Consider the following 144,179-nt stretch of genomic DNA (forward strand, 5'->3'; position numbering starts at 1 on the left):
TACATTCTTTTCAAACCAACGATACTGGAAACTATTAACTGATATACACAAAGATGACCGGAGGGATCCTGCAGGGCCTTCTGAATGAAGGCATTATAAAATAAGCAAATAATGCTTTCCTTTATGGGGTTGATATAAACATTAGTTGATGCACGTGCAAATAGAATAGCATACTTCTAGCACAATCTGATGTTCACTAGTTGCTGCCTCATTGTAAATGCAATCTTTAACCAAATATGCTCAATTGACTAGTTTTCTCAAAACAAAGATACTCATATTAAAAAAAGAATGTCATAAATCTAATTTCATTTTTTTTTTTTAAGATTTTATTTGACAGTGAGGGAGAGAACACACAAGCAAGGAGAGCTGTAGGCATAGGCAGAGGGAGAAGCAGACTCCCCACTGAGCAGGGAGCCCAAAGCAGGGCTGGAACGCAGGACCCCAGGATCATGACCTGAGTCAAAGGCTTAAAACCGACTGAGCCACCCAGGTGCCCCAGATCTAAGTTATTCTTACCTAATAAAGGAAAATAGACTTTAAAAATGAAAGGAGTTACAAATCCCAAGATATTTGCAGTTTCCTGTGACAACAAATTAGAATGCGGTGTATTATGGGATTAACGGTTCCACAGACTATTTCAAAGGTTTCTTACAATTGCCAGAGGGATTCTTTAATGGTTACAAGATTCAGAAACAAGAAGTTAACAATAAAGCAGGCAGCAGAGCGTACACTTCAAGAAATGAGGATTTACAGTCTTACAGAATTTTCCTGTCTTAATCTTTGAGTTCTTTTAATCTTATTTCCACATTGCATTACTAAGCAACCTCTTTGTTTCTTTTCGTAACCTAACTGGGAATCTGAAGTCACTGCTCTTACAATTGTATTCATCAGAATTTAAAGTGTTTGTCTTACAAAAATAATTACATTTTCTTCCTCCAGAATCTATTTCTCAAACTGCATGGACAATTGTGAGTTTATCATGGTACTCAAGCACTATCAATATTGTACAAATTGAAATCAAACTATGTCTATAAAAGATTAGTTTTAAGAAACCACATATTTCTGAACATACTATTTTTTGCTCTTAAAATTATACCCATCGAAAAAAGTTTGGAGCCTTCCTCTATTTTGAAAACTTAAGTCATTACTTTAAAAAATGTCTTTAGGGAAAAATTAGCCTGAAATGACTTCAGTGGAAAAGAAACTTTGGATATGTACACAGATTTAAAAAGCATATACCTCAAAAAATTATAAGTAAGGATGATATGCCTTGGAACATTGTAATAGAACTCAAAAAGGCTCTAATGATGACAAAGACATTGATGTCAAAGATGCATGACAGGATACAATGACATTGTTCTACAAAAGGAGTTAAAAGTTTTTTTCTTTTTTAAAAGATTTAATTTATTTATTCATGAGAGACACACACACACACACAGAGAGAGGCAGAGGGAGAAGCGGGCTCCATGCAGGGAGTGCGACATGGGACTCGATCCCAGGTCTTCAGGATCAGGCCCTGGACTGAAGGCGGCGCTAAACCGCTGAGCCACCTGAGCTGCCCCCAATTTTTCTTTTTAAAAGACTTATTTATTTAGGGTTCCTGGGCGACTCAGTAGGTTAAGCATCTTCCTTTGGCTCAGGTCATGATCCCAGGGGTCCTGAGTAGGGAGTCTTGAATTAAGAAGTCGGTTTGTTCCTCTGCCTCTGCCCCTCCCCCCTGCTTGTACTCTCTCTCAAATAAATAAATAAAATCTTTAAAACAATTATTCAGAGAGAGAGAGAGAGAGAGAGAGAGAGAGCGTGCATGTGTGAGCAGGGGCAGGGGGCAAAGGGAGAGAGAGAGAATTCCATGCAGTCTCCATGCTGAGAGTGGAGGAGCTAGACTCAGGGCTCCATTTCATGACCAGAGCTGAAACTGAGTCTGATGCTTAACCAAGTGAGCCATCCAGATACCCTAATTAAAAGAATTTTAGATAGTTTTATATAACACAATTGATATTTAAGCATACATCCATGTCTCTAAAAGTTTATGTATTTAAGTTCATTAAAAACTGTTTTGGGAATTCTCTCATTATGAAAATGGGGGTACAGCCTTATATTTGGCTAGATTCAGAACTTAAGTTTTAGTGGCACTTCTATATGGAAGGCAGAGTGATATAATTAAAACATAAGAATATAGAAGTTAGGGACTCCTGGGTGGCTCAGCAGTTGAGCATCTGCCTTTGGCTTGGGGTGTGATCCAGGAGTCCTGGGACCAAGTTCCACATCGGGCTTCCTGCATGCAGCCTGCTTCTCCCTCTGCCTGTTGTCTCTGCCCCTCTCTCTCTGTGTGTCTCTCATGAATAAACAAATAAAAAAAATCACACACAAAAAAAGAATATAGAAGTTAGTTTGATTACCTCCCTGAACATCTCAGCTTGCATATGTATCAATCATCTAATCATTCTCTATTCCATTATTTTGTTTTTTTTTCCATATTCCCATGATGTGAAAGAAATTACTTATGTGTGTATCACTTACCTCTCTTTAATGGTATGAGAACTGCATGAAGGCAAGGACTCTGGCTTGTCCTACGAAACTCCAGGCAGTAAGGAAGTTTGGAGGAAGGAAGGAAGTCTCTAGCAGTTTTATTTAGTCAGTTCTTTGTGGGTTGTTTCTCATGTAATGGGTACGTGTAAACCAAGGACCATTTGTATCTTTGCTCATTAGTCAAGAAACACAAAAGAAAAAAAACACTGAAACTAGAAGGAATTTGGTTTATTCAGGTAACTCTTTAATTCCAGAACAATAATATTTGCAAATAACCAGGTTTTTAAAAATAACGTTTGCTCAGATTTTAATTTGTTCTACTTTTACTTTTAGAACCAAAACACATATTTGAGCGGGGGGGTTGGGGAAGAAAATGCTTCAGTTTTTCATGTTATATTTCAAAGTGTAGATTTTAAAATGTAACTGAATATTTAAATAAGGGGTCTTTTTTTTGGAAGAAATCAAAACTCTTGAAATAAAAGTATCACAAAACAGTATTAACAGAATCTGAACATTGTTTAAAGAAAATATCCTTTTAACATTTAACTTCTGGCTTACCTAATAGAGACATTTAAATAATAAATCTGTAACATTTTTCCACAACTAAACATAAACCAAATGATGGAGACAAAGTCACTTTTTAAGTCACAGTATTACTGTTCAGGAGTTCAGGTGTTATAGACTATTTTCAAATAAAACAGCTATATGGACAAACCTCCTCTCCTGTCCATGTTGTTTTGATATTGCTTTAATTCTATAGTCTTCAAATTCCTTAGTTCTTTCAGCTGCAGCTCTTTGCTTTACTTTCCTCATTTAAAGATCTGTTAGAGAAGAATCTAAAGTATTTCAAATTCCATTCTATTTGGTGGATGTGAGTAAAGAGGCTTATCCTGGGGGTTCTAAGTGTTTTTCTAAATTGAAAAATTATTCTACAATAAATTAGGCTCAATTAAACTCTTTATAGAGGTTTGCACTAGGTAACATAAAAAGTCTGCCAACATAGAAAGTTTGAGAAAACATTAAGGCTCTGCTAGCTATCTGTTTAGATTTAGCCAATGCAAATTTCTTGTCATATTTTTGGGCCCACTGCGGCTTGAGAAAGGTCTATCCAGTTGTGTGGGATCTTTATAGCTTAGAATCTTACAGGAAACAGGAATGGGTGTTGATGGGCAGAGATGGTGCTGAAAACCACATTTATATACTATAATCCCAGTTGTTCTATGATGATTATCTCTGAGACATTTTTTGCTTTTGTGGAACATTGGAAAAGGAAAAAAAAAATCTATGACTAGAGCATTAAAAAACTTCTATTTGTGGTGCATTATTTAAACTACTAAAATATTGACTAAACTAATAGCAAAAACATAAGAAATTATTCCTTATTATCGGCTACAAAATCACCTTTAAAAAATGTTTGAATTGTGAAATACAAAGGAAATAATCTTGTGGAAGGGGCTCATGGGAAAAGTTTTAATTAAATATACTGTAAATTCAATACAATGATATAAAACTACTTCAAACATAGAAACTTTAAAAATCTCAACTCAAGAACAAACACTGAAAATACACAAACCAAGTTCCTTATTAAAACATATTTTACAAGTACAAATTAGAAAATATAGAAATGAAAGGAATTTCCCATTAGACACAGAATTGTAAATTACATGAAGTATCAAGAATTATAAAATAAAAAAAAGAATTATAAAATAATTGGTTTAATTGACCAATTCAAGTAAAAAAAAAAAATCCTTCTTTAGTCTGAGTCAAAAGGCAAAATGTTAGCATAAATGTATTAAAAAATATCAGAAAAATCTTAAAGATTTTACTATTATTGCTTAATTTTAATCATATCAAATGTTACATTTACTCTTATTCCATTAGAATAATCTCAAAATAATCTGTATATAACTGTAACAGTTGTGATGGCAAAATATAAATTTCAAAATATTGTTAATGTTTGAAAATGGCCTACTACATTCACTAAAATATTGCATGGAAATAATTTTGGTATTTAAGATGTCAGAAATCGACATGTTTTTCCAATTACATTATATGATATACTGTTGATTTAAACATTTTATAAAGAGCTATATGGTTTCTGTTTCTTACCATATTTACATATAAAAAATGTAAAAACAAAAAAAGTAAAAAATACTTGGAAAAACATGTTAAATCCCCTTTATTTCAGTAGACAGAAGGCTTTTTTCAATGTCCTGGCTGAAAGGGTTCTTGTTGGCATGGAACTGAAAGAAAAAAAAGCCACAAAGATTTGAGATAAGTTAAAGATGCCGACTAATGGTACGTAATAGTACAGAGGAAGACCCGAGTTAAGTTAGAGCCAAAGATACTAGAGTTCAAACTGCACATCTGCCCTTTAATAGCCATGGGATCTTAAAAAGTTATATAAGGCTCTCCAAGGAGTACTTTCCTTATCTGTAAAAGAACAACAGTGTCTCTACAGGTATTCTACAAGAGATAAATGGGGTTAAGGATGTAATGTGTCTCACACACAGAGCTCATTTAGCCCCTTCCTTTAATTCCATTTATGGTGCTGAATATAAGCATCAAGAGCAAAACATCAAGAAATGGGTCACAGGGATTTTTATACCTTTAGAAGAATGCAGTTCCTGAAAGCATGAGAAGTGAACTCTACAGATTATTTGCACTTAGGAAAACTGAATGAGGTGGCTTATTGCCTTGTAATATTTTTAGAGTTACTTTTGAATAATACAATAGGTAGATGTTTCTTTTCCTTTATTTTCACTTGACTAATATAACCAAGTAGGTTAACAATTAAAATTCTTGAGAATCAAAGCTGGATTTGATTCAGAGATATCTTTTTTAAGCATCACAAACATTAATTATTAACAAGAGAAAGCTCAAACTCTGAAAACCTTTATGTTAATGAAACAATTACATTCAAGATTTCCTATTTCAGAAATGAAAATTTCTAGTTTAGACTCGCCATATCTACTATGTTTGGTGTGTTTACATTACAGCAGCAGTGTATCAAATTAATCAAAAAGGATAAAGCACCGTCATATACTTCCCCACTTCCACTCCTATGTCTTTCTCCTTTCCTCTACAGGTTTTTCTTCAGGTTCCGTTTTAGGTGAACAATTTCTTTTTTTTTTTTTTTAATTTTTTTTTAGGTGAACAATTTCCATTCCTGTTTAAATCATTTGGTGGACCGGGATGGGAAGGGAAAGATACACAGATAATTACAATACCATATAATACTCACATGCTTTATCATGTGAGAAACACACACAAGAAGTACTATGAAGTACCAGAGGAAATGTCACATGGGAGAACAGTATGAAGTTCAACGTGACTTGAATACAAAGGTGGAAGTGGTGGGAGATGAGGCTGCATAAACTGTGAAAGACTCTGCACTCCACGCTAAAGTATTTGAATTTTATCCTATAGGTCACAGAGTGTCAGTGGCAACTCCAATGTAGAGGTGCTACTGTGATCAGATTTTTAAATTAGAAACAGAACTATTGGGATCCCTGGGTGGCGCAGCGGTTTAGCGCCTGCCTTTGGCCCAGGGCACGATCCTGGAGACCCGGGATTGAATCCCACGTCGGGCTCCCGGTGCATGGAGCCTGCTTCTCCCTCTGCCTGTGTCTCTGCCTCTCTCTCTCTCTCTGTGTGTGTGACTATCATAAATAAATAAAAATTAAAAAAAAAAAGCTTTAGAAACAGAACTATTTTAACAAGCAGCTTCTTATCCAATTCAGACAATGAATGAATAAATGAATTCAATTAATTTTTTCTATTTACTAATTTATAAGAATCTAGAGTTGGAAAACAACTTTTTATTTTATTGCTATTATTTTTTTATAGATTTTATTTATTTATTCATGAGAGAGAGAAGGAGAGACACCGGCAGAGGGTGAAGCAGGCTCCATGCAGGAAGCCCGATGCGGGACTCGATCCCGGGACTCCGGGGTCATGCCCTGGGCCGAAGGCAGGTGCTAAACTGCTGAGCCACCCAGGGATCCCCTTTTATTGTTATTTTTAAGTTTATTTATTTTTAGTAATCTCTACGCCCAATGTGTAGAGATCAAGAGTCACATGCTCTTCTGACTGAGCCAGCCAGGTGTCCCAGGAAACAACCTTTTAACTTGAAAGAAATTCTCTTGCATTTTTTTGTTTAAGACCATAAAAGATTAGGTTAAGCTTTACTTACAGTATATATTACTTCTGATGGTAGAATATTGGGATGTTAATGGATAACTGTAGTTTTTGCATGATTAATCATTGTTTTTATATTTTGTTTTATGCTGGTAAATGTATATTTCAATTTAATCTTAAGAATCTATGTTCTAATTATGATATTTTACAAATGGAATTGTACTTAAGAGAAAAAATTTCAAGTTCTAGTGGCAATTACCAAGTTGTTCCATTCACTTATGGCCAGATACTGTATTAGAATACCAAGAGAAAGAGAAAGGTTGCTTTATCTGACTGAAGTTTCTTTCCAACTTGGTTTTTTACTCTTCGCCTCCATTTATCAAAATAATGTATTTTCATGGTAGGAAATGTAGAAAATATAAAAAACTCTCTCCACAATTCCCCAATTTTATCACCCAGAGGCAGACAAGTCAAAATGTTGGTGTCTTTCATTTCAGTATTTCTAGGCATTTCTTTATTTACATAGGTAAATATATATGACAAAGTTTTAAAAACTGTCATTAAAAACTTTTATAAACCCTGTGATTGTTGCATTGTATTTCATGGAATGGATTAAGAATAATTTACTTAACTACTTACCAAAGTTGGGTTTTATTGAAGGACATACTAGTGATATTACCGATTCTTTTTGTTTCAATCTTTGACGATCAGATTCCCATCTGACAACATAATTCAACTCTGTCTAAGATTTGAACAATTCTACAAGTCTGCACAGAAAAATGACTGCTATAGATCATCACCTGCTGTAAATTTCATTTACATAAATGTACAAAGAAATAAAAGTAAAAACTCAATAGAGCACTAAAACTTCTAAAACTCACCATATGTCCAAGGAGCTTCTGGAAGCACACCTGAATCAGGAGGGTAAGGGTATACAGCTTGTTGGAATGGCTGATGGGGAGCATACTGTGAAAAAATCGGCTGCTGAAAATTATAAGAAACAGGCACTTGAGATTGAAAATACCCATCCACTGGCACAAAGTTATTTGCTTGCGGCTCCCCAGCAAAGTAACCAAAATATTGAGAGTACAAAAGATTAGAATGTGTGTTTTGGACAGTACTTGCAATTGCAGTCAACATCCCAGAAGGAGGTGCCTGTACCTCATATGATGTTATTCCATGATATGTCTGTGTAAGGGAACTGCTGCCGCTGCTGCTGTAATGATAAACACACCAAGCATGGTAAGGATATGAAGTTCCAAATGAATGCTCAGAAGAATTATATATTGGGGTACATGCAGACCGTGGAAGTTCATTCCAATATGCAGCAGCATTCTGAGTTAGGACTTTTGAATTTTCATTATTCTGCTGTTCAGAAAAAGAATATTCTGCTGTTTGATTTACATTAAGGGTTAAGTTCTCAGATGCTTCAACAGGTATAGTACTGGGACTCAAAGTATCCTTCATATATTTTTCTTTTAACTCAGTTTTTGCAGGCTGAGTTTTATTTACATGCAGAATAGGAGATTTGTTCTGGGTAAGTTTGGGTTCTGTAGAATTGGTGCACGCAGAATTTTTAATAGATGAATTTAATATTTCATTATCTTGCAGTTCAAAGACAGTGTCATCATTCATTTCTAAATTGGCAGGGATGTCCCCAATGAAACGGAAAATAGGGTTTGAGAGCACTGATGCATCAGGCAGAGGAGAAGCATCAGTTCCTGGTTTTATGTCTGAGGGACAAGATTTCTCTGCAGGAGTAAGAAATCTCTGTGAAGGCATCCTGCAGTCTTTTGGAAATATTCTACCATCTACACTTCTTTGTTCACAAATTGCAAAAGAAGAACAATCTTTCTTATCACTCGTTTCAGTAGCACTAAAATTCACATTACTTTTCTTCATGCTATTTAAGTTCCCCTGTTGTCCAGTGAAGTCTTCTGAAGTATCAGGTGAAGTATTAGTTACATATATTTTGCCCTCTGACTTTGATGTGCAATTGTCTTTTAAGTTCTTTAAAGGTAAAACTGAGCCAGGTAGTGATCTTTCCACCTCAACCTTTTTTGGAGATACATGGTGTCTTTTCAGATTGTCAGATGAACTTGGTCCTATTTCACTTTCACTTTCGGGATGAGATCTTGTAGTCCTGTTAAGTATAACCCACACACAAAAACAACTTAAAATACATGGAGTCCCCAAATCTTAATGTAAACACATATTTGAAGTTTTTATTCAGGAGAATTCTTAAGATTTACGTTTTCTCTATCAGCAGTATTTGGGTAACTTATTTCCCCAGTTTTACTCCCTTGTTTTGAATTTAGATTTTTTCCTGCTGAATGTGATATACTCCACATTTCAAATGTATTTCTAATACATTTAGAAATATATACAGTGCATCAATATTGTAATTATTTTATGCATTGGACGTTTCCTAAAAGCGGCTTTTAGAAGTAGGAAATTATATCCAGTTTTTTTTACTGTAGTTTTGCATTCATATACTTCCAACTTGTTGATGATCTTCTCTACTTGTAAATGGCTATATAGAACTGACAAAACCACCAGCTGTGCCCTGCCCCTACCAAAAGATCATCTTCTGTTATCAGGAACTACTAAGATATTTTGTTTGTTCAAGGTTGAGAAGAGGAAACACAGACCTCCAAAATATGATGCCAATTTAATATCCCTGACATTCCTACCTAAATTTAGAAAGTCTCACCCAGGCTGAAGGAAGCATCCACTATGGAAATGTCTAGAGCAAGATAGTTAATTTAGGTCCTCCAGGATGATTATATTTTTTGGTGTCTCATCAAATTCTTTGAATTACATGTGGAAAAGAACACGATGAAAAGAAAAAAATAATCACTCCTCCCCATGCAAAAGAAATTAATCTTGGGCCTGGAGTTTGTGTATCTAACTCATGAAACTAACAGCTCTGTATTTTATTTTACCTAATCCAGTCTCCCCTAAAAGGCAACATCATCATTCTTATCCAATCCTGCATAATACTTTGACAGTTTTCAGAAAATACAATTTTGGCTTTATCACATTTCCTATCTTTTTTTATTTTATTTATTAATTCATGAGAGAGACACACACACAGAGGCAAAGACACACACAGGCAGAGGGAGAAGCAGGCTCCATGCAGGAAGCCTGATGCGGGACTCGATCCCAGGTCTCCAGGATCACGCCCTGGACTGAAGGCGGCACTAAATCGCTGAGCCACCCGGGCTGCCCACATTTCCAATCTTTAAGTGATGTCTTAACCCTATAGATTGACAGCTGCCTGTATGGTCACTCTTTTATGCATTCTCTTAGAGAATATTCTCCCATGAAAATAGCACCCTGTATTAACCTTCTATTTGGATTCATTTTCTTGCTATGTGAGACAAAGTTTGATTCTTTGAGTAGCAAATACCACCTATATTTAGTTGCTAAGACGATTACAGAAATGGTTTATGTTATCCCTTTTCATCTTTGTGCCACTACACAACCAAAGATTCTAGAAAAGGATTCTAGAAATGCAATAAATAAAATGTAGATTTAAAGAACCAAAACCAAGTAAGACAGAAACGAGAATGCTCATCTTTTTAATTCTGTATTACTCATTCTCCTTCACAAAATGGAAAAAAGATGTGAATAAATGAAGCCTGTCATAATTTGAAAATTGCAGAGAGCTGAATGAAATTAGAGATGGTCAACATATTCAGTGGTGCCATCTCACGTCAAAATATAAACCATGTAGGGAGTTGTTCATAAAAATAATTAAGTTTAAAGAACTAGCCTTTATTTTTGAAATCATGTTCCTCCTATATTATGATGTTTAAACATATTTTTATGAAGTAGTAGTACATTTATAATATATGTATGTTGATGACTAAGTTCCCACTTAGTAATATAAGTCAGCAATTTCTCTTTTTAACCAATTTTGAAATCTGCCTAGTAATACCCACAAGTTTAAAAAAAACTCAGTCTAATCACTTGTCATATTATCTCTTTTAGCAAACCAGTTACTAATCCCCATGAATTCTTTAAATGATGTCTGTCAAATATGAATTGTACTTTCTTATTCTAAAAACATCACTCTTTTCTTTTTTTTTCTTTTCTTTTTTTTTTAAAGATTTTATTTATTCATAGAGACACAGAGAGAGAATGAGAGGCAGACACAGGCAGAGGGAGAAGCAGGCTCCATGCAGAGAGCCTGACATGGGACTCGATCCAGGGTCTCCAGGATCACGCCCCAGGCTGCAGGCAGCACTAAACCGCTGCGCCACCGGGGCTGCCCCACATCACTCTTTTCTAACTTACTACTACTTCTAACTCTACTCAGAATCTTCTTATCCTTTAAATCACTGAAAAAAACCCCATTTCACAGGACATTACTTTTCAATACTTACAGAATGAAGTTCAAATTCCTTAAACCTTAATGCACTGTATAATCTGAAATCTTATTCTTCCTCCTAACCTTACTCTTTTCCTCTCAGTTACATGCATGATCCAATAGAAGTATATAAATAAATGTGTTAGTATTGTTCCTTAATATGTGCTTAATTTTGTTTAGTTTTTCTTCAGATAGGGCTGATGGCAACTCTTACCTTGGATGCTTGAATGTTGTCTTTTCTTTGTTGACTTTTGTGACATCTTTCATGTCAATCTACATTTTAAAAAGTTATAAAGAAAACCTACATTGGTGATGGTATAAAATGCAACATAAATATTATTTTCACATCAGATACTTAAAATTGCTTGTTCTGTCATCATCTAAAATGCATTGTCATAAGCTACGTTCATTAATCCTCCCCATTTAAAAACCAGTGACTCTGCTGGACTTCCCATATGTCATAAATGTCTGGAGAAACTTTTCTAATTTTTATTTATTTATTTATGATAGTCACAGAGAGAGAAAGAGAGAGAGAGGCAGAGACACAGGCAGAGGGAGAAGCAGGCTCCATGCACCGAGAGCCCGATGTGGGATTCGATCCCGGGTCTCCAGGATCGCACCCTGGGCCAAAGGCAGGCGCCAAACCGTTGCGCCACCCAGGGATCCCGAGAAACTTTTCTAAACAAGCAATCTGCAACATTCTTTTTATCCCCATATCTTATAACAAATCTTGGAGTCCAATTTTAATTGCCCTTTTTAAAAACATACTCTTTTTAGTAGATCAGTCATTAAGTCCCATTGTTAAGTAATTGTCAAATATGGACTTTCTTTTCTTATTCTGTAAAACATCACTCTTTCTACAACACATTTCACAGGACATTACCTTCAATACATACAGAAAAAGGTTTAAACTCCTTGGACCTATATTTAAGACATTTTATAATCTGAAACAACATTCCTCTCTATCTTAGCTTACTGTTGTCCACTAAAGTAAATTTTTGTTCTAGACTTAATTTTAAACTCACTTCTCAAATGATGTCAATAAACATTGTATCTTTGCCCATATTATTTCCATAACTTAGATACCCCCTTCTTTATTTTAACCTTCATCAGATAACAGTTTTTTCCTAATTTAAGGCAAAACTTCAGTGTGTGCTATTCATTGAAATTAAAAAATAAACCTCCATTTTTTTCTCTTCTTCTCAATACTTAAAATACCTTTTTAAGTATTATCCTCATTTTACTCTTGATGTAGAGTACACAACTTGTATTTATTGTGTTTTGGAAGTATGCTTACAAACTGTTCTTTTATTAAGCATTTTCCAATAAACAGTGAAATAAATGACTGGTTTCCTGGTCACCAGAACTAGTTTAACAAATACAATTACAATAGCCCGAGAAAGAATTCCTATTTTTCAGTGTGCATATAGGTTTCTCTTTATTTCTGAACTGAGAAATTCTAAAAAAATTTTAAGAGAAGCCTCTGAGTGTAGGTTGTTAGGTTATATGGGCTCGGGAGCCTAGTTTTACATTTGGGCTTGCCTATTTACTAACCCTGTGACCCTGGGAAAGTAACTTAATGTTTCTATGGATCTGTTTTATACCTTAAGACAGTAATAGTACCTACATCACAAAGATTTTGTGAGATCATTAGAACAGTGCCAGGTACAAAAGAAAATGTTTTCTATGATTTGCTAAATAAAATGTTTAGGTAGGACTTCTTTTAATTCCCTCATAATCATCTATTTAAAAATATCTGTCCTATTTTTCCATGTGGATGATAATGGTCAAGAACACAGGCTCCACTAGCCAGTTTTGAATATTCACTACATTAAGTGTAGCCTTGTTATATAGAGCTACTTAATAAATTACTAACTTACATTCACATTGGATTATCCCTTAAGAAGTTATATAGATTTATATTCTTCTAAGAAATGTTTTCTAAATTAAGTTTTAGTTTAAAGTAGACATCTGCAAGATGTTTCTCATATATAGAATCATATCACTTTAGGTATCAGGAATTCTTTCTTTCCTTTTTTTAAAAAAATAAGCTCTACACCCATTCTGGGGCTTAAGCTCATGACCCAGAAATCAAGAGTTGCATGCTCCATCGATTAAGCCAGCCAGGCACCCCAATCCAGTTCTTTAAATTCATTTGCAAGGCAACAGTCAAAGCATTCTCAATTTTTACCAATCAGAAAACTACCTGTTTGAAGAGATTTGTTTTCAAAAGTAACACTTACACAGGTTTTGTTTTAAAACATGTTACCTTTTGTTTTTTACCGTTGAAAACAGTAGTGTTTTTCTCTTGTTCCTGAGAGTCTTCACATTGGTCTACAGTGGTAGATCGTTTTCTAGAGGAATTTGAAACATTTTTCATTATGCACTCTGAAATTGAGGGCACCTTCATAAAAGTACTAGATTTATTGGTACTCTTCCTAGGTTTTACATGCGTATTTATTTTTTCTTTTCTCTTCAGTGGGAAAGTCTTCTTTCTGTTATGTAGCATTTGGCACAGAATAAAGGAAATGGTTAACTCAGCATTTTTAGCACATATTATCTTCATATGTTCAATAGTTTTCATGACTTTCATAATATGAGCCATTTTCCCTAAATCTTTCTGAGGGGCAGCCATTAGGTTTTTGAGCAGTGTAGAAAACTGATTGTAATTGTATTCTAACTCTGTCATAGTGCTCCCATAATTTATGGATGCTATATATGGCACAAAGTCAATATACGTAGAAACAGAATATTCAGACTTCTTTAGAAGTTTTTTTATTTCTGAAAGTTCTTCAAGTTCTCTTGAGAGCAAATGAAGAGCATATGAGCAATTAACAGCTTCATCATATTTATAAATAATATCCAGATCTTTCTTCAGTTCAGAAATAGCAGTCTCTATGACCTTCCAAAGGCAATCTGTTGAGTTATCTTTAAGAAATGAAAAACAAGTCATTTTTTCTTGGCAGCAAATCAGCTCAGGAAGAAGTGACAAATCAAACCAAAGCATACCTCGAAACCTCTGTTTGTCTAAATTCTTTGCCATTGTGTTTTTAAGAAAGTGAACTGTTTCTGAAAGCATGACAATTTCAATATAGGTTTCAATGGCTGCAGGTTTTAAAATTATAGCCCCATGATTGTGGTTTTTCACCATGTCCAAAACATTTTCTTCTGTGATAAAAATATTATCTATGTTCTCTTCTTGCACCATCTGAAAATATTTTTTTAAAATTTCTAGGTGTTCAGTACATCTCAAAGTGAGTTCCTGTAATTTCTTAGAGTCTGCCAATTCAGCCTGATCCAATATTTCACTAATACAACAGAAATCTGGGTGTGAAGGCAAAGTACTGTTAAACCTACAGTTTTCTATGTTAACTGTAGCTTTGTTTATTAGATCATCTGATGCTCTGGAAGCAATATCTGTATTCTCAAGCTCAATACTGGAAATCTGTTCACTGCTTAAGTCTTTAGACAACATATCATATATGTTTTTCAACTTAGAAAAAGCATACTGATTCATTTTGAGTAGCATTTCTTTATTTTTATTTCCTGAGTAATTTTTGCAGAAAGACTGTCTCCTCTCTTTCCAAACAAGACTTTTTGCAGCATCAAAAAAGATATGTTCCAGACCATAAAGAGATATTTTAATATTTACTGCCTCATTGTTCTTAATAAAATTAACTTTTGAAGAGATCATTTCTATGATAATCCACAAATGGTCTTGTTTTCCTGGACAGGAATCAACTTTAGGAGAGTCCCCATACATACCAATCAGACTTAAAGTACTATTTCTTAAGATTTCTAGGTCTCCTAAACTATCTCCAAAGTTAACTCCACAGGTAAATGGAACAGAGAGAGAAAAGTCAAAGCAATCAGAACAATGCTTCATTATTGCTTCACACTCATTAATCTGTCGTTTGTATTTTAAGAATGCATAGTATGAGTTGTTTTCCCTTTTGGATTCTTCAAACAATTCAATTAATTGATCATGATAGTTTTGCAACTCACAGAATGCATTATATTTTAACCTTCCTTGAAAAGCAGGATAGAAATTGGATTGCTGTTGAAATCCACGTGGTCTACCAAGCAGTTCACCGTACAATGTTTCATCATACCAAAGCAAGCTTCGGAATGTTGGTTCACCTCCTAAGACTCTTTTTTTGTTTTCAATGAACTGAATAGTTTCCATCATCATTTGGAGTTCTACCAAGGCGTCAATAGCACATGGTTTTAATTTGTGTTTGCAATTTTTCCACAGGTTTTGTTCTACCAATAGTTCTCTTGAAATCAGGATTTGTTCAAGAGAACATTCTTGTTTTCTTTCAAAAGCTTCAACAAATAAAGGGAGAATATTTTGACAAGCCTTAGTTTCTTCCTGTAGAATCTGCAAAGATGATGTTTCATCTGCCCTTCTCAAAATCTGAATTAGCCTAGCTATAAGAGCTGAATGATTAGCTGAGCAATGTTTTTCTTTTAATCCGTTCATGTTTGATGTAGTCATCTTCTGAGGAGTAGAGGGTTGGGAGGTTTGAGAGTGCCTATGTAAAGCAGGCCCATGATTCATTCCTATAATGCCTGGTTTGGAATTACAGGCTATTTCTGAATGCAACGCAGAGTCAGAATGAGAGTCATTACTAACTTTAACTCCCCCTTCTTTCTCTCTTTTGCTAAGATGATTAGAAATTGGGTTATTCAAAGAGACTACTGCCTCAGTAATATCTTCAAGGCTTAGATGAGAATCAATCACGTTATTTCTAATTCTTTTCTCACTTAAGTAGGAGGATTCTTCTAAGATCTTATTCTTTTGATTTTTGTACTCTGTCTTAGCAATGGATCCTTCAGTCAAGCTTTTTCTATGAAGTGAATCTTTTGCTTTTTCTGCTTGTGTAGTTTTCCACATTGTTCTGGCCTGAATGTCTGTCTTTGCCATACATTTTTTTGAAGAAGAATCCTTTACATTATCTTTTAAGGGCAAAGAACTATCACTGAAAAATAGCTTCTTCATTGTATTTTTCCTGTAACTTTTACCTTCTTCAGTTACGGATTTAAGACCCAACTTAGGATTCTCAAGAACATTTGATTCATTCCCATCTATATGGAAGCAATGACTTGAAGAGCATTGTTCTGCCTTTAGAAGCTCTTTTCCACCACATTCTGGCTGACAGTTTGGTACATTGGTGGATGTTGCAAAAGAATCTTTAGCAAAAATTCTCTGTTTATCCAAATAAGATTCTGAAGATTCTACTTCATTGTCTGTCACTGGAGTAGTTGGTAACAACTGAGGAACACTGTTGTATTTTTTGTGGCTTATCAGAGTTAGATTTAATGGGTCCATAAGGAAGTCTTCTGTAATAATGCCTGGTTTGGAGCTCTGATTAGGAGCTGTCCATTCTTCCATAGGAAAATTTACTTCCAGGTTTCCTTTATAACCAGATAAAATAAGGTTATCTGGTTTATAGATATCAACGTTTAAAAAGTGCTTCACATTTGATTCCAAAACTGAAATAACTATGTCAGTTTTTACCTTTGTGTGTGTTATACAAGTTGCATCATAATTTTTGTCTCTGCTAAAACTTACATTGTTTTCTTTTATGTTACTTAAAGATACTGAATTACTCTTATTTATTACTTTATTAGTCTCAGAATGGCTTTCTTTCATTGTATCCTTAATTTTATGATTTGCTGAATGGTTCCCAGGCTTTTCATATTTACTGATGTTAGATAAAAACTTTATGCCAATTTGATTTTCTTTTTTAGTTAGTTTCTCATCTGGGCAGGGTGGGGAAAACAGGCACCCAGTTTTTCCAGAAAATGTCTGAAGTTCTGATGATCTTAGATTTCCCATACTGCTCTTGTTATAAGTTGACCAACTTGTACTTTGGGGTGTAGAGCACAGGGCTAACTGTGATTCAGGATATTCATGATCACAAAATTCTCTTACATGAACAGTGGTGTGACTGGAGACACTGCTGGCCACATTTGTGTTAGAAAGACACTCTGTGATTCTCTCTCTACTTGCTTGGTAAGACTTGTGCTTTGATACATGAGTTAATGATTTATTCACTTCAAATCCTAAAGCCCTTTTCTCTCTTGGCTTGTCGTATTTTCTTTTTGACAAAAAATGTTTAGTAGAATAATATCGTCTTTCAGACACAGAGCTATAACCTTGAAGGTCACAACTTTCCCAGAAATTATTGCATATTATTGCATATGATTTTGGTAATGGGCCTTTTCTTTTCTCTCCTACTTTAGCTATAAGTTGCAAAGATGTGTGAACTCTCCTATGAGCTTTTTTTAAGTGAAGAACAGCTCTGTCAAGTTTTCTGGAAAGACGTTTGCTTTTGCATAAAGATGCTTCAGTATTTAGAATATCCAGGACACTCTTAATGTGTTTTTCTGACTTTGAAAAGGTTTTAATTCGTCCTTGGGATAATGAAGAAAAACATTCAAATGAATCTTGACTGGTTAGCCTCCTCCTCTTGCCATAAATTTCATGATTTCTTAAATCCTTACGTGCCATATTCTCATCCTTAAAAGGCACACGTGGTTTTCTTTTGCTAATTTTTGATTCTGTGTCCTTTTTACTTCTAGTATCATTACAATTAGTTTTTGACTTTGTCAAGGAATATCTGCTTTCATTATTTAATGTTGTGACATTAGAGGGTTCACTAAGCAAAGGTCCACTGTTTTGTTTTTCAGAAGCATGATTCCCTTGTGTATTATGATTCACGTCAAGAGAATGCGAGATTTCAGATTTACTCACCAGTCCTGATTCTTGTCTTGTATTACCAAATTCATCTTCAAGTGAATAACCTGAATTTTCACCAGAACACTGGGAATACATTTCAAATCCTGGCACTTTCCCCTCCTTGTTTATTTCTGGTTCTGTGGTTTTAGTTATGTTTTTGCAAAACTTATCTTTCAATGCAAGGGATTCAGAAGTGGGACTGAATCCTGGCAGAAATATATTAGTGATTCTCACTTGTAAATCTGGAAGTAAAATTGGATTGCAGAGTTCTGCTTTGTTTTTTTGTATAGAGGAATAAAGACAATTACTTTTCTCAGAGTAACGTTGATCATTATTCTCCCTTCTTTTGGAGCTTTTCAAAACTTCCCTCTCCCCATTATTACTTCCCAACAGACCTTCCCAATCAATACGAGACTTTAGAGCTTCAAATGAGGCCCTAAATTCTTCATACAGAACATTTCCATGGCTAGGAGGATCTTGTTGAATTAGAAAAGCATCATTACACTGTTCTGATCCTACTTCAATCTTATTTTCCACTTCAAAACTTTGAAGAACTGAGCTGTCACTTATTGACTGATGAAATGACTCATGTAATTTATTGTCATCTATATCCATTTCACAGTCAGAAACCTTATGTTTTACTAACAAATCAAAATCTAGACTCTCAGAACAAGCCTCTTTAATCTGGTATCTTTGGTGATCTTCATGATTTGTGCCTAATGTAGGCACCATACTACCACCTATCTGTACTGCAGCATTTGAGGCTACATGCACTGAAGACTCTGCAACTTGGGGAAATGTTATGGAAGTCAAGTGCTCTACACTTCTGCCTATATTTTGAGTATCTTTTTGTTTTATGGCAGTGACAGTATCTTCACTATCTAAAAATGTAGCTTCTGTTGATATGCATTTTTCTCCTCCAGTCAAATTAAATGTACAAAATTCTTCAGAACTCAAAATTTCTACATTATTGTAATTTTTATTCTCCTTTCTTTCATCTATATTGGCATAATTTTTGTTTGTATGAGAACCCTGCTTCTCATCTCCACATATATCTACTCTGTTGTTTTCTGTAGACAAAGCAGTGTTTTCCTCTTTAGTCTCATTTTCATTTTCTTTATCATGATCTCCTTGTTCTTTGAAATCAATATTCAGGTGTATATCATTGTGCAACTCTGCATTACATGACAAAGTATGACTTTGACCTTTACCAGCAATTTGAAAAGTTTCTTTGCAGTCTCTCTGCATGTTCTCCAATGACATGCAATCATTTTCATTTTTCCTATGGACATAGATATGTTCTCTAGATACGCTGCAATTTGAATTGTCATGAGTTGTTTTAATGTCAAGAGATGAAATAACCCCATCAATTGGCAGTTCTTTGGCCTGGGGAATATCTTTTGCTTCCTGGAAAGCATTAGTCATAATGCTAACACAGTTCTCATTTGGTTTTTCCAATTTTAGTTCCATTAGTTTTTGAGAAACTGCAAAACTTGTATGAATGTTATCTTCATACTCCAAAGAAGGTTGAGGATGCTTTTGTGAAAGGGTTTCTGTTCTTGGAGTAAGATTACTTTGTAATTCCAATGCTAGATGGTCTAACTTATATTTATCCTTTGTGGCAGATGTGGAAGATTTTGGTATTTCTAATTCTTGTGTAATTAATATTTGATCAGAATTTTTCCCAAAAGAATCATGACTCTCATCCCCTTTGCATTCTTGGTACAAAGAAATGTAATTATCTATTGGACTGATTTTTGCTTCAGTTTCTTTCCATAAAATCTGCTTTTCTCCATGCCTGGAATTATCTTCTGGGCCAATGAAGTCTCTCATTTTTTCAATGTTTTGAATGTACCCATCTATGTTTTCCTTCCTTTGGAGAGGCAAAACTGTAGACATTTGCTGACCAGTCTGACATACAGTTTCTGAATTAGAAAACCATGATTTCTGAGAGATGTGAGTGCTGTACCCTCTTATACAAGTATTCACTGATTCATAAGAGTTATGTGGTTCATCTTTTTCATCAATTAAAAGTGGGATGTTGCTTCTCTGTTGGGATCTTTGGACTTCTCCCTCACTGTGTTTTTGGTTTTCAACTTCTGAAACTACGTTTGGCAAACACATTGGGGAGGAAAAATTGTCTTGGCCCTTACACTGTCCTGCCATTTTATTGGGAGTTGTATAATTATAGCTCTGAAAGTCCAAGTTGTGCGCCTGTGACTGTGAATTGTCAAGAGAAATTTTGAAGCAAGGGGTGTCCAAACAACTATTAAGAACAGAATGATCACCAGCCACAATTTCAGATGAGGAGGCAGAATTATTTGGCATCGATGATAGGTTTATTCCTGAATTAACAAAATCTAAACTCTTCTCAAGTGGCAAAATCTCATTTAAGCCTGCAATATTATTATGTTTTTCAATGCTTTCTTCTCTTCTCATCAGTCTTGGGTCTTTAATGAGTTTTGAAGTAATAACTGTGCTTGAGCCAGTATTGTTACGAAGGGGAAAAGCAGCAGAAAGACCACTTAAAACATTTGTAAAATGTGTCAAATTTAACATGAGGTCACCATTAACACTTTCTCTGGTACCACTGGGAATAAATGAAAGACTTGAATCACATATATGTACTTGAGACGTGTCTCTACATTCTGCTAAATTGTGCTCCTTCTGCCCATTGTATGTTTCATGTATAGAAATGTTTCCATTTTGCACATTTCCATAGGTATTTGAAATATTTGCGTTGGAAGGATTTATCTCTGCATTTAGTACACTGCAAGAACAGTTTTCCGGAACAAATGGATCTACAGGTTTCCTGAAATGCTCAAAGATGACAGTAGCATCTTTTCCTTTTCCAATTCTTTTGGCCACTGTACAGTTATTCAGAGAGCATGTTCTTTCTGTGGAAATGATAAAAAAAATAAGAAAAAAAAGGAAGGAAAGGATTTCTACATTCAATTCTTAATGTAAGTAAACTATGTCACAGTGGTTTTAACTGAAAGTTCATTAAATAACCTAATGATGATTAAGGAAGGTCTCATCAGAAAAAAGGAGAGAAGAGGATGAATGACAAATCATACAATAGAAATGATGCGACGTGAAACTCTGTCCTACAGACCTTACTAAAAAAAGTATTTGCCATAAAATTTTTTGAATTCTGACAAATACAAAGAAAGAGAAAAATTAAAAAGGAATAAAAACATGTTGCTCAAAGACCTCAAAGACTAGGTATTTCTTGTATTAATTTCCTATATTCAGATACCTAATAATAGAATCTTCATATTAATAAGGCAAAAATGTCTTCCTTTCATCTATTGTTACCTTGCTTTTCTCTTTGTCAGGAGAGAAGAAAAACAGAAAAGGGGAATGAGGTGGGGAAACAGGGGAAAAGAGCAAAAAGGGTCCATAAAATCCTCCTGAGGAGCAAAAGCACTACCCCTGCTCCATAGTGAAATAGGTATTTCTGCAAATAATATATATAGATAAAAATCTGGAAAATGGAATCAAATTTTCTAATTTATAAGATTTCATTCCTACAATTGCATAAAGAACTAAATGTAATAACAAAGGAACTTGTAAAAATACATATTTACCAAATAAAACATTCACAAAGCATTCATAGGTAATACCAAAAAAAAAAAAAACCCATAATGTTGAGAAATTGATGGTGAGATTTATGACATATGTGAAACTATAATCATATTATTGGGATGTATCATGAGATTCTATATCACAATATATTGAAAGATAGCTTTGTTGAAGACTTCTACATTATATAACCACTTGTAATTATACTTTTTAATTATAGTAAGCTATAGTAGAAGTATGACCATAATAAAGATGTATTCTTGAGAGTAGGAGATAAAGTGGACAAAAAATTAGAAATCAGTAACAGAAAAAACTGGGAAATTCACATATACATGGAAGTTAAATAACATGTCTCTAAGAAAACCAATGGGACAAATAAAAGGAAAATTGGAAAATATTTTGAGATGAATGAAAATGAAGATGAAGATACAACATAAACTTATGGGAAGCAGCTAGAACAGTACTTTCAAGGAAATACATATATTATCAGAGAGGCAAGATCTCAAAGCAATACCCTAACCCTCCACCTTAAGACACCAGAAAAAAGAGCAAACTAAACCCAAAGCCAAAAAAGGAGGGAAATAAATAAAGAAAATTTTTGAAAAGGAGGAAAATAAAGGAGGAAGTAAATTTAACAAAAGCAGCATAAAACTTACACCCTGAAAACCTTTACTTCACATTCACTGGGCTGGCTATTAAGAAAAAGTCAGATAATAACATAGGAAGTGGACAATCCTAACACTTATACACTCCTGGTGTGAATGCAAATGGTGCAGCCATTCTGGAAAACAGTTTGGCAGTTCTTTAAATGGTTAACATAGTGTCATTATATGACCTAGCAATTCCAACCCTAGGTATATACCAAGAGAAATGTGAACACATGTTTATACCAAAATTTGTACAAGAATGGTCATAGCAGAATTATTCATAATTGCCAAAAGATGAAAACAACCCAAACAACCTTCAACTGAATATAGTGTATCTATTCAATGTAATATTATTCCACGAAAAAGAATGAAGTATTAATTCATATTACAATATGCAAGAACCTTGAAAATACTGTTACGTGAAAAGTCACTAGTCACAAAAGGCCACTTCACATATCTATGATTTCCTTTATATTAAATGCCCAGAATAGGCAAATACAGTTGATCCTTGAATAATATGGGTTTGAACTGTGTGGGTCCACTCATTCATGCATTTTTTTCAATTAATATATTGGAAAATTTTTTTGAGATTTGCCACAATTTAAAAAAACTCACAGATGAACCATGTAGCCTAAAAATGCCAGTAAAAATTAAGAAATAGGTATTATTATAAGAATACAGTATATTGAATATATAACTACAAAGAATGTGTTAATCAACTGTTTGTGTTCTGGGTAAGGCTTCCAGACAACACAAGGCTATTAGCAGTTAGGTTTTCAGAGAGTTGAAAGTCATACATGGATTTTTTGACTGCAAGGGGGTTGGTACCTCAAATTTCCATGTTCAAGGGTCAGCTATACATAAAGACAGAAAGTAGATTAGTGACTGCTTAAGGGCAAGGGACTGAGAGGAAAGAGATAAGATAGCTTTCTAAGAGCACATAGTTCTTTTTTTTTTTTTTTTTACACAGTTTCTTTTTAAGATGATGATGATAACATATTACATTCTGTAAGCTAGCAGAAACAAAAAATGTTTTAAAAAGTATGTGTTGGCAAGGATATAAAGTAATTATGTAACCTGATGCAGTTGCTTCTGAAAACTAGTTGATATCCTCTTTGGATTAAGTTGCACATTTCTGATGTAGATATTTAATACTCTATACACATATGCACTGAGACACATAAATGTTTAAAACAGCAATGTTTGCAATATGAGGAAAACTGACAACTATCCACATATCCCCAGAGAAATAGTGTATAGTCAACAAACAAATGGAATAATACGTGTGAATACATATGTATGAATGAAAAAACTACAAGTATACCTAACAGCATAGAACCACACAAACATAATACTGGGCAAAAGCAGTCATAAAAAATATCTGCATTATAATTCTACATACATTAAATAAAAAATAGGTTAAAGCACAACTATTTTGCTTACATATTCATAATGTATTCAAAAATAATACTCAGAAGTTCTAAGACATGCACAAATGCTAGTGAAACAGAATAATAGATGTATCTTACCAGCCCTCTTAGGAAATCCGCTTGAGAGGAATCTCAAAGATGTCATAAGGTGCCCATTATCTATTTTTTGGCCAATAAATTTTACTGTTACTATTGCATATGGAAGACATTGCCTAGGTTTATCTACTGGCTTTGAAAGAACATTGTATTCATAGAAGTATACCTGAAAGATAAAGAAGGGGAAAAAAAGAACATTTTAAAGCTAATTAGTGTTAGCAGAATTGGATATGCTCATATTTTTTATTTATTTTTATTTATTATTATTATTATTTTAAAGATTATTTACTATAGACATAGAGACAGAGAGAGACAGAGAGAGAGAGAGAGAGAGAGAGAGAGGGAGGCAGAGACACAGGCAGCGGAATAAGCAGGCTCCATGCCAAGAGCCCGATGTGGGACTTGATCCTGGGACTCCAGTATCGCACCCTGGGCCAAAGGCAGGCGCTAAACCACTGAGCCACCCAGGGATCCCCTGCTCATATTTTTTAAAAGCTGTGTGACTGCATGATATTTATTCACTGGCTTCTATATACCTGCCGCTTCTCCTCATTCTTCAATCCTAGTTTTTTTAAAACTATAAATTTTTCTGCCAACCACACATATTTTCCTTGGTAGGGTATCAGTGTGGGCAGCAGCAGAAACGATCTGTTTTTGAACAAAAAAGTATTTTTCTATTAAAAGTTCAATGTTTTGCATATGCTGTGAACACCTGTACTGTTTTAGTTGGAAGAAAACGTCAATTAGAAAAATAACAATAGCTCAATACATTTTACATGTGGGAGCATATATATACTTCTAGAAAATTTATCTTCATTTAATCATATATATGATGATGATATTCAATGTTTATTACATATAATTTAATCTTCTATAGAAGAAGAAGGGTCTACTGTTTCAGCAATTTATGATAGAAAATTAATGTTTCATGCATAATGAACACATTAAGTCTTTCTCCTATTGCAAAGTAGAGAAAATCAATAACATTATTTCAAAATAGCTTTTTATAAAAAAGTTGTCATGTTTTGCAAGTTAGGAATTAATCTATGGAAGAAATAAAAAAAAGAAAGCAGTCACTGTATTTCTGAACATAGTTAAATGCAAATTTGGAAACTTTTTTACTAACATTCCTAGATCACAAATATTAATACAACTTATACTAATTATTTACAGTCTTATTATAGTGAATAAATTAAGAGATTTTCATTTAATATTCTGAGAAGTTGTTTTAAGTCATGTATCATACAGAGTGAAGCATGTCACTTTCAAGTAGTCAAATGACCTAAAAAGTTAACATACTGCTGAATTGTAGGCTTGTAACTCGATGGTATCTTTCAGAGAAGGTACACTTCTTGACATATGGCAATCAAAATTAGGAGAAGGATCCAAAGAAACTTTGTTTTTACACACTGAAGGCTGAATTTTCTTCACCTTTCCAAAGAGAACCTAAAAAAAAAATTAGGCAAAAAGAAGGTCCATAAAAATACACCAGAACATTTTAAACTCTCATGCTAGAACACAAAGTAAGGCTAACTCTTTTTTTAAGGAAAAAAGTACAAATGGAGAGAGAATCCATGTCCCAGATGACTAGGATAAATTATAATCATGTCAATTCCCTTTCTAAATTAAACTCTAATACTCTAGTAATTGTAATTAAAATTTTAGAAAATAGGGGCAGCCCTGGTGGCTCAGTGGGTTTAGTGCCGCCTCCAGCCCGGGGCGTGATCCTGGAGACCTGGGATCGAGTCCCACATCAGGCTCCCTGCATGGAGCCTGCTTCTCCCTCTGCCTGTGTCTCTGCCTCTCTCTCTCTGTGTCTCTATAAATTAATAAATAAAATGTTAAAAAAATTTTTTTAGAAAATCTATTTGTAGAAATGAATTTTAGTCTAAAAACTTATCTAAAGACTAAACAAAATAGAATAGCTTAGAAGGGTCATCTGGGTGGCTCAGTGGTTGAGTGTTGCCTTCAGCTCAGGGTGTGATCCTGGAGTCCCAGATCGAGTCCCACACTGGGATCCCTGCATGGACTCTGCTTCTCCCTCTGCCCATGTCTCTGCCTCTCTCTCTCTGTAAAAAAGAATAGCTTAGAAAATTTGGAAAAAAATTTTTAGAAAAAAATGTTGGGTCAGAGATAAGAGAATGATGGAACAGGGCAGGTGACTTACACTTCCAAGGTACTAAATTTTTTTGTTTTCTTTTAATTTTTTGAGAGATTGAGATAGGAGGGCGGGGGAGAGAGAGAGAGAAAGAGAGAGAATCCTATAGAGCCTGATGCAGGGCTCGATCTCAGGACAACTGAGATTATGAAATGCACCCAAATCAAGAGTCAGACACTTAGCCAACTGAGCCTCAGGCACTCCTAAATATTTTTTAAAAGGATGGTACTACAAGAAGCGGGGGGGGGGGGGAATGAATAAAATAAAAAGCCTCAGGTAAATCCAAGCATCTGTAAAAATATAGTATGTTTAAAGTACCATTTGAAATAAATGAAGCAAAAACATTCAATAAATGGTGTGAGACCAATGAAAATAATTAAATTCCCTTCTTAATATATAGACCAAAATAGGTGCCAAACAAGTTAAATATTTAGTGATGCAAACACTGTAGAAAGAAATATGTCACATGTATCTAATCTAAAAGTGAGAATTCTTTTCTAAGCATATGTGCCAAGAACCCATAAACCAAAACCATGAAATTGTAAGGCATTTCAAAACATTTGTACATCAAAAACAAATGAATGTACTAAAAGACAACCTACTGAACGGGAGAAAATGTTTGCAAATGACATATCCAATAAAGGGTTAGTATCCAAAATTTATAAAGAACTTATAAAACTCAACACTCGAAAAACAATCCAGTTAAAAAATGGGCAGAAGACATTAACAGACATTTCTCCAAAGAAGACTTACAGATGGCCAACAGACATATGAAAAGATGTTCAACATCACTCATCACCAGGGAAATACAAATCAAAAAAAAAAAAAAAAAGAAATACAAATCAAAACTATCACCTCATACCTGCCAGAATGTCTAAAATAAAAAACTCAAAAATCAAGTGTTGGTAAGGATGTGGAGAAAAAGGAATCCTTGTACACTGCCTGTGGGAAAGCAAACTGATGCAGCCACTGTAGAAGAGATATGAGGTTCCACAAAAAAATTAAAAATAACACTACCCTATGATCTAACTATTGCACTACTGGGTATTTACCCAAAGAATAAAAAATATTTATTCAATGGGATATAGGCACCTCTCTATTTACTGCAGTATTATTTGTAACAGCCAAACTATGGAAGCAACCCAAGTGTCCAACGATAAATAAAGATTTGGTGTATATATACAATTGAATATTATTCAGCCATAAAAAAAAGAATGAAATCTTGCTATTTATAACAATATGGATGGATCCAGAGCATATAATGCTAAGTGAAATAAGCCAAAGAATTTCACTCAATTGTGGAATTTAAGAAACAAAAGAGCAAAGGGAAAATTGACAGGAATGCCTCACTGGCTCAGTTGGCAGAACTTGTGACTCTTGATCTCAGGGTCATGAGTTCAAGCCCCATACTGGGTATACAGTCTATGAGAGAGAGACAGAGAGAGAGAAGAGAGACAAACCAAAAAAACAGACTCTGAACTATAGAGAACAAACAGTTATCAGAGAGGGGGCGGATGGGTGAAATAGGTGAAAGGGATTAAAAAAGATGTGTACTCACATCTTTTCTCAGGGGGGTGGTGTATGGTGCCCAAACACAGGGCTGGAACTCATGATCCTGAGATCAAGACCTAAGCTGAAATCAAGTCAGATGGTTAACCAACTGAGCCACCCAGGTGCTCCAAGAGTACACTTATCTTGATGAACACTGAGTAATATATGGAACTCAGGAATCACTACACTGTACACGTGAAACTAAAATAACACCGTATGTTAACTATCCTGGAATTAAAATTTTAAAATAAATAATAATAAAATAAAGTAAGACTATGATGTATCACATATATATTAATCTGGATCAGGGTGAAGATAATGGCATTGAGTAGGATATAGTGAGGAATACTTATGTGGCTGTGTTTGGAAAACAAACAAGGGGTGCCTGAGTGGCTCAGTTGGTAAAGTGTCTGCCTTTGGCTCAGGTCATGATCCCAGGGTCCTAGGATCTAGCCCCACGTTGGCTGTGTGCTCAGCACAGAGTCTGCTTGTCTCTCTTCCTCTGCTCTTTCCACTCTCCCTGCTTGTACACTCACTCTCTTTCTCAAATAAATTAAATCCTTAAAAAAAAAAAAAAAAACCCAAACCACAAACATAATTAACTGGTAAAAAATAAGGGAAAAGAAAGTACAATTAATATGACAAGTACACATTTTAATTAAAGTCAGCAATTCTATTAGTGTTATTTTTCAATATAACAATAATACATTCACTCAAAATTAAAAATACTAAATGCAATGTGATATACTGCATTTGGGTACTGAAGAGAAAAAAATAGTAGAAAAACTGGCAAAAGCCAAATAAACTCTATAGTTAACGGTACTGTACCAAAGTTAGTCTTTTCATTTTATTATTTTAATTTTCTTACTGAAATATAATTGACATATATGATGCTACTTTCTTAGTTTTGACAAATGTGCCATAGTGATATGAAATGCTAACATTAGGGGGACACTGAGTGAACTGTATACAGGAACTTTCTGTACTACCTTTAACTTCTCTGTAAAATTTAAATTCATTCCAAAATGAAAGTTTATTTTTCTAAAAAAGAAAATATTAAGTGATAAAATATAATTCAAAGTATATTCAAAATATACTTTAATGAATGGATAATAACTGGGAAAGGATATAAATAGACAACTATATTTTTAAATTTTTAAGTAGGCTCCATGACCAGTGTGGGACTTGAACTCATAACCCTAAAATCAAGAGTCACACACTCATATATTATTAAGGAATATATGTAGAATGCTTAAACTCAGCAGTAACTATGAAAAAAAAATGGAACCAACAATGAGAATTAAATTACATTTAAGACTGGTAAAGATTATTAAAAAAGTATAATATAACCTTTCTCAGGACAACTGGGCATTACATACCGAAAGCTATGAAAGTATATATAGCTTTGGTTCCTAATCTGATTTCTAGGTAGGAATTAATCAATTAATTCTTAGCAAATAACCACAGTTGTGTGTAAAATACCTACAAGGATGAACAAAGTAGTAATTAAAAGTACAAAACAAAAAAAATAAAACAATTTATAACCTCAAATTAAAAAATTTGTTATGCAGATTTATGGTAGAGCTATATAGTAGTTAGTTATTCAAAAGACTATTAGAGGGGCACCTGGCTGGCTCAGCTGGTAAAGTGTGTGACTACTGATCTTGGGGTTTTAAGTCTGAGCTCCATGCTGGGTGTAGAGATTTTACTTAAAAAAAAAATTAAACAACAACAACAAAAGGCTATTGGAGAAGAATACTTATTTAATACAATGAAAACTCTGTCTTATAATCAGTGAAAAAAAAGTTAAACAGTATATAAAGAATACATTTTAATTACCATTATACATGCATATCTATCTATATATACAAGACTACAGATATATAAAAAATTAACTGTGGTTATTAACGGGCTTTTTGGAATTTTTTAGTATGCATCAAATTTTCTAAAATGATTATGTATTACTTTTTAATATAAAAATAAATTATGCTTTATGAATTTGATAATATTTGAGACCTTCCAATGGAAGCAATGGTTTTATGTATACACATCTTATGTTATAAACCTGAGGATCCTGCCTACCTACTGTGATTTTAGTAGTCCTGACAAAGCTACAATAAAACTTTATAGGGCAGCCCCGGTGGCGCAGTGGTTTAGCGCCGCCTGCGGCCCAGGGCATGATCCTGGAGTCCCAGGATAGAGTCCCACATCGGGCTCCCTGCATGGAGCCTGCTTCTCCCTCTGTCTGTGTCTCTGCCTCTCTCTCTCTCTCTGCATCTCTATGAATAAATAAACAAAATCTTAAAAAAATAAAACTTTAAAAAAGTGTGTCTTAAACACACTTATTGGTGCTTAAGATTTGGTAAGACTTTTTTTTTTCCTCAATTTTGGGTAATTTTGGACTTTCAGAAAAGTTGTGAAACTTTTCAGAGGTCCTATATACCTGTATCCAGGTTTTCTTAAAGTTAACATCTTTCATAAGCATGGCAAAATGATCAAAACTAAGAAACATTGCTATGTTGTAACCTGAAACTAATGTAACACTGTATGTCTATTACATTTCAATAAAAAATTAAAACAAAAAGAAATTAGCATTGTATAATACTATTACCTAAAATAAAGAATAAGAGCTTAGTAACTAGCTTAAGGCAGAATTACTATAACCAATGTTTTGGAGAAAAATACTTAAAATACTCTAGTATTCATTATAGTCTGAACAAAAGAGAGAGAGACGAGTCATTTAAGACAGAAAAAAATATAAATTGGAAAGACAAAGATGATAATGGCTGTATTTAATTAGTTGGAGTTTTGTTTTATGCTGCATACCCAACTAAAGTCAGAAATAGGGGAAAATTCCAAATCATCATGATGATGAAAGTAATATATGTATTATTTATTTTATATAATGCAACTTAAAAACACTAATAATTCATACTGAAAGGACAATATGTTTCAGGTCAATTTAAAGCAACTGAATATAATATTTAGTATTTGTTTTATGCTACCCACCTTAAAAATTATAATACTTTCTACAGTAATGCTTCTACTATGAGCATAATTCAAAGCAACATCAACATGTCTAAACATGTAAGTTCCAAGAAGAGGATTTCCTAGTATCTTCAACGTAGATGTTCTGGTACTTATCCCATTTTGATATATTTCAGCCACATCATTCTGAGAAAGTGCTAAAAAGCAGAAATGTTCTTCAAGTTCTCTGCCATGTCTTCCACTCTCACGCATCTCTGACCTAAGGAAAAACAAACTGTGTATAGTTAAATGAGAATATTAACAGAATTTTCAAGGAGAAGGTAAATACTTCAGATTACAACAGTTAGAAAACAAGACAACTATTGATAACATTCAGAAGCATCATTATCTTATAATAACAAGTGAGGCTGAAAATCATCTAAAGAAAGAATTCAAGAAGTAGATAACTACTCATCCAGAATTATGGACTACACTCGGTAGAGGCCAGTGATAATAAGGGCTAACATTTCCTGAATGCTACTAATATACCTAGCACACTAATTTTTTTGAAATTTTTATGAATTTTCCAAAAATTGCTATTGTTATTATTTTATTGTTGTTATAGCCATTTTCCCCCTCATCTTCCTTGCCTCTGTTATACTCCTTTTTAAAATGAGGAATATTAAGTTCAGAGAGTGTAACTTGCCAAAACAGCAAGGTGACAGAGTTGGAATTATGTATGTGAACTTTTGCTCATTAAGTTCCAGAGCTCAAGTTATTCTTTTTTTTAAAGACTACTTATTCATGAGAGACATGGAGAGAGAGAGGCAGAGACACAGGCAGAGGGAGAAGCAGGCTCCCTGCGGGGAGCCCGATGTGGGACTCAATCTCCGGACCCCAGGATCATGACCTGAGCCAAAGGCAGACACTCAACCACTGAGTCACCCAGGCGTTCCTCAAGTTCTTATTTGTGCTATGGATTAAAGAACATGCATTTCTTAAATAAATATATAGAGAGATACATACATGGTAAATTATTAGGGACATTCTCTATTTTTCAGGGATCCAGGTAATAGCTGGAAGAAACAAGCTAGGATTTGATTACAGAGTACTCCTATCACAGAAGTAAGGAAATTATGAATCATCCTCAGAAAAGAAGTACACACACTTATAATCTGAAGTACACACTCTTCAAATTTTATATTCCATAACAAGAACCACTTAACTGTATAAGACATATACCCCAAATAGCAGATTAGACAGGGAATCTACATAGTAGCAGCAATGTCTGCCATACTAGGTGATATAGTAGAGAGGTCGATCACTAGAATAGGACAGAAATGTGATTCCAAATGATTGTGGGCAGTGGAGAATTTCAGAACCTAGAAAGTAACGTGTATACAACAAAAGGAAAACTGTTCTTGAATACCACATGCTACCAATATTTGTTGTTTCCTGGAATACCACTCACAGAGTTTGTATAAATTACACTAAGCACATCAGCATATTAGTATCTATTTTATTTGCATGAGTAACTTAATGTTTACAGTATACAGGGCCACAAAACACAGGGCAACAGGTACAAGGAAGACTAACTGATTAGGGACACCTGGGTGGCTCAGTGGTTGAGTGTCTGCCTTTGGCTCAGGGCCTGATCCCAGAGTCCCAGAATCGAGTACCCCATCGGGCTCCCTACAGGGAGCGTGCTTCTCCCTCTGCCTGTGTCTCTGCATCTCTCTGTGTGTCTCTCATGAATAAATGAATAAAATCTAAAAAAAAAAAAAAGACTGATTAGATCATGACCATTTTGTCCTGTTCCCGGAAATGTCAACCTTAACTCTGAACTCCACATATCGTTATCTCCTGCTCTTGCTTACAACTTAACATCAGTAATTCTACGAACTACTAAGATATCAATGTCGATAAGGTCTAATTATTACAGAATAATTAGAGTACTTTCTCAACTAGTTTTCCCTAAAATCTGGAAAAGTATTAACTTTCTGAGCATGCCTAGGAGGAATTCCAATATGACAGTACTAACAACAACAGCTCAAAGTTTGGGGGGAAGGAAGGAAAATGTTCATTGTTGCAAGGTTCTTACATTACACATGCATATGACATTACATGAAGGTACACTGTGTGTAAACCCTAGAGCAAGGATTTTCAACAGTGGCACACACCATTAACATTTTGGGCCAAATAATTCTTTGTGTTATCCAGTCATCTTACTGGCTTAGCACTATATCCTCTTAAAGGAGTGACTAAAATGTAATTATAACTTAATAAAGATTTGACCCAGAGCTCCAAAAACCTTTTTAAATTAAAGTAGAAAATATTCTCTGAGTTTTATATTAGTAATAAAACTGAATATGCTCTTGTTTTCAGAATAACACTTGAAAATCATTTAGGACTAAATATGATTTAGATAAAAGTGAGCAATAAAAAATTATCCTTTAGAAGTTTTAAAATATTCTAATTACAGTGTAGTTAACATACAGTGTTATGTTAGTTTCCGGTGTATAATATAATGATTCAACGATTCCATATATTACTCAGTGCTTGTCAAGGTAAATGCCTCTCTTTTTTTTAAAGATTTAAAAAATTTATTCATGAGAGAAAGAGGCAGAGACGCAGGCAGAGGGAGAAGCGGGCTCTCTGTGAGGAGCTCAATGAGATCCTGAGTTGAAAGCCAACGCTCAACCACTGAGCCACCCAGGCGTCCCATAAGTGTAACCTTAATCCCCTTTGCCTAGTTCATCCATCCCCTCCAGTAACCATCTGTTCTCTATAGTTCAGAGTCCATTTTTTGCTTCTCTTTTTTCCTTTGTTCTTTTGTTTTGTTTCTTAAATTCCACATATTAGTGAAATACTATGGTATCTGTCCTTCTCTGCTTGGCTTATTTCACTTAGCATTATACTCTCTACAGCCATCCATGTTGTTGCAAATTGTAAGATTTCATTCTTTTTTATGGCTGAGTAATATTGCATTATATATATATACCATATCTTCTTTATCTGTTCATCTGTTGATGGACACCTGGGCTGCTTCCATCATTTGGCTGTTATAAATAATGCTGCAATATTTATATTATCTTAAATATAAAGAAACAAAGTAATAAGTTAAGAATAATTTTCCAAAAATATTTTCTCCTGTTTTTATGCAGGCACACTAATGAGGAGGAAGTGTCACAATCTGTCAGCCCCTGTACCTTATACATACTTTAAGCTCTGGAGTGGAAAGTTTAAAATCAACCCAGCCTGTAGAAATACTCTTGGTTATGGGTTGGTCATTATTTTTTTTTTACCATCATTTTATTAAACATTAAGTAAGGAAATGTAAAAACTTAGATAAGAAAATTTGTGTGGACAGAGAAGTTATGTATATGTGAACATAGCACAACAAATGAGTGGTAGAAACAATATTAGAAATCTGGATATCTTTTGGAAGATTGTGAACTTAAAATTGACTATGATGTTTATCTACCAAAACCAACTACAATAGAATAAAAGGGATAAGTGCCTCAGGTGGAATGCCCATATCCTAATTAATTAAATTATATAGATTTCCAAGATACCTTGTCTATAATAGGTAGTGAATAATTTTTTGTTGAGTAAATCAAACACTTTTAGTATCATATCTCAAAGTTTAACCGGAAACAAAAGAACTCTGTTTAGCTACTGGGGTTATGTGGAGGAGAGAATGTAAGCATAAGTATATTTTTTAGGAACCAGTTAAAGAAAATGAAGTAACTGACTTTGGAGAGCTGGAAAAATAATTTGTTTTCAAATCCATCAGACTGCTGATAAGTGATCAATGTCTAGCCGGCAGAAAGTAAGATATATGAAATGAACAAGGTAAGAAAAATTGGGATTTAACTAAGTTTACAAAAGAAGTAAATTTCTTTTTTTCCCTTTTTCGAGAGAGTGGGGATGGAGAGGGGCAGAGGGAGAGGAAGAGAGAGAATCTCAAGCCCTGTGAGAAGCCCAACACAGGGCTACACTCCACAACCCTAAAAGCATGACCTGGGCCAAAATCAAGAGTCAGATGCTTAACCAATGGAGGCACCAAGGAGCCCCAGAAGAAGTACATTTTTGATTCAAGAGTAGTGATGGTAGAGTAGCAGACCCTACCACTTGACCCCCAACAAAGATCAACAGTAAGATAGCTATCTATAAACAAAACAGCTCTGGGGGAGCTTTGGAGTTCGGCAACATGGTGGTGCAAAAAGTCAGAGAATAATTGCACAAAAAGGGAAGGATGAAGAGCTTCAATTTGCCTGTACCATTCTACACATTGAGCTGACATTGTTCAGTATCAAGAGGGAACTCCCCAGATAAAAAGAGTTCCCCTCACCAGGAAAGTGAGAGTGAGATGCGTAACCAGTTTCCCCAACCTTAGTAGAGGCACTATACGAAGGATCAAGGATCAGCTTTGGTTTTACCCTAACTGGAGAATGGCAAAGCTGAGACACAAAGAAACTGCTAGGAACAAGGAAGAAAAGCAGAGGATACCGATTGCAATGACACAGTAGGAGCAACCACCTTCCCACTAACTGTTCAGCAAATACCACCAGCATCTTTCACTACTGAAAAATGACACTGACAGCCAGTGCAGCTGCAGCATACCCCTGCAAACTTCACTAGTTTCAGACCCTTAGGTATTTATATTTGTTGATACCAGCCACCTGAGTCTCCCCACCCATCTTCTACCAGAAGCCAGCCAAAGACTCTGGTTCCAAGACTGTAACACACAAAGCTAGATCCTGCAGCTGACCCACCAACATGCAGGTGCTCAGGGCTAGCTCCTCCAGCTGTGTACTTACATGATGTTGGCTAAACATCTGTCACCAGCCTAAACTGCTATGTGCACACCATGGCAAGATCCTGCAGCCACATTAGACCACACCCATAGCCAAGGCTCCTTTAGCTGCATGAAGGCCCAGATCAAGTCCTGTCTTTTGTCACTGGCCTGTATCACTAGGCTCACCTGCAGCTTGCCACTCCAGCTATGCACCTGAATATCCTCTGGCCCATCCCCATCATTAACCTCTACACTGCCACGTGTCCAGGGTGAGATACAGCCAACATGGTAATGAACAACAGCCAGGATCCCCACAGCTGCCAGTGCACACGTGCTGTTGGCTGGCCCTTGCTGCCTCTCCTGGCACCCACCACTACCTATGCATTAGCAACTGGCCCCTGCCACAACACAGGCCCCTACAACTGAGTGTGTGCATATGACAGACTCAGGCCATTACCGCTGCTTACTCTGGTCCCTATCTGATGGACCAGGAGGAGATGCTGAGAATCCCAATAGCCTTTTTATCTCATGAGAATGCCTGGCAGCACTCACCAAAAACCACACAATTGTCGATAATGAGTTGCTATTCATCCAAGGCCTGATACAATGAGTTGTTATTCACCCAACAACCAACACCTGGAGCAACCACAGGCCCTGCACTTAGCAACCTGTCCCACTAACCAACATTCTAGCATGGCCCCATCTGCAGGTGAAGACCAAAGTTCAATGTATAAAGTCTAGAAGAGATGACCACTTCTTCAAATTTACAGACACTTATGCAAAGCTATGAGGATTATGAAGAATCAGGGAAATAGGTCTCCACCAAAAGCATACAGTAAACCTCCAGTAACTTGCACAAAGAAATGAAGATATAGGATTTACCCTACTAAGAATTCAAACTTGCTCTAAACAGTCAACATTGTATTTAAGTTCTAGCTAGAAGAATTAGGCAAGAAAAAGAGATATAAGGCATCCAAATTGGAAAGGAAGAAGTCAAACCATCACTATTTGCAGATGAGTTGATATTACACACAGAAAATCTAAAGACTCCAACCAAAAAACCCTTAGCATACATGAATTCAGTAAAGTTGCAGGATACGAAATTAATATACAGAAAATTGTTACATTTCTATACACTTAAAAGAACTACCAGAAAAGAGAAATTCAGACAACAATCCCATTTACAACTACATCAAAAATAATAAAATACCTAGCAATAAATCTAACCAAGAAAGGGAAAGACCTGTACATTGAAAACTGACATTAATGAATGAAACTGAAGAAGACACAAATATGAAGAAAGATATTCTTTGCTCATGAATTGGAAAAGTTAAGATTTTTAAAAATATCCATACAACTCAAGGCAATCTACAATTCAGTGCAATCCCTACTGAAATTCCATTTTTCACTGAGATAGAATAAATAATCCTAAATTTGTATGGAACCACAAAGACCACGAATAGCCAAAGCAATCTTGAGAAAGAACAAAGCTGGAAGCACAATACTCTCTGATTTCAAATTACAGTTTAATGCTATAAAAATCAAAACGGCATGGTACTAGCATAAAAACAGACACGGAGATCAATGAACAGAATAGAGAGGCCAGAGATAAACCCAGGCATATACAGTCAATTAATTTATGACCAAGAAGCCAAGAATGCACAATGGGAAAAGGACAGTTTCTTCAACAAAGGTGTGAAAACCGGACAGCCACATGTAAGAGTGAAACTAGATCACTTCTTTACACCATACATAAACATTCACTCAAAATGGATAGAAGATTTGAATGTAAGACCTGAAATCATGTATCTCCTAGAAGGAGACCTAGGCAGTATGCTCCTCGACACTGGTCTCAGCAATCATTTTTTGGATCTGACTCCAAAAACAAAGGCAACAAAAGCAAAAATAAGCAAATGGGACTATATAAAACTAAAATCTTCTACACAGCAAAAAGAATCAACAAAAAGAAAAGACAACCTATGGAGTGGGAGAAAATATTTATAAACTATATATTTGATAAGGGGTTAATATCCAAAATACATAAGGAGCATACAATTCAAAAGCAAAAAACCAATCTGATTAAAAAATGGCAGAGAACTTTAATGGACATTTTTCCAAAGAAAATGCACAAATGACCGGTAAGTACACGAATAAGTGTTCAACACCACTAATCATTAGGGAAATGCATATCAAAACCATAATGAGATACTATCTCATACTTGTCAGAATGGCTGTTCTCAAAAAGACAAAGTAAAGAGTGCTGGTGAGAATGAAGAGAAAAGAGAACCCTGTTAATTGGAATATAAATTGGTACAGCCACTATGTAAAACAGTATGGAGATTCCTGAAAATATTAAAAATAGAACTACCATATGATCAGGCAATCCCACTTCTGGGTATGTATCTGAAGGAGATGGAACTGCCATCTCAAAGAGATATCTGCACCCACCATGTTCACTGCAGCAGTACTTACAATAGCCAAGACATGGAAACAACCTAAGTATCCATCAACACATGAACTGATAAAGAAAATGTGGTATACACACACACACACACACACACACAATGGAATATTATTCAGCAATAAAAATGAAGGAAGTTCTTCAGTCTGTGACAAAATGAATGGACCTTGAAGGCATTACTTTAAGTTAGGGAGAGACAAATACCATATGATCTTACATGTGGAATCTAAAAACATCAAATTCATAAAAACAGAGATGAGAGTAGTGATTGCCAGGCCTAGAGAATTGAGGAAATGGGGAGATAGATGCTGGTCAAAGATACAAACTTTCAATTATAAGATGAATAAGTTCAGAAGATCTATGGGACAGCATGGTGATTGCAGTTAACAATACTGTATCATATACTGGAAAGCTGCTATAATAAAGCTGCTTTAATGTTCTCACCATTAATAACAAACAAAATAATTAAGTCACGTAAAAGATGAGTTAGCTAACCTTATCATAGTAAACATTTCATAATATATATATGTGTATCAAATCATCACATTATACACCTGAAACTTTCACAGTGTCATATGTTAATCATATTTCAAAGCTAGAAGGAAAAATTTTCTAACTTACACAAGAAGTCTGGAGATAATGCAGTGTATTAATTTTCTATTGCTGCTGTAACAAATGCCCACAGACTTAGTGGATTAAAACAAATCAAGTTTTTTTTTTTTTTTTAAAGATTCATTTATTTATGTTAGAGGGAGAGTGTGAGTTAGGAGAGGGGCAAAGGGAGCTCAGAGAATCCCAGAGCACACTCCCTGCTCAGGGGAGCCTGACACAGGGCTCGATCCCAGGACCCGGAGATCATGATCTGAGCTAAAGCCAAGAGTCAGCCTCCTAACTGACAGAACCACCCTGGTGCCCCCAACAAATCAAGTTTATTATCTTACAGTTAAGTAGGGCAATATAGGTTTTATCGGGTTAAAATAAAGATATCACTTGGATTGTGTTCTGGTCTCAGGTTCCAAGGGAGGACCTCTTCATTTTTTGGCAAAATTTAATTGCTTGTAGATGGAGGACTAACATCCCATTTCCTTTCTAGCTGTTAGCTGAAGGCTGCTTCCAGGTTCCAGAAGTTACCCACATTCCTTGAGTCATAAAACCTCTTCCATCTTTAAAGCCAGGGAAAGCAGGCTGAATCCCTCTGAAATTCTTTTGTCCCCTCTCTCTGACCCATTCTTCTGCCTTCCTCTACATTTCTAAGAGTTCATACTGTAAGTCTACTTACTCATATTGGGCCCACTCAGGTAAGCCAAGATAATCACCTATCTGCAGGTCTGTGAGTTCAATCAGATCTGCAGAGTCCTTTTTGTTATGTAAAGTAACATATTTACCGATTCTAAGAATTGGGATGTGGACATCTTTGAGAGTGCAATATGCTGCCTACTGCAGGCAGATTCTGAATTTATTTAGCTCAACAATATTAACAATTCAAGTTTCTTTGCCTTGACACTCCACACTGCTGCTCACGGTTTTTATCTTTTTCTGGCTCCTCTAAGTCTTAAGAAGGCTGCCAAGCAGCAACTAGACCTATAGGTTTCCTTGCTTGTAGTCCTTAACAAAGACATTGACTTCATCTCAGGATTTCCAGGCAAGTCTCATGCTGTGTTCTAATGAGCCATACAAGCTAGGCTTGTGTATCAGTAAACCAATAAAGGAGAATAAGGCAAGGAATAGTCTAAATTATGTAAGATGATTTAGAATTGTTAGAAAGACTGCAGTCTACTAACTTGACTACCTTTCATAAACATCCTTCTTCCAACATATACACTTTCAGAAGTGCTCATGCTCACATAAAAGACTTTCGATCCACCTCACAAAAAGGGAACCATCCAAAGTGTCATCTAGTTACTGCATCTAACTTCAGATACATGTTGTGAGTAATATGCCTTCATTTCTAACAGGTCTGAATATAAATGTATATAGTTAACATCCATTTAGGCAATATATAGCAATAAGATTAAGTTATCTACACCAAAAAATACTTTGGTGAAGGGAAAAAATTAGGAATAACTACAATTAAAACTAGAAAAATGAAGAATGACACAAAAATGGTATTAACTGACACTTAGCAACAGTATATCATTTTGAAAGAAGAACCTAGGATTCTTTACCTTCAAATTTCCAAAGGCTAGTAACCATAGCAAGATCATGTTTAGACTGTGGTTTCAATTAGGACCTTCAGTCTCCTGGCAACAAACCTCTGAAACCTTCTCATCCTCCAAAGCTCAGAATTTGAAACGGCCTTTACCTATTGCATTCCAATTAGAAACTACCCATTTCTTCCCCTAAATTGCATTTGAAATATATCTTTATTGTATAAACCTGAGTACTTTCCATTTACCCTGTAGAAAATACTTAAAAGGAGATATTGGGAAAGGCTGAAGGCAATAGACTTGTGCTTTGCAGCATACTTACCTCCTGTTAAATCTCCCTTTTAAACCCAAATTCAAACTAACTTCAGAGAAGATGAGCTAATAATCTTATGAAGCTGATCTGTGAAACCAGACCATAAGAAGAAAGAATGTTTACCAAATCTGAATTTTAAAGGCCTTTTGAGTTGAAGCAGGACATGATCAAGGTACTTCAACATCCTGAATTTTCTGTATAACTTCTCCCCAAACCACAGCCTCATGAAGCAAATGGTTATGCCCCAAGATATAAAGGATTATTACCAACTTCTCAAGTTGGCACCCTTACTTCCCAATATCCAACTTATATCTATAATTAGGAATCTCTTATTTGCCAGTACCTCCTATCCAGTACAAAACTATCAGCTGGAATGCTTGTTAACTTCAAGTACAAAAACTTGCTCAACTAGGCTTAAAAATAAGTTGATTTCTTATAACAAGAAATTCAGATATCAGGCAGCCTTTATAAGGGTTGATAGATTCCACGGCTCCAGATGTCATCAAGGATCCAGGTATTTTCCATCTCTTTGTTCTGCTTTCCTCAGCTATAGGGTCATCCTAACACTAGTCTTTTTTTTTTTTTTTTAAGATTTTATTTATTAGACACACACACACACACACACACACACACACACACACACACAGGCAGAGACACAGGCAGAGGCAGAAGCAGGCTCCATGCAGGGAGCCTGATGTGGGACTCGATCCCAGGTCTCCAGGATCACACCCTGGGCTGAAGGCGGCACTAAACCGCTGAGCCACTGGGGCTGCCCCACTAGTCTTTTTCTTAGCTCAAGGGTACTATCAGTAGCTTAAGCAACATGATTCCTTGTTCACATCAGATTGGCTTCTCTTCCCCAAAGACCCAAGCCAATCCATTTGGAGTGTGTTACTGACCCAAACTGATTTACTTCTGTCCACCCTTGGAACCAACTCTTAATAAACTAAATGAAATTAACCACAGATGGCTCAGACTACATCTGAAGAAAACAGAAACTGATATGTCAAGTACTAATTCAATCACAACATTAATCTGGGTACTGACAATCTTTAAAACGATATCCTTTAATACAAATTTGAAAAATTTAAAAGTAATCATTTAAAAAAACATTTTATTTATTCATGAGAGATACAGACAGAGAGAGAGAGAGAGAGAGAGAGAGAGAGAGGCAGAGGGAGAAGCAGGCTCCTCGTGGGGAGCCTGACATGGGACTTGATCCCAGGACTCTGGGATCATGACCTGAGCCAAAAGCAGATGCTCAATCACTGAGACATCCAGGTTCCCCAAAAGTAAGTAATATTTTTTTTAAAAGGTCAAACTAATACAAGTAAGGCAGCAGACTTAAGAATAATTCAGTTTTTCTTTTACCGATTAAGATCAGCTCAAGTTTAACTCTTCAAAGCATCTTTCAAAACTCTTAAGACTAATCAGTCCCTCATCTGTGCACCTATATCTTTATTATAACATTTCGTATTTAGTTGTATGTCTTCTAAATTAGAATGTGAACTCTTCAAGACAGGAAAAAATATTCATTGTTCTTTGAGGGTATCAAATATAGTGTCTGACACAATAGGCACTCAAATGTTTAATGACTGAATACAGAGATGTTTAGATATTTTTTAAAGATTTTGTTTATTTATTCATGAGAGATACAGAGTGAGGCAGAGGCATATGCAGAGGGAGAAGCAGGCTCCCTGCAGGAAGCCTGATGTGGGGGTCCATCCCAGGACCCCAGGATCATGCCCTAAGCCCAAGGCAGACACTCAACCCCTGAGCCACTCAGGCATCCCCATGTTTAGATTTTTAATGCTTTTGCTACTATCAGACTTAAGAAGTGGTAGATAGAATGCAGATAAGAAGTAGAAATTGGTATCCTTTTGGAAATACTTGTTTTTGCTGAGCTCATAGATATAATAACTCCTCTAAAGGGAATGATAGAAAAGCTATGAGGCACCTGGGTGGCTCAGCTGGTTGAGCATCCAACACTTGTTTGTGAGATCAAGCCCCATGCCAGGCTCTGTGCTCAGTGAAGAGTCTGCTTGAGATTCTCTTCCTCTCCCTCTGACCACTCCCCCACTCTCTCAAATAAATGAATAAATAAATATCTTTAGAAGAAAGAATAGCCAGAGGCAGTTACTAACGTATTTTTTTCATTATATTATTTTCTTCTGCTATTCCTTCTTTTTATTTTTCCTTTTATTTTTTCCCACTGTTCCTTAAGGCTAATTAAGGGCATTTTATAGCATCACTTTTTTTTTAATGAAGTAAAAATGTATCTTAACAATTATGTGCCCACTGTGTTGTCAGCTTCATACTATGGACATAAGAACAAAGAAGATAAAACTCACAATGCAGGAAAATCACACAAAACACATGGTATTAAGCTATGAAATGAGTATAATGTACTATGGGAAACAAATGAGTCTGTCTAATTGTGCAAATAACTCAGAAATCAATAAATCCTACATCTGTTGGTTATTGGCAATGTTCTAACATGTCTCATATTTTTGGGTACTTGTTCTGATTTCTCTGGTTAACATCAATAGGTTGTAAATGAAGGGGGGCATTATGAAAAAGGACCAAGTTTTACAATACCAAAAGAACTGAAACCAAAGAACAATACCAGGAAAAATTTTTGATCAAACTGTCATTTCAACCTGGAAGTGGCAGGAAATGCCCACTGCATTCCACTTTTGCTCAAAACTGTTTTCTGGATGACAGAGTATGTATGCTACCACCTGAATCTGTCACTCCTACCAATTCTCTCAAAGTGACATCAGGGGATAAGTATGAGTCAAGAGGAATTAATTCTAAAACAAACAAACAAAAAAAGAAACCAAAAACATTCCAAAATGAGTTCTGAGTGTGTTTCCTTGATCAAGCTACAGTCAGGTTTTAAGTTAAATGTCAATTAGTGAAGGAGGAAATTCAGAAAATGAACAAGTTGTGTTCACATAAGATCTAGATCTATAAATATAAAATGTTTACAATGAGAATTTTGCATACGCTTTTCTTCTTTCTTATGAAAGTAGTACTTTTAAAGAATTAGTATCAGAAATATTTTTACACCTGAAACTAATGTAACACTCTGTGTTAACTATACTCAAATAAAAAAAAAATTAAAGAAAAAAATAGTGGCTCTAGCAGAATGGGTAGACACAGCCAGATACAATCCTGCCTAATTAAAACATCAACTAAGTCTCTAAACAATTAAAGGAAAAAGTTATTTTTCTGAATACTTTCACTGCTGTTTTATATTATGCAGGAGGCACAAGGGATATACAAAATGGGTGCTTAACAAATGTGCTTATGTATGCTTCTGAAAAATTTACCAAGATTAAAAAATTAGAAGTGTCTGAAACTCTGGCTACATTAACCTCTAAATCTTACACTTAGCTCTTCACTATTACTCAAGGCTGAGAAGCCAACAAAATAATGAATAAACAATCTCTGTACTTATTTTCTTAGTAATACTTACCAAATCTTAAATGGTAGAAATTGCTAATTGATACATGACTTCAATATTAAAAGAACCCCCCCCCCCCAATCTCAACCACCTTTGGGTGGTAGGAACTTACCTCTTAGAAGTAAAATTTTTTTCCAGATCCTCATTGTGAACCAGTTTTGTGTCTCCAAACTGCCATGATGATTGTAGATCACAGTCTACATCAAGCTGGCACTGGTTAAGAGTATCATGTATGAAACTATACTCTCTAGTATTGGTGCAACAAGGTGATAAGTAAACTAAAGATAAAGAAAAGGGAAGTGGTTATTTGACTTTAAAATTATATTTTTGTACATCTACACAATGACACATATAACTATAATATAAACCAGAAAAACACTGGTAAAACCCACAGATCTTAGGATTTTACCAGTTTTACATGCACGTGTGTGTACATATATCGTTCTATGCAATTTTTGTTGTATGTATAGATTCACGTCAACCATTATAACTGATATACACAAGTGTTCCATCACCACAAAGATCTCCCTTATGCTGTTTTAGAAATAGAATCATACTAATAATTGTATTCCCTTTCTCTGCCTCTAAGTCTTGAAAACTACAAATCTATTCTCCATCTCTGTACTTTTGTCATTTCAACAATATTTTGTAAGTAGAATTTTGCAGTTGTGACCCATGTACATTGATTTTTTTTTTCCATTCAGGACAATCCCTCTGAGATCCAACTCAGTTATTTCAATAGATGGTTTCTTTTTGTTGCTGAGTTAAGTATTCCATGGTATGGATGTACCATAGTTTAACCATTCACTCGCTGTAAATCCAGATGGTTGCCAATTTTTAGTTTTTACAAGTAAAGCTGCTATGAACATTTATGTAAAGGTTTTTGTGTGGATATAAGTTTTCATTTCTCTCAGATAAATGCCTAAAAATGCAACTGCTGGGTCATATGGTAGTTGCAGGTTTAGTTTTTAATGAAACTATCAAACTGTTTTTCAAAGAGTGGCTGAGCTACCTGGTTTCCACTGGTTATATGACTGATTTGGTTATTCCATATCTTTGCTAACACTGGGCACTGCTACTTCTTTCAATTTAGCTGTCTGTAACAGCTGTGTAGTGATAACTCATTGTGGTTTCCATTTCCTTAATGGCTATGGTGCTGAACATCTCTTTACGTGTTCATTTACCATCCATACATCCTCTTTGGTGAAATGTCTATTTATCCTTTTTCCTTACTAATTGGACTGTCTCCCCCTCTTTTTTTCTTATTAATGAGTTTTGTTTTGTTTTAAAGATTTTATTTATTCATGAGAGACAGAGAGAGACAGAGAGAGAGAGAGAGAGAGAGAGAGAGAGGGGACAAGCAGAAGAAGCAGGCTCCATGCAGGGAGCCCGACATGGGACTCGATCCCAATCTCTAGGATCACACCCTGGGCTGAAGGTGGCGCTAAGCCGCTGGGCCACTGGGGCTGCCCTTACTAATGAGTTTTGAAAGCACTTTTTTTCAGATACATGACTTACAAGTATTGGCGAGGATCTGGAATAAAAAGGAACACTTGGGGCAGCTCGGGTGGCTCAGCGGTTTAGCGCCGCCTTCAGCCCAGGGCGTGATCCTGGAGACCTGGGATCGAGCCCATTAGGCTCCCTGCATGGAACCTGCTTCTCCCTCTGTGTCTCTGCCTCTCTCTCTCTCTCCTCTCTGTGTATTCTCATGAATAAATAAAATCTTTAAAAAATGTAAATTAAAAAAAAGGAACCCTTGTGCACTATTGGTGGAAATCAAGTTCTTCATAAAATTAAAAATAGAAGTATCATATGATCTAATAATTCCACTACTGAGTTTTTACACAAAGAAAATGAAAACACAAATGTGAAAAGATACATGTACTTCTATGTCTACTGCAGCATTATTTACAATAGCCAAGATACGGAAGCAGCCCAAGTGTTCAATAATAGGTGAATGGATAAAGAGGTGACACACACATGCACACACACACATACACACACACAGGAATATTACTCAGCCATCAAAAAGATGAGATCTTGCCAAGAGCAACAACATGGATAAACCCAGAGGGTATTATGCTAAGTAAGTCAGAGGGAGAAAGACAAATATTATATGATTTCACTTATATGTGGAAAATGAAAAACAAATGAATAAATAAAAAGCAGAATCAGACCTAAAATAGAAAAACTGATAAGTGCCCGAGGGAAGTAGGATGGGAGGATGGGTAAAATGGGAGATACAGGCTTCTGATGATGAAATTTATAAGTCATGGGGAGAAAAGATACAGAGTAGAGAATATAGTGGGTGGGATTGTTAACAGTGTTGTATGGTAAACACATGGTAAGTACACTAGTTGTGAGCATAGTACAATGTATAGAGTTGCTGAATCACTGTTGTACACCCCAAAATAATATAACACTGTATGTCAACTATTACCCTCAAAAAACCAAAACCCCATGTTTTCTCCCACTCTAGGCTTCCTTTTCACTTAACTAACAGTCCTTCAGAAAATAGGTTTTTAATTGTGATGAAGTTAATGTATCAATTGTTTTTTATTTTTTAAAGTCTGTTTTGTAATCTTTATACCCAATATGGGGCTTGAACTCACAATCCCAAGATCAAGAGTTGTATGCTGTACCAACTGAGCCAGTGAGGGGCTCCAACCATGATTCATTTTGAATTATTTTTTGTGTGAAGTAGGGGGAAATTCCTTGTCTTGCCTATGGATGCTGTCCAATTGCTCCAACAACATTTGACAAAAAGGCTACCTTTCCTCAATTGAATATACCTTCATAAAAATTAACTAAAAGAAAATCAAATGAGCATATTAATGTGGGTCTATTTCTGGAATCTCTATTTTGTTTCACTGATTTGTCTTTCCCTCTGCCATTGCTACACTATCTTGATTACTGTAGCTACACAGTAAGCCTTAGTATTGAGCAGAGTAATTACAAACTTTCTCTTTCTATTTCAAAATTGTTTAAGCTATTCTAGTTTCTTTGCCTTCTCATGTAAATTTGAGAACAAATTTATTTATTTAGAAAATGACTTGCTGGGATTTTGAGAAAAACTGCAATAAATCTAAAGATAAATTTGTAAAAAAAAAAAACTGGTATCATTATGTTGAATCTTCAAATCTATGAATGTAAGTATATCTCCCTAATAAGAGATTCTCTTTGATTTCTTTAATCAGCATTTGCAGTTTATTTATTTTTTTTTAGAGAAAGATTGTGCTCATGAGAGCAAGGTGGGGGAGGGCCAGAGGGAGAAAGAGAGAATCTCAAGCAGGCTCTACTCAGCATGGACCCCAATGTGGCATTTGATCTCAGGACCCTGAGATCATGACCTGAGCCGAATCAAGAGTCTGACACTTTTTTTTTTTACAAAAAGATTTTATTTATTTATGAGAGAGCGAGCACATGCACAAGTGGTAGGGTGGGGTGCAAAGGGAGAAGCAGGCTTCCCTGCTCAGCAGATCCCAGAATCCTGGGCTCATGACCTGAGCCAAAGGCAGATGCTTAAATGAGCCACCTGGGTGCCTCTCAAGGGTCCGATGCTTAACTGACTGAGCTACGCAGGCACCTAGCTTTTGCAGTTTAAAGCATAAAAACAGGGCAGCCCTGGTGGCTCAGTGGTTTAGTGCCGCCTTCAGCCCAGGGCCTGATCCTGGAGACCCGGGGATGAGTCCCACGTCAAGCTCCCTACATGGAGCCTGCTGCTCCCTCTGCCTGTGTCTCTGCCTTTCTTTCTTTCTTTCTCTCTGTGTCTCTCATGAATAAATAAAATATTTAAAAAATAATAAAGCATAAAAATACTGTAGATGTTTTATTAGATTTATACACATGTATTTTGTGTTTTGAGCTATTACAAATGGCATGTTTAATATCATTTTGATTTTCACGTATTCTTTGCTAATATACAGAAATTCAACTGATTTTTCTTATTTATTTATTTATTTGTTTGTTTGTTTGTTTATTTATTTGATTTTATTTATTTATTCATGAGAGACACAGAGGCGGAGACACAGGCAGAGGGAGAAGCAGACTCCATGCAGGGAGCCTAATGTGGGACTTGATCCTGGGACTCCGGGATCATGCCCTGAGTTGAAGGCAGAGGCTCAACCAATGAGCCACCGAGGTGTCCCAATTTTTCTTTTTTAAATAGAAACATAGTTGACATACAATATTATATTAGTTTCAAGTATACAACATAGTGACTCAACAATTATATACATTACAAAATGCTTACCACAGAAAGTGTAATTACCAACTGTCACCATACAAAGTTACTACAATATTAGTGACTATCCCCCAGGCTGTACTTTTCATCCTCATGACTTATTTATAAACGGAAGTTTGTACCTCTCTCCCCTCTGGCAAACTCTAGTTTCTTCTCTGTATTTATGAGTCTATTTCTGCTTTTGATTGGTTTGTTCACTTGTTTTGTTTTTTAGAATCCATATGTAAGTGAAATCATACAGTATTTGTGCTTTCCTGTAGGACTTATTTCACAGAGTGTAATACCCTCTAGGTCCATCTATGTTGCCACAAATGGAAAGATATTATTCTTTTTTATGGTTAATATTCCAGTGTGTGTGTGTGTGTGTGTGTACATACATATACCACGCCTTTATCCATTCATCCATCTGTGGGCACTTAGGCTGCTTCTATGATTTTTCTATTTTGATCTTGTATCCAGTGAGTGATCTTGCTGCACCTATTATTTGGAGAGTTCCCCCCACCTTTTTTTTGTAGATTCATCTGTTTTGTTTCCTAAATTCCACATGTGAATGAAATCGTATGGTATTTGTCTTTTTCTGCTGACTTATTTTGCTTAATATTATACTCTCTAGATCCACCCAGGTCGTTGTAAATGGCAAGATTTCAGCCTTTTTTATGTCTGAATAATATTCCAGTTTGTGTGTGTGTGTGTGTGTGTGTGTGTGTATCACATCTTCTTCATCCATTCATCTGTCAATGGACACTTGGGCTGCTTCCATAATTTGGCCATTGCAAATAACACTGCAATAAACATAGAGGTATATAGATCTTTCAAATTAGTGTTTTTGTATTCTTTGGGTAAACACCCAGTAGCAATATTACTGGAGGATATGAAATCCTCCCTACTTTCTTTTTTCTTTTCTCCCTATTTTCTTTTTTTAAAATTTTTATTTATTTATCTATCTATCTATCTATCTATCTATTTATTTATTTATTTATTTATTTATGAGAGAGAGAGAGAGAGGCAGAGACACAGGCAGAGGGAGAAGCAGGCTCCATGCAGGGAGCCCGACGTGGGACTTGATCCTCGTTCTCCAGTATCACACCTGGGCGGAAAGTGGCGCTAAACCGCTGAGCCACCTGGGCTGCCCTCCTCCCTATTTTCTAATGTAAGTAATTAGAGTTAAAAATTTGTTAGCAATGCTTTAGCTGTGTCCCTTAAATTTGAAATATTTTCATTTTTATTTGATGTATATTTTGATTTCCCTTGAAATCTCATGAATATTTATAAATATGTTTATTTTCTGTGTGTTTGTAGAGTTACATATTACTTTCTATTAATTTCTACTTTGCACGTGGTCCAAAAACATATTCTGTAGGACTCCAATTCTTTTTTTTTTTTTAATCTTTATTTATTTATGATAGGCACACAGTGAGAGAGAGAGAGGCAGAGACACAGGCAGAGGGAGAAGCAGGCTCCATGCACCGGGAGCCCGACGTGGGATTCGATCCAGTGTCTCCAGGATCGCGCCCCGGGCCAAAGGCAGGCGCCAAACCACTGCGCCACCCAGGGATCCCAGGACTCCAATTCTTTTACATATGTTGAGATGTGTTTTGTGGCCCAACATACGTCCATCTTGATGGGTGTCACAAGAGTTCTTGAAGAATGTCTATTCTGCTGTTGTTGGGTGAACTCACGTATAAATGTCAATTAGATCCTGTTGCTTGACAGTATTAAGTTCTTCTATATTTTTGCTTTCTTTCTTGATGTGGGGCTTGACTTCATTGGGCTTGAACTCATGACCCTGAGATCAAGATCTGAGCTGAGATCAAGAGTCAGACGCTCAACCAACTGAGCCACCCAAGTGCCCCAACTGCTGATTTTCTATCTTAATAGTTCTACCAATTATTTTTTTTATTTAAATTCAAGCTAGTTAGTATTGTAGTATTGGTTTCAGAAGTAGAATTCAGTGATTCATCACTTACTTAAAACACCCGATGCTCATCCCAACAAGTGCCCTCCTAAAGGCCCACCACCTATTTAGCCCATTCCTCCATTGCCCCCCCCAAATGTCAGTTTGTTCTCTATAATTAAGAGGTCTTTTATGGTTTGCCTCCATTTCCGTTTTTATCTTATTTTTCCTTTCCTTCCCCTATATTCATCTGTCTCGTTTCTTCAAATCCACATATAAGCAAAATCATATATTTGACTTTCTCTCACTTATTTTGCTTAGCATAATACACTCCATCTAGTTCCATCCACGTTGTTGCAAATGGCAAGATTTTATTCTTTTTGATTGCTGAGTAATATTCCAGTGTGTTTGTGTATGTGTACATACCACATCTTCTTTATCCATTCATCAGTTGATGGATATTTGGACAATTTCCATGATTTGGCTATTGTTGATAATGCTATTATAAACACTGGGGTGCAGGTGCCCCTTTGAATCAGCATTTTTGTATCCTTTGGATAAATACCTAGTAGTGTAATTGCTGAGTCATAAAGTAGTTCTAGTTTTGACTTTTTGAGGAACCTCCAACCTGTTTTCCAAACCTCACATTCCCACCAACAGTGCAAGAGGGTTCCCTTTTCTCCATATCCTACCCAACATCTGTTGTTCCTGAGTTATTCATTTTAGCCTTCTGAAGATGTGAGGTGATATCTCATTGTGGTTTGGATTTGTATTTCCCTGATGATGAGTGATGCTGAGCACTTTTTCATGTGTTTGTTAGCCAGCTGGATGTCTTCCTTGGAAAAATGTTTATTCATATCTTCTGCTCATTTCTTAATGGGTTATTTCGTTTCAGGGTATCGAGTTTGGTAAGTTCATTATAGATTTTGGACATTAACCCTTTATTAGATATGTCATTTGTAAATATCTTCTTCCATTCCAAAGGTTACCTGTTAGTTTTGTTGATGTTTCTTCGCTCTGCAGAAGCTTGTATCTTGAAAAACTGCTGAGGCTAGAACTTCTAGTATTATGTGGTGAGAGTGGACATCCCTGTCATGTTCCTGACCTTAGTTGGGAAAAGCTTTCATGATTTTTTTCCTTTGAGGATGGTATTAGCTGTGGTCTTTCATATATGGCCCTTATGATGTTGAGGTATATTCCTCTATCCCAACTTTCCTGAGGGTTTTTTTATCAAGAAAGGATGCTGTATTTCATCAAATGCTTTTCTGCATCTATTGAGAGGATCATATGGTTCTTATTCTTTCTTTTATTAATGTGGTATACCATGTTGATTGATTTGCAGATACTGAACCACCTCTGCAGCCTAGGAATAAATCCACTTGATCATGGTAAATAATCCTTTTAACATGTTGGATTCAATTAATTAGTATCTTGTTGAGAATTTTTCCATCAATGCTCATCAGGAATATTGATGTAAAATTCTTTTTATTGGGGTCCTTGTCTGGTTTTAGTTCTATCAATTGTTGAGAGAAGTGTGCTAAAGTCTCCAACTATAATTCTGGATTTGTCTATTTATTCTTTCAGTTCTAATAATTCTGTTTCATACATACTGAAACTCTGTTTGGTGCATACACATTAGGGTTTGCTATGTCTTCTTGGCAGACTGACCCTTTCATCACTGTGCAATATCCCTCTTTGTTCCTGGTAATTTCTTTGCTCAAAAGTCTACTTTATAGGTTATTAATAAATCTACTCTCACTTTATTTTGATTGTTTGCATGGCCTATCTTTCTGATTATGTTTATTTTTAAAAATGTACCACTGTATCTGAAGTGAATTTATCAACAGTATATACTTGAGTCATATTTTTAATATACTGTGTCAACCTGTTTTTTAATTGTTATGTTTAGATCATTTAATAAAATAAATGTTAATAAATAAAACCGATATGTTAGGGCTTAAAGCCTACCATTTATCTGTTTATTTTTCCCTTCATTGTTCAATTCTCTATTTCATTTTCCTGACTACCTGTGGGTTACTTGAACATTTAAAAAATTCATTTTGATTTGTTTTTGTAAAAAATTTTTAATTCTGAGGTAACTGTAGATTCACATGTAGTTGCAATATATAACACAGAGAGAACCTATTCTCATTCACCCAGTTCCCTCCAATGGTAATATTTCACTTTATAATTATTTCCTCTATATAACACTGAGAATCACATCAAAGAATATTCTTCTTTCTCCAACTGTCAAATACAATGAGAAAACTCAAGAGAAGGATGGTCCATTAAATTTCCCTATATTTTGACTCTTCCTATTGTTCTTCATTCCTAATGTTTCGAGCTTCTTTTGTCATTTTTTTGTTAAGGGAACTTTTCTTTCAGGGTATATCTGCTGATGAAAAATTTTGTTACTTCATCTGACAATGTTTACTTTACTTCTATTTCTGAAGGATATTTCTGCTAGGGACAGAACAGAACTTTGGGCTGACAGTTGTTTTCTTTCTATATTTGAAAAATGTGCCACTTCCTTTGGACTTGGTTTCTAATGAGAAATCTTCCATCATTCAAAAAAGTTGTCCCCTTTGGGGCACCTTGCTGGCTCAGTTGGTAGAACGTATGACTCTTGATCTTGGGGTCATAAGCTCAAGCCCCCCAATGGGTGTAGAACTTACTTTAAAAACATTTTCCCCCAGGGTACTCTGGGTGGCTCAGTTGGTTGGGTGGCTAATTTAGTTCAAGTCATGATCTTGAGATCCTGGAATTGATTCCTGTGTTGGGCTGCACACTCAGTGGGAAGTCTGCTTGAGGATTTTCTCTCCCCCTCTCTCTGTGCCCCTTCCCCCATGTGCTCTCTCTCTAAAAAAAATAAATCTTAAATAATTTTTTTCCCTATAGATATATGGTTGCTCTTGTTGCTTTCAAGATTTTTTCTATCCCTAGTTTTCAGAGTTTGATTATGATGTGCTGTAGCATGGACTTTTTTGGGTTTATCTTATTTATCAAAGCTTATTCAGCCCCTTGACTATACGCTCTTTGCCAAATTTAGGAAATTTTTAGCTAATACTCCTTCAAATACTTTTCTACACTCTCTTCTACTTTGGGGACACTGAAGACAAAAATGTTTAATCTTTTATTATTGTTCCACATGTCCCTGAAGCTCTGCCAACTTTTTTTCTGTGTTGTTCAGGCTGAGTAGTTTCTATTGTTATTATCTTCAAATTCACTGACTCTTCCCAGAGTCTTCTCAATTCATCTCTGGAACCCATCCACTGAGTTATTTCAATTATGTATTTTTCAGTTCCAAAATTTCTACTTGGTTCTTATTACATTTCCATTTCTTTGCTGAGATTTTCTATTTTTCATTTGTTTCAAGAGTGTTCATAATTGCTTTCTGAAACATCATTAAAATGGCTGCTTTAAAAGCCCTGTCAGATAATTCCAACTTTTGTTTCATCAGAGTGTTGGCATCTGTGGATTTTCTTGTCTCAAGTTGAGATTTTCCTTGTTGGTGGTAAATGAAAGATTTCAAAAAATTTAAAAAATTGTATCTTGGTCATTTTGGATGTTAAGCGATCTTAGGTTTTAGCAAGCTTCTACTGAAACTGAGCCACCAAAGGAATCTATGAGCAGGGAAAGGGAGGTACTTATTCTTTGCTACCAGGTGGGACTGAAGTTCTGGCTCTCCACAGGGCAGTGGAAAGTGACACTCTAGTAACACTGTCAGGAGATGCTTTGTTACCATGAGGAAGGGGTAGAAGTTAGTGCTCCTAACTCAGCTTCTACTGACATAGTGGGAGAGAGATGTGTGCTATGTAACTGGTAGGTGTGATAGAAGTCCAGGCTCCTTACTTGGTCTTCATTGACTCTACTCCAAGTAAGAAGGGGTGGGTCATCACCAGAGGGCAGGGGTAGAAAACCACTGACACTGCAGAGGTAGGGGATGGCAGGGAGGGGAACTTGTTACCCATAAAAGGAAAGGCCTGAGCGGAAGTCCAAGTTCTCCACTTAAACCTTTGCTGACAAAGGTGTACAGGTTTTATTTCCTACCCCTAGTATTTTGTAGGAGTAAGATATTTATAGTCAATCAGGTATATATTTTTCTAGGATATATGTCTTTCCCAAGAACAGACTTTTCTTGGGGATTTCTGTGTCTGTTCCAGCTGGCATTCCTAGACTGTTGGCATCCAACCTAAGACATGGAGGAAACAAAAAAATAAAATCCAGAGAACTTACTGTAACAACATTCCTTGATTACCAGAGTCCTTAACTGGTCCATTTTCTTCTCTAAACCTTTCAAAGTCTTCTAATATTTGTTTTACGTATGATGTCCAGAATTTTTAAGTATACTTAATGAACATGTCTGTTCCATGTAGCTTTGTGTAGGTACACGTGTGTTTAAGGAATTAAATGCATGACTTAACCTAATTTTATATAGTCAAAACAGAAGATGAACATAAAGTAAGAATCAGAGAAATGCAGTAATAGTTATGAAATAACCCCATCTTCCATGGAGATAGTAAATATTACCTTTCTCAGCTGTCCTCCTGATCTTGGGAATAGTGAATTTTTTCAGAGGATTGACTTCTACACCAGTGACTAATAGTGGTTCACTGGCTGAGTTCATTTTCCATAGTGTCTTGTTTTTAGCAATCTCTTTCATTTCCATTTTGTTGGTGGCCTAAAATCAACCCCAAATTATTAAACAAAAGGTCAATACATATATAAGAGGCAATGTTAGTAAAATGTTTTAAAAATTTTTACATAGAATTGAATATCTATTCTTGGTCCATTCACAACAGATTCAAATCTCAATCTGCCAGGTTACCCAAAATGAAAAATAAATTAACAACTTTAGCTTTTATATAATCCTTGAGTATTTATTTTGTAGTTTCTAATAGACCTTTCCTGAGTAATATATATGTAACTGTAATTAGGTAACCAAAAGTCTGTGTTCCTGAAAAGCTTAATAACTTCCAAACAATTTTTATTAACATTTGGTAAAATTCTTGCCAGATACTATAGTTTTTAAAGTATTATGCCAACACATTTCTGTGAATAGAATGATATTCTCTAAATCAGAATCTCTGCCTTTGGAAGAAACTTATTAAAGTTGTAAACCAAATTCTGCACAACTATCCGTATAATTGATTGCCTAAACAGTCACTCACTGGCTATTGTTCCATAATATCACTAAATGGATTAAGACCTTATATATTTATACTAGTATCAGATTTCTTTTCCTCCATTCTCCTTCCTCTCTGAAGCCCTCCCTCTCTCCCCATTCAACACAATGATTCTTAACCTTTTAAGTAAAAATCATACTAGGTATTGAAGGAGAGTTATGGAGCCTACACACAGAAAAATTATATATATAGACATGGATTTTTCATACCATTTCATAATATGGTTCACAGGCCTCCTGGTAGCTATCAACTGCTTAGTCCAAACTTAGATCATAATCTATATTAAGAGTTGCCAAAATTCTACAGAAGGATCACAATGGATAAGATTCTACAAAAAGCTCACAAAAGATTTTGCCCTCAATCTCCTCTCCACCTTTTATGAAAGATAATCTTTTTTTTTATAATGTTATTTTTTAAAAAAATTTTTTATTTATTTACGATAGTCACACAGAGAGAGAGGCAGAGACACAGGCAGAGGGAGAAGCAGGCTCCATGCACCGGGAGCCCGACGTGGGATTCGATCCCAGGTCTCCAGGATCGCACCCTGGGCCAAAGGCAGGCAGGCGCTAAACCGCTGTGCTACCCAGGAATCCCTATGAAAGATAATCTTACAGTCTCCCAATCAAACGTGAATCAAAATAGGGAATGGACAGAGACCAACAGAAATAGAAGAAAATAAGTCTTTTTCCTCATCCAGTCTCATTGATAGACACTAGTAATGTTGCCTCCTAACAATAATACCCTTAAGATACACTGTACCTGGCTGGCTCAGTTGGTAGAGCACACGACTCTTGAACTTGGGGTATAAGTTTGAGCCCTGTGTTGGAAGGGAAGAGTAACTTATTTAATGACTTAAATTACAAAAGAACCTCTTCAATTAATCATGATCTATACCTACTATACACAAAGGTATACTATCAGTTGAATATACTTGAAGAGTCAAGTACTGCAACAATACTCAATATTGCCTTTAACTATAGTTAAATTGTATTTTCAGTAAAGATGAATGCTATTTCAGCTCTGTGGTTTCTTTTTCCTTTTTTTAAGATTTTATTTATTCATGAAGGGCGGGGGGGCGCAGAGACACAGGCAGAGGGAGAAGCAGGCTCCATGGAGCAGCAGGGGGCCTGACATGGGACTTGATCCCGGGACTCCAGGATCAGGCCCTGGAAATCTGATACTAGTATAAACCAGTCAGTTAAGTGCCTGACTCTTGACTTCAGCTCAGGTCATGATCTCAGGGTTGTGAGATTCAGCACTGAGTTGGGCTTCACATTCAGAATATAATCAGCTTCAGATTCTCTCTCTCCCTCTGTTCCATCCCCTGGTTGGGCTCATTCTTTCTCTAATAAATAAAATCTTAAAAAAAAAAAAAAAAGATTAGGGACATGTGGGTGGCTCAGTGTTGAGCATCTGCCTTTGGCTCAGGTCCTGATCCGAGGGTCTTGGGATTGAGTTCTGATTCAGGCTCCCACAGGGATTATGCTTCTCTCCCTACCTGTCTCTCATGAATAAATAAAATCTTTAAAAAAACTAACTATACAAAATAATAATTTTAAGAAAAATGTATTAAAACTGATTCAAGAAATTAAAAGAATTCATCATCTTAGTACTATTAAGAAAAAATTAAATTAGTAGTTACAAACTGATTCTAAAAATAAAAGCAAGGCAGCCTGGGTGGCTTAGCAGTTTGACGCCTGCCTTCAGCCCAGGATGTGACTCTGGAGTTCCAGGATCGAGTCCCACATCAGGCTCCCTGCATGGAGCCTGCTTCTCCCTCTGCCTCTCTCTCTCTCTCCCTCTCTCTCTGTGTGTCTCTCATGAATAAATAAAGTCTTTAAAAAAATAAAAATAAAAGCATTAATATATCAAAAACAAGCTGAGTCCATCCTGCAACACAAGGGAGATTTATCAACAGGAAATATGTACATTTCATTTACTACATAAACCTTTATTTTTATATTTTTAAAGATTTTATTTATTTATTCACGAGAGACACAGAGAGAGAGGCAGAGACATAGGCAGAGGGAAAAACAGGCTCCATGCAGGGAGCCCGATGTGGGACTCGATCTCAGGACTGCAGGATCATGCCCTGAGCCAAAGTCAGACGCTCAACCATTGAGCCACTCAGGCCTAAACCTTCAAAAACCTACATAAACCTTCAAAAAAAGGAAAATCAAGTGATTATCTCAATAGATGCAGAAAAAGCATCTAGTCAAATTAAAAATTCACTTATTTGAGTGCCTGGGTGGCTGAGTCAGTTGAATGTTTGCCTTTGGCTTGGTCATGATTCCCAGGTCATGGGATGGAGTTACGCACTGAACTTCCTGCTCAGCAAGGAGCTTGCTTCTCTCTCCTCCCCCCCCCTCCACCCCCTGCTCGTCCTTGTACTCTTTCTGAAGCAGATAAAATCTAAAAAAAAAAGGAAACTCTGGGTGGTTCAATGGTTGAGCTTCTGCCTTTTCTCTGTGTCTCTCATGAATAAATAAAATCTTTTTTAAAAATCTAAAAAAATTTCACCCATGGTTTTAAAAAAATTAGTAAAGAAGAATTGATGGAAACATTCATAATTCAATGAGTATTTACCAAAAATTTATAGGAATTTGCTAACTACCAGAAGCACTACCTTCTAAATTAAGAATAAAACAAGAATATGTTTGTTTCCTTTATCTGTTTCCTTTTAACAGTGGGCTGTTATGATATTTTACCTAAGTAAAATTCATTCATCCATCTAAAACTTTATCCACCTAAATTTTCTCCTACAAGCTGAGACTCACACTCTTTCACGTTCCTGACATATATGCCACGCTAGATGCCAACCAGAGGAGGGTGAAGACAGAAGACCTGGCCCTGGCTCTGCAGAATTCATTTCCCTGTGGCCTTTACTTTTCCCCTTTAGCCTGCCTTTATATACTTTTTATTTCACAGAGGTAGATAGCAAGTAAGGCAAAAAATGTTTCAAATTTTGGTTCTACCATTAATTAACAATGTTACATTAGGCAAAATGCCCAACTTCTCTGAGGTTAACGGTATCAACACCTCACATGGTTGTAGCACCTGTACACTGTAACTGCACAGAATTAACACTTCTAAGTATTAGAAGTGATGTTGATTCTAACATTAGCTCTTAATAAGCTTTCTAACACTAGAAAGTAATCAATTAACCCTTGGATAACTCACTAACATCAACAGTGTATTACTCTGTGTGCACTATGAATCGTAATACATTGTTCAGAGACAAGTTGGTAGCAAAAGAGTAAACCCCTTTTATGTCAAGTAGTCTAAAGATCTGATCTCTCAAAGTCTATTTTAAAAGAGTTTTTGTACTGAGTTTCCTAAGACCACCATCAAACGTTAAGAATCTGAATGTTTGGGAGATTAGAGATTACCGAATAAACCTGCAAAATCTTTTACTTGATTACTGTCAGATTCTTAATAACATAACTAGGTGTTTCAATGGAAAAACTTAGAGAGCCCTAGAGTTTCTTTAATAAAATTCAACTGCTATCATTTATGAAAAGGTAACTGAGAATAACTGCAGATACACAAAGCATTAATTAGAAAGTTTTTTTTCAGTTCTCCCTCAAACTTTTAATGGGTCAGCTTGTTATCTTTAAAATGTCTAAAAGTTGGCAGCCTCAGTGGCGCAGAGGTTTAGCGCTGCCTGCAACCCGGGGTGTGATCCTGGAGACCAGGGATTGAGTCCAACATCGGGCCCCCTGCGTGGAGCCTGCTTCTCCGTCTGCCTGTGTCTCTGTCTTTCTCTCTCTCTATGAATACATAAATTTAAAAAAATCTTTAAGAAAAAAGTCTAAAAGTTTGCTAATCTCTAACAACAACAAAAAATGACTGTTTCAGGATTTTCTGGCAAATAACAATGTTCTATCTTAACTTCTTTTTACAATTACCTTTTATTTGCACCAAATACTGATTTTTAATCCATGTTCCATCCCAAAATATGCTTAAGTAAAAATAACTCTATTTTATAATATTACAGTAATTACTGTAATGATATATAATGATGATATGGCAAAGATCATTCATTGCTTTTCTAGTAATCTTGGGACAGAGTTCCTGATGAATAAATAAAATTCTCAGAACTTTAGTCACAAAAGTAAATTCTGAGTTGTTCTGCAGAGTGTTAAATGTTTCAGGCTAAGAATTACCTCTGATAAACAAAAGGTTAAATCAGATCATACATATGTTAAACTACATATATAGTGACATTAAGCCAAGAATCCCTCAGTTAAGACTGTATAATGTAAAGATAAAATATATTTTTGTCTTATTTTTCATTTTATAGATCAGGGATTGGCAAGTTACAGCTCACTGTTAGTTTTCATAGGGACTACAAACTAAATGACAAAAAAATCAAGAACAGTATTTTATGGCACTTAAAAGGTATATAATATCCATAGTAAGTTTTACTGGGACACAGCCACACCCATTTATCTATTGTCTGCTGCTTTATGGCTATATGGCTGCTTTACTATTAGAAAAGCACAGCTGAGTAAATGTGACAGAGACTCTATGGCCTACAAAGACTAAAATGTTTAGTCTTTACAGAAAGTTTGCCAACCTGTTAGAGATGATGCAATACAACTAAGTATCTAGGAATAGGGACAATAAAAACTAGGTCTCATGATTTCCCTTTTAGAGTTCTCTCTCCTATATTCCCATTGTCTCACTGATGTCTCCACTGTATTGTTTTGTTTTTAAAAATTTTACTTATTTATTTGAGAGAGAGAGCATGAGCAGGGAAGAGAGTAAGAAGCAGGCTCCCTGCTGAGTAGGGATCCTGACATGGGACTCGATTTCCAGGACCCCAGGATCATGACCTGAGAAGAAGGCAGAGACACCCAACTGACTGAGCCACCGAGGTGCCCCTTTCCACTGTATTCTGAATTTTATCCCTACTCACTTAGCTTCTCTGGATCTTGCTCAAAAGTATTTAAACAAGCTCAAACCCAATCATTTCAAAAACAGAATCTGCCAGGGTCATCTTTGCCCTTATCTAGATCATCTCCCACTTTCTCCTCAATCTTATTTTGATTTCTGACTTTACCTCAACAGTTATTAGTGATTTTTCACATCAGTCTCTCACTCATGTAAGGATACTCCTGGCTCATAAACTACCTGGCCTCTCTACATTTGATATTTTTGACCAATCTATGCCTGAAATAATACATTCTTCCCCTGACTTTTGTGACTTCATAATCCTGATTTCAAGCGGTGCTTTCTTTTCTCAGCCTTTTAATAATTCATCTTTACCTGGTTTTTATTACTGTTTTAAGTTTTACCTACATAAGGGAAAGAAGAGAATAAGCTCTTCGAAGATTTTTTTAGTATATTATCCAACTAATTTTAGTCAACAACAAAATCAGAATCTTGAGGTTTTAATTTGCATTTCTTTCATTACTCATGAGGTTGAATAATTTTATTTTTTTTATCATTTGTTCCCATCTTTTCTTTTTACAGGTAAGATGGTTTTTAAATGATTTTTAAAGACTCTACACAGGGATCCCCGGGTGGTGCAGCGGTTTGGCGCCTGCCTTTGGCCCTGGGCGTGATCCTGGAGACCCGGGATCGAATCCCACGTCGGGCTCTCTGCATGGAGCCTGCTTCTCCCTCTGTCTGTGTCTCTGCTTCTCTGTCTCTCTCTCTGTGACTATCATGAATAAATAAATAAAATTAAAAAAAATAAAGACTCTACACATAGAGAAATTAGTTTTTGTCTGTCATAATAAGTGTTGCATATTTTGTTTATGGCATTTGCCTCCCATAGCAAAATTTTAATTTTCCTGTAATTTAATTTTTCAATCTTTTATTGTACTAGATTTTTGTTCTATCACCAGCAGTGTGTGACAGTTCCCGTTGTTCCATATCCTCATCTCATTTGATTGGCATTAATTTCTGCCAATCTGATACCTGCATAAGCTATTTCACTATGGTTAGTTTGCATTTGCTTGATTTTTTATGAGACTGAGTATATTTATCGGTCATTTGGATTTTCAAACCTGTGAAATGCCTGTTCACGTTTTTTTATCCATTTTTCTATGAGGCTATTTATCCTATTCTATGATTTTTGCACAAAAAATCTTTTTGAGATACTAGGTTTTTACCAGTTACACTTGTTGCAAATAATTTTCCACTTTTTTTTTAATTTTCCACTTTTTAAACTTGTTTTTCACTTTAACAAAAATATTTAATGTAGTTGAAATTATTATTTTTTCCTTTATATTTTTGCTTTTGATCAAATTTAAGAAATGATTCTCCCTAAGGTTTAAAGATAATCCCCTCTATTCTCTTCTAAAAGTTTTATAGTTTTGCCTTTTACCTTTAAGTCTTTAATGCGCCTGAAATTAATTTTTGTCTGAGATAAGTAAGAAGGGCTCAATATTTCCGTGTGAGTATAAAATCATGCTAGTATTTATTTGAAAGATCTTTCCTTTCCCTATATATCTATGGTATCTCTAACATAAACCAACTTTCCATATATGCACAAATTCTGGGCACTCTGATCTGTTGTACTGGTTGGTATCTTTCTGTATTCTTTTTTTTTATTAAAAAACATTTATTTATTTATTTATTCATTCATTCATTCATTCATTCATTCATTCATTCATTCATGAGAGACACAGAGAGGCAGAGACACAGGCAGAGGGAGAAGCAGGCTCCCTGTGGGGAAGCCTGATGCAGAACTCAATCCTGGAAGTCCAGGATCACACCCAGAGTTGAAAGCAGACACTCACCCAGGTGTCTGTATTCCTATACCAACACCACACCATGTTGTGAACCATGTTTGGACATAACCAAAAGAAAAGAAAAAACAAATCTTGTTCTTCTGAAACATCTTTGCTCTGACATGCATATTTTTAAATGTCTAATAAGAAATCTTGTTTAGGTTTTAATTGGAAGTTCACTGAACCTACTACTGATCAATGACACTGTTTTACTAGTCTTTCTATCTTGAACATGGGCTCTCTCTCCACTTATTCATGTCATTAATATCTTTCTATAGAGCTTTATTTTTTCCCATGAGGATATAACAGGTTTTAAAGAATTTATGCTAAGTTCTTAATAATTTTAAAATTACTACATATGCTATCTTTTAAAAAAATTTTCACTTATTCATTGCTAATGTTTAAAATGGCTTACAGGATGATAAAAATAATGACTAACATTCACCTGCAACACTTATTAGGAATACTTATTTAAGTGCTTTAGATACATATTGATCCATTTAATCATTGTATCCCTAGGAGATACCCTTTATTTTAAATTATGAAAAAAAGCATAAATTAAATAATGTGCCTAAGGGAATACAGCTAGACAGTATTTGTTGAATATGGAATTCAAAGCCAGGCAGTCTGGTATCAGAGTGAATGCACCCACTATGAGCAAAATGACCTTCAGTGAAACTGGTTTCTATACATTGACTCCTGGGGAACCTTGCTAAGCTCCTGTTAATTCTAACAATTTGTCTTCATAAACAACTATATCTTTTGTAAATGATGAAGGGCATATAACAATTTTCAGTTTATTTCTTTTTTCCAATTATTATACCATTTATTTCTTATGCTTGCCTTAGTGGGCAGGCTAGGAGTTCCAACATATGCCAAATATAAGTGATAATGTCAGATGCATTGGTCTTTCCCTAACTTCAAGGGGATGTTTTAAATATTTTAGAACTGGATAAATTCTATTTTTTTGAAAGACCTGCTATATCAGGTTAAATCTTCCTGGGTATAAAATTCTAGACTGACTGCCATTTTCTGTTGGCACTCTTAAGCTATTATCCCACACTACTTACTGCCATCCACTGCTTCTATTAAGAAATTGCCTCCAATCTAACTGCCACTCATTTATGGGCAAATCTTTTTTCTCTGACAGCTTTTGAAGATCTCTTTGTCTCTGGTGTTCTTCATTTTCATTATAACATTCTAGTATAAGCATATCATGGACTTCTTGTATTTAATTTTTGGTATCTTTGACATTTATGTGAAATTCTTGGCAATGTTATCTTTGTACTGTTGTGGTATTGCTCCATTTCCTTACAACTTTTAGTTACCTATGCTCAAATCTCTACCTTTATTCTTCATGCTTCTTAACTCCTAATTCATATATTTCATTGCTTTTTCCTAGGTTGCATTCTCAATAAACTTGATTTAAAATCACTAGTTGAGGGCAGCACAGGTGGCTCAGTGGTTTAGGGCTGCCTTTGGCCCAGGGCCTGATCCTGGAGACCTGCGATCGAGTCCCGCATTGGGCTCCCTGCATGGAGCCTGCTTCTCCCTCTGCCTCTCTGTGTGTGTGTGTGTCTCTCATGAATAAATAAATAAAATCTTTTAAAAAAAATAAAATCACTAGTTGATTTAACATACACACATACTAAAAAAGGAGTGATATAATATCTGGGTTGTCTGCTTTAAAATTATCCAGTTTAGGGATCCCTGGGTGGCGCAGTGGTTTGGCGCCTGCCTTTGGCCCATGGCGCGATCCTGGAGACCCGGGATCGAATCCCACGTCGGGCTCCCGGTGCATGGAGCCTGCTTCTCCCTCTGCCTGTGTCTCTGCCTCTCTCTCTCTCTGACTATCATAAATAAATAAAAAAATTAAAAAAAAAAGATTTTAAAATTATCCAGTTTATAATTGCTAAAGCTTGAAAATGGTATCTGGGGTTCATTATAGTATTCTGTTTTCATATATGTTAGAATTTTCCAGAATAAAAATAGACGTATAAGAGTGTTCAGCTAAGTGTGCATAAATTATCTTTAAAAGAAAAAGATACTATTAATTGCCTATGAAGAAAGGAATAATAAGTGATTTAGAAATAGGGTGGAGAGCGATTTATTAGTTTATATCTTTATTACCTTCATTTTTATCTTCATAATTTATAAACTCTTAAAAACAAAAATAATCTCACTATTGTAACAAAAAACATAAAATACCTAAGCATAAGAAATGGTCTGGGCTAACAGGAATACTTCTAAAAAACTGAGGGTCGGGATCCCTGGGTGGCGCAGCAGTTTGGCGCCTGCCTTTGGCCCAGGGCGCGATCCTGGAGACCTGGGATCAAATCCCACGTCGGGCTCCCGGTGCATGGAGCCTGCTTCTCCCTCTGCCTGTGTCTCTGCCTCTCTCTCTCTCCCTGTGTGACTATCATAAATAAATAAAAATTTAAAAAAATAAAAATAAAAAAATAAAATAAAAAACTGAGGGTCATAAAAAATTTGCTGAAAGGGGGAACAGGCATACTTTATTTTTGAGGAATACTTACTACTGTGGATATGCAAAATCTTCCTATATTAAGTCCGTGAAGTTGATTCAATCTTGAAGTTGACAAAAATAATACTAAAGGTTATAAGATGGGCCGCCCGGGTGGCTCAGCAGTTGAGTGCCTGCCTTTGGCCCAGGGCATGATCCTGGAGACCTGGGATCAAATCCCACATTGGGCTCCCCGCATGGAGCCTGCTTCTCTCTCTGCCTGTGTCTCTGACTCTCTCTTTCTGTGTTTCTCATGAATAAATAAATAAAATCTTTTAAAAAAATAAAGGTTATAAGAAAAAGAAACATAAGGCAATTCTGAGAAAGTAACTGAAGGAAGAAAATTGGCACTATTAAATATTATAATTTATTTAATAATTACAGCAATTTTAATTAACTGGGTTATACTATCATTCAATTAAATTCAGGTTTTATTTAATAAGAAAGAGGATAGTAAGTAATAGGCAACTGAAAACTTTGGTTATTGAGACAAAAATAAACAACAGAACACCATAGTCAGAAAAAAGGGCAAAAAATCCCCAAGATTTTGAAGATGTTAATATTGGTATTTCAAATCAGTGGGGAATCAGGATGCATTGGTGGCTCAGTGGCCGAGCGTCTGCCTTCGGCATAGGGCATGATCCTGGCCTGGGGATTGAGTCCCGCATCGGGTTCCCTGTGAGGAACCTGCATCTCCATCTGTCTGTGTCTCTGCTTCTTCTCTGTGTCTCTCATGAATAAATAAAATCTTAAAAAAAAAAAGTGAGGAATCCATCATATTTAAACAGTAACTAGCCATATGGAAAACAAAGACACAAAAGTTAAAACTACAACGAAGTGTATTTTTTCCATACCCCTTAGAGGATAAAATATTAAAGTCTGACAATATTAAATGCTGAAAAAGGTACAGAGCAACCAGAACTCTCATACACTTCTGGTGATTGTGTAAACTGGCACAGTCACTTTAGAAAAAACAATCAGCTATTATCTTTTAAGGTTGAAGATGTGCATTATCTTCTGACTAGCAACTCCATTCTCTAGGCATCAACACTCAAGCAACAATTCACAAAGTGTGATCTGAAAACTTCTGAGGGTCCCCACAAGAGCATTTCAAGGTGTCAGCAACTACGTATCTGTGAGGTCTTATTTCTTTATATTCTTCAATCAAAACAACAGAAATCGCAAAAGACTAAATGCAGAAGCAGGTATGAGAATTCACCTGACTTCTATTAAGCCTTATTTGCAATAATGAAAAACAACAGCACTGTTCTGTGGGAAGTAGTTATTTTTTACTAAAATATTATTTATATTAATACATGATGGATGTGTTATTATTTTTAAATGAAAAAATTTCTGGATTTTAACTTGATACAGTAAATATCAATAGATGTAACCCCATCAACAAAAGTTCTTTAGGTCTTAAATTTGAAGGGCAATGAAAGGGATCCTGTATAAAGAATATATTGGTTTTGTCCTGGCAAAGAGCTTCAAAAAACCTTGGAATTTCCTGAAGGAGTGACTTTGTTTTGCTAAAAGGTGACTCATGGTGGGACCCTACATAGCTTCAAAATGAGGGTTGGTCACCAGAAAGAGACGTTTGTGATTAGAGAGTTCGGACTTTTCAGTTGTTCTATCGGGGAAAAGGGCTGGAGAATGAGTTTAGCCACATGTCCAATGATTTAATCAACTGTGCCTCCTAAATGGAGCCCCAATAAACACCAAACACTAAAGCTCAATAGAGCTTATGGCTTGATAAACACACTGATGTGCTGGAAGGGATGATGCTTCTGGACTTCATGGAGAGAGGTCATTGAAGCTCTGTGTTCAGGAACCTCCAAGACTTTATTCTATGTATGTCCTTTGTCATAAAACTGTAGTTTTAAGTGCAGTGCTTTCCAGAGTTCTGTGTGAATTATTGAAGCTGAGGGGTCCATGGGAACCCTTGAATATGTAACCAGTTGGCCATAGGTGTGGATGGCTTGGGGAACCCACTTGCAACTAGTATCCGAAGTAAGGGAAGTTCTGTGGAAGACTCAGGTCTTGTGGAGTCTGCCACTCAGTCCAGGTGTGAGAGCTTTTGTGGTTGTGTGTGTTTAGAGGGGGTAAGGCAAAAAGAAAGAGGGGGAGAAAGGGAGAAAGAGAGAAGGGGAGGAGGGACAGAAAGAAAAAGAGAATCCCAAGCAGTCTCCACGCCCAGTGCAGAGCCCAACGTGGGGCATGATCTCACAACCCTGAGATCATGACCTGAGCTGAAAACAAGAGTCAGATGCTTAACCAACTGAGCCACCCAGGCGTCAGTGGTTAGTGTTTGAACTGGACTGCATTACACTACAGTTAAGGTGGAAACAGCAAATTTTAAAACCCAAATCTCTGAGAACTATTACCCCAGAGACGCTCTCATTCATGTATACCTAAAGGCAAGTAGAAGAGTGTTCAAAGCAGCACTGTTACTGAGTAACTGAAATGTCCACTGCTGACCACCAGAGTGGATAAACTATAGTATATAATACATCAGGAAATATAACACAAGTGAAAATGAACTACAGCTATATGAAACAATGTCAAAACACACTGGAAAGATTAAAGTATGATGCCATTTATATAAAGAAAGTAAAACTGAATAATTTAGAAAAGAAGAAATTGGGGAACTTAGATGGCACAGTCAATTAAGCATATGACTCTTGGTTTTTGGCTCAGGTTGTGATCTCAGGGTTGCAGGATTGAGTCCCATGTTGGGCTCCATGCTCAGTGTGGAGTCTGCTTAAGATGCTCTGTCCCTCTCCCTTTACCATTCCCTGTGTACTCTCTGTAAAGTAAATAAATAAATCTTTAAAAAAAGAAAAGAAGAAATATGATAGCAAGCAAGTCATCAGCTTGGTGTATAGCAACCTTGGTTAGTTTCAACAAAAGTTTTTCAATTCTATACCAGATGAACAACTAAGTGAGGCTAGAAAAAAAAATACATACAGAAGAAGGATTTAGACAAATTTGTGCTTAACAGATCTACAGAAATATTCTCCTCCTCATCACTCATTCATGGGGTTTCATTATATACCCATGATTGATGACTGATATAATTATCATATCATTTCCAGAAAACAATTTTTTCAAATTTCAATGTTGTTTAATTAGGACATTTATTAAAATTAGTAAGAAGTTGAAATAAATAAAAAATTTAAAAATCAACTGAATTTTAATGTACTCTATTATCTCCCGCACCAAAGATTACAATTAAGTTGATAGGTCTTGTATCAAATGCCAATCTACAACAGAAAAAATACAAATGTGTTAAACAACTGAATGGCAGCTAAATGCTGTCAAAAACAAAGAAAATGTGACCACCAAAAACTTACTATTTTCCAATAATTCCAATACTTTCCATTTACCATTCCATACTTTAACTATTACACTTTATAAATTTCTTAAAGTATCATACTGGCACTCATCCTGAACTAATATCCAGCCTATTATGACAAAACAGGTCTAATGTTTCAGGGGGAATTTGTACAACCAGAATTATATTAAAATTTGGCTTTAAATAATTTATTTGAGTTTAACATTTTTTATCAATCTGAATTCCTAACTTTATTAAGGAAGTAACCATAAATTTAAAAATAGTAAAAAAATAAAATAAAATAAAATAAAAATAAAAATAGTATTAATTAGATTCTGTTCATCCTAACTGGAAACATCTCAATGTTTTAAAATTAATTGATCTCATGATATGTAGAGATGGTGAGATCAAATCTCTAATCAGACCACTGCTAATAGATTATGTCAACAAAGGATACTTTGACCAAATATTGTTTCTTTGATAGTTTTGGCTATAATCACCACTGAATATGGAATTAGTATAAATAGAGATAGGAATTGTGCAACCAGAATGCAGTGTTCTTACTGGTAAGACTAAAGTTTCATAACTCAGGTAACACCAGGAAAAAGAGGGCTAGGGTAGAAAGTTATAGAAGCTTTAGCTCTTTTACCCTGCCTGGCTCACATAATATTGGTACATGGGTAAGAGAAAATCTTTTAAAGGTAGGCAAGGTCTAAGATACATGTATATATTTAACATACACCCTTTCCTAGAAAGCTACTGGAAGATGTGCTTTGGGGGAAAAAAAAGACTGAATCTAAAATGGGATTAAAAAAATGAATGGATACAACATAGGGCAGTAACCCTAGGATGGATGAGGTTAACACACCATTTCTAGGAAGCAGGGAAATGGAAGACTCAAAAAAAAAAATTCACCATACACTCGAAACTAATATAACACTGTATATCAACTACAATTTAAAAAAAAAAGAGAATTCTCCAGATTAAAAAAAAGAAAAAGGAACTTATATATCTTAGCACTCAAAAAACCATTACTGACAAGTACCAGCACATTTGCAGAAGAAAATATTAGATTTATAGAAAAACAGGCTACAAAAGCATTTATTAGTTCTAAGGAAAAAATTATAGACAGCCAAAGATTTATCTATTTGAGAAACAGAGAAAGAGAGAATGCACATGCGTGAGCAGAAGGTGCAGAGGCAGAGGGGAGGAGAATCTCAAGCAGATTGCACTGAGTGCGGAGCCTGACACAGGGCTCCATCTCATGACTCCAAGACCATGACCTTAACCAAAACCAAGAGTTGGACACTTAACTTATGGCACCACCCAGGTACTCCTCGTGGAAATAATTTTGAATGTGTTCCCTCTATTCCATTATTTATAAGATTTTGAAGATTTTGATAAAGATTGTCATTAATTCTGTTTTTAAATGTTTGGTAGAATTCACCAATGAAAACATGTGGTCTTGGGTTTTTCTGTGCTGGGAGATTATCAACTTTCATTCTTGTTATTGGTCTAAGACTTCCTATTTCTTGGATTCATGGTTCAGTCATGGTAATCTGTGTGTTTTTAGGAATTAACTATTTTTCCCCCTAAGTTATTTGTTAGTATATGATTTTTTTTTTTCAGTTTTTAATTTTTTTAGTACTCTCTACACCCAATGTGGAGCTCAAATTCACAACCTTGGGATACCTTGGTGGCTCGGTGGTTAAGCATCTGCCTTGACTCAGGGTATGATCCTGGAGTCCCAGAATTGAGTCTCACATCAGGATCCCTGCATGGAGCCTGTTTCTCCCTCTGCCTATGTCTCTGCCTCTCTGTCTCTGTGTCTCTCATAAATAAATAAAATCTTAAAAAAAATATTCACAACCTTGAGATCAAGAGTCATACGCTCTTCTGACTAAACCAGCCAGGTGCCCCAGTATATAACTATTTATAGTAATCTGTTATTATAGTATATACTTCTGTGATTTCTGTTGTATTGTTTTCTCTTCCATTTCTCACTGGTTTTTGAGTCTTCTCTTTTTTTCAGATTTTATTTTTAAGTAATCTCTATACCCAGTGTAGGGCTCAACCTTACAACCTCAAAATCAAGAATCATATGTTCTATGGACTGAGTCAGCCAGGCACTCTTCTTTGTCTTAGTTAATATAAAGTATTGTCAATTTTATTTTATTTTTTAATCATTATAGAACAGATCAGTATCTTTAAAAAAAAATATTTTATTTATTTATTCGTGAGAGACACACACACAGAGAGGCAGAGACACAGGCAGAGGGAGAAACTGGCTCCATACAGGGAGCCCGACATGGGACTTGATCCCGGGACTCCAGGATCAGGCCCTGGGCTGAAGGTGGCCCTGGGCTGAAGGCGGCCCTAAACCACTGAGCCACCCGGGCTGCCCAATTTTATTTATTTATTTTTTAAAAAACTGGTCATCACGTTCAATGTTATGTTATTGTTTACCTGGGTCTCTATTTTATTTATTTCTGACTTTCCTTTGTTATTTCTTTCCTCTACTAAATTACAGCTAAGTTTCTTCTTTCCCTAGTTCCTATCTTTTAAATAGTGCCAACATAAATGGTTACATATTTGTAGTGAAATAAGATCCCAAGAACGTAATATAAAATTTCAAGTTGGGTATGAATGTATAGTACAATCATTCACGACACTCTTTAGCAATAGTGGGCATTTCAGGGGAAAGGAAATCTAAAACCTTAGGAAAATTATTAATGAAGTAAGAGACCAGGAGGAAATTTAGCTTCGATCATGATACAAAGTATGGCAAAAGCAGCTGGAAAAAAAAAAAAAAACCAACAACAATGATTAAAGATAAAGAGATTATAATGAAGCTAAAAAAGCACAACAGGAAAGATGGAATGGGAGACACATCAAGAAAAGAGATCATAGTCAAAAAAGTAAAGAGGGGGATCCCTGGCTGGCTCAGTGGTTTAGCGCCCAGGGTGCGATCCTGAAGTCTCGGGATCAAGTCCCGCGTCGGGCTCCCTGCATGGAGCCTGCTTCTCTCTCTGCCTGTGTCTCTGCCTCTCTCTCTCTCTCTCTCTCTCTCTCTCTCTCTGTCTATCGTGAATAAATAAATAAAATTAATAAAAAAAAAAAGTAAAGAGGGGTGCCAGTCAGTTGAGCATCTGACTCTCGATTTCAGCTCAGGTCTTGATCTTGCAGTTTAAGTTCAAGCTCTGCGCTGCCTACTTAAGAATAAAAAAAAAAAAAAAAAAAAAAACAAGGGAGGAGGAAGATGGCAGTGGAGTTGCGCGTTTCCCAGGAGGAAATTAAGAAGGAGCCGGAGAAACCAATCAGGAAAAAACGTGCCTGCTACTGCTGCATATTTTCACCACCAATACCGGCCGCCACCACGGAATGGATGAGTTTTCCCGTGGAAACATGCCGTCCAGCGAGTTGCAGATCTACACTTGGATGGATGCAACATTGAAAGAACTGACTAGTTTAGTAAAAGTCTACCCAGAAGCTAGAAAAAAGGGCACACAGTTCAATTTTGCAATTGTTTTTACAGATCCTAAAAGGCCTGCCTATTGAGTAAAGGAAATTGGCAGCACCATGTCTGGGAGGAAGGAGACTGATGACTCCATGACCCTGCAGTCACAGAAGTTCCAAATAGGAGACTGTCTGGACATAGCAATCACAACTCCAAATCGGGCACCACCTCCTTCAGGGTGCATGAAACAATATTAAGTTTTATTTACTATTTCCTGAATTAATATTTTTCAATTAGTTATGTAAAATAAATTCTTTTTCCTTCCCTCAAAAAAAGAGGGTTAAAGTGTCTGCAACACTAGCACAGTGGCTAGTATTGGTTTCTGGTAATGAAGAGTTTCCAAGTGGTAATGAAGCATTACACTGAGGAAACCAAGAGCAGAAAGGTCCAGGCCCATGGAGAGGAATCGGGTGATGACAGAAAATTGGAAGGAGAAATTTCTTCTGGATGCCATAATAAACAAATAGAACACTTAGAAAATATGAATAGGGGATCCCTGGGTGGCGCAGCGGTTTGGCGCCTGCCTTTGGCCCAGGGCGCGATCCTGGAGACCCGGGATCGAATCCCACGTCGGGCTCCCGGTGCATGGGGCCTGCTTCTCCCTCTGCCTGTGTCTCTGCCTCTCTCTCTCTCTCTGTGACTATCATAAATAAATAAAAATTAAAAAAAAAAAAAGAAAATATGAATAGAATACCGGAGGAATTTTCAAAGCTCTCCAATTGGTGAGGCTGAACTAACATAAAAGAGCAAGGTCATAATCAAAAGGATTATGATCTGGGACGCCTGGGTTGCTCAGTAGTTAAGCATCTGCCTTTGGCTCAGGGCGTGATCTTGGTGTCCTGGGATCAAGTCCCACATCAGGCTCCTTGCATGGAGCCTGCTTCTCCCTCTTCCTATGTCTCTGCCTCTCTCTCAGTGTCTCCAGTGAATAAGAAAATAAAATCTTTTTAAAAAAGGATTGTGATCTATAGCATGAGAAGAAAAAAAGCTCATACAAAAAAAAAAACATATAGCATAATGATTCAAAGGTTAACACCTAAGTTTACACAAATAGATTTTCAATAAAGTCTTAAATTAGAGAGGGGTGACTGAAGAGGTAAAAAAATATGTTGTTTTTCATGGACTAGAAGCTTGTAACCCCTTGAAGGAGCAGAGAATGCCCCTAAGCTGCTATCAGTAAAATCTAGTAATTTTTTTGTTTCACTTACAGAATGTTACTGATTTTTGTCTATCAATTTGGGCAGCAGCATCTGGCTGAGTGTCAGATCATACTGACCATACTGATTTCAGATTCAGTATCTATTTAGCCATTATTACATGACACGCATCCCATTAGATACATTTATAAGTTATCCACCAAAGGTTTACATGTCAAAATTTCGTGAACACATGCATTTATTTTTTATTGTTTTATTTTCTGGGAGAGAGAGAAAGGCACAAGTTGGGATGGGAGGGGGGAGAGGGAGAGAGAGAATCCCCATGGAGCCTGATGTAGGACTCAAAATCCCACAACTGCAAGATCATGACCTGAGCCAAAACCAAGAGTTGGATGCCCAACTAAGCACCCAGGCACCCCTACACTTCATGAACACATACATTTAAGAAAGCACAATTTCATCACAGTAGTGACTCTGCAAGTTCTATCCTTGTCAAGTTCTTGAGGTTTGGTTTAGGAGGAGAGAGGGATGCCAGAACAATGATAATCACAAGTTGTTGACTTTTTTTTTTTTTAACTGTCTCTTAGGACACCTGGCTGCCTCAGTGGGTAGAACATGTGGCTTTTGATCTTGAGGTTTTGAGTTTGAGCCCATGTTGAGTGTAGAGATTGCTTAAATAAGTAAGTTAAAAAAGGGATGACTGGGTGGCTCAGTGGTTGAACGTCTGCCTTCGGCTCAGGTAGTGATCCTGGAATCCTGGGATAGAGTCCCACGTTGGGCTCCCTGCATGGAGCCTGCTTCTCCCCCTGCCTGTGTCTCTGCCTGTCTCTCTCTCTCATGAATGAATAAATAAAATACTTAAAAAAAAAAAGTAAGTTAAAAAAAAACCTGCTCAGTCTTATACACAAAAGGTAGAAATTATTTAATAAAAAATGTTTCTAGATCATCTCCATCTTCTTCTATAAAATTAGTGGAAAATTTAACAGAGGAAGCTCATAAAGTTTTATTTTATTTTAAATTTTATTTATGATGGACATTAGGACTATCTTATTTCTTTTCTGATCATCTTGTTTATTCTGTCACTGCCAAATCTCAGAATCTTTTAGAAAGAGCACCATGTGGAGATTATCAAATGCTTTTGGAAAAGATGAGCCATCTGTTGAGTCCTACTTCCCTGGAGGCCATTACTGTGAATCAGAGACAAGGGCTTATAATAACTACACAGTAATTCCAGTAGCTACCTGGACTCACTCACAGAAAACAAGGAAGATTAAAAAAAAAAAAAAAAGCCAACATAACTCCCAAGAGAACAGTTCTACTCTGTCAATAGGTTTCTTAGGTTTAAAAGATTTAGACAAGTAGAATCTGTGTGCTTCTGAAAATCAGTGCCCATGTCAACCACTTCTCTAGAAATATGTGCTATATGAAAAGAAAATTCATACATTAGAATATACTATTTATCTAACCTCCTAGAAATTTATTTTAAAAAACTATATTAATTTGAACTACTAGGGAAAAATAAAATCTTACTACCTAAGGCTGAATGTAATAAATACATTATGAAATGTTAAATAAAAATCTGTGAATTATCAAATAAAAATTAAGAGCTCTCAGATTTGTTTTGAAGATGTTGCTAAGATTGAACAAGCAATTTTTTCCCCAAATGCAAAAAGTCTGGAACTGATCACATTGGCAGAAAAATATCTTGAATCCTCAGGCCCAGTTACAAGTAGCTGAGGCTGACCTGGCTATATAGCGTTCACTGTGACTTAACAATCCAACTTCTCATTTTCTTTTCAAATTGTCTTTACAAAATTAGCCTGAAAAAGAATGTTTTTGAAGTATTTATGATACAGTAAAGAAAGGGCTCTGTTCAAGAAGTCTGCAGACATGGGTTTCTTGTCCTGATTCTGCTGCTCACTAAATGTCTACTCTTAATCTTTACTTTTCTCATCTGTTTCAGTAACACTTAAATCTGTATTGTAAACTATAAAATGTTTTGCTTCCTCCTTTACCTATATCTCTTTCTACCACTTTCAGGCTTTGTTTTCATTTTCTCTGTGGTTCCACATATAGGCATATGCAAGAAACTGTACAGCATATATAAGTCCATGTCATAAAAATCTAACAGCTTCATAAGTTAGAGCCTTGATAACTCTCCTAACTTTTAAACTACTTAGACAACTTATTTCCTTAGAGTACTTCTGTCTCTGACTATGGCACTTTTATTTTTTAAATGTCAACAGTTGGTCCAATTTCCATCCTCTGATATGTTTTGTTTTTAGAATCAACCAAATATCATTTAAAACCCATCTGATTAATATGTGGGTGACCAAATTTGACAATGCTACTTTTGATTAAAAATGGAGCAAGGAAAGAAATCTGGCTACAAAATAACTAAGTTTCGTATTCTTTTTAAGTAGTGGTTCAAAGGCAGTTCCAAATCTCGAATAACATAAATGCTCTAAGCAATATCTGCATATTGGTCTGACTTCCCAATTTAGTTAATAAAAAATTGAGTACTTATGGTAAGTTAAGGTCAATTTTGTTTGGGCCAATGTTCTCCCCTGGACTATAATTTACCCATTTTTCAATCTTAAGCTCCAATCACAAATCCTCATAAAATAAGTACCCAATAAATATTTACTGTAAAGGACACTTTAAAAGCATTCCTCCAAAATGTGAAAGACTACACATATCCCTCATGTATCTTTTTTTTTAGAGATTTTATTTATTTGTTTGACAGAGAGAAGGAGGAGAGAGTGAGAGAGAGAGACCACAAGCAAGGGGAGTGGCAGGCAGAGAGAGAGGCAGCCCCCTGCCAAGCAGAGTGCCCAATGCGGGGCTTGATCCCAGGGCTCCAGGATCAGGACCTGAGCCAAAGGCAGATGCTTACCTGAGACATAGGCATCCCCCTCATGTATCTTTTTTATTGCCAAATTATTTACAAGTCAACTGTAAAGCAGATTACTGACAGTGAGTTGAAAAAAATCAATACAGCATTATAAGTAACAGCAATAGCAAAACCATTATTTGAAATACTTACCACTCTTCAATGCAATCTACCATCATACAGTTATGATCAGGATTCAGTCCATACATGAAAAATGACAAAGGAATACCTACAAAAAAGAAAAAGGAAGACATGAAGAGAATTATGGTCAGAAGCTCCCTCCAGAACAAGCACTTTATTGTCCATTCCACTTTTTTCCTCCTGATTTCCGCTTTCCTTTTAGTCCTCTTTCATTTGTGAGGAGGAAGGGGTCTGTTTTCCACATGTCTCAGTGCCTTCTCTATAACATCCTTGCATTCTTTTCTCCTCTCTCATTCCTCTTTCTGATTGTCTTTCTCCTCTCTTCAGTACATTCTCATCTGCTATTCAGAGTCAGGTCACCACTTTTACGTTGTCATCCAGTACACAAAATGACATTGTGACACAGCAGATGAGCTTGTTCTTGAATTTTTACATATAGCAAAAGACACTGAACACTAACACTGACAGTTTTATACCAAAATTTTAATTAAGTCATTATAACAGTTGTGGTACATGCTATGCACCATCTAGGTACTTTATATACAGTATCTCATTTAATCTGCACTGATTGGTAGCAGTATTTCCATTTTTTCAGATGAGAACAGAGAGATTCCCAAAGTTTAAGAAACTTGCTAAGGTTATCCAATTGCTTAGTTGGTTTTCAACTCCCCCTAGGCTTGATGTCTGGGTTCTAAACCACTGGACTATCCAACCATTTCTTAAGTTTCTTTTGGAGACATTTAAGCTGTAACTGTATGCAACATGAAAACACAATTATATAATTAGCTGAATCTTAATGATCTGTTATAATCAGCTTCACATTTATGTGTTGATTTCAGGATAACAGACTTTTGGCTTGATTTCAGGATACTACTACTGGTTATGTAATATCTATATGATACTATTTCCTTTTTTTTTAAAAAAATTATTTATTCATGAGAGGCAGAGTCATAGGCAGAAGAAGCAGGCTTCCCAAACCTGCTTTCCTGTGGGAAGCCTGATGCAGGACTCAATTCCAAGACCCCAGGATCACAAGCTGAGCCGAAGTCACATACTTACCACTGAGCCACCCAGGTGGCTATATGATACTATTCCATACATTAAAATGCTGCACATCTTGGGGTGCCTGGGTGGCTCCGCTGGTTCAAGCACATGCCCTTGGCTTAGGTCATGATCTCTGGGTTCTGGATGGAGCCCCGAGACAGACTCCCTGATCAGTGGGGAATCTGCTTCTTCCACTCCCTCTGCCCCACCCTACTCATGCTAGCTCTCTCAAATAAAATCTTTTAAAAAAATTTAATGCTACACATTCTTTTTTTTTTTTTTATGATAGTCACAGAGAGAGAGAGGCAGAGAGGCAGAGACACAGGCAGAGGGAGAAGCAGAAGCAGGCTCCATGCACCGGGAGCCCGACATGGGACTCGATCCCGGGTCTCCAGGATCGCGCCCTGGGCCAAAGGCAGGCGCCAAACCGCTGTGCCACCCAGGGATCCCCAATGCTACACATTCTTTAAGAAAACTATTTTTGGGGTTACCAAGTGGCTCAGTTGGTTAAGCATTTGCCTTCAGCTCAAGTCATGATCTCAGGGTCCTGGGATTGAGACCCACATTGGGCTCCCTACTCAGCAGGGAGTCTCCCTCTCCCTCTGCCTGCTACTACTCCCCGTGCTCTCTCTGTCAAATAAATAAAACCTTAAAAAGAATTTTTTTAAAAAGTATCTTTTTATTAGTGAAACATCCAGCAAAACTTTGGACTCCTAATTCTAGAGTTCTTCTTTTCTCCAAGTTAAGCATTCAAAAAAATAAAAAAGATATTATTTTTTTAAAGATTTTACTTATTTGAGAGAGAGAAAGAGCGAGCACAAGTGGGGAAGAGGGGCAAAGGGAGAAGGAGAAGCAGACTTCCACTGGGCAGCAGTCCAACTCGGGCTCAATCCCAGGACCCCAAGGTCATGACCTGACAAAAGGCAGACACTTAACCAACAGAGCCACCCAAGTGCCCTGAAAAAGGTATTTAAAATAGACACTGTAGATTTACTTTTGAAAAGATCACTACTACTCATTTTAAAACTGTATAAAAACAAAAGAATAGGGATCCCTGGGTGGCACAGTGGTTTGGCGCCTGCCTTTGGCCCAGGGCGCGATCCCGGAGATCCAGGATCGAATCCCACGTCGGGCTCCCGGTGCATGGAGCCTGCTTCTCCCTCTGCCTGTGTCTCTGCCTCTCTCTCTCTCTCTCTCTCTCTCTCTCTCTGTGACTATCATAAATAAATAAATAAATAAATAAATAAATAAATAAATAAATAAATAAATAAATAAAAACAAAAGAATATGTTACCCTTTACTGATTATTTTGCCTATGTTTTAGTTAAGTATTTTAATGAAGTGTCACTGCCAAAGAGATCCAGAGAAATAAAAGTAGAGGATATAAAGAAACTGTAAGGAGTAAATATAACCAAGGTAATAAGGACAAGAGACTGACATATAAAAATAAAATACCAAATAATTTGGAAACTAAAAATTCTGAGAATTTAATAGCGATGGTCTGTCATTCATAAATTTCCATGATGAGAGCTGGCATTCACATAAGAATATCAATAAAGGTATGAAATATTTAATAAAATTATATGGATAATATATACATTTGGAAATTGATTTCCATGTCTACTATAATTGTAGTAAGTTAAAGGATACTTTTTTTAAGTCAGTACATTAATAATAATCTGAAGCAAACATAAATTACCACAACTGGAGTGTATACAAAACAAGTATGTATGAAGATGCAGAAGTTACCAATACTCCTAATTTGTTAACAAAAGTTGCTCAGGAAAGGATAGTAACACAAGAACACCTGCACAGAACTGTTCCAGACTTTCTAAAATAGCAAAACAGGCAAACCCCTGAAAATAGGGAGAAATATTGGCTATGGGGACACTGAAATTACAGAGCAACACCAACTACAGACTTAACAAAGAAGGTACTGATTTGGTAAGCCTTTCCGTAAGTTGATGAGAGATATTTTATTAAGGGAAAAAAAAACAACAAACTGTCTTCTAAGACTTTTCTCTACTAGAACGTATCCAGTACAGTAACCTCTGAATTATATCTGCAGAGGGATATATGTGTTTATATTGGTATGGTTGAAAATATTCAACTAAAGTTTCTATTAAATATGAGAATTCTATATTCACAGATTTCAAATTTCCTTCTTTAGAACCACTCATTTAGCAAGAAAAAAAGGCTTATAAAAGAGTTGGGGGGAACCTCATTTTCACCTCATTTTAAACTGTTTTAGGAGATGCTAACAATGTAAGAATTCAAGTGACAAGGAGTCAAGCCTACAAAACTTTAGTTGTGAGAAAAAAATCCACAAGAAATGTCAACTTTCCTGTTCTTTAGGCACTTGTATTTTTCCAATAATATTGGAAAATTAGGTAAGTTTGTTATGAATTTGTCAAATTAACACTTATGAAGTGGAGCACAGGATGCCAGAATGATGAGCTAAGGTTCAACAACAGACCACAAGAGGAATTTTTTAGAGGTCCTGGAAGAAGTCCCTGACAAGCCGCATGGGGAGATCAAGGCAGAGTGCAAACAGAGAGGCAGGACCTGGGCACACACCTTTATTAGGGTCTGTGGGTGAAGCATGTTGGGGTTCCTAGGCTAAGCTGCATTGGTCAATATAAACCAAAAGAGCAGGGTTTTGCTAAGCTACACAGGGGTCTTATTAAAAGCGCTTAAGGGAAAGGCAATGGGAGACAGGAGACTGCTGATCAGAAGGGCTGTTGGGGAAGTCATTTCATAAACTTTCATTTGCTTTTGAGTCTGAGGGCTAGTATCTAGGGTGCGCATTTGCATGAGGGGGCTAGTGTCAGTTTAAGGTCACCAAAGGCTGCCGGACCAAACAAAATGATTGCTGAGGCAGCAATACTGTGGAGTAGCTTAGCTAAACTCAAAAAACTTGAGGTGAAAGAGAAGCAGAGAAATGATCTGTGTGGCATGCTTTAGGAAGAAACTATCCCTTTCAAATTCAATTATTTAGGTGGCTGAGTTTTGAATCATTTAAAAAAATTTTTTTAAAGATTTTATTTATCCATTCATGAGAGACACAGAGAGAGAGGCAGAGACTTAGGCAGAGGGAGAAGCAGGCTCCCTGTGGGGAACTGGATGCGGGACTCCATCCCAGGGCCCTGGGATCACGCCCTAAGCCGAAGGCAGATGCTAACCACTGGGCCACCCAGGCATCCCTTGAATTGCTTTTTTTTTTTTTTTTTTTTTTGAATATTTTCTTTTCTTTTCTTTTCTTTTTTTAAGATTTTATTTATTTATCCATGAGAGATACAGAGACAGAGGCAGAGGGAGAAGCAGGCTCCATGCAGGGAGCCTGATGTGGGACTCCATCCTGGGACCCCAGGATCACGCCCTGGGCCAAAGGCGGCGCTAAACCGCTGAGCCACCCAGGCTGCCCTGAATATTTTATTTATTTATTCATAAGAAACACACAGACAGAGGCAGAGACATAGGCAGAGGGAGAAGCAGGCTCCATGCAAGGAGCCCGATGTGGGACTCGATCCCGGGACTCCAGGATTATGCGCTGGCCAAAGGCAGGCGCGAAACTGCTGAGCCACCCAGGCGTCCCTTGAATTGCTTTTTAAAGAAGCTTGAAAAAGTCCTTTTTTTTTTTTAAAGATTTATTTATTTATTTATGATAGGCATAGAGAGAAAGAGAGGCAGAGATTCAGGAGGAGGGAGAAGCAGGCTCTATGCCGGGAGCCCGACGCAGGACTCGATCCCGGGACTCCAGGATCGCGCCCTGGGCCAAAGGCAGGCGCCAAACCGCTGAGCCACCCAGGGATCCCCGAAAAAGTCTTGTGTTAAAAAAGATTTTCACAGAAACCTCTAAAAAGTAGTATTCAGTAAGTTTGTTATCCAATTATACTATACTTTCCAATTATAGATCATTGGCTACACAAGCACCAGGAACATTCATATTCAGCAAATTACCTATTATTTTTGGTCTCAGTGAGTCAAGGGCAGTGGTTCTCAAACTGTGGTCCCTAGACCAGCAGCATCCATTATCACCTGGGAACTTACTGGCTATGCAAATCTTCCGGCCCAATCCTAGATTTACTGAATCCAAAACTCTAGGAATTAGGCCTAGCAAACTGTGATCTGACAGATTCTCCAGGTGATTCTGATGTAAGCTAGGTTTGAGATCTACTGGTAGATAATTCTGAGGAAAGCATCCTATCAGCTACATAAGAACTGTTTCTTTTTTCCTTTGTTTTTCATTTTTAGTATTAGCAATCTTTTCAACTAGTGTCACTATTAGGAGAAAGAAATGTTCTTAACTGGAAACCTCATATTTAATGTTGCTCCTGCAAAGGAAGAATCTAAAAGAAATGAAAAAAAGAATGCCTTTTGTAGGGTGGGAAGGGAAGCAGGCAAACCATTCATCTAACAAAGTAATCACCAAACAGCGACCTTGTTCCAGGGTACTCAACAAGGAGGAAAGACAAGAAAGAGAACTCTGGAAGCTACCAATAATTTTAATTTGGATACCATTCGAAATAATTAACACAATATAATTAATAACATAATTGCCTATTCCTGGCAATACCAAATAAGCGATAAGTAATAACTGTATTTACACTGAAGCAATGGACTAGCAAAGCAAAAAAAAACATGGTCCATCCATGATATCTAAGGCTAGTGGGTCTCAAATGTTAACATCTATCAGAATCACCTGGAGGGCTCATTAAGCATAGATTAGTGGGTACCACCTCCAGAGTTTCTAATTCAGTCTGTCTGAGCTGAGGCCCAAGATTTTTTTCTTTTTCTAATAAATTCCCAGGTAATGCTGATGGCCAGGGACCACACTTTGATAACCACCAATCTAGATGATCAGGCATCATAAAATTTGGGCACTCCAGGAAAGAAAAGTCTAAGAATTACCAGTTCATTTCTCAAGACCTTTTCATGTATATTTACTGCTGAGAGTCTCTTGTCATGATGGCAGAGAGAATAGGGAAGGATTATCTTTTAAACTATGCGATTTAACTATTTTATCACAACCTATCTTCAGGTGTCTATGTTGCCTCAACCAACTTCCAATACGAAAGTTTTCCTAAACTAGAAGCAAAAGCTAGTACTCCAACATTTCCATGATTTTGTTGTGATTCAGAACGTCTAAATTTTGTTTTAATTGTCCTATACTATATAAATGAATTTCTCTAAAAATTTGGGGAAGTCTGTCCCTTCAGGCCCAAGGAGGATCCCGTATCTATTTAATTATACATGGTCAAATGAGAGTAAAGTTAAAAGTAATTTATATGCTTTAAAGACTATCCCAAGAGTCTAGGCTATGGGAAAGAGTACTTCTAGTCCAGCTGCTTTTCATCAGGGGAATAATTAAAGTTAAGGGGCCCCCAAGGGTTAGGACTCCCCTGGCTTCTTCCCCTTTGGAGTCTAGGAGCGTTGGTAAAAATAGATCAGGTTCCACAAAGGGGCCAGGGTCATCCCAGCCACAGAAAAGGTGAGAAAACAGCTCAACTCTTTATTAACTCAATCCTCTACTCCTAGTTCTTCCTTCAACCTTCTCAAATGCCCAAGTTCTGACTGACTTAAGCAAAACAGAACTACTCCACCAAGAAGTAAACTAGCAAAGGATAATTTGCTATTGCACAACATGGAAAAAAATCTGGGATTACCTATCCCTCTCCTATGTATCAATCTGTTTTATAATTTATAGACAAACATAATGAGAGATTGTTACTACTTAGTGAGCCCAATTATTAAATACAAAGAATGCCTTCCTCTAAATTAATATATTGAAAACTAGTGAAAAGCAGATGAAATAGCAAGAAAGTTACCACCTTGCCAGCCTAAAGCCACTTCTTTCCTCCCTACTCAGATATAAACAGAGAAATGATTGCCTGAAAATCAGATGTATTGACAGAAGGGTGTAAAATATGGTGCTACCAGGCTGTGAAAGATGAATAGATCAATCAATTGAACTCCAAACTGAGCGCATTCTCTGTGTAGCAGAAGAAAATCACATACAAAAGGAGTTAGGGAATTGTTGTAAAGGCACAGGAATAAGATTAGTAGCTAATCTATTGCCATTATGAGATTTTTTAAAAGACGTTAGGGAAATACAAAGAACTAATCAGATGATTAAAGATAATGACACATAATTTTCAAGGGAATTAAACACATGAAACTCTTGGAAGAGAAAGAATAATAAAGAGCTTCTTATTTAATCCTTGTAGAAAATTTATCAGTTTTCTCCAACAACAAAGTCATCTCTAAAATTGGTCTTATTTAAAAACCCACAAAATTCATTCTTATTAATGTATACAGGTAATATATGAAGCACTATTTGATAAATTTCTAACTAGGTCTGACCAACACTAAATCAATTTTTCCTCTTGCCCTGGATGGTTTTCTAATTAAAAACCAACATTATTCCTCAGATTGCCCCTTTAATGTCAATGAATGGTGCACTGAATCATTCCTGCTATTCAAGGTGTTCTTTTCATTTTAAAATATTAAGTTATCTATGTTGGTTCAAAAAATTCAATAGCAGCTTCCTTTCTACACATATTGTATGGAAAATGTAGCCACCAATCATTAATTACCAATTCCAATCTGCTAAACCTAGAAGAAATGCATGACTGAGGCCAGAGGTAAAAGAAATCTTTTTTTTAAGATAACTATTTAGGGCAGCCCCAGTGGCGCAGCGGTTTAGCGCCATCTGCAGCCTGGGGCATGATCCTGGAGACCCTGGATGAGTCCCACAACGGGCTCCCTGCATGGAGCCTGCTTCTCCCTCTGCCTGTGTCTCTGCCTCTCTCCCTCTCTGTCTCTCTCATGAATACATAAATAAAATCTTAAAAAAACAAAGATAACTATTTAATATTGGATCATGTATATCTATAATGGAGTCATACCCAGAAAATACTAATATGTAATTATAATTCCTTAATTAATTTATCTAATTATATCCTTTTAATAAAAGTCAGGATGTTCATTTAAAAATTAATCTTTTTCAGGCAGCCTGGGTGGCTCAGCAGTTTGGCACCACCTTCAGCCCAGGGTGTGATCCTGGAGACCTGGGATCGAGTCCCATGTTGGGCTCCCTGCATGGAGCCTGCTTCTCCCTCTGCCTGTGTCTCTGCCTCTCTCTCTCTCTCTATGTCTCTTGTGAATAAATAAATAAAATCTTTAAAAATAATAAAAATCTTTTTCTATATTTAAGTTAAACATGACAAGATAACAACTAGCAATAATAATATGCATCCTTACTAATACTCCTATCAAGAATGGACTTTAATATAATTTGTCTATTTCTAACATTATATTCATTTTAAGATTCTACCTGACTGTAGCAACAAGCAGGTTTCTCAAAAGTTCTGTAGAAGCATTTTAATAATGCAATGTCTAAGGGGCACCTGGGTGGTTCAGTGGGTTAAGCATCCAACTCTTGAATTCTGTTCAGGTCATCATCTCAGGGTCCTAAGATTAAGGCCTACATCAAGCTCTGCCTTGGGCTCCTCACTGGATATGGAACCTGCTTAAGAATCTCTCTCTCCCTCCACCGCCACCCCCTTTCCTCTCTCTTTTTCTCTCTCTCCCTCCACCGCCACCCCCTTTCCTCTCTCTTTTTCTCTCTCTCCCTTTATTAAGGATACTGAAATAAACCTGGTGGGGGTTATACCAAGTAGACAGACTGTAGACTTCAAAGAAAAGTGTAGGCAAAACTTGAGTATTATTGAGTCTCCACAACCAAACTAACTAGAACATGGGTTATAGCATCCTAGGCAGAGAAATGAACCTAGATAATTTTTCTTGGCATTTCTTATGCTAGTCTTCCATTAGACTGAAAATGTAAGTCCTGCTTTTAGATAGTCCATAAATACAAGGTGAACAAAACAGAACAATTTGCCATTAGATTTTTTTCAGGCTCAGAAAATTTGCGGTGAATAATCTTTCTTTTTTTGTTTTAATTTTATTTATTCATGAGAGACACTGAGAGAAAGAGGCAAACACAGGCAGAGAGAGAAGCAGGGTCCATACAGTGAGCCCAATGCGGGACTCAATTCCCAGACCCCAGGATCACGCCCTGGACTGAAGGCAGACGCTTAACCACTGAGCCACCCAGGCGTCTCGCAAATAACTTTTGTTAAAAAAATTGAGCGTAAGGGGGTGCCTGGGTGGCTCAGTTAAGTGCCTGCCTTTTGCTCAGGTCATGATCTCAGGTCCCTGCTCAGCGGGGAGTCTGCTTCTTCATCTCCCTATGCCCCTCCCTCTACTTTGTCCTTTCTCTCTCAAATAAAATCTTTATGAAAAAAAAAATTTAACATAAGTAGTTCAGATAAATTGTTTTTAAAAGAAAATTATTTGACTCATTTGTGCCATAAATCAGAGAAATATATTTTTGGTGGCAGTTTGGTAAAGCCAGATCACCTAGTTCCAAATCCTGCTCTGCCCCTTATTAATAACTGTGCAACTTTGGACCAGTTACCTAATCTCTCTGTGCTTCAGTTCTTTATATATTAAAAATAAAAAATTAACAAATACCTACTCAAGTTGTTAATTCAGTTCAATATTCTTTTGCTGTATGATTAATTATGTGCAGTACATTCAACACTAACTTATAGAACAAAGTGCTATTGAGTGTTGGCTATTATTATTAGCACATGTTTAATTACATAAAGAGATGTAATTTTTAAATTCTTATAGTTTAATGTTAATCATCTAATATTCATCCATTTTTCCCAACAGCCATTTTATTGACATGTGAAGCCCTATTCTTTTTTAGCTTTAAGAGAGCAAAACATATGAAGTGTATGTATTTGTATGGGCTAAATACCTCAGATGGGCAGGCACATAATAAACTTGAAAAACTACAATGCTAGATTGAAATGGGCTTGAAAGACACCTGCAAATACAAAACCATTGGGTTTCTGAAAGAGAAAGATGGATTTGTGAAACTTTTTTTTTTTTAAGATTTTCTTTATTCATGAGAGTCACAGAGAGAGAGGCAGAGACAGAAGCAGGCTCTCTGTGGAGAGCCTGATGTGGGACCCAATCCCAGGACCCTAGGATCACAGCCTGAGCCAAATGCAGATGCTCAACCACTGAACCACCCAGGTGCTCCAGAACTTTTCTTTAAAATTTGTCCTTCTGCTATTTCCTGAAGTTACTTCGTACTCTTTGTCTAAATATGTCATTGTATACAATATACGCTACAGAAAATGAAGGATATATAAACCTAGAAAGTGTGCTGGGTAGGGTGGGTCATCTGGAGAAGGACGATGCTGTGTGGTTTCACTCACATGCGGAAATTAGGAGACAGAACAAGGGGTTCAATGGAAGAGGGTGGCAGATCAAGAGGCAGATTCTTGGCTGTGGAGAAGAAACTGATGGTGGGAGAGAGTGGGTGATAGGGACTGCTATGATGGGCACCGGGTATTGTGTGAAGGTGCTGAATCACTATGTTGTTCACCTGAATCTGGTGTTGCACTGTGTCAGCTAATTGGAATTGGAATTTGGATAGAAACTTAAAAAAAGTATAAGCCCAAGGTCAAAGGGCTTATGGACTTCCCTGACCACTATTATAATATGTAATTCTAACAGAGAATTTGTTGATTTTAGAAAAACTTTGTGCTTTTTGGATTTGTTCTTTTATATTAATGGCACAAAATTATGGCAAAGCTTTCATCTACTTATATCAGAAAGTATTTGCTCATATCTTCCTTTACATATAATAATTCATTTTTTGCTCATAGTTTCTGTTAAGACCTGTCATTAAAACTCTTACATAACTTGAAATGTCTCTCTAAAAGCTTTACTTATGAGCCACACAGCAGAGAACATGGGCCTATCAAAAAAGAAAGAAAAAAAAAAAGGTCATTATAAGGTTCAGTAACTGTGGACCTTTGTGGAAAGTAGCAAAGGATTAGTAGTCAAAAACTTAAGTCTGACTCCTAGTTTTGCTAGTATCTAGCTATCTTGGTTTATAACATTGGTAACGTGTTCCTGTAAAACAACCTCAAGCTTATTACTGCTAAATTTGTTTTGGGGGAGAGGGGCTCACACGTTCTCGAGTCTGATAAAGCTGTATGTTTTCCTCAGCAAAAATCAACACAATCCACACATTTTTTGCAAACAATCAGGGGCTTCAAATAATCACTGAAGTCCACGTATCCCAAGTTAAGAACTTTTAGACAAGAGTATTACAATGGTCCTGTTGATTTAATATAAAAAATGCCATTTACTCATTCCCCTTCTCTTTCTTCCTCTTTCTCTCACAGATGCACTTTGCAGTTTTGCTGTTCCACCTATAAACATACCAGTGCTAACAAACTTATGCTTATAAAAGGGAAAAAGAAATTAAGTTTTACCTTCATTGGCAGAAAGTACTCCCCCCTTGAGGCGTGTGTGCAGGTTTCAGAATTGTATCCTGACAAACTAGATACAACAGTGGTTTTCCCTATTGCAATATTGTCCTTCAAATCCTCCAGTTGAGTTATAGTAGGCTAAAAAACTCGTCTGAAAAACTTAAAAATCAAAATAAATCTAGGGTCTAATAAGTACCACCAAGGAATCCAATATGAAGAGTACATTCTGATAAGGATTTAATTGTTCACATATATCCACAGCCACACTAGTGAAAGCAGTAGCTGCAGCTCTGCCAAAGACTCAGCTGTTGTAATTAAAGACAGACTCTCAGGAGCAACTATCATTAGTTTCAAAGACCAGTAATTACAAAGGCTGTGCATTATGTGGATTATACATTCCAAGGATATAGAGTTGCTACCAGACTTCAGGGACTATCTTAATAGGCAAAATTGCTCATTAAAGCAATCATCAAATTTATTCTATATAGGAGTATAAAATTTTCTGAAATTTGCTCAGCTTACTATGAAATCTTACTTCACTTTGTAAAATAGAGCTATTACTGAAAAGTTATTTCTGACAATCTAACCCTACACCTAGGTTAACTTCATAAAACCGCAAGTATGACAAAATAAAAACAAATCAGCCTAGATTATCACTTATAAAGAGACACAAAAGTTAATGAATAAAACACTGGTATTCTTGGGACTCCTGGGTGGTTGAACGTCTGCCTTTGCTCAGGGCGTGATCCTGGAGAACCGGGATCAAGTCCCATGTCAGGCTCCCTGCATGGAGCCTGCTTCTCTCTCTGCCTGTGTCTCTGCCTCTTCCTCTCTCTCCCATGAATAAATAAATAAAATCTTTTTAAAAAAATAAATAATAAAATATTTTTTAAAAACCCAAAACACTGGTATTCTGGAAATATTTGTTAAACAAAAAGTTCCTTTTTTGATAAATAAAAACAAGTAACAAATATGATTTAAAAAAAAAAGGCAGTGTTAAAGGAAAACTAATCCCAATAATGCAACACATTTAAGGCTTGCAGTTAATCAGATTCCATCACATCTAACAGAATAACTTGTAGGCACTTCTAATCCCCTAAATCCTTCATGAAAGCAAAGGCATTTAGAAATAAATGACAGAAGAAATAGGAACACAGGAAGCAAACCAAAGTAACACATTTACCAAAAAACATAACTGCCAATTTTCTAAAATTAATCTTCAGGCATAATGAAAAGGGTGATTGTTTTCTCTAATTTAAAATTTGGGGGAGCCTGGATGGCTCAGTCTGTTGAGTGTCTGCCTTCAGCTCTCGTCCTGGGACTGAGCCCTGCGTAGGGCTCTCTGCTTAGCGGGGAGTCTGCTTCTCCCTCTCTCTCCCTTTCTCTCTCTCAAATAAATAAATAAAATCTTTAAAAAAAATTCTGCAATCCAAGTACAGTATATTGTCCTTTGGTATAATAAAAAATAACTTTACAATTTAAAAATGCCCAAGTATAGTAGTTGGTGTACTGAGAGAAAAAGTGATCCTCAAGTCACTTGCAATTGAGTAAAGCACCATCATGATATATTTTATTAATAAAAGTAGCATAATTACATTTTACTGGTTGTATAAAACATTAACAAAATTTAAATATAAGTGACATAACATTTTACTAGTTTCAGGTGTACAGTGGTAATTTCATATGTATGTACTGTAAAATAAAACACTTTTAATGTATTAATCTATAAAATATGGCTGAAATACATGTTAAAATTATCACTAGCCACTAGAATTAAAATTTCAGAAAATGTAAATAAAACTTATGCTATTTTCCCTACTGGTTAACTATTAACCTCTAAAGCTAATTCCATTTTACCCTAGTTCTATGAATTCTTCATACAATTTTTTTGTTTTAAGTAATCTCTACACCCAAGTAGGGCTCAAATTCATGACCTGAGATCAAGAGTTAGATGGTCTTCCAACTGAGCCAGTCAAGGGCCCCAAATGCCTCAATAAAATCTTAAAAAAGAATATGTGCATGGCTATTCAAGACATTTAGGTATTGTCACCAAACTTTTGACATCTTTGTGATTAAGTTCAGATTTTAAAATACCTGGGCAATAAGATAAAGACATTTTTGATGTGTGTGTGTTTAAATTAGAAGCTTTTAAGAAAATGAGCAATGACAGAACATTGAAAATACCTATAAATAATCATTTCACTCCTCCAGGTGCCTTGGCCTCTAACATTAAAATGTACCCTCCTTTCCACTGAACAATATTTTGAATGAAGCCTAAAACCTCTTTAGGTTCTCTAATGAACAAAATTAACCATTTTCTAAATGTGAATTCAATGACCCTTTTCTTAAAGCTTGTACCACTTCTCTCTCCACAGAGTTAACACATAATTGTCAAAAAGCAAAGTCAAAAACTTAAATAAACGAACTATACAATCTTGTCACTTCCACTGTATACTTCCCAAGAGTCCCACATTTCTGCTGTCACCCAAAAGGCAAACAGTGCACTTATGGTGTTGGGGTGCTTTACATTGCACTTGGAGCCCACAGTTTTTAAAACTGGAGGGGAACTGTGTTCTTTTAAAGCCTTGGGGTTACCAATAACCCTGGACCTTTTCACTTTCTGTAACTTCATTACTAAACAGTGTCTCCCACACCGCCACCAGGGCGGCGGAGCACCTCAAGCTGAGCATTCCAAGTATATCCGACCCTAGAGGGGAAATGATGGAAACTGGGCAGCCCCGGTGGCTCAGCGGTTTAGCGCCGCCTCCAGCCCGGGGTATGATCCTGGAGTCCCGGGACCGAGTCCCATATTGGGCTCCCTGCATGGAGCCTGCTTCTCCCTCTGCCTGTGTCTCTGCCGCCCTCTCTCTCTCTCTCAGGAATAAATAAACAAAATTTTGAAGTAGAAAAAAAAAAAAAAGAAATGATGGAAACTGCCTCAGAAGAGATGAGTTAGGAACGGGCTTCAGTAGTGGCTCATACTAAACTACCTGACGGTCAGGAGACTTTCTCTACACCCACAGCCCTGTGGGACCCGAAAAGTTTCAGTACGTTCAAACAGGTGAACCAAGACGTCAAGAACTCAAGGCGAAGCAGTCTCGCAAAACCTCCACTCAGCCCTGTTTACAACGGCCGAGGCGCCACGGACACGCGGCGGCCGCCTCCCCGGGCGCGTCGGAGGATGCTCCCCTCGGGCTCACCTGCACGCCCGCCTCCCGAGCCGCCCTCGCCTACCCGAGCGCCCCCACGTCCACCGGCTGCTGCAGCGAGACAGCGGGCGGCCGGCACCGGCGGGCATCTTCTGAGTGCGGGCTCGCGCGGGGGGTCCGGGGGGTCCGGGGGGCCCGGGCGGCTCGGCGCCTCTCTCGGCGGCGCGAGAGCAGCAGTCACCCGGGCGGCGTTCCTCGCCTCTGCGCTCGCGAGCCGCTGGGCAGCGCGTGGGGCCCGAGTCGCGGCCCGAGTCGCGGCCCGAGTGGGCGGCGCCCCGGCGAGGCCCCGCCCCGCCCCGGCGAGCCCGCCCCCGGCGGGGGAGGGAGGGCGCGCGCGGCCTGGAGCCTGGGCTGAAGGAACGCTGGAGGCGCCAGGCTCCGCGCCGAGGCTCACAGGACTCGCGCTGCTGCTCCCTGCGACCTTCCCGCAGCTGAGCCTCCCGGAAGCCGGGTTCTCAGCCACGTCCAGGCTGTAGGGTCCCCTCCAACCCCGTGCCTCATCTTCCCCACATGCCCACAGAGGCGTCGGGCGACCTCAATGGCGCTCCGCACGGGAGCAAACGGGGCGCGAGCGTGGGAAGTGGCTCATCTGGGGGAAGCGGACACTTCACCTTCAGGACCAGGGCGCCCGCGCCCACGGGGGGCCCGCCTCTGGGCTCAAGTAAAGAATCTCTGAACTTTGAGGCCCTTGCGGGCTTAGTGTGGGGGGGCCGGTGACCCTCGCGGGGTTCTAAGTTCAAGCCCCACGTTGGGTGTAGAGATTACTTTAAAAAAAAAATCTTTAAAAAAAAAGTCCGCGAGCTTCGTTATAATAGCCTTTCCCTCTGTGATTCGCCGAGAACCTGGCCTGTTTCTACACCGCCCTGCCGCCACGTGCCCCACACCCACCTTCGGCAGCCTGGTTTGTCCAGTCAGCTCCTCAGACTCTAAGTCTTCCCGGCGAAACACAGCTGCTCGCACCTGCTTCCTCGGAAACTTCAGGAACAAAGCGGGGCTCGCCCCACACGTGCGCACGCGGAGGCTTCTGGGCGGGGAGGGGGCGCTTGTGCGCCTGCGCAGAGCACGCGGTGGGGCCTGAGGAGCTCTGAGGTGCTGGGGGCTGGGCCCGAGGGGGTGCTAGGGGCCGCGTGGGAAGGGACTTCATAGGCCAGTCGGTGTCCTACCGTGGGATGCGTGCTCAGTAAACTTGCACACAGTAGGCGCTCAACAAACATTGGTTGAATGACCATGTGAATGGAATGTTATCGCGACTGGCACCCTTTCAACTCAGATGAAAGCCTGGCTTCTCTTCCTTAAATTGGGCGAATGGGCCTTGCTTAAGTAAACCCCCAGGCATCCTCAGTTCTTAGGAAGGGGCCATTCTGGTACATGTTTGGTTGACTTTATAATTTAAAATTTTTGGAAGGGGGGATCCCTGGGTGGCGCGGCGGTTTGGCGCCTGCCTTTGGCCGAGGGCGCAATCCTGGAGACTCGGGATCGAATCCCACGTCGGGCTCCCGGCATGGAGCCTGCTTCTCCCTCTGCCTGTGTCTCTGCCTCTCTCTCTTTCTCTCTCTGTGACTATCATAAATAAATAAAAAATTTAAAAAATAAAATAAAATTTTTGGAAGGGCTTCACATGTTCCGCAGGTAATGGCCAACTGCCTTAGTTAAGGCTTGAGCCTGAAGGTAGCAAACACGTCACAAATTTGGGGGATCTGAGAGATCAAGATTTTTAAGACTCCGAGTATTCAGAAAATTAAATCTTAGTTGCATGGCTCTTCCGGCTGTATTCAAGGAGTATGTAGACCAGAGAATCCAGGTTCTCCAGTACAGTAACTTGGATCTAATTTCACATTTGCATGCCTGAAGCATCCTGCAGTATTTACAGATAAAGATGTTGAGGCAAGGAACCCAAAGGATACAGCATCCCATTTCCCAATAGTCACTCATTATATGGCAAATTTTAAATGTACTTTAAAACCTGAATGTAACAGGAGACGTAAAAAAAAAAATACACAGGTTTTTGCTCCTTTGTTTTAATTTAGATTGAAAGGGGAGCTTCATGGATCTATGAATACACTAACACGATATGAAAATGTTTAAGTTCAATTTAGACGGAAAAGGTTCTATAACTGTTACCAGACTCTCAGATATGTGACTCTCCCCAAAGTGGTAAGAACCACTTCTTATTTATGTGCCTGTAAAACGTTAGTATTTTAAAAAATTATTTTAAGTTCCAGTTTTACTCCATGTGTAAAATAACATTTTATTGTTCCTCTTAATAATCTGTTTTGAGGGACATCTGGGGGCTCAGTTGGTTAAGCAACAGAATCTTGGTTTTGACTCAGGTCATGATCTCAGGTCCTGAGATTGAGTCCCCTCTTCCCGGGCTCAGTACAGAGTCTGCTTGAGATTTTCTCTTTCTCCTTCTCCCTGTCCATTTGCTCCTCCCCCAACTCATGAGCTGTCTTTTGCTCTCATATAAATAAATTATTTTTAAAAATCTATTTGATATTAAAAGTTCAAAATTAATCTATTTCTCATTTTCTCCTTCACTGACCCTTATCTTTCCTTTTTGTTGTTGTTGTTGTTGTTGAAAGTAATCTCTCTACCCAACAAGGGGCTTGAACTCACGACCCTGAGATCCAAGAGTGACAGGTTCTACCCACTGAGCCAGCCAGGTGCCCCTTTTATCCTTCCTTTTACGCTTAAGTATTAGGGTACCAGGGTGATTCAGTCCTTCCTTTCCACTTCCCTGGGTGGCTCAGTTAGTTGTTGGACTATTGATCTCACTTCAGGTCTTGATTTCAGGGTTGTGAGTTCTAGCCCTGCATTGGGCTTCATGCTGGACATGAGGCCTATTTAAAAATAAAAATTAAAAAAAGAAAAAGAATTAGGGTACCCAGCAACTGTACTCCTAGGAACTTGCACCCAAGAGACATGTATAAGAACTCCATACCAACACTGTTCATAATAGCCAAATACTGGAAACAACCCAAATATCTATCAATGAAAATGGTGGCATATTCATCCACTGGTATATTTAACAGCAATGAAAACAACAAACTATTTATATGCAATAACATGAGGAGATACACAATAGTGAGGGAACGAAATCAGGCAGAAAAGAATACATATTGTGAATTGCCATTTACATACAGTTCAAAAATAGGCAAAACTGTGATGCCTGGGTGGCTCAGCGGGTGGATCATGGTTGAGCATATGCCTTCAGCTCGGGGTGTCATCCCGGGGTTCTGGGATCAGGTCCCACCTCAGGCTCCCTACATGGAGCCTGCTACTCCCTCTGCCTGTCTCCGCCTCTCTCTCTGTCTCTCATGAATAAATAAATAAAAATCTTTAAAAAAAATAGGCAAAACTAGGCTCATTTAGGGATGCATACTTGCATGGTTAAAGTATACAGAAAAGCAAAAAGTGATTTCCAAGAAAGTGTGTTGCAGCACTATACGTGATTTTTATTTTCTTCTTTGTGTTTCTCTGTAACTTTCAAATTTCTTTTTTTAAAAAGATGTTATTTGTTTATTTGAAAGAGAAAGTGAGCAAGAGAGAGAGAGAGTGAAAACACAAGCAAGGAGGGGCAGAGGGAGAGGAAGAAGGAGACTCCCCACTGATTAGGGGCTACATCCTAGGACCCAGGGATCATGATCTGAGCTTAAGGCAGATGCTTAACTTGAGCCACCCGGGTGGTCTGTAGCTTTCAAATTTCTTAAAATGGACATATATCATCAGTAGGAAAAAATAGATGTTATTTTTAAAAGTTGAAATATAGTTGACATACGTAAGTTTCAGGTGTACAACATACTGAAATTGACAATTATATGCATTATGAAATGCTCAAATGTAGTTACCATCTGTAACCATACAAAGGTATTACAGTATTATTGACTCTATTTCCCATGCTGTACTTTTCATCCTTATGATTTATTTTATAAGCTGGAGTTTATACCTCCTAATCGGCTTCAACTATTTCACCTGTCCCTGCTCCCCTAGTTTGCTAGCAACCACTAGTTTGCTCTCTGTATACAAAGGACAAAGGTAAAATGTCATGATGAAACTGAGCAAAAGAATTATCTTGTGAGCAACACTACATAACTACACCAAAACTGCAACATCAGTTTCTATTTCCCCTATTCTCAGTTTTGTTTCCTTTTTGAAATTCTGAAAAAAAAACCAAACCTACCATTTGTTTCCATTACCTAGAAAATTAATTTTTGTTTTATTCAGTATTATTTTCTCTTTTTTTGGTATATTTTTTAATGGGAGTTAGATTTGCCAACATATAGCATAACACCCAGTGCGCATCCCATCAAGTGCCCCCCTCAGTGCCTATCACCCAGTCACCCCGTCCCCCTGCCCACCTCCCTTTCCACCACCCCTTGTTCGTTTCCCAGAGTTAGGAGTCTCTCATGTTCTGTCACCCTCACTGATATTTCCCACTCATTTTCTCTCCTTTCCCCTTTATTCCCTTTCACTATTTTTTATATTCCCCAAATGAATGAGACCATATAATGTTTGTCCTTCTCCGATTGACTTATTTCACTCAGCTTAATACCCTCCAGTTCCATCCACATCGAAGCAAATGGTGGGTATTTGTCATTTCTAATGGCTGAGTAATATTCCATTGTATACATTGACCACATCTTTTTTATCTATTCGTCCTTCGATGGACACTGAGGCTCCTTCCACAGTTTGGCTATTGTGGACATTGCTGCTAGAAACATTGGGGTGCAGGTGTCCTGCCGTTTCATTGCATCTGTATCTTTGGGGTAAATCCCCAGCAGTGCAATTGCTGGGTCTTAGGGTAGCTCTATTTTTAATTCTTTGAGGAACCTCCACACAGTTTTCCAGAGTGGCCGCACCAGTTCACATTCCCACCAACAGTGTAAGAGGGTTCCCCTTTCTCCACATCCTCTCCAACATTTGTTGTTTCCTGTCTTGTTGATTTTCACCATTCTCACTGGTGTGGGATGGTATCTTATTGTGGTTTTGATTTGTATTTCCCGGATGGCCAGTCACGCGGAGCAATTTCTCATGTGCTTGTCGGCCATGTCTATGTCTTCCTCTGTGAGATTTCTCTTCATGTCTTTTGCCCATTTCATGATTGGATTGTTTCTTTCTTTGCTGTTGAGTTTAATAAGTTCTTTATAGATCTTGGATACTAGCCCTTTATCTGATAGGCCATTTGCAAATATCTTCTCCCATTCTGTAGGTTGTCTTTCAGTTTTGTTGACTGTTTCTTTTGCTGTATAGAAGCTTTTTATCTTGATTAAGTCCCAATAATTCATTTTTGCTTTTGTTTCCCTTGCCTTCATGGATGTATCTTACAAGAAGTTGCTGTGGCAAAGTTCAAAAAGGGTGTTGCCTGTGTTCTCCTCTAGGATTTTGATGGAATCTTGTCTCACATTTAGATCTTTCATCCATTTTGAGTTTATCTTTGTGTATGGTGAAAGAGAATTGTCTAGTTTCATTCTTCTGCACATGGTTGTCCAGTTTTCCCAGCACCATTTATTGAAGAGACTGTTCTTTTTCCAGTGGATAGTCTTTTCTGCTTTCTCGAATATTAGTTGACCATAGAGTTGAAAGCCCATTTCTGGGTTCTCTATTCTGTTCCATTGATCTATGTGTCTGTTTTTGTGCCAGTACCACACTGTCTTGATGATCACAGCTTTGTAGTACAACTTGAAATCTGGCATTGTGATTTGGTTTTCTTTTTCAGGGATCCCTGGGTGGCACAGCAGTTTGGCGCCTGCCTTTGGCCCAGGGCGCGATCCTGGAGACCCGGGATAGAATCCCACGTCGGGCTCCCGGTGCATGGAGCCTGCTTCTCCCTCTGCCTGTGTCTCTGCCTCTCTCTCTCTCTGTGTGACTATCATAAATAAATAAAAATTTAAAAAAAAGAATTTTTGGTTTCTTTTTCAATATTCCCCAGCTCTGGTTTTCTTTTTCAATATTAGCTTGACTGTTCTGGGTCTTTTCCTATTCCACACAAATCTTAAGATGATCTGTTCCAACTCTCTGAAGAAAGTCCATGGTATTTTGATAGGGATTGGATTAAATGTGTAAATTGCCCTGGGTAGCATTGACATTTTCACAATATTAATTCTTCTAATTCATGAGCATGGAATATTTCTCCATCTCTTTGTGTCTTCCTCAATTTCTTTCAGAAGTGTTCTATAGTTTTTAGGGTATAGACCCTTCACCTCTTTGGTTAGGTTTATTCCTAGGTATCTTATGCTTTTGGGTGCAATTGTAAATGGGATTGACTCCTTAATTTCTCTTTCTTCAGTCTCATTGTTAGTGTACAGAAATGCCACTGATTTCTGGGCATTGATTTTGTATCCTGCCACACTGCCGAATTGCTGTATGAGTTCTAGCAATCTTGGGGTGGAGTCTTTTGGGTTTTCTATGTACAGTATCATGTCATCTGCAAAGAGGGAGAGCTTGACTTCTTCTTTGCCAATTTGAATGCCTTTTACTTCTTTTTGTTGCCTGATTGCTTGAGGTTAGGACTTCTAGTACTTTGTTGAATAGCAGTGGTGAGAGTGGACATCCTGTTGTGTTCCTGATCTTAGGGGAAAGGTTCCCAGTGTTTCCCCATTGAGAATGATATTTGCTATAGGCTTTTTGTAGATGGCTTTTAAGATGCTGAGAACATTCCCTCTATCCCTACACTCTGAAGAGTTTTGATCAGGAATGGATGCTGTATTTTGTCAAATGCTTTTTCTGCATCTATTGAGAGGATCATATGGTTGTTTTTTCTCTTATTGATATTATCTATCACGTTGATTGCTTTATGAGTGTTGAACCAGCATTACATCCCAGAGATAAATCCAATTTGGTCATGGTGAATAATCTTCTTAATGTACCGTTGGATCCCATTGGCTAGTATCTTGTTGAGATTTTTTGCATCTGTGTTCATCAGGGATATTGGTCTATAATTCTCCTTTTTGGTGGGGTCTTTGGTTTTGGAATTAAGGTGATGCTGGCCTCATAAAACGAGTTTGGAAGTATTCCATCCCTTTCTATCTTTCAGAACAGCTTTACTAGAATAGCTATTGTTTCTTCCTTAAACGTTTGATAGAATTCTCCTGGGAAGCCATCTGGCCCTGGACTTCTGTGTCGTGGGAGGTTTTTGATGACTGCTTCAATTTCCTCCCTGGTTATTGGCCTGTTCAGGCTTTCTATTTCTTCCTGTTCCAGTTTTGGTAGTTTGTGGTTTTCTAGAAATGTGTCCATTTCTTCTAGATTGCCTAATTTATTGGCGTATAGCTGTTCATAATATGTTTTTAAAATAATTTGTATATTTCCTTGGTATTGGTTGTGATCTCTCCTTTTTCATTCATGATTTTATTAATTAGAATCTTTTCTCTTTTGTTTTTAATAAGGCTGGCTAATGGTTTATCTATCTTATTAATTCTTTCAAAGAACAAACTCCTGGTTTTATTGATCTGTTCTACAGTTCTTATGGTCTCTATTTCATTGAGTTCTGCTCGAATCTTTATTAACTCTCTTTTTCTACTTGCTGTAGTTTTATTTGCTGTTCTTTCTCCAGTTCCTTTAGGTGTGAGGTTAGCTTGTGTATTTGAGTTTTTTCCAATTTTTTTGAGGGATGCTTGTATTGTGATGTATTTCCCTCTCAGGACTGCTTTAGCTGTATCCCAAAGATTTTGAATGGTTGTATCTTCATTCTCACTAGTTCCCATGAATCTTTTTAATTCTTCTCTAATTTCCTGGTTGACCATTTCATCTTTTAGCAGGATGCTCTTTAACATCCACGTGTTTGAGTTTCTTCGAAATTTCTTCTTGTGATTGAGTTCAAGTTTCAAAGCATTATGGTCTGAAAATATGCAGGGGGACTATCCCAATCTTTTGGTATAGGTTAAGACCTAATTTGTGACCCAGTATGTGGTATATTCTGGAGAAAACTCCATGTGCACTTGAGAAGAATGTGCATTCGATTGCATTTGGATGTAAAGTTCTGTAAATATATGTGAAATATATCTGGTCCAGTGTATCATTTAAAGCTCTTGTTTCTTTGGAGAGGTTGTGCTTAGAATATCTGTCATTTGCAGAAAGTGGCATGTTGAAGTCTCCCAGTATAAGTGTATTATTATTATCTAAGTATGTTTTTACTTTGGTTATTAATTGATTGATTTACTTGGCAGCTCCCACATTAGGTGCATAAATATTCATGATGGTTAAGTCCTCTTGTTGGATAGATCCTTTAAGTATGATATAGTGTCCCTCTTCATCTCTTACTACAGTCTTTGGGATAAACTTTATCTGATATGAGGATTGCTACACCTGCTTTCTTTTGAGGATCATTTGAATGGTAAATTGTCCTCCAACCTTTCATTTTCAGAATGTAGGTGTCCTTAGGTCTAAAATGAATCTCTTGGCCCCGGAAGCGGTCCCGCAGCGGCGGCGGTGGCGGCCCCCGCGCCCGAGGCCTGGCCGGAGCTGGAGCTGGCGGAGCGCGAGCGGCGGCGGGAGCTGTTGCTGACGGGGCCGGGGCTGGAGCAGCGGGTGCGCGAGGCGGGCGGGCGGCTGCCGCCGCGGCTCTTCACGCTGCCGCTGCTGCACTACCTGGAGGTGAGCGGCTGCGGGAGCCTGCGGGAGCCGGGCCCGGGGCTGGCGCAGGGCCTCCCGCAGCTGCACAGCCTCGTGCTGCGGCGCAACGCGCTGGGGCCCGGCCTGAGCCCCGAGCTCGGCCCACTGCCCGCGCTGCGCGTGCTCGACCTGTCGGGCAACGCGCTGGAGGCGCTGCCGCCGGGCCAGGGCCTGGGCCCCGCCGAGCCGCCGGGGCTCCCGCAGCTACAGAGCGTCAACCTCAGCGGCAACCGGCTGCGCGAGCTGCCCGCCGACCTGCCGCGCTGCGCCCCGCGCCTGCAGACGCTCAACCTCACGGGCAACCGCCTCGACTCCTTCCCCGCCGCGCTCTTCCGGCCCGGGGCGCTGCCGCTGCTTAGCGAACTGGCGGCTGCCGACAACTGCCTGCGGGAGCTCAGCCCCGACGTCGCGCACCTGACCTCGCTCAAGACGCTGGACCTCTCCAACAACCAGCTCAGCGAGGTCCCGGCAGAGCTGGCTGACTGCCCCAAGCTCAAGGAAGTCAACTTCCGGGGAAACAAGCTGACAGACCGGCGGCTGGAGAAGATGGTGCACGGCTGCCAGACCAAGTCCATCCTGGAGTACCTGCGCAGCGGAGGCCGGGGTGGCGGGCGGGGCAAGGGCAGGGCAGACGGTCCTGAGAAGGAAGAGGCCCGCAGGAGGCGGCGCGAGAGGCGGAGGAGGGAGAGTGGTGAGGGCGAGGAGGAGGAGGTGGGCAGCACCAGCAGGCTGCTGCTCCGCGTCCTGCATGTGTCTGAGAACCCCACCCCGCTGACCGTGCATGTCAACGCCGCAGTCAAGGATGTCCGGCCATTCATTGCGGGGGCTGTCGTGAGAGGCATGGACCTGCAGGCTGGGAATGCGCTCAGACGGTTCCTCACCTCCCAGACAAAGCTCCACGAGGACATCTGTGAGAAGAGAACAGCGGCCACCATCGCAACCCACGACCTCCGGGCCGTGCGTGGGCCCCTGGTCTACACCGCCCGCCCGCCGCAAGACCTCAAGATTGTCCCCTTGGGGCGCAAAGAAGTCAAGGCCAAGGACCTGGTGCGGCAGTTGCAGCTAGAGGCTGAGGAGCATAGGAAGCAGAAGAAAAGACAGAACGTCTCAGGCCTCCACAGGTATCTGCACTTACTGGATGGGAAGGAGAATTACCCCTGCCTCGTGGATGCTGATGGTGACGTGATTTCTTTCCCACCGATAACCAACAGCGAGAAGACAAAGATTAAGAAAACAACTTCTGATCTGTTTTTGGAAGTAACAAGTGCTACAAGTCTACAGACCTGTAAAGAGATAATGGATGCCCTCGTGCTGAAAATGGCAGAAATCAACAAGTACACTCTAGAAAATAAAGAGGACGGATCCCTTTCAGATCCTGAAGCTGATGCAGTTTCTGGACCACCTCTGGGTCCCAGCACAAGCCCAAGTGCCGAAAAGGACGGCAGTGCCCCGCTGGTGGTGGAGCAGGTCCGGGTGCTGGATGAGGACGGGCACCTGAGAGTGGTGTACCCCTCCAAGACGGACTTGGGCTGTGCTGCTCCCCACATGACCGTGATCCACTGAGCCCCAGGCAGCATGTCCGCCACTGCCACGCGTGTCCTCAGCCGTGCCTCTTGTGGTGACATCAAGTTACGCATCACATTTTCACCCCGGTGGTTCTCAAGGTGCACGCGTTGGCTCTTTGATCGTCCAGACAGTTCTCTCCCGTTGCAGTGACACCACATTATCCTGGGCTTGAATCACTTTCCCTTTCCAGCACCAAATTGATTACTAACGCTTTACGAAATTATTCAAATATCGGAATTAACTGTTCAAAACGTTCTGAGATGATGTGGATATAGCAAATACCTTTATTCAGGGGGAAAAAACACTAATTGGCTTGGATAGTCAGCTGTACCCTGGGAAGCTAAAGAACACACATTTCGCTGAGCTATACCATTACTTTTCTACAATACGGCATCTTTTAAAACCACACCACACCAGTGGTACAGCCTACAGATGTGGAGTGATGTCATGTTCCTACCTTGCCGCAAATCGTCATCTTTTTATGAAAAGAATATTTTTTAGGTGACTTTAAAATTGGTGGAAGCATTTTTTTTCCCTTAATATTACGGTTGGATATGTTAGGGGTAGAGCCACAGCATCCCCTCCTTGGGCCCCAGGGGAGGAGCAGGGCTGTGCTCGTGTACACTGGCACCGTGGGGAGGAGCAGACAGCAGAACACGCAGCTCAGGCCAAGCCCATGGTTCCCTGTTGCAGAACGGGCTTCCATGCACAAGCCAGACTGTTCTGTCAGCATCTGGCTAAAGGACAGATGGGCAGGGGCTGTGGGAGGCCAAGTTTGGAGCTGGCGACCACAAAGCGGGTGCCAGGTGAACCGTTCTTGAGCATTTTGTGTTTTAGGTTACTTCCAGTTTTGAATGTCTCGGACAAGCTGTGTGTATACGTCTGTGTGAGTCTGCACGTGCTTGCATACAGGCACCGGCCAGCCAGCCACTCAGGTGGTTTTTACGGACTCACAGACTTTTTATTTAATGTCTCCATCTTTGTCACCTTCTGTGACCTGCGAAAGTCAGGCTGTGTGTTCTGTGGATTTGGGGAGCATTTGCAAGCGGCCACTGAACCCACGCTTTTAGCCACTGAAACCAGACATATGGGGGCTCACTGACAAAGGCACATGGTTCTCCCAGAGCTCAGCCAACCCGCTCTGTAGGACACTGCACGGCTGCCTTGAGACCCCAACCTCGCTCTCTGGACATCCCCAGGCCTTCCCCTCTGTCCCTGAAGGCGGTGGCTGGGCTGAAGTACGTGAACCAGATGGTGGCTTTTCCTCGTTCTGTTAACCACAACCCTACTGAACATCTGGCTGGTGCCTCTGGCTTGTCCTCTCATGAGCCCCGGGCACTCGGTGCTGACTGCTGTGGGTGCTGTGGCTGGAGCCCTGTAGCCAGACGGCTCAACCCTGTGTTGAACCCTGTGTGCGGTGCACAGATGTGTTGAACTTACCTTGGGAAACCAGACATCCTTGGTCTCTGCTGCCAGCCATCCCTTTGATAAACCCTGACATTCTTGCCGGCCTGACCTTCTAATAAAAGTCATTTCATAAAAAAAAAAAAAAAAAAAAAAAAATGAATCTCTTGTAGGGCAGCCCGGGTGGCTCAGTGGTTTAGCGCCACCTTCAGCCCAGGGCGTGATCGTGGGGATCTTGGATCTAGTCCCACTTCAGGTTCCCTGCATGGAGCCTGCTTCTCCCTCTGCCTGTGTCCATGTCTCTCTCTCTGTCTCTCATGAATAAATAAAATCTTTAAAAATAAAATAAAATTAGTCTCCTGTAGACAGCAAATAGGTGGGTCTTGCTTTTTTATCCAGTCTGAAACCCTGCCTCTTTGATGGGATCATTAAGCCCAATCACGTTCAGAGTTACTATTGAAAGGTATTAATTTAATGTCAGCATAATACCTATTCAGTCCCTGTTTTTGTGGATTATTTCTTTGGGTGTCCTCTTTCTTTTTTTCTTTTTTGAGATTTATTTATTTATGATAGACATAGAGAGAGAAAGAGAGAGAGAGAGAGAGAGGCAGAGACACAGGAGGAGGGAGAAGCAGGCTCCATGCCGGGAGCCTGATGCAGGACTCGATTCTGGGGCTTCAGGATTGTACCCTGGGCCAAAGGCAGGCGCTAAACCGCTGAGCCACCCAGGGATCCCCGGTCCTCTTTATTTTACAGAGTCCCCCTTAATATTTCTTGCAGAGCTGATTTGGTGGTCACATATTCTTTTAGTTTCTGCCTATCTTGGAAGCTCTTTATCTCTCCTTCTATTCTGAATGAGAACCTTGCTGGATAAAGTATTCTTGGCTGCAGGTTCTTCTCTTTTAGGACTCTGAATATATCCTGCCAGCCCTATATGGCCTGCCAGGTCTCTGTGGAGAGGTCGGCTGTTAATCTAATATTTCTCCCCATATAAGTTAGGGATCTCTTGTCTCTTGCTGCTTTAAGGGTTTTCTCTTTATCTTTGGAATTTGCAAATTTCACTATTAAATATCAAGGTGTTGAAAAGTTTTTATTGATTTTAGGGGGCGACCTCTCTATCTCCTGGATCTGAATGCCTGTTTCCCTCCCCAAATTAGGGAAGTTCTCAGCTATGATTTGTTCAACTATGCTTTCTGGTCCTCTGTCCCTCTCGGTGCCCTCTGGAACCCCAATTAAATGTAGATTTTTCCTTCTGAGGCTGGCATTTATTTCCCTTAACCTTTCCTCATGGTCTTTTAATTGTTTTTCTTCTTTTTTCCTCAGCTTCCTTCCTTGCCATCAACTTATCTTCTATGTCACTCATTCTTTCTTCTACCTCATTAGCCCTCATCGTTAGGACCTCCAGTTTGGATTGCATCTCATTTAATTGGTTTTTAATTTCAGCCTGATTAGATCTAAATTCCACAGTCATGAAGTCTCTTGAATCCTTTATGTTTTTTTCCAGAGCCAACAGTAGCTTTATAATTGTGCTTCTGAATTGGCTTTCTGACATCGAATTGTAATCCAAATTCTGTAACTCTGTGGCAGAGAGTACCGTTTCCGATTCTTTCCTTTGTGGTGAGTTTTTCTTTCTAGTCATTTCGCTCAGTGCAGAGTGGCTAAAAATGAGTTGTACTTGTTAGAAGCGCAAACTCTTCTCTCTGTAGTGTTCCAGCTGTTCTCTCTTTAAATCTCGGGTCAAATTCATAGGTTTTCAGGATGATTTGAAAGTTATCTAGGTAAATTGGTGGGGACAGGTGATGTGGGGACCCTACTCCTCCACCATCTTGCTCCTCAGTATTATTTTCTTAAATATACTTCATTTTTTATTAACTCCGTGGTTTGGTTATTTTATTTTCATCTTTTTCATATTAAGAAAACATTTTTAAGACTGTGAGTCTGCCTTTGAGGCCATATATTGGCATCATCCTATGAGATTTTATATTTAGCATTTCCATTATTGTTATTTTCTAAAGAGTTTATATTTACATTTTTAATTTCCTCTTTATGTCAAGAGTTACTTTGGAAAAGCCTTTTTAATTTCCAAGTGATTTAGGTGTTGCTTTTTTTCTGTTCTTATTTTCCAATTTAATTACAATATAATCAGAAAATGTTATCTGTACAATTTTGCTTTGGGGAACTTACTGGAGTTTTTATGTAGCCTAAAATGTGTTGATATTTATAAAATTCCCAGTGCTGTTTTCTACAGTGTATAAAGTTTAGCATACACACATTATATCTATCTTACTACTCACATTATTCAGACTGTTCAAATTTTTATTTTTTCTACTTAATGTTTTGCCTTTTGATCTTTCCAAGAAATCAGAGAAACATGCACTCAGAGAAATGTGTTTTTATCAATTTGTCCTCAAATTTATGACTGCTTTCTCCTCATATATGTAGAGCTGTATTATAAAGCCTTATGAAGGGGGCAGCCTGGGTGGCTCTGCGGTTTAGTGTCCTCTTCAGCCCAGAGCATGATCCTGGAGACCCCGGATGGAGTCCCATATCGGGCTCCCTGCATGGAGCCTGCCTCTCCCTCTGCCTGTGTCTCTGGCATTGGTGTCTCTGCCTCTCTCTCTCTCTGTGTGTATATCATGAATAAATAAATAAAATCTTTAAAAAAAAGCTTTAAGAGGATTATATTTTTGTGTATCTTTTATCAATGTAGGACAAATCTCTTTATAACTTTTTTGTTTTAAATTTTATCTATTTGAGAGGGAGTGTGTGAGAGAAAGAACAGGGTGGAGGAGCTGGGTGGAAGGGGCAGAGGGAGGAGCAGACTCCCTGCTGAGCCCAGATCAGGGCTTGATTCCATGACCCTGGGATCATGACCTGATCCAAAGGCAGATGCATAACTGAACGAGCCACCCCGGTGCCCCTTTTCTAAAAGCTTTTATTTTAATTCCAGTTAGCTTACAGTGTTATATTAGTTTCAGGTATACAATATATTGATTTAACACTCCATACAGCACCTGGTGCTCATCACAAGTGCACTCCTTAATCCTCATCATGTGGGACGCCTGGGTGGCTCAGTGTTTGAGCGTCTGCCTTTGGCCCAGGGCATGATCCTGGAATCCCAGGATCGAGTCCCATATCGGGCTCCCTGCATGGAGTCTGCTTCTCCCTCTGCCTCTCTCTCTCTCTCTCTGTATGTCTCTCATGAATAAATAAATAAAATCTTTAAAAAAAATCCTCATCACCTATTTCACCCATCCCCTGACCCTTTTTATCAGATTTAATGGTTTTTTTTTCCTCCTTTGACTTCTACTTTAATTGGTCCTATTATAGCTACCCTTCTTCCTTTTTTTTTTTTTTTAGTTTTTACTTACTTATTTATTCATGAGAGACACAGAGAGAGGCAGAGACATAGGCAGAGGGAGAAGCAGGCTCCCCCACAGGGAGCCTGATGTGGGACTCAATCCCAGACCCCGGGATCATGACCTGAGCCAAAGGCAGATGTTCAACTGCTGAGCCACCAGACATAGCTAAATATTAGTAAAGAAAACTTAATTTTGCCTGGTAATTGATGGACCCTTTTGCCTGCAAACTGGCTTACCTGCAATTAACAGTTTTTTTTCTATGACTGCATTAATTATAGCATATATAACATAACGTTTGTTCTTCTTCAGGAAACCAGATATGTTTCCTGAAACATATGTTTTTGTTTTTTCATTTTTGTTAGCTTCCTGTTTATCAGGAATATGTTCCTAATATGTTTTTGTTCTTTTTCATTTTTGTTAGCTTCATGTTTATCATTTTTCCTTTCTTTTTTTTTCTTCTATCTGTGAGATCTTCTCTAATTTGTTCTGTTTTTATTTTATTTTGAATTTCCTATTTTGAAAAAACATTTCCAAAACTCAGAAAATCTCATGAAGAGTACAATGAACTTATATGTATTTTCATCTGGATTCATCAGTTTTTTAAAAATGATTATTTATTTATTTATTCTTTTGACAGAGAGAGAAAGCACAAGCAGGGGGAGTGGCAGGCAGAGGGAGAGGGAGAAGCAGGCTCCAAGCGGGGAGCCTGAGGCTGGACTTGACCCCAAGATCCTGGGATCATGAGCTGAGCCAAAGGCAGATGCTTAACTAACTGAGACACCCATGTGCCTCTTGGATTAGCAAATTATTAATATTTTGATAGATTTGCTTTATCAGGATATCTTTCTTTTTTTTTCTTTTTTTTAAATTTTTTATTTATTTATGATAGTCACACACACAGAGAGAGAGAGGCAGAGACACAGGCAGAGGGAGAAGCAGGCTCCATGCACCGGGAGCCCGACGTGGGAGTCAATCCCGGGTCTCCAGGATCGCGCCCTGGGCCAAAGGCAGGCGCTAAAACCGCTGTGCCACCCAGGGTTCCCTATCAGGATATCTTTCTATGAATACATTATTATCCTCTTACTCAATATATATGTGTTATTTTTGCTACTGCTGAAATGCATGAGAGATATTACATATATCATTTTTCTTTACCTTTCATCTTCTACCTCCCCAAAGTGAGGACTTTTTTGTACATAACCCATTGTACAATGATTAAATTCAGGGAATTAAAAAAAATAAATTCAGAGAATTGAGCATTGTTAAAATACTATTTTAAAATATAGTCCATATTCAAAGTTCATCATTTATTTCAGTAATGCTTAAATTTTTTTTTTTCTAATACAGGAGCCAATCAGTAAGCACACATTACATTTAGTTATTAGGTCTCTTTAGTTTCCTTCAACCTAGAATGCTTTCTCAGCTTTGCTTTGTATTTTGTGACTTTAACAGTTTTGAGGACTATAGGCCAATTGTTTTGTAGTATGTCTCAATTTGAGTTTGTTGTAATTAGAATCAGGTTATTTAGTTTTGGCAAGAATATCACATACATGATGCTGATCCTTCTCTCTCCCTCTCTCTCTCTTTTTTTTTTTTTAGATTTTATTTATTTATTCATGAGAGACAGAGAGAGTGGCAGAGACACAGCCAGAGGGAGATGCAGGCTCCATGCAGGGAGCCTGATGTGGGACTCAATCCTGGAGTCAAAGGCAGGTGCTAAACCGCTGAGCCAAGCAGGCGTCCCATGATCCTTCTCAATCACATCAGGAAGAACATTTTGTCTGTTTGTCCTATTACTGGTGATTTTAACTTTGATCCCTCATTTAAAGTGTTGTCCATCAGATTTCTCCACTGTAACATTACTTTTTTCCTTTATAGTGAATATGACATGTGAGACTGTATATACCTTGAGACTGTATATAGTTCCCGTTTCTCATCAAACTTGTCCCTAATAATTTTGGTATCCACAAATTTTTTTTTGTCTGAATCAATTTTCACCGTGATGATCACAAAACAATGACTTTTCTAACTCTGCCATTCCTTGTACTTGGCACCTAATTCAGTTTCTGTTTCTACCTCCTTTTTAATCAGAGTCTACTGATTTATAATCTCATCATTCATCCCTCGGCTTATCTATATTTTCTGAGTTTTCCAAGTACAAAGAAGTTTTCTAAAATTATGTTTCTTCTATTAGTTTTTCTTTCTTCCTTTTTTTAAAAAAATGATTTTATTTTAAAGTAGTCTCAACATCCAACATGGGGCTCAAGCTCTCAACCCCAAGATCAAGGGTCACACACACTATCAACGGAGCCAGCCAGGCATCCCTTAGTTTTTCTTTCAAATATATGCACTTCCTTTGAAAATAAAATGTTACTTTTTCCTCCTTTTATACTGCAGGATCTTTCCTTAGGCTCAAGTAGGAATACTCAGCTATTTCATTTGTAGAATTTTCCCTTCCTTCTATCCATTGATTGATGTCTGCTTATTTGGACTAAAATCTGTAATTCCCATATCCTCTCAAAAACTATGCTTTTAAGCCCATAACTACTGTGTGCTTGTGTTTGACACATAGTAAATGCCCCATATTTATCGAATGAATGACTGGCTTCAATGTATGCATTTGTATTCTTCAGGATTGCTTTTACACCCAGAAAAGGTTACTCCAGGATTCCTTGCTTTTGTAAAATTAATGTGCTATTTATTAAAGTTATACATTTAAAGCTTGGTTCTTCCTAAAGCTTTTAAATCCACCTTATAAATCTTACTATTTGATTTATAAATGTATTAAAGTTTACATTTGTAGTATTACTTTAAAAACCTTTTGCAAGAGGAGGGGCACGATGGCGGAAGAGCAGGGTCCCCGAGTCACCTGTCCCCACCAAATTACCTAGATAACCTTCAAATCATCCTGAAAATCTACGAATTCGGCCTGAGATTTAAAGAGAGACCAGCTGGAACGCTACAGTGAGAAGAGTTCGCGCTTCTATCAAGGTAGGAAGACGGGGAAAGAGAAATAAAGAAACAAAAGGCCTCCAGGGGGAGGGGCCCCGCGAGGAGCCGGGCTGAGGCTGGGGCGAGTGTCCCCAGGACAGGAGAGCCCCGTCCGGGAGAAGCAGGAGCTGCACCAACCTTCCCGGGTGGAAAGGGGCCCGCAGGGAGTTGGAGCAGGACCCAGGAGGGCGGGGATGCCCTCGGGCTCCCTGGGACACTAACAGACACCTGCGCCCCGGGAGAGTGCGCCGAGCTCCCTAAGGGCTGCAGCGTGCACGGCGGGACCCGGAGCAGCTCGGAGGGGCTCGCGCGGAGGAAGAGGCTCCATGCGGAGAGGGCTGCGCGGCTCTGGGAGCAGCTCGGAGGGGCTCGGGCGCGGCTCCGCGGAGGGGGCTGCGGGGCGGGAGCGCGAATCCAACAGCGCAGGCTCCGGAGCACAGGGCGCCGGGACACAGCCCAGGATCCGGCCTCCCCCCGGGACAGGCTGGGGCCGGGAGGGCCCAGGACAGCGAGGACGTTCCTGCCCCGAGCTGAGCAGATCAGCGACCCCGCCCCGGAGCCTCCAGACCCTTCAGACAGAGAGCTCTGGAGTTACTGCTGGGGCTGACTCCAGGGCTGCAGAGCTGGCCCCGCCACTGGGGTTGTTCCTCCTGGGGCCTCACGGGGTAAACAACCCCCACTGAGCCCTGCACCAGGCAGGGGCAGAGCAGCTCCCCCAAGTGCTGAAAATCAGCACAACAGGCCCCTCCCCCAGAAGACCAGCTAGAAGGACCAGTTCCAGGGGAAGTCAAGGGACTCAGAGTATACAGAAGCAGAGGATACTTCCCCGTGGTTTGTTGTTGTTTGTTTGTTTTGTTTTGTTTTGTTTTGCTTTTGTTTGCTGTTTTTTTTTTTTTTGCTTTTTGATTTGTTTCCTTCCCCCACCCTTTTTTCCTTTCTTTTTCTTTTTTTCTTCCTTTTTTCTTTTTCTCTTTTCTTTGCTTCTTTCTCTCCTCTCTTTTTCTCGTTTTCCCAATACAACTTGCTTTTGGCCACTCTGCACTGAGCAAAATGACTAGAAGGAAAACCTCACCTCAAAAGAAAGAATCAGAAACAGTCCTCTCTCCCACAGAGTTACAAAATCTGGATTACAATTCAATGTCAGAAAGCCAATTCAGAAGCACTATTATACAGCTACTGGTGGCTCTAGAAAAAGGCATAAAGGACTCAAGAGACTTCATGACTGCAGAATTTAGAGCTAATCAGGCAGAAATTAAAAATCAATTGAATGAGATACAATCCAAACTAGAAGTCCTAACGACGAGGGTTAACGAGGTGGAAGAATGAGCGAGTGACATAGAAGACAAGTTGATGGCAAAGAGGGAAACTGAGGAAAAAAGAGACAAACAATTAAAAGACCATGAAGATAGATTAAGGGAAATAAATGACAGCCTGAGGAAGAAAAACCTACATTTAATTGGGGTTCCCAAGGGCGCCGAAAGGGACAGAGGGCCAGAATATGTATTTGAACAAATCCTAGCTGAAAACTTTCCTAATATGGGAAGGGAAACAGGCATTCAGATCCAGGAAATAGAGAGATCCCCCCTAAAATCAATAAAAACCGTTCAACACCTTGACATTTAATAGTGAAGCTTGCAAATTCCAAAGATAAAGAGAAGATCCTTAAAGCAGCAAGAGACAAGAAATCCCTGACTTTTATGGGGAGGAGTATTAGGGTAACAGCAGACCTCTCCCCAGAGACCTGGCAGGCCAGAAAGGGCTGGCAGGATATATTCAGGGTCCTAAATGAGAAGAACATACAACCAAGAATACTTTATCCAGCAAGGCTCTCATTCAAAATGGAAGGAGAGATAAAGAGCTTCCAAGACAGGCAGGAACTGAAAGAATATGTGACCTCCAGACCAGCTCTGCAAGAAATTTTAAGGGGGACTCTTAAAATTCCCCTTTAAGAAAAAGTTCAATGGAGCAATCCACAAAAACAAGGACTGAATAGATATCATGGTGACACTAAACTCATATCTCTCAATAGTAACTCTGAACGTGAACGGGCTTAATGACCCCATCAAAAGGCGCAGGGTTTCAGACTGGATAAAAAAGGAGGACCCATCTATTTGCTGTCTACAAGAGACTCATTTTAGACAGAAGGACACCTACAGCCTGAAAATAAAAGGTTGGAGAACCATTTACCATTCAAATGGTCCTCAAAAGAAAGCAGGGGTAGCCATCCTTATATCAGATAAACTAAAATTTACCCCAAAGACTATAGTGAGAGATGAAGAGGGACACTATATCATACTTAAAGGATCTATCCAACAAGAGGACTTAACAATCCTCAATATATATGCCCCGAATATGGGAGCTGCCAAATACTTAAATCAATTAATAACCAAAGTGAAGAAATATTAGATAATAATATACTTATACTTGGTGACTTCAATCTAGCTCTTTCTACCCTCGATAGGTCTTCTAAGCACAACATCTCCAAAGAAACGAGAGTTTTAAATGATACACTGGACCAGATGGATTTCACAGATAGCTACAGAACTTTACATCCAAACTCAACTGAATACACATTCTTCTCAAGTGTACATGGAACTTTCTCCAGAATAAACCACATACTGGGTCACAAATTGGGTCTGAACCGATACCAAAAGATTGGGATCGTCCCCTGCATATTCTCAGACCATAACGCCTTGAAATTAGAACTAAATCACAAAAAGAAGTTTGGAAGGACCTCAAACACGTGGAGGTTAAGGACCATCCTGCTAAAAGATGAAAGGGTCAGCCAGGAAATTAAGGAAGAATTAAAAAGATTCATGGAAACTAATGAGAATGAAGATACAACTGTTCAAAATCTTTGGGATGCAACAAAAGCAGTCCTAAGGGGGAAATACATCTCAATACAAGCATCCATTCAAAAGCTGGAATGAACTCAAATACAAAAGCTAACCTTACACATAAAGGAGCTAGAGAAAAAACAGCAAATAGATCCTACACCCAGGAGAAGAAGAGAGTTAATAAAGATTCGAGCAGAACTCAACGAAATCGAGACCAGAAGAACTGTGGAACAGATCAACAGAACCAAGAGTTGGTTCTTTGAAAGCATTAATAAGATAGATAAACCATTAGCCAGCCTTATTAAAAAGAAGAGAGAGAAGACTCAAATTAATAAAATCATGAATGAGAAAGGAGAGATCACTACCAACACCAAGGTAATAAAAACGATTTTAAAAACATATTATGAACAGCTATACGCCAATAAATTAGGCAATCTAGAAGAAATGGACGCATTCCTGGAAAGCCACAAACTACCAAATCTGGAACAGGAAGAAATAGAAAACCTGAACAGGCCAATAACGAGGGAGGAAATTGAAGCAGTCATCAAAAACCTCCCAATACACAAAAGTCCAGGGCCAGATGGCTTCCCAGGGGAATTCTATCAAACGTTTAAAAAAGAAACCATACCTATTCTCCTAAAGCTGTTTGGAAAAATAGAAAGAGATGGAGTACTTCCAAATTCGTTCTATGAGGCCAGCATCACCTTAATTCCAAAACCAGACAAAGACCCCACCAAAAAGGAGAATTATAGACCAATATCCCTGATGAACATGGATGCAAAAATTCTCAACAAGATACTAGCCAATAGGATCCAACAACACATTAAAAAAATTATTCACCATGACCAAGTAGGATTTATCCCCGGGACACAAGGCTGGTTCAACACCCGTAAAACAATCAATGTGATTCATCATATCAGCAAGAGAAAAACCAAGAACCATATGATCCTCTCATTAGATGCAGAGAAAGCATTTGACAAAATACAGCATCCATTTCTGATCAAAACTCTTCAGAGTGTAGGGATAGAGGGAACATTCCTCAACATCTTAAAAGCCATCTACGAAAAGCCCACAGCAAATATCATTCTCAATGGGGAAGCACTGGGAGCCTTTCCCCTAAGATCAGGAACAAGACAGGGATGTCCACTCTCACCACTGCTATTCAACATAGTACTGGAAGTCCTAGCCTCAACAATCAGGCAACAAAAAGACATTAAAGGCATTCAAATTGGCAAAGAAGTCAAACTCTCTCTCTTCGCTGATGACATGATACTCTACATAGAAAACCCAAAAGTCTCCACCCTAAGACTGCTAGAACTCATACAGCAATTTGGTAGCGTGGCAGGATACAAAATCAATGCCCAGAAATCAGTGGCATTTCTGTACACTAACAATGAGACTGAAGAAAGAGAAATTAAGGAGTCAATCCCATTTACAATTGCAACCAAAAGCATAAGATACCTAGGAATAAACCTAACCAAAGAGGTGAGGGATCTATACCCTAAAAACTATAGAACACTTCTGAAAGAAATTGAGGAAGACACAAAGAGATGGAAAAATATTCCATGCTCAAGGATTGGCAGAATTAATATTGTGAAAATGTCAATGTTACCCAGGGCAATATACAAGTTTAATCCAATCCCTATCAAAATACCATGGACTTTCTTCAGAGAGTTAGAACAAATTATTTTAGGATTTGTGTGGAATCAGAAAAGACCTCGAATAGCCAGGGGAATTTTAAAAAAGAAAACCATAGCTGGGGGCATCACAATGCCAGATTTCAGGTTGTACTACAAAGCTGTGGTCATCAAGACAGTGTGGTACTGGCACAAAAAACAGACATAAAGATCAATGGAACAGAATAGAGAACCCAGAAGTGGACCCTCAACTTTATGGTCAACTAATATTCGATAAAGGAAGAAAGACTATCCATTGGAAGAAACACAGTCTCTTCACTAAATGGTGCTGGGAAAATTGGACATCCACATGCAGAAGAATGAAACTAGACCACTCTCTTTCACCATACACAAAGATAAACTCAAAATGGATGAAAGATCTAAATGTGAGACAAGGTTCCATCAAAATCCTAGAGGAGAACACAGGCAACACCCTTTTTGAACTCGGCCACAGTAACTTCTTGCAAGATACATCCACGAAGGCAAAAGAAACAAAAGCAAAAATGAACTATTGGGACTTCATCAAGATAAGAAGCTTTTGCACAGCAAAGGATACAGTCAACAAAACTAAAAGACAACCTACAGAATGGGAGAAGATATTTGCAAATGGTCTATCAGATAAAGGGCTAGTTTCCAAGATCTATAAAGAACTTATTAAACTCAACAGCAAAGAAGCAAACAATCCGGGCACGGAGGGGGACACTTGACGGGATGAGCACTGGGTGTTATTCTGTATGTTGGTAAATTGAACACCAATAAAAATTAATTTATAAAAAAAAAAGAAGCAAACAATCCAATCATGAAATGGGCAAAAGACATGAAGAGAAATCTCACAGAGGAAGACACAGACATGGCCAACATGCACATGAGAAAATGCTCTGCATCACTTGCCATCAGGGAAATACAAATCAAAACCACAATGAGATACCACCTCACACCAGTGAGAATGGGGAAAATTAACAAGGCAGGAAACAACCAATGTTGGAGAGGATGCAGAGAAAAGGGAACCCTCTTACACTGTTGGTGGGAATGTGAACTGGTGCAGCCACTCTGGAAAACTGTGTGGAGGTTCCTCAAAGAGTTAAAAATAGACCTGCCCTACGACCCAGCAATTGCACTGTTGGGGATTTACCCCAAAGATATAGATGCAATGAAATGCCGGGACACCTGCACCCCGATGCTTATAGCAGCAATGGCCACAATAGCCAAACTGTGGAAGGAGCTTCGGTGTCCATCGAAAGATGAATGGATAAAGAAGATGTGGTTTATGTATACAATGGAATATTCCTCAGCCATTAGAAATGACAAATACCCACCATTTGCTTCAACGTGGATGGAACTGGAGGGTATTATGCTGAGTGAAGTAAGTCAGTCGGAGAAAGACAAACATTATATGTTCTCATTCATTTGGGGAATATAAATAATAGTGAAAGGGAATATAAGGGAAGGGAGAAGAAATGTGTGGGAAATATCAGAAAGGGAGACGGAATATAAAAACTCCTAACTCTGGGAAACGAACTAGGGGTGGTAGAAGGGGAGGAGGGCAGGGGGTGGGAGTGAATGGGTGACGGGCACTGGGGTTTATTCTGTATGTTGGTAAATTGAACACCAATAAAAAATAAATTAAAAAATAAAAAATAAAAAAGTAAAAATAAAAACCTTTTGCAGGGCACCTGGGTGGCTCAGTCAGTTAAGTGACTGACTTGATTTTGGCTCAGGTCATGATCTCAGGTTCCTGAGACTGACTCCTGCCTTAGGCTCCCTGCTGGGTGTGGAGCCTGCTAAGATTCTCTCCCTCTCTCTCTGTCTTTCCCTTCGCTTCTCCGTCTCTGAAAAAAAAAAAAAAAAAGGCATTTGCTAAATATTTGGTCCCATTTATAAACTTAGATAATTGAATTCATTTTTTTGAATTGCATTTGGAAATTTAATATATTTAAATTTAATCAATGATTCTTTGATACATATGAGTTGTCCAACTGACAAATTTCCCCAAGTTTTAAATAATTTTTATGATGCTAAAAAGTTACACATAAATATGGTGTTTCTTGATATCTTTAAAGTGTTCCAATATTGTAAGTTTAAGATAGGCTTAAAATTATAGTGTAAATAGATTATTTAGCTATACAATTTCATCTAGATTCCTAAGATTACTCAGACATATTAAAATGCCAAAATTTTCTTAAATATTTTTAGACTTAATTCTAAATCGTTTGGTTTTGAGAGACGTTTCCCTGGAAAGGAAACAATAATATAAGTATTTTCTATGTAATCTTTATCTGAAATTAAATTTTTTTTTAAATTTTTATTTATTTATGATAGTCAGAGAGAGAGAGAGAGATAGAGAGGCAGAGACACAGGCAGAGGGAAAAGCAGGCTCCATGCACCGGGAGCCCGATGTGGGATTCGATCCCGGGTCTCCAGGATTGCGCCCTGGGCCAAAGGCAGGCGCCAAACCGCTGCGCCACCCAGGGATCCCTGAAAGTAAAATTTAATTGTGCATCCGTTTTTATGTCAACTCTACCCCTAACTCTGCTCCAAGGTAAAAATTAGAGAATGTCTGTATAATTTTGTCATATGAGGTCTCAAACAGGAGTCATACCAGTTAATAAACCAAAACGGACTATAAATAGTTTTTTCTCGGGCAGCCTGGGTGGCTCAGCGGTTTAGCACCGCCTTCGGCACAGAGCATGATCTTGGAGTCTCAGGATCGAGTCCCACATTGGAGCACCCTGCATGGAGCCTGCTTCTCCCTCTGCTTCTCTCTCTCTCTCTCTCTCTCTCTCTCTCTGTATCTCATGAATAAATAAATAAGATCTTTAAAAATAAATAGTATTTTCTCTGTAGTCTAATAATAGTGCTTATGCCTACCAATATTATAGCACTTAACACTGATTGCAGTCACTTATTTTCTTATGAGTCTCCCTCAAATTTCTGTGAGCCATTTGAGGGAAAGCACTGCTTTTTCCCCATGTCTGTATCCCTGAAAACCAACACAATACTTAGGGAAGTCATATTTGTTAACTGCTAATAAACACTTGAATAACTGAATTCCAGTTTCAATGAACTTGGGCAAATTGTCGTTCCATCCAGTAGAGGGCAGCTGTGCACACAGTACTGTACAGAGCAACCCCTACATCAAGACTGAGTAAACCAGCCTTCTGAATTTGAAAAATTCTATTCCTTCCACTCTCTGATTATAGCAGGGAGGGCCACTCCCCTACTCCCACCCCACCCCACCTCGGGCCCATGCCAATAGACACAGAATCAAGATCAGTTATTTTGAACAATTTTTCTTGTTTTATTGGAAAATCTCAATCAAAATCTTCTTTAGAAACGCAGAATTCTCTTACCAGAAAACACTTGAAAAAAAAAATCCACATGGGCAATCTTTAAAAAAACAAAACAAAACAAAAATACTTTGATATATTGATATATTTATACAGAATTCTAGAAATTCTAGGTGTTGTCATCACCCTTTAATATATTACATTAACTTGACCTTTAGAGAAATTATTTCCATATGACTTTTTGGCTCATAACATACACTAAGCTGCCTTAGAGGAAAAAAATAGAGGTAATCATATTCATAAAGGGCATTCTATTTCTAGTATAGTTTTGTGTAGTGTGCAGGACTGGAGAAAGGATGATTTCTCTTGTTTTTTTTTTTTTCCCCAAAAGAAAAGATGTACCCACTGAGATGCACTGATCTTAGACAGTAGAAAATGGACTATCCTGGACAGATTGGAACTGTGTAAAGTTCTGTGCAAAACAAAAGTGAATAGTTAACATGATATTTCATTCACTCTCACAGCTGTTCTATGAAATATGCAGAGGTAGGTTTATCAGGAAGCTAAAGAAATATGTTTCAGGATCCTCATTTGTATGACCCCTCCCAAGATCCTGAAAGGGGTTGCAACAGCATCTTTGCATGGCTGTATGTTTTGGTTAAAATTTACAGGAAACCTTTTATTTCTATTATTTTTTTAAAGATTTATGTATTTGAGAGAGAGTGTACAAGTGGGGGCAGGAACAGAGGGAGAGAGTCTCAAGTAGACTCCACGCTGAGTGTGCTGCCAATGTGGGGCTTTATCTCACAACCCTGAGATCATAATCTGAGCAGAAATCAAGAGCCCAATGCTTAACCAACTGAGCCACCCAGATGCCCCCAAAAGATCTTTTAATGGCAGTTAGTTAAGACCAAGAATTAAACTTCATTTCCCCTCTTCCACTTCCCTCCTCCTTTGGGGGTAGTGTTAAAGGGCTGTGGGTAATTTTAGGATGTGATTGTGGGGATCTAAAATTAGGGATACATTTAATTTAATTTGAGTTTATATCATATATTTTTGTATCTCACAGCCACTTCTGTGTCTAGCATATACGATGAGAAGTTGCATCATGATTTAAATGTGTCCAAAAGCACCAATATTTATCAAAATTCCTCTGTCTGTAGGACACAAATCTGTAATAGAGCTTCCAACAGCAAGTATATATGTAGGAATTCTGATGTTTTAATATCCAACTAACAGTAGTAAAATAGAAAATCATCCAACCAAGCTGGAAGACTAAATTGTTTTCCTATTCTCACCACTGAAAATGGTACTACAACACTTACATCACACAAAGAGGTATTCAGAGAAAATGAAGATTAAATGCAGAGAGAAAATATATTAGAGGAGTGTCAGGTAGTTAATAAAATATATTATTTTCCTGGATTTTGTGATGTTGTGATGTTTGTCAACTGCTTAAATCTGTACTTTGTTATGGTGTCTTTTCTTATTCATATCCAATTTTGTGTTCATAATTTTTTATTCTTTTCCTTAAACTCGGGCCCTCAAAACTGTATAAGATTCAGGACCCCAAATCCTGGCTTCTATTCTGGAAATAGCAAAATTGAGCCTCAGGAGATTAACAACTTCAAGTCACAAAATTTGTAGGGTTCAAACTCAGACCTGTAATCCCAAGGTCAGTTTGAAGATCAGTCTGGTCTTACCTCTTCTAACCAGTTCGGGTTTGTTATAAGCAATGTATGTATCTGAAGAACATTTGCATGCTCACATTTTGAGATTTCATCTTAAATTCGTATCCAACAAGTTTAAAGTTAAATTTCTTTGTCAAGAAAATAGAAATAACAAGTGTTGATAAGGATGTAGAGAATTAAACCCTCATGCATTGCTGGTGGGAATGTAAAATGGTGCAGGTGCTAAGGAAAATGGTGTGGGAATTCCTTAAAAAGTTAAATACAGATTCACCATTTGGTCCAGCAATAACACTGCTAAGTATATAAACAAGAGAAGGGACAACATACATCTACACAAAAAAGTGTACACAAATGTTCATACCAGCATTGTTCCTAATAGCCAAAAAGCAGAAACTCAGATATCCGTCAACTAATAAATACTAAACAAAACGCAATATGTCTCTACAATAGGATATTCTTCAGGCATTGAAAGAAGTGAAGTTCTGATTCATGCTACAACATGGATGTCTGGAAAACATCACACTAGATGAAAGAAGCCATGCATAGAAGGTCACATACTATATAAGCCTATTTTTATGAAATATCCAGAATAGGCAAATGCATAGAACAGAAAGTGGATTAGTGGTTGCCAGGAGGCTCTGGGGGATGGTGAGTCATTGTTACCAGATATGGGTGTCTTTTGGGGGTGATGACAAATATTCTGGAATTACATAATGGGGCTAATTGCACAAGGTAGTGAATATACTGAAGACCACTGCAGTGTACTGTTTAAAAGGGTGCATTTTATTATATGTGAACTGTATTGATTTAAAAAATAGAAAGGAGAAGTTAAATTTATAGCTAAATTTCTTATTCTGAGGCATGTATCCTTTTACTTACAAAACCTTGATAAAGTAATACAAGAGATTTATTAAAATTTTAGCACAGGATTTCTTTTTCTACAGGGTTGTTTTTGACAAGAAGCCTACTTTCATGGGTGATTTTTCTTATTCAGAGTTCTGATAATTTACTTGGCACCCAGTAAACATTATGTTTTGTTGATTCTCTAATTCCTAGTCTAACCTATAGGTCACTGGAAATGTTTAAGACATTATATCTACAAAGGAAGAGACTAGAGAAATAACAATAAGTCTAAGAGAAGGTAACACATACACTCAGTGGTGGATCCTCTGGTTGGCTCCCCTGAAAGCATTGCCTAGCTCGGCTGTGCTGCAAATTCTTCAAGGTAAAGGTAAAACAGGTGATCTCACACTGAAATTCTTCAGAAAACAAGTCACTCACAAAATACCACAGGTATATTTTCTCAGGAGTTATTTCTGATCCTCTCCTAAAGTGCATTTCAGTTTGGGGTGCTTGGGTGGTGCAGTTGGTTGAGCATCCACCTCTTGGTTTTAGCTCTGGTTGGATCTTGGTGTGAGATCCAGCGTTCTGTTGGGCTCTGAGTGCTTGAAGTCAGCTTCAGATTCTCTCTCTCTCCCTCTGCCCCCCCAGTCATGCTCTCTCTCTCTCTTAAATAAATCTTAAACAACAAACAAATAAATAAATAAATAAATAAATAAATAATAAATAAATAAATAAAATGCAATTCAGTTTGACCAGCTCCAGTTTCTCTCACCTGGAGAGATTGGATTTTTACCCTTAAATTCAGAATAACATATTCAGATAATTCAGATTTTATTTAATCCCAGTCTTTATTCAATGAGTACAAAATGGTGTGCCTCAACCTTTTATCTCCTCAGAATTTTCTTAGTAATAGTAATAATGACTGCTATGAAATGTACACATGTATGTGAATATATATCATATATTCAAATAACATATCAGAGGTCAAACTCTGTAATCCCATACCACAAAGATCATTGTTAAGACAGTATAACTAGGGCCATGTTCATCCCTACATCTGTATTAGTGGTTCTCTATCGAGGGCAATTTTGCCTCTAGAGGACATGCGGCAGCTCACTCTGAACTTGGGAGTTCTTCCTAGAAACCACTGGTGAAAGTGATGCTCAGCTGGATTTAGGCCTCTATATTGGGTTTCAGGTTTCTTAGTTTACAGTTTCCCCATAGGGCAAAGAACCTTCTTTTTAAAAAAGATTTTAAGTAATCTCTATACCCAAGGTGAGGCTCGAGTTCACAACCTGTAGAGCAAGAGTCACATGCTCCACTGACTGAGCCAGCCAGGACCCCAAGAACTTCCTTTTATGTATTTTTCTATCACTTCAATGTGAGTTTGGCAGGTGTGAGATAAACACATTTGCTCAGGCCACCGAATTAATATGCAAATTTTAAATTTCAAAACATATTGTCAAAATCAATCTTGCAAAATAAAATTTGTACCAGTTTACACTTCTATCAGTAGTTGACAAGAGTGCCAGTTTCCCATTCCCATGCCAGCGCTGGGCTAAATCTCTCTTCAAATTTTTCTTAGCTTCATTGATTCAAAATATTTTTCTTTTGATTTGTGTTTCTCTGATTTTCAGTGAATTTATTATCTTTTTGTCTGTGTAATACCATCTTAGCTTCTGTTTCTGCAAATTTTGTTAAATCCCCATTCATTGTTTTACTGAAATGTTTGATGATTTTTTTTATCAATTTGAAAGATGTACTAATGCTAGATACATTAATTACATTTCTGCTATATATTTTCTGCATGTATTTTTCCCAGTTTGTCATTTATATTTTATTATTATTTATGGTCTATTTTGCTCTGGAAGTTTAAAAATAAGTTTTGTAGTTAGACCTGTAAATATTTTCCTTCATGGTTTCTGATTTTAGTGTGGTTCTTAAAACATTCTTTTGTTTTACTTTCTTTTTTTGTTTGTGTATTTTTTAAAGTAATCTCTATGCCCAATGTGGGGCTTGAACTCTTGACCTTGAGATGAAGAGTCACATGCTCTATTGACTGAGCCAGCCAGGTGCTGCCCTCCCTCATTTTTGTTTCTAGAGGTAAATGCATAATTTATCAATGTTTTTTCCTTATTAATATAAATATTAAGTAGCATTGAATTTTCCCTGAATAGGATTTTTAACTATATTGTGACATAGTTGCTATACTCTAAATAGTTGGTAATTTCAAAGTTTTTTCAATTTTATTATATAATTTCAATTTTAATTTCTTCTTTACCTAAGAGTTATTTAGAGGTGTCATTTAACATTTCCAGGCAATTGATTTTTTGAAAAGTTTCCTTTTCATTGATAGCTTCTATTTTTCAGTATTATTTTGGTCAGCAATTTCTGCTTTGTAGAATTTATTATTTATGACAATATAATCCCTTAATCTCTGTGCAATTTCATTTATTCTGAAACACTCATCTTTAACCAGCCTCATGAGATCACTCACACCATCATCATCACTCTTTACAGCGTGTGTCTTTCCCAGTTTCACCTGAACTATTATAATTTGATCCTTACTGGCTTCTCTCAATTCAGAATGACACTTCCTTTATACATTTCTAGAAACATGTGACATTTTCTGAGGTATGAAGAAAATGGTCTTTTTTGCATTTGAAGAGTTTTATTATAGTCCAGATCACAGGTAGATGGGAGATTATGGAGACTCTGAACTAGACCTACAAGGTGGAATGGGCCTTGCAATAGCAGCTACAGAATGTCCTGGAAGGTGGGGAGGGAGTCCAGGTCAACAGACAGAATAAAATTTTTGAGAGATCTGAAAAATCAACGAGATTGATCTCAAGGTAGTCCAAAAGTAAGATAGGGAGTGCTTAAGAGGCTTGTGGAATAAATAAAGGTGAATTCTGGAGGCAATGAAAATCGGAGATGCAAATAGATAGGTAAAGGAGTGCCTGGCTGGCTCAGTTGTTAGAACATGCAAATCTTGATCTTGAGGCTGTGAGTTTGAGCCCCACGTTGAGCATAGAATCTACCTGAAAAAAAAAAAAAAAAGGTAGAGAGATCAACCACTGGAATTGACAACTGAGAAGAAATCAGATCTCTGATCCTAAAAAGATTGCTAACCTGGAAAGGTGACCAAGATTAGAATTAAGGAATGTGGAACAAGATGGAAGAATGCTGGTCATGAAAATTCAGGTAAAATGTCAGAAGTATGGAAGAATAGATGTGATGGTATCAAGTCCAATATTTTCGGTTTAGAATTCCTTCAGTGCCTTCCAAAGATTAGAACTGATCCTAGTGATAAAGTATCTTCTGGTTTAGATAGGGGGTTGGTGGCAGAAAGGAGATATTAGGCATAATTTGACATAACACATGGAAAATCCAATTGTTCCATTAGAAGTCTCCTTCTGTAAATGATGCTTATACAGTGGAACATTTTTTCAAGTTTTACTGAAACATGATTGACATACAGCACTGTATGAGTTTAAGATGTACAGTATAATGATTGACTTACTGTGAAATGATTACCACAAGAAGTTTAGTAAATATCCATCATCATATAGATACAAAAAAAAAATTTTTTTTTTTCCCCTTGTGAAGTCTTCAGGTTTACTCTCTCAGCCTTCAAATATACCACATGGCAGTGTTAACTGTAGTGATCATATTGTACATGACATCCTCAGTACTAATTTATCTTATATATGGAAATTTATACCTTTTGAATAACTTCGTCCAGTTCTTCCACTCTTTACCCCTGTCTCTGGTATATCTGATTTTTTTCTATGAGGCTTTTTTGTCTGTTCTTGTTTTGTTTTTTTGTTTTTTTTTTTTTTTTTTTTGTACTCACATTGAAGAATGTTTGTATTAGCCAGGAAATAAAAAGAATAATATAATTCTGTGTATCCATTATCCAAATTCAACAATTATCAACATTCTGCAATTTTCATTTCATCTCTCTCTTTTGTTCATGATATATTTGAGGAGTCAAATGCACAAATACACAAAGTATCATCCAATTTTTATTTTAAAAGTAACACACACAGAAAGAGAAGGAGAGTGTGTGCATGCCTCTGTGTATTTAGTAAGAGATCTAGAAAAAAACACATCTGTGATTACGTGATTATTTCTAGTGTGGGGAGTGAGATAGGTAAAAATAAGGTAAGTAGATTTAATTTTTTTAATTATTTTAGAGAGAGAGAGAATGAACTGGAGGTGGGTAGGGGAGAAGGGGCAAAAGGAGAAGGAGAGAAAGAATCCCAAGCAGGCCCCACACCCACCTTAATCTCAGGGCTCAATCTTGCAACCCTGAGATCATGACCAGAGCCAAAATTAAGAGTCAGACACCCAACTGGCTGAGCCACACAGGTACCCCAGGGAGATAAGATTTTAATTTTTTACTCTATACTCCTGGGTTGGTTTAAAAAACAAAGATAAAAACAATATCATGTATTGCTTTTACAACTAAAATAAGTGAAAAAAAATAAAGGAAAGCATTTTACATACAGGGCTTAATAAAATCAACCAACATTATTATCACCATTAACTTCAGTGTTTTTTTTTATAATAAATTTATTTTTTATTGGTGTTCAATTTGCCAACATAGAACTTCAGTGTTCAAGGGAGATATTTAGTTGCACATTTATCTATGGCCTTTGTAATATTTTCCATTTTTACTGTATCAGATATCAGCATGTTGAACCAATTTTAATATATATGACTGCCAAGGTAACAATATGTAGAAAACTTGCAGTATTTCCAGAAAAGAAAAAAGTAAGCTACCCAGTGACAGCAAAGGCCTGAACAAAATCATGAGGAAGGCAGGGAGCTGTTAATAATCGATTTGATCAGTGCAGAGTGAGTTGTCACAAGATGAAGAGTGGCCAAATCCTCTGTGTTCCATTTACATCAAATGGGAGGTGAATGCAGGTATTGCATGCTCTCTGGAGACTGATAAACCCATTACTCACACAATAAACATTGTATCGCAGTGGCAAAGCTTCTACCCTGACAGACACTAATTCTTTGTTTCTCTTCTGTGAACACACGAGATAACTTTCAAAAAAGCAGTGAATTAGTGCATAATATTGAGAAAAACTTGAATAAGTGCCTGTTACGAACTGAATTGTGTCCTTTCCAAATTCAGATGAAGCCCTAACCTCTAATGTGGCTGTACTGGAGGCAGAGCCTCTAAAGAGGTAGTAAAAGTTAAATGAGGTCGGAAGGGTGGGCTGCTAATTTGATAGGACTGGTGTCCTTTTAAGAAAGGGAAGAAAAAAAAAGAAAAAGATAAAGGGAAGAGACTCCAGAGATTTCCCTCTCTGTATGTGTGAAAGCACAAAGGAAAGGCCACGTAAGGACACAGAGACAAGGCATCTATCCACAAGCCAGGAAGAGAGGCCTCAGCAGAAACCAATCTTGCCATTACCTTGACCTAGGACTTCTAATCCCCAGAACTGTGAAAAAATAAAATTCTGTTGTTTAAGCCATTCAGACTATGATACTCTGTTATGGCAGCCCTGGCAGGCTTAATACAGTGCCCTAGTATCTTTCTTGAAGATTCTTTCATTTAACCAAGATCGCCCCTTGTCTTTTTTTCAAAGGATTCAAACTTCCAGTTTCATCTCTATCTATTGTCCTCAATCTTGTTTTCTCTCAACCATTTCTTATCATTTTTGTATTGCTCAGATTTTATTAAAATAGAGTCTTGTGCTCTTTAGATAAGAAACTGAGGAAAATGTACGTAATACAATGTGATTTTTGTTCTTTGAAATGACTAGTTAAGAAAAATATACCTCATAACTCTGGTTTAGAATTAAATTGCCAAAATACCTTAATTTCCATACACATTTTATTATCTTCCTTATACCCTGTATATTAACTTTATTCATCTGAATCCATTTGAAAAATGGTGACCCTCCCCATCAGGCTATCAGGATTACTGTTTCTAGTCAAGTAGAATTGTCAAACTATTATTTTTTTTGTGAATGTCAGAAGAATTCTCTCTTATCATAATGACAACAGCAGCAACAACAAAATGGCAATTACATGAACTAAAAGATATGTTATTACTATTGTGGTAAATATCTCTTACTCTATACATGTATCAAATCCTTAGTACACTTTAAACTTACACAGTGTGGTATGTCAATTGTAGCTCAATAAAGTTAGGAATTTTTTTAAAAAAGAACTAATTCCACCTTAAGTATTATTGTTTTCAGTACTTGTCAGGATCCCTGATTTAGCTTGATTTAGTTAATTTGAACTGTGCACATACTAATCCTCAAAATTCTTATAGGTGAGTGATGAACCCAAGCTAGCAGAAAAAAGATCCAAAAGAATATGACTCTTCATAATAAATAAATGCTATAGACTACTTTTCATGTAATTAGTTCTTAATTATAACTGGCTGTAAGACCTTTGGCACTTAGCTTCTTGTTTTTGTCTGTAAAGAGAAGGTATTCACTGCTATTGTTTGTGTTTTTTCCTGAGATACGTGGTTCAGAGAAAAGTTTGAGAGGCACCAGACAAGATGATCTGTAAGATTCCTTCAAGTTCTAACATTCTTTCAATCATATGTCATAATTCACAGTCCCAGCTGCATGGCATGCTGGGACATTCAGACAAGCCGGATCAGGGACCTAGGAGCAGAAAGGGGCAGTGCTGTGGAGAAACCCAAGGGGCATTAGCTCAGCCTGAGGAAAAGATGTGCAATCAAACCAGCAAATTCATGGGGATGTGGCTAACTCCAGGTGACTGTAAGGCAGCATATTCTTCATAGGGAAAGCTTGATTCTGATAGCAATGGTCATAATGCTGTGTGGGTGGGTTTCCAGAATCTTAAGACTCAGAGTAGAGTCATTGTGGGGAATACCAAGAATTCTGGAGCAAAGACAGTGGAATAAACTCAGTGAAGGAAATCTGGGTTATGGGTCCAAGCTGGGATTTAGGACCAGCCTTTACTTCCAGTAAGGAAACTGCTTGGGGGTAGAGAACCTTAGTGGACAAATCAGACACACTGGCTATAATTGGGAGCCATAAGTGTGGGTGTATATCTGTTTGCCTTCTGGGAGTGAAAAATTGTAGGCAGGCTGTGGCTCAGTGCTTACACAGGCTTCCAGGACTCTCTTCCTCTTTGGTATATCAATTATTTCCATACCCCCAGTACTTAGTATTGAGGGGAGCTTCCTAATTCTTACCACACTAGATTTTCACTTAAATGAGGCTAAGCCTGCCAAGTGTAGGACATGAGTAAGCAGTCGCTGATATTTGGCAAGTGGAAGAGGGAGCAGGCTTCTCTGGGACCATTTCAGAGGCTGGGTGTTTTGTGCCAACCTCAGACCATTGATAGTGACGCTATTGGCTATGACTGCCTGGGGTCACTCACCTAGGCCCAAGGTGAGATCCCACAGACATTTCCCCTTTCAGAGCCAACTTTGTGGCTGAAATGGCTTTTGTGATTCTCGTTCTGATTATAAGATACACCTCAGCACCGACTATCAGGGAACTTTGGAAAGAAAAACAATGTTTAGGGACTGTTTGCCTTCAGCTCAGGTCATGATCCGGGGTCCTGGGATCTAGTCCTGCATCGGGCCCCCTACATGGAGCCTGCTTCTCCCTCTGCCTATGTCTCTGCCTCTCTCTGTGTGTCTCTCATGTATAAATAAAATCCTAAAGCCAACCAACAAACAAAACAAAACAAGGTTTATTTCTCACAGATCCCGGAGGGCCCATGGCTGGTCTGGGACCATACAAGAGGTCTCAGGGAGAGAGTGCATGTGCATCTGGGGTTCTGCTTTTATCAGGTTGAGTGCCTAGGGTTCTGCTCTTTATTGATAAATTTTAAACATAAGATTGGTAACTAAAGCCTGGAAAAGGAAAAACAAGTGGTCACATGGTCAGCTAAGTTGGCCAGAGATCTCCAAAACAAAGGAAACTTCAAAGGTGGGTCTGCTTAACTTTTTAGTCTGGTGGCTGGCAATGTGTTTATTTGAGAAAGCAGCCTTAGAAGTGGATGCCTTAGCAATCAAAAGCTTAATGTCAGGCACTTCCACTGCAATCAAAAAGGCCAACTGTCAGGTGCTTACATTTCACAGGAGCTGAGACCAAATGGCAGAGTCAGACGAGGCTGACTTAACGCACCAAAGAAAAGAAGGTTCTGTCAATGACAGCTGTCCAAAAAAATGAATTCTTTATCAGTTGTTAGTTGAATTAGAGTTGTCTGAAGATCCATGAGGATGCTTTTGAGAGAATTTCTATCAAGTCCATCAGCAAGCCCATCATTCTGCCTTTAGGTTTATCTGTAATCTGACCACTTTCCTCACACCCCATCCCTAGCTCCGCTGCCATCAACTCCTGCCTGGACTGTGGTCACCTCCTCATGAGCTTCCCTTCTTCAGGAAAGGTCTGAGCTTTCTTTGAAAGACTCACCTGATTAGATCCAGGCCTACTTCAGATAGTCACCTTATTTATTTATTTACTTATTTATTAATATTTTATTTTTTATAAGTTATTCATGAGACACAGAGAGAACAGAGACATAGGCAGAGGGAGAAGCAGGCTCCCTATGGGGAGCCTGATGCGGGGCTCCATCCCAGGACCCCAGGATCATGACCTGAGCCAAAGGCTGATGCCCAACCACTGACCCACCCAGGTACCCCTAAAAATATTTTATTTTTAATCTCTACACCCAACATGGTGCTCGAACTCACAACCCCGAGATCAAGAGTCACCCACTCTTCTGACTGAGCCAGCCAGGTGCCCCAATCTCCTTTTAATCAATTCAAAGTCTACTGATTTACGACCTTAATTACAGTTGCAAAACCCCTTCACCTTTGCCACGTAATACACAGGAGTGGCAGTCCACCATATTCACAGGTTCTACATACACTCAGGGGGAGGGGATTATACAAGGGTATGGGTCGTTGGCCACCATCTGAGAATTCTGCTTACCACAGTTAATATTACTAGCCTTAAAACGATCCTGTGGGGAGCTCTGGGGTATAAATTACATCTCGGAGTTTGTGGAAACTTGAGGCAAGGAAGTTTGATTTTCATACTCTCCCACCAGCCAGTCACTGGTAAGGGCCTCTCCCAGGTATTTTGGGCTCTCAGCAAGTATGGGCAGAGGCTCCAGTACCTTTCAGTCAGTTGTATGAAGAAAGTTGCATATGCAAGCCAGTAAAAACAACAACAACAACAACAACATAACCCCACAGGAAATGAGAGGGGCACACAGAAAAAATTAAGGAAAATATAGGGGATCCAGTAAAGTACCAACAGTGGGCACTACAATCTCCTCATTCTAACACTTGAATCTGCTTGAATCTCACTTTGGGTTCATTCTGTCCTGTCTTGGTTCTTTCAAGATGGTGGTTGGTCACATTTCTTGGCCGGAACTTACCAAAAGAACATTGGCGAAGTCAGCTAAGGCCCCATTGGTATAGTCAGTATGGAGGTCATAATGGATATCCATCATCTCCTGCCTCCACCTATTCTTGTTTGTCTCATACTTAGCAAGGATTTCTTCTGTCGCAGAGGGCTTTCCTACTGACGTGACCCAGACCCTCATCCTTGTTAGGTCAGCCACTGGTTCCCAGGCCCTTATACCATTTCTGTTGCAGTTGCCCATTTCAAGTTAAAACTGGGCATGAGGACAGCACGCTTTGCCCCAGTGGGTTCTTTGAGTCCCAGGGGCATCCCTTCTGCATCATTCTGTAGCCTCAGCTCTATCTCCTCATGATGAATAAGGTCACCTGCCCCTATTAGTGTAGTAACTCTTTTCTCTGCCTTCTGTTCTCATGGCAAGAAAACTGAGAGACCATGTGACAGCTGTAGCTGCAGTTTATCAGAACTCTTATGGTGTCCCATTCCCATGGCAGAAGCATATCCTCTCTGGCAACCAGGATATGTAGACTCACAGAACCTATACTTATAAAGATAAAAAGGACAAATTCCAGGCAGCCCCGGTGGTGCAGCGGTTTAGCGCCGCCTGCAGCCCAGGACATGATCCTGGAGACCCTGGATCAAGTCCCATGTCGGGCTCTCTGTGTGGAGCCTGCTTCTCCCTCTGCCTGTGTCTCTGCCTCTCTCACTGTGTCTCTCTCATGAATGAATAAATAAAATCTTAAAAAAAAAAAAAAGGACAAATTCTCCAAGTGGGTCTGTTTCTAAGAGTGATAGTGAGCAGTGCCCCTTCTATTTCCATTCCTCAGTTTCTGGGCCTGTGTTCTGATGTGGAAGGCAGTGCACAGCATCAGTTAAAGGCCATTGGTTGGGACACCTGGGTGGCTCACTTGGTTAAGTGTTTGACTCTGGATTTTGGCTCAGGTCATAATTTCAGGGTCATGAGATCGAGCCCTGTGTCGTACTGTGTGCTGAGCATGGAGCCTGCTTGAGATTCTCTCTCTCCCTCTCCCTTTGCCCCCACCATGCCTCCATCCCCACTCGATGCTCTCTCTCCCTCTCGAAAGAAAGAAAGAAAGAAAGAAAGAAAGAAAGAAAGAAAGAAAGGTTGTTGGTTGAAGGTATAGCATTTTGAAGGGCAGTGATCTGAACTTGCAGAGTCATCTCTTAAGCTGGTCCCATAGCTGCATCTTTAAGAGCATTTTTAAGAGCATTCCAACTCTCCATCAGGCAAGCTGTGCCTAGGTGATGCCGTCTGTGGTTGGACCACTGGATCTTGTGGCCTTTGGCTCTTGCTGTCACTCCTTTGCTCTTAATTGGTTCCATTCCTATGCAAAGTGAGACTTTGTTATGTGGGATCCCAAGATATTGTGGGCAAAGAAATTAAACTCAGAAAATGTGTCAAGCCTCATCAAGAGCAGTCACTGCCCCTTCCTGGTCGGAAGGGATCTGATGTAATTAACTTGTTACCATGGCACCAATTGGCCCCCCTAGGAAAACATACCACACTGCAGGCTCCGTGTCATTCCCTCCTAGTGACAGACTAGGTACATTTAACAGCTGCAATAGCAAATAAATCAGCCCTGGTGAAAGGGCATCTACACTGCTAGGCCCGGCATAGCCTCCATCTTGGCCATCTTTGTGCACGCACCAGGTGGCTAGTCATAGCCGTCTGACATTTTGGGCAAGTCCTTAGCTGTTTAATGCATCTTCTACAATGGATCCCCTCTGATGCTCATTTGGGGGATACAGAAATACTCACACTTTGGCCCGCAGGCTGTCATGTCCCCAATCTTACTCCTTCCAGATCTCTGACCAACCAACTAAAGTACTCACCACAGCTTATGAGCAAAGGTGAACTAGGGGAGCAATAGCAGAACTCTCTAATGTAGGCAAGAAGGGTGTGTGTTGTCAGCAGAGATTTTCAAACAATAGTAAAAATGCCTAAAATTCAGTTCACTTTTTATTGTGACTATATAGTGACTATACTAAACAATGTGGATATTAAACTGTTCCTCCATGCTGGGTTGGAAGGCTCCCACTGGCCCTTCTCCCAACAGTATCTGCCCAAGAGTCCATGATACCCTTACTCTGGTAAGGTACTAGTAGACTACTACCTCTACTATTCCGTACTAGTAGAGGACCAGGCATACTAGCTGAAGCTTGGTCCATTAAGCAGATTTCTCCTCACCACTGTCTTCAAGAACACTGTCTCATTGGACAGGCTATAGTGCAGCCCATTTCATTTGTAGCTTGCTCCAATGAGTTGACCATCCATGAACTATTCCAGCCTTGCCAAACATCATAGTAACCAAGTTCACCTAGTCTCTGGTGATTAAGATCTGCCTTCTGGCCTCCAGAATTCTATTCTGGAATTCCACCATCCCTATTGTCATTAAGAAAAATGGTTCCATATGGTGTGAGTATTTCTGTATCCCCCAAATGGTTCCATAATAGTATCTGGAACCATCAGCCCTTGATAGTGAAGGACCTCACAACTGAGTGTCTCAAGGGTGCTATGTACCTCTCATTAGAATATTCCTTATTGCGTAAGTGAAAGGAGTGTCTTTTGGGCCCTCACAAGGAACAGAGTGGGTCCTTGAGTCTTAAATAATTGATTCATTCTGACAGGATCTTATCTCTGAGCCTTTTTTTTTTTCTTTGAGCCTTTAAATACCATCCTTAACACTCTGCCAAGGCATTTCTGGCACCTCCACGTCTTTTAATGTGGGCTATCCACCCACCCCTCCTAAAATTTCTAAAAGCCATCTCAAAGCACTTTATTTTATTTTTAAAAAAGATTTATTTATTTATTTATTCATGATAGACAGAGAGAGAGAGGCAGAGACAGAAGCAGGCCCCATGCCGGGAGCCCAAAGTGGGACTCAATCCCGGGACTCCAGGATCGCGCCCTGGGCCAAAGGCAGGCACCAAACCGCTGAGCCACCCAGGGATCCCCTCAAAAGCACTTTAAAACTGGTTTTATGACCTGGGTATTAAATCTGAGTGATGTAATAGTGCCTCATATTCAAGTCTTCCTTGTCCGGGTTAGTACACTCAGGTCCAGCACCCTCATCATCCACTCCCAGGAGCTCGTACTTGAAGCTCCTTCAGTAAATATTCTTTGTGGCAAGGCCAGCACCTCCCGAGTCAGGTTGCAGTGAGATTTGTTCCTCTTTTTTTTTTTTTTTTTTTTTTAGATTTGTTCCTCTTTATCAGTTTAGTGGCCAGGAGGGGAGGAGGTGGCAACACCTGAGGAGGAAGGCAAATTTTGTCTTGAGCACAGGGCATCTGCTTCACTTGGGGCCTTATGTAGTCTTTAGGCAAGAGGCAGGCTGCTATCCTCTAGCCAGGGACAATGAAGCGGTTTTGCAGACCCAGAGAGTTCAAGGTTCTCAGGGAATCTGGAGGGAATCTAGGTGCAATTCCCAAAATGTCCACTGCACTGATCAGAGTTGTAGTGGTACATCTACTAGTTCTTCCAAGAGATTTTTCTGATTACATGCATAATTGGGCCTCTGGGAGAGGAGAGCAAATCACAGCAGTTGGACAACAACATAGCCAAACCAGTAGGTCTTTTACACTACTTATCAAATTGGAGAGATGAGAATTCTCTCTTGTGTGTATGTATGTGTGTGCTTCATGACTCCCAATACTAGTGTGTTTCTTCTGGGCATATGCTTGTCTTCCCTGTTGTTTAATTGCCATCAGGGTTAATGGGTCCACATTCTAACATTAGTGATGATAGTATAAAGGAAGGATGTGGCTATTCTTGTCTTTTGCTTCACTGTGGATGAATTTCTACACCATGCCTATTTATAGGAACATATAATAAATAGAACAGTGGATGTAGATCTGAGAATTAATGAGCACCCATGATATAATGATTTATAAGAAATACATATATTTGATCATTCAGATGACCAAAATAGATTTCTCAGATATATTTGGTCTTCATCCACAGTTCTTGAAAATGTTTCAGAGCCATAAAGGTGAAACGGATGTCTTGCTATTAATGAAGGTGACTTTTGGACCTTACCCAAGGCTAGAGGCTGGAGGCCAGGAGGCCCAACCTTGTGATTAATAGGCTGGAACTTTTACCCTCCCAACTTCTGGCCTCTGGGAAGGAGAGAGGGGCTGGAAGTTGAATCAACCAATGGCCAATAACATAGTCAATACAACTATGTAATGAAGCCTCCATAAAAACCCAAGAGGACAACTTTTTTGTCCTCTTTAGGGAGTTTCAGAACCAGAATGCTTCCACATGCCACTTAGGCCCAAGCTCCATGAATATAGAAGCTTCTTGGTTCAGGATCTTGCCCCATGTATCTCTTTACCCAGCTGTTGATTCATATACTTTAATAAAGTGGTAAACATGTTTCCCTGAGTTCTGTGAGCTTAATCAAACCTAAGGAGGAGGTTATTGGAACCTTCAATCTGTAGCTTCTCAGTCAGAAGCACACGAAACAGCCTGGAGCTGGTGACTGGTATCAGAAAAGGGGGGATGGAGGGCTTTCTAGTATGATTGAACTCTTAACCTGTGGAATCTGATGCTATCTCCAAGTAGACAGTATCAGAATTGTGTTGAATTCTTGGATGCTTTGTTGGTGTTCAAGAATTGCTAAGTGTTGTGTATGAAAACTTCCCGTTATGCACACATTGGAATTGGGTCCAGCATCTCCAAAAGAGCACCCATTTGGTTTAAGTCCTGATTTACAAGCATCTCATATGTATGTAATATAACCACAGTTTTAAAAAAGTTCAACTCTTAGAAATTATCTAGAATGAGAATTTTCAGGGATAGAGCAAGTTTCACTAAGTGACATTCATTTATTTAACAAACATATGCTGCTCTCCTATTGTATGCCAGGCATTTTGTTCAGGGAGAGGCTCACAGTGATGAAGTAGTCATAGTCTTCTCCTTGGTCTTTCATATTAGTGGGGGAAGCACAGAAATATATAGTTACACAACATGAACACATGTATCAACCATATATTGTTGTGCCGGGTGCAAAACTAAGGATATATAGAGATTAAAATAAGTATAGGGGATCCCTGGGTGGCTCAGCGGTTTGGTACCTGTCTTTGGCCCAGGTAGCGATCCTGGAGTCCTGAAATCGAGTTCTGCGTCAGGCTCCCGGCATGGAGCCTGCTTCTTCCTCTGCGTGTGTCTGTGTCTCTGCCTCTCTCTCTCCCTCTCTCTCTCTCTCTCTCTGTGTCTATCATAAATAAATAAATAAATCTTAAAAAAAAAAAAGAGAAGAAGTATAGAATAAAGCTGCTAGAAGACACCTTGCTCCAGCCTCGGGAATACTTGGTAAAACGGTGATAAAAAAAATTATAAACACAGGGGCACCTGGGTGGCAGAGTCAGCTGAGCATCCAACACCTGGTTTCAGCTCTAGTCATGATCTTGGAGTCATGAGATTGAGCCCTGCATTGGGCTTTGTGCTCAACTCAGAGTCTGTTTGAGACTCTCTCTTCCTCTCTCTCTGCCCTCCCCCTGTGCTCTAAATAAATAAATAAATAGATAAATCTTTTAAAAAATTATAAATACAGAAGCCCACAGACTCACTGACTTTTTCCCAACCTGAGATATGATGGGAAAAGTATGCTGCATCTGCTTCTGCCTGTTTCAAGGCTTAATGATGACACAGAGGAGAAAACAACTTAACTATAGTGTCTGAAATATGATTAACTCTTGAAGGACCTATTATGGCCACCACCAACAAATGTTTATTTGCTCCCACCATAATAGATGCTGTGGTTGCTGGAAGGATAGGTAGCCTAAAGGTCACTTTCTTTACAAAGACTTTCCTGGAATCTCTGGCTAAATTTTTCTCTGCACGTTTTACTTCTTTGGCATTTATAATAAATCTTATATATTACAGTTTGTTCTATCTCTCTAATCCTATGATTTGTTTTTCCTTAGAGAGGGAGAGGGGGAGAGGCAGAGAGAGAAGGAGAAAGACACTCTTAAGCAGGTTCCAAGCCTAGCTCGGATCCCAAAGCAGAGCCCAGTACAGGGATTGGTTTTACAACCCCTGAGATCATGACCTGAGCCAAAATCAAGAGTGGATCATTAACTGATTGAGCCACCCAGGCACACCCCAATATTTGATTTTTGGATGTAGGAGCTATGTGTCAGGAAGATAGATACAAGAGTGAACAAGACTAATATAGTCCTGCCCCTCATGAGAAATAGGTACAAAACAAAGTACACAAATGATTATGCAACGAAATTTGTTATGGGACGCATGGGTGGTTCAGCAGGTGAGTGTCTGCCTTCGGCTCAGGGCGTCATCCTGGGGTTCTGGGATTGAGTCCCTCATCAGGCTCCCAGTTATAGGGGGCCTGCTTCTCCCTCTGCCTATGCTTCTGCCTCTCTCTCTCTGTGTTTCTCATGAATAAATAAATATTTTTTTTAAAAAAAGAAGAAAATTGTTGTAATACTACAAATCAATGCAATGAAGTTATATATCAGAGGGACCAAATTTGGTGGACCTATATTAGTGTGATGTTTAGGCAGAGACCTGCAGAATGAATTGAAATTATCCAAGAGTATTAGTTTCCTAGAGCTGCCCCAACATATAAGCCCAAAGTTGGTAGCTTAAAACAATAGAAATTTATTCTTTTAGAGTTCTGGATCTCAGAAGTCCAAAATCAAGGTGTTTACATGAGTGTGCTCCCTCTGAAGGCTCGAAGAGAGAACACATCTTTGCTTCTTCCAGTTTCTCGCAGCTCCTGGAGTTCCATGGCTGGTGGTCACATCACTCACATCTCTGCCCCGTCTTCACAGGGACCTCTTTGGGTCTTCTCTCTGTCTCTGTGTTACAAACCTCCCTCTGCTTTCTCTTATAAGAACATCACAGCAGTCCTTGAACTTAGGGCCCAACCTAATCCAGGGAGATGTCGTCTTGAGATCCTTAATTATATCTGCAAAGATCTCATTTCCAAATAAAATCACATTCACAGGTACTGGTTTGGGTATATCTTTTCCCCAGAGACACAATTCAACCCACTACATCAGGTGAATGGATATTCTCGAGGGAAGGAAGAACAAAGAACCTTTTATAGGGAGGAAACAGCAAGTGTGAAAACCCTGCCATTGAAAGTAACACAATGCTTTTATTCAAGCAATAGAAAGGAGGACTTCCTTTTAAACATACATTGAATAGGTTTGTTTATAGCTGCTTCTTCCCAACACCCAATAACATGACAGAAAATGAATTTGAGATATGAGAATTCACAAGGGTAAAGAGAAACAGACACAACCTCGGACTAGCATGTCAACGAATTTTTGGAGGATGCTAAGCAGAGGAGGAGTGATTAATAACTTTCACAGAACAGAGAAAGCTAAAAACTTACATGTTTGCATAAGGGTGACAAAGAAGAGCAAGCTCACTTCCCAAAAAACTATAGAAAGGGTCAGTTTCTGGAGGCAGTAGGAAGAGTGGATGGTAGAAAATGATTGATGGGGCTAAAAGTAATGACTGGCTGAAAGTCTATATATAAAACAGATTCCTGGAAATGCCTCAGTGGTTCAGTGGTTGAGCGTCTGCCTTCAGTTCAGAGCGTGATCCTGGGGTCCCAGGATCGAGTCCTACATCGGGCTCTCTACAGGGAGCCTGTTTCTCCCTCTGCCTGTGTCCCTGCCTCTCTCTCTCTCTCTCTCTCTCTCTCTTCTCTCTCTCTCTCTCTGTGTCTCTTATGAACAAATAAGTAAAATCTAAAAAAAAAAAAAAAATAGATTCCAGTTCTTTTTCCCCATATTTCATAGCTAAGTGACAACCTTTCCTCCAGCTTCTGTAGGGCACCAGAGGTTTATAATCTGGAGAAACTGAATGGGAGAAGTTCCTCACGTGGGGACAGGAGGCAGTGTGGCGGAGAGTCAGGTGTAGGACTGTCAGGAAGCAGCATACGTAAGAATTTGCACAGTGAAAAGGCAGAGTCCCCGCCCCACCCAATCAAACACCTTTCCCTGTTCATCTCCCAGAATGGTAGCAACCGGGGTTAGGTTTTCCAGGAAAAAAAGCAAAACCAAACCACAAGACACTTCTCTAGGGAAACAGAATGGTTCCAGAGGAAAAGAGTTAAAATGGATTTTTTTAGGTCTCTTAAATCACCGGGGTCCTTGCCTAAATGCCCTACCTTGGTCAAACCAGTCTATGCTTGCAGAGTTTTAGTCAGCTCCCTAATATTCCACTTTAATCTGAGCATACAATTACAGGTCTCCATACACAGCAAGAAAGCCAGGATCCTGAAATACAGAGGCTGGGAAAGTGATGCAGAGGAAACAGATATTATAAAGAGCAGAAGAAAAATCTTGTAACTATAATGTCCCCACAGAAGTCAGAGATGATACTCTATCCATGAAACAATACAATTTCTGTTAAAAAAATAGAATATTTGGAAATTTTAAATATGAGAGATTAAGTAAAAAACTTTCAGGGGTTCCTGACTGGTTCCATCAGTAGAGTAAGTGATCCTTGATCTTGGGGTTGTGAGCTGGAGCCCCACATTGGATGGAGAGATTACTCAAAAATAAAATCTTTAAAAAAATTTTAAAAAGTGAAACTTTCAGTATAGAGGCTGGAAGATAAAGTCAGAAAACTCCCAAAATGTATCACAAAAAGGCAGAGAGACAGGACATCCAGTAAATCTGATATATAAGCGTTTCAGAAGAGAAAAATATATATATAAGGGAGGGATTGTCTTTTTTCTTTTAAAAAAAGATTTTATTTTATTTTTTAAAAAAATATTTTATTTGACAGAGAGAGAGAGAGCATGAGTTGGGGAGCTGCAGGCAGAGGGAGAGGGAAAAGCAGTCTCCCTGCAGAGCAGGGAACTCAATGCAGGGGTTCAATTCCATGACCTGAGCCAAAGGCAGAGGCTCAACTGTCTGAGCCCACCCAGGCATCCCTGAAGTTTATATTTTTAAATAATCTCTACACTCAGTGTGAGGCTTGAACCCACAAGCCTGAGATCAAGAATCGCACACTCGACCAACTGAACCAGCCAGATGCTTGACCCCGCCTGTCTTTTGCTTTTAGGGGAGGAGATTTTTCAAATGAATAATACAAGGACATTTCTCTGAACTAAGTTTCAAGATTGAAATGGTCCTTTAAATTCCCAAGATGATGCATGAAGAAATACCTACCCAAAGTGTAGATATAACATTGAACATTGGTATATATGAGTGTTCTCAGACAGTTGTTTTACCTCTCTTTCTAGTCACCTTGGTTGTTCAAAGCTCTTCTTTAGTAGATTCCACAGGAAGGGCCCATAGGAACAACAAGCAAGAAAATCTGTGCTCGTAATACTATGGTAATAATAGTCTGCCCCTGTCCCTTTATATTTGAAAGTCATTTTTGCTGGACATAAAATCCTTGGCTCACATTTTCTTCTCTTGAGTATCTTAAACTATTACTCTTTTTTTTTTTTGCATAACTATTGCTGATAAAAGTTTGATGGCAGTCTAATTTTCTTTCTTTATGTCATTTGCTGTTTGTGCCTAGATGCTCAGATAATTTTTTCTTTCAAGTCCAGTAGTTTTATTAGAAATGCCTTGGATTGGTGATTTTCAGGTTGATATAATTATGTATTTGGCGTACTTTTTCAACGTGTAGTTTTAAGGGTTTTTTTTTTTTTAGACAAGATTTCTTGACTTACAGATTTAATATTTGTTTTGTCTAGCTTATTTTACAAGGAGAAGACCTATTGTTCTCAGCTGCTGCTGAAGTGGATAAAACCTTTTCCATGTTCAGATGCTGTTCTAAATTTGACCCACTGTGCTTTCCAGTGAATACCTGTTAGCCATGGGGTTCTCCTGTTTTCAAGTCTATCAGACTCTCATTGCTTCGCTCTGCTTTTCTCCTGCTTAAATGCAGATACTATTGCAGATCCTATGCTGTTATTTTGTCCTCACCTGCTTGTACTTTGGGGCTCAGGGGATATCTCATTACTTAGTTTTTTATTTTTGTTTTGCCCTATAACTACTCTGTTTTTATGGGAGGATTTAGAGAGATTCAAAATGCTTCTGCTGAGAAATGTGTGGGAAATATCAGAAAGGGAGACAGAACATAAAGGTTCCTAACTCTGGGAAATGAACTAGGGGTGGTGGAAGGGGAGGAGGGCAGGGGGTGGGGGTGAATGGGAGATGGGCACTGAGGGGGGCACTTGACGGGATGAGCACTGGGTGTTTTTCTGTATGTTGGTAAATTGAACACCAATAAAAAATAAATTTATTATAAAAAAAATGCTTCTGCTGCTGATGTCTTCCAAGAATCCTCCACACTGGAATAAAGAAAATCCCTAATATTTGCAGAGAGTCAAGAATTAGAAAGATGCCATACTTATCAATAGCACTGGAAGCAAGAAAGCAGGGGATCCCTGAGTGACTCAGCAGTTTAGCGCCTGCCTTTGGTCCAGGGGCATGATCCTGGAGTCCCGGGATCATGTCCCCGTCGGGCTCCGGGCATGGAGCCTGCTTCTCCCTCTGCCTGTTTCTCTGCCCCCCTCCATGTCTATCATGAATAAATAAATAAAATCTTAAAAAAAAAAAAAAGAAGCAAGAAAGCAAAGAAATGTCTTCAAAATCTTAAGGGAAAATATTTTTAACTTAGAATTCTCTACCTAGATAAACTATCAAAAAATGCAGATGGGAGAATAAACATATTCTCAGACAGAAATATTTACCTCACAAGCACTCTTTCTCAGGAAGTATCTGCATGGTATATTCCATTGAGATGAAATACAAAAAGAAGTAGGTAGATTTGAGATCAAGGAAATAGGAGATACAACATAGAAGAGGGGTAAAGAGATCTCCTGATGGTCCTTGGCTGGTTGGCTCAGTCCATAGAATGTGAGACTCTTGATCTTGGGGTCATGAGTTCAAGCCCCATGTTGGGTGTAGAGTTCGCTTAAAAGAGAGAGAGGGAGGGATCCCTGGGTGGCACAGCGGTTTGGCGCCTGCCTTTGGCCCAGGGTGCGATCCTGGAGACCCGGGATCGAATCCCATGTCGGGCTCCCGGTACATGGAGCCTGCTTCTCCCTCTGCCTGTGTCACTGCCCCCCCCCCCCGTGTGACTATCATAAATAAAAATTAAAAAAAAAAAAGAGAGAGAGGGAGAAAGAGAGAGAGAGAGAACTCCCAAGATAATGACAAAAGAAAATCCTAGGATTTTTAAAAAAAAAAAAAAGTAAGATAGAAAGTCCTGGGAATTCTCTGCCAAAATCCTAGAGAACAATTAGTTTAGATTGGAGTAGAAGACTAGTGGGCTTTAAGAAAACACACATGCACTCATGCTTCTCCCTCTGTCCCTCTGCCTTGGCTTATGCTAATTCTCTGTCTTTCTCAAAAATAAAGAAAATCTTTAATAATGAAAAAAGGAAAATAAAAATAAAACAAAGAAATAGAAGAATCAACTGTTAACTCCAGAAAAGACCAGAGGAAAATGTAACCAAATTATACTTTTGGTTTAGTAGTAAACAATAATTACATAATCACAGTACAGAAATCACAATGCTTTCTTTTTTAAAAATTGTGATATATCTAAATCGGTGGTATTATCAGAGAAGTATTAGGAATGATTGTTTATGAATCCTTATTTACTGTTAGGAGGAGTTCATGGATAATATCCGAAATCAGTAAATCAAGAACAGAGCATTATGATAACAATATCTGCAAATACCACAAAAAACACTTAAAGGAGCTGAAAATGGGGTAGGACAATGATTGGGGGTGACTTGGGAACTGTTGTTTTAGTTCTGAAAATGTGTAGTGCTACTTAAATTTTTTTTATTGAGATATAATTGACATGACAATGTTTTAGATGTACAACATAATGATTGATTTTGTATATGTATATATTGTGAAATGATTACATAAGCTTAGTTAACATCCACCATAACACATAGCTAGAATTTCTGTGTGTGTGAAGAGAACTTTTAAGATTTACTCTCTCAATAACTTTCAAATGTACAATACAGTATTATTAACTATAGTCACCATGCTGTACATTATCACTCTAGGACTTATTTGTCCTAACTGGAATTTTGTACCTTTTGATCATCTCCACCTATTTTGCCCAACCCCTCTACTTAAAAAAAAAAAAAAAAGAACACACAACTATAAAGTCTTGTTTTTATTAGGTAATAATAGAAATTTAATATTAAAATGCCTAAGTGGCTAGAGCAAGTAAGAATAAGGGACATCTGAAACGAAGCTGGAAAGTTAGGGGGAGTTAGGGGTGGACACGTATGATCATGTAGAGGTGAAACACACACCCACACAAAGCAAAGAAATGTCATTTGTATGACATTTGTATAAGATGTGATGGGGGCACCTGAGTGGCTCAGTCGGTTAAGTGTCTGCCTTCAGCTCAGGTCCTGATCCCAGCATCCTGGGATGGAATCTGTTGGGCTCCCTGCTCAGCCTGGAGGCTTCTCCTCTGTCCCTTCCCCAACCACTGTGCCCGTGTGTGCACTCCTCGGTTGCTTGCTCTCTTTCTCTCTCTCTTGCTCTGAGCTCTCTTTCTCTCTCTCAAATAAATAAATAAATAAATAAAATCTTTTAAAAAAGATATTGTGATGGTTAGTTTTGTGGCTAAGAAATACCCAGAGAGCTAATAAAACATTATTTTTTCAGTGAGGGTGCTTCCAAAAGAAATTAGCATATGAATTGGTGGGCTGAGTGATGTGAGTGGGCCTCATCCACCTGTTGAGGGCCTAAATAAAACAAAGGGGCAGCAGAACTGAATACTCTCTTCTTGAGCTGGGATACCCATCTTCTCCTGTCCTTGGCATTGAAGCTCCTGATTCTTGTACCTTTGGACTCCAGGGCTGGTTGCCCTCCCGGTTCTCAGGTCTTCAGTATTGGACTGAATTATACCACCAGCTTTCCTGGTTCTTCAGCTTGCAGGCAGCAGATCGTTGGACTTGCTTTTTTGCTTTTTGCATCTTTTGAATTTTGTTCCATGTTGCATATATGTTGATTTTTTAAAAAAATTTAAGCTAAAAAAGAATTTATACAAGGTCACACAGGTAGTAAGGGCCCTACGACTAAATCCAGATGTTCAAAGCTGAAAGGTGGATAAGAGAAGGATTTTCTCTTTGTGCAGGATAATAGTGACAGAGAGGGATGAAAGAGCCTTGTGGTCAAATTCGGAAGGGAGAAGGCAGAGAGTCAAGCCAAGGAGTGGACATCATCCTACAGATCAGGGAAGTTGCCCAAGTGTTATGCAGGGGATAATTTGATCAGAGGGATATTAAAGACTTTATTCCTCTCCTCTTTGACTATGTAGAATCCACATAGTCAGGCTTCAAAGAGGTGAATTAGGAGAAAGAAGTAAGATATAGAATGATTTTCTTTTAATAGAAGCAGACAGCTCATTTAAATAAGTCTCAAAGGGTTCCAGAAGTGATGGAAACACCTGGTCACACAGCAGGTGAAGGAGGGATGATCACTTGCACAGTAGCTGAGGAGGGAGCAGACTCACCACCCCTGAGCAATTAGCAGATGGGGAGAAGTCCTGGGAAAAAGTATCTGGAGGAACTCCATCCGTCCTGGCTACCCTTCACACTGATTGCTTTTTCTCTTGGACAAAAAAATCGAGGAAGCTGTGTTCAGATTAGAATTATTTTTCAGTATTATGAAAGAATCTAGAATCTAAAAGTTATTGCATTAGCACATGTAAGCCTAGCTGTAATGCAATAATTTGCATTTATATAGCAACATTCATCTAAGGCAGAAACGTGCTCCCCAGCATTAACTCATTAATCCTCACAGTGTCCTTGTGAAGGAGCTGGTGAGCATGATTATCTCCATTCCACAGACAAGAAAAATGGAGCTACTGAGAGGGTAAGTAATTTGGACGAAAATAAGTTGGGTCTACGTGCGGAATTAATATTAGAATTAATACAAATCTCTTGGAAATGGATTATAAATGATTGGTTCAACAGTTTGGTATTCAGATTTCTTTAAACATTTTGATAAATTAATGTCTTGCTTTGGCTTTATAACCAACAGAATCTGAATATTCAGTCTTTATTCACTCTGATGAGTAACAAAATTTGTCTCATGGGATTCAAAACCACATTTCTCCCTGACTAATAACTTCAGAGCCCAGAGGTCATAGACTCTGTGAAAGGAATCACAAGTGCAGTGGAATAATATGAGAAAGTCACTTAATAGGCTTAATACGTATTTAATAGTAATTTGGTTTTAGTTTTTGAACCATCCAAAAGGCAACTTTAAGACAACGATTTGGGTGCAAGTAGTTTATTCAGATGTTATCCCAGGAAGTATATTAAAGGGTTGGAAAAATAAGACAGAAGAGAGGAAAGTCAGTAAATATTCTATAGTGAGCAGGTTTCAGAGGTGGCAATGGTTTATCTTCTAGGGACCTACTCAGAGACACTTGCAGACCATACCTCAGACTTGTCTCACCCAGGAGCAAGGAAGTTTTTACATTCCTCACTTCTGCCTCTCTTTAGTTGAGGATGGTTCCTGTGGCACTTGTGGTCTGCTCAGTGCCCAGGCTGACAGGTCCTGCAGGTGAGAAATGTGAGGAAGCTGAGGAAGCTGTAGTATAAGTGCCTGACTTTAAACTTTTAATTGCCGAGGTATCCATTTCAAAGACACCCATCCTGAATGAACAAATTGCCCACTGTAGGATGTAGCTACTAGCAAAACAACCAGATAAGAAACCAGGCCACCCCACCCATCAAGTTCCCCTTTTAGAAAGCCCTGGGTAACCTGGATAACTGACTACTTGAGTGACACCCACTTCTCCCTTCCTGCACCCTAATTCCCAATCTTCTGTTTTACATTTGCCAATAAAGGGTGAACCCGAGAAACCCTAGGCACCCTACCCTTGATCCTCACAAAGGCAGAGCCCAGGCCCAGGTTCCTGCCTCTATTCCTGGGCTCATGATGAGAACCACAAGGGCCAGTCCAGCCACAACACTGGTTCTGGTCAGAAATGGTCGTGGGGGCTGCCACAAGTCCTATGGGCCCAGGTGAGCACCTCAGGCATTTCTAGCCTAAAGCTTAGCTATGGCTAGACTAGGACCAACACAATGGAAGCCTTGAGCAAGTAAGGGATTTCACAATTGAGACCGCTGGTGACCTCAGGGTGGGCTGAGAGGACAAGATCAAGGCTCTGGCTACATCTGCTACAACTGAATCAACTACTCCATATTTATTGAATACCTACCATGTGCCTGCCACTTTTCTAGGTGTAGGGCTGCAAGATAACAAAGATATGGTGATTTCTCTGAAACCTAAATTTTGATCATGACATTCTCTAGAACTGTCACTAGTTCATATCTGCTTCAAGCTGCTACAATACTACAGAGAAATTTGTAGCTTGAGATGGAAAAACATTGAATAGCCTCAATGTATCCTATTCAGTTTGGTTTGACGGTGATTCCCTCAGCCTACTTCTCTCACCTCCCATCTAAGTGACAGGACTTTGGTTTCATGCTAGACCATAGCAGAATCCTCTTGTTATGAACTTCCTTTCACCATGTTTCAATTACTTCTTCCCCAGTAGGCACAATATCTATTTGGCTCTGGTTTTCTTTATCCCTCCTAGATTGAATGACAAATATGCCTGTTTTCTCCTGTTACCTTTGCCTGTGTGTGTTTTTTTCTCTTTTCCACCTGATTCTCCCTTTTAAAAATCTTTCCAATGACTATGAGCTCATTTGGGATTTCCCTTCCTATTTCAGTGCCCACATAACGACTGCCCCTCTGTGGCAATTTCTGGTCTCTAAATTTACCGATATTTTAATGTAATGCTGAAATTTTCTGCTCTTTTTTGGTTTCCAAGGTGAAGCTAGGTCACTTTCCTTGTGTTAGTAGAGAGTGAGAAAAGACAACCCCTGTCTGCTCTGCCTCACACGTATATCCCAGATAGCCTTTATGGATTTTAAGCATGGCTTCAGGAATCAGCCTTCCTTTTCCTGACCATTGTTGGGCCCAATGGAATAATGACAAGATCCTCAGTTGAACATGGTGGCAAAGGCAATTCGTTATCTTGACAAAGTGGTATTTCTGCTCAGTATTTAACCTCATGGTTATATTTCTAGATAGTATTATGAAGAAGGGAAATAAAAAATTGGGGGTTGTAGGGGAGGATTCGTTATATTTCTGTTAACTACGTGGTGAATATGATTACCACTGTAAAGCTATCTTCTTGGCCATCTGTGTGCTTTCTGGTCAAGGTCAGACATGAAGAAGTCTGTGTGTGCCTCCACTGGTAATGCAAGAACAAAGTCAAATGAGCTTGGAGGGCGCTGCCACTGTGTGTTATCAGTGCCACATGCAGGAACTCTGAAAGCTGAGAGTTTCATGCTCTATCTGTTTGATTTGGGAGGTCTCCTCTAACCTGACAGGGAACATCAAGAAAAGACACAGAAGGTGTATTCATGTAATTCTAGCCTGCAAAAGTCAGCTCTTTCTCCCATAGAAACAGTCTGAGAAGTTGATGTAGTACAAGGCCAAAGACATAGATTCAATCTCTAACACACACTGAGTGTGTAGCACTTGGCAGTCCATGATGTTAACTTTTGGGGTGGGGGACCGGAAGGAGAGGGGAGTGGTGATGAAGTTTATCGTTTCAGACAATTCTACGTGGGAGTCTCAAAGCCTTTTAAGAATCTTGGCCAAGAAGGAAAGTGAAAAAGAGAGTGGTAGCTATAGAGGAATGCAGGGTCAAAACCCAGCAAGCCGTCAGAGAAGCAACACTCATCTTAATGGGATATTATCAAATAAAGTTAGAAAATTTTGTCTTGGTCTTTAGATTGTAAATTATTCCATTGGTTTTCTTTCTTTCTT

The 144,179-nt window shown here is 38.3% G+C and overlaps 2 protein-coding genes and 1 pseudogene across 2 annotated transcripts; 2 read left to right on the forward strand and 1 right to left on the reverse strand.

Annotated features, from left to right (window-relative positions):
• Window positions 1-4,505: 4,505 nt before the first annotated feature.
• On the reverse strand, window positions 4,506-89,776 carry TEX15 (testis expressed 15, meiosis and synapsis associated). Its single transcript, XM_055334670.1, has 10 exons — window positions 89,686-89,776; window positions 54,082-54,232; window positions 43,527-43,692; window positions 30,266-30,503; window positions 24,847-24,993; window positions 23,551-23,713; window positions 13,314-20,686; window positions 11,259-11,317; window positions 7,551-8,812; window positions 4,506-4,772 (listed from the first exon to the last, which is right to left on the reverse strand). The coding sequence occupies exons 2-10, from the start codon at window positions 54,218-54,220 to the stop codon at window positions 4,735-4,737; spliced, it is 9,585 nt and encodes a 3,194-aa protein (XP_055190645.1). The 5' UTR covers window positions 54,221-54,232; window positions 89,686-89,776; the 3' UTR covers window positions 4,506-4,734.
• Window positions 70,595-71,052, forward strand: LOC129515680 (histone deacetylase complex subunit SAP18-like; annotated as a pseudogene).
• Window positions 89,777-90,170: 394 nt separating the features above from the next.
• On the forward strand, window positions 90,171-100,341 carry LOC129516110 (leucine-rich repeat-containing protein 47-like). Its single transcript, XM_055335453.1, has 2 exons — window positions 90,171-90,361; window positions 98,069-100,341. The coding sequence occupies exons 1-2, from the start codon at window positions 90,171-90,173 to the stop codon at window positions 99,831-99,833; spliced, it is 1,956 nt and encodes a 651-aa protein (XP_055191428.1). The 3' UTR covers window positions 99,834-100,341.
• The last annotated feature ends 43,838 nt before the right edge of the window (window positions 100,342-144,179 follow it).

Source organism: Nyctereutes procyonoides, unplaced genomic scaffold, assembly GCF_905146905.1.
Source record: "Nyctereutes procyonoides isolate TBG_1078 unplaced genomic scaffold, NYPRO_anot_genome, whole genome shotgun sequence".
NCBI lineage: Eukaryota > Metazoa > Chordata > Mammalia > Carnivora > Canidae > Nyctereutes > Nyctereutes procyonoides.

Excerpts from the sequence above, each read along its gene's own strand:
- TEX15 (XM_055334670.1), bottom strand. The coding sequence starts at position 54,220 with ATGGAAATGAAAGAGATTGCTAAAAACAAGACACTATGGAAAATGAAC. Across the intron at positions 23,714-24,846 it reads TACAAGCCTACAATTCAGCA|GTATACTTCTATGAATACAA; the intron begins GTATGTTAACTT and ends TTTATCTTTCAG. Across the intron at positions 20,687-23,550 it reads CGGATTTCCTAAGAGGGCTG|AAAGAACATGCTCTCTGAAT; the intron begins GTAAGATACATC and ends TCATTTCCACAG.
- LOC129516110 (XM_055335453.1), top strand. The coding sequence starts at position 90,171 with ATGCCCACAGAGGCGTCGGGCGACCTCAATGGCGCTCCGCACGGGAGC. Across the intron at positions 90,362-98,068 it reads GAGGCCCTTGCGGGCTTAGT|CGGTCCCGCAGCGGCGGCGG; the intron begins GTGGGGGGGCCG and ends TGGCCCCGGAAG.